The 139,716-nt window shown below is 46.3% G+C and overlaps 2 protein-coding genes and 1 long non-coding RNA gene across 10 annotated transcripts; 2 read left to right on the plus strand and 1 right to left on the minus strand.

Moving 5' to 3' along the window:
- Positions 1-6,218: 6,218 nt before the first annotated feature.
- LOC103698410 (uncharacterized) lies at positions 6,219-42,559 on the plus strand. Of its 8 annotated transcripts, none has more exons than XR_005507811.3 (6): positions 6,219-6,583; positions 7,080-7,309; positions 7,485-8,682; positions 41,110-41,226; positions 41,813-41,890; positions 42,014-42,072. XR_005507811.3 is itself a non-coding variant. In XM_039117849.3 (4 exons), the coding sequence occupies exons 1-4, from the start codon at positions 6,673-6,675 to the stop codon at positions 42,025-42,027; spliced, it is 1,458 nt and encodes a 485-aa protein (XP_038973777.2). In that variant the 5' UTR covers positions 6,222-6,672; the 3' UTR covers positions 42,028-42,559. The 8 variants fall into 8 exon arrangements, 1 of the variants encoding a protein (XP_038973777.2); XR_015968775.2 differs by lacking the exon at positions 41,110-41,226 and adding an exon at positions 30,859-30,917 and having other exon boundaries at positions 6,220-6,583; positions 42,014-42,073; XR_016396429.1 differs by lacking the exon at positions 41,110-41,226 and adding an exon at positions 8,981-9,072 and having other exon boundaries at positions 6,220-6,583; positions 42,014-42,031.
- A 23,449-nt stretch (positions 42,560-66,008) lies between these two features.
- LOC149752849 (uncharacterized) lies at positions 66,009-66,713 on the minus strand. Its single transcript, XR_016396430.1, has 2 exons — positions 66,611-66,713; positions 66,009-66,358 (listed from the first exon to the last, which is right to left on the minus strand). It is a non-coding gene; the product is annotated as an uncharacterized LOC149752849 (long non-coding RNA).
- Positions 66,714-66,905: 192 nt separating this feature from the next.
- On the plus strand, positions 66,906-71,232 carry LOC103698601 (multiple C2 domain and transmembrane region protein 16). The gene has a single exon (XM_088704245.2). It carries the CDS (start codon positions 67,833-67,835, stop codon positions 70,944-70,946), a length of 3,114 nt encoding a protein of 1,037 aa, XP_088560371.2. The 5' UTR covers positions 66,906-67,832; the 3' UTR covers positions 70,947-71,232.
- Positions 71,233-139,716: the final 68,484 nt, after the last annotated feature.

Consider the following 139,716-nt stretch of genomic DNA (forward strand, 5'->3'; position numbering starts at 1 on the left):
CAACTTGGATAGTATTAAGATGAAAATTACAGCGTTTCAAGGAAGAAACGATCCCGAGGCTTATCTTGAGTGGGAGAAAAAGGTAGAGTTAGTGTTCGATTGCCACAACTACTCCGAAATGAAGAAGGTAAAACTTGCTGCCATTGAATTTTCTGACTATACTATTGTGTGGTGGGATCAGTTAGTGTTGAGCAGGCGGCAAAATAGGGAACGACAGGTAGAGACATGGGAAGAGATGAGAATAGTGATGAGGAAGCGGTTGGTGCCCAACCATTACCACCGGAAGTTGTACAATAAATTGAAAACGCTCAGACAAGGTAACCGGAGTGTGGAGGATTATCATCAAGAGATGGAGATTGGTATGATCCGGGCTAATATCGAAGGAGACTGAGAGGCTACTACGGCTAGGTTCTTGAATGGCTTGAATCAAGAAATTCATGATAGGGTGGAGATGCAGCATTATGTGGAATTGGAGGATATGGTGCACATGGCCATCAAGGTGGAGCAACAACTCAAGAGGAGGGGTGGTACACGTGCATCCCATAATTCGGGTTTTTTCCATGGAAACCGAGTCATGTGAAGAAAGAGGAGAAACCAGCTGCAAAACCCAAATTCGAGCCAAAACAAGAGACAACCAACCATGGCACTCAAGGTAAATCTGACCCTTCCACTTCTCGAAACCGTGACATTAAGTATTTTAAATGTCAAGGCAGGGGTCACATAGCAAGTCAATGCCCGAACAAAAGAGTCATGGTGATAAGGGGTAATGGAGAGATCGAAACCGACGACGAGTCCGATACCGACTCTATGCCACCTATGTCATCCGGTATAAGCAAGGTAAGGAGAATGTGGTCGCCAATGCGCTTTCTCGCAGGTATGCATTACTCTCTACACTTGATGCAAAATTGCTTGGATTTGAACACATTAAAAGTTTATACATTGATGATCATGAATTTTGTGAAGAGTACTAGGCTTGTGAGAGAAACGCTTGTGGTAAGTTCTTTAGACATGATGGGTTCTTGTTTCGAGAAAATAAGTTACGTGTGCCTAACTGTTCTTTGAGGGATTTGTTAGTGCAGGAATCTCATGGAGGGTGATTAATGGGACATTTTGGAGTAGCTAAGACCTTAGCTGTTTTGCAGGAGCACTTCTATTGGCCACACATGAAACGAGATGTTGAGCGGATTTGTATTTAAAAAGCCTCTAGCTTATTCGAAGGAAATACCATATTTTTTCAGAAAATTGGTGAGTTTTTATTCTCTTTGGTTCTTTGAAGGACTATTCAAACTTATCGGAATTTTTCGTGGCATTCATCATCGATTTATCAAGCGGATTCCCACTACCGTTTGAGGCGTCTTCCTTATGTCGCAGCACCTTGAATCGGGGCTGGACCAGACGCGGATCAAGGTATAAACCAGATCAGGTCGCTGGACGGGTTCGAGGTCTAACCTTGCTCTCTGGAGATTTGGGCTACTTGGAAACCAAATCTGGGCCCTAGGATCACCTAGGGAAACATGTGCAAGATCTAGGAGGAATACCCAAGAGCATTGGGCCATAGGCACGTGCTCCAAGGTGTGTATTGTTGAGAATACATGCTTGTTCATCATCTGGAGGAAAATTGCTGCAACGAGTCTGATTCAGTGTTGAGGGCTTATCTCGAAGCATGGGCTGAATCCGGAAAGTTAGGATGCATAGAAATGCGTGCCACTGATGGAGGTACGTGGCATAAGTCTCCAAAAGGCAAGGAACACGTTTTAACTCGTTTTTATAACTAAACGTTTATGGTTAGAAAACGTGGTTGTAACGCTGTTTCCACGCGCTTTCACTTTGAGGGGCATTTGGAGAACTATAGAAGTCCATTAAAAATGGGAAAGGTGCTATCTGAAAGGCTTTTTCGTCCCAAATCCAACGAATCTAGTTTCATGGAAATCCGAGTTCGTTTGGGGCAAGAACTTGGCTGTTTTATCTGATTGCGCAGAATCTTGCGGGAATGGGGGTTTTGCTATCTTATCTCGAATTCATCCTTATCTTGTAGAGAGAGGAGAGTTCATGAGAGACTTGTAACATGAGGTTACTCCTCTACAAAAGGACCCTCAAAGGGGAAGGGGAGGCATCCGGTAGAGCTGGAGAGATCAGGAAAGTTTATTGTAATCAGTTGAGTGTGGTTATTCAATAAAGTTCTCTTTCCCTGTATTTCTCCTTCTTCTTCGTGGTATTTTCTGATGTCGTGCTTCGCTGTATTATTATTATTATTGTTAGGCGTGACCCAAATCATAGGGACTAGTTTCCCATGCCAGGAAGGCTGATCGGTTCGCTTCGGTAGACCGAGCCGCACGTTGTTGGGATCCGCTCTGAGATCCCTTTGTCCGTGACACTTGGTATCAGAGCCATACTAGAAACGAAGGAGATGACCTCTACAGTAGCTTCCATGGTGGGAATGACGGATGCATCATCTTCGATCGTGGATCTCGATCCTGCCTCAAGAGGAGGTATGGCGATGGGTAGTACACATCCAGTTGATGATTCCCTACAAGGGTTAGGCATTTCATCTCCGGTTATCTCTGCCGACAATTGATTACAGAGGTGTGAGGCCCAAATATCTGATGTTGAAGAGCGAATGGAGGACCTTGAGGGTAGGGACGCAACCCTCCGAGGGGAGATCACCGCTCAGCTGAACCAGTTTTCATTCGATATAGAGCAGCGCTATATGGAAGTGCTGCGGCATAGCAAGGAGTTGGAGACCATAGTGAAGGCTCTCCAAAATCAGGTGGTTGACCTTTTAAAGGAAAGTACCACTATGGGCGTTGCCTCTTCTCCATTGACAATGGAGGTCGCAAGAGAGACCACGCCTGCACAAGCTTGATGTTCCCAAGCCACAGGAGTTCTGCGGACGACGGCCTACGAAGGAGGTGGATAACTTCCTTTTTGTCGTAGAACAATACCTGCAGGTCACCAGCGTAAGGGAGGAAGCCATGAAGGTGAGCACGGCAGCCATGTTCCTGAGGGATGTGGCGATGCTTTGGTGGCGACGTCGGGCTGACGATGTGAAACGAGGGGCTGTTCCAATCACCACTTAGGCACAGTTCCAAACTGAACTTCGGAAGCTATTCTTCCCCGCATTCGCAAAGGATGATGCTCGAGCATGACTACGACGACTCATGCAAAAGGGCGATGTGCGTGAGTATGTGCGAGAGTTCAGCAAATTATTGTTGGAGGTACCAGACCTTAGCAACAAGGACTCTCTCTTCACTTTTCTTGATGGGCTCAAACCGTGGGCCAAGATAGAATTGCAGCGAAGAGGAGTCTAGAGTTTGAATGAGGCGATAGCTCAAGCTTAGGCTATCATCGAGTTCAAGACTCAACCCACAGCTCCCAAAGCCTAAGCATCGAAACAAGGCAAAGGTGGGGGAGCGAAATCAAGTCAGAAGGAATGTATAAAAGGCTCGAATCCGGGCTCCTCGAGTGGAGGGGCTTCCCAAGCGAAGGGCAAAGGGGTGGTGCAAGGTACCAGCACCATCTCATGCTATATTTGCAATGGACCGCACAAGGTGATGGAATGTCCATTGAGGGGCAAGATAACATCTATGGCAGTGGAGGAGAAGCAAGAGACCGACCAAAGGATGGGCTCACTCAGTCTCAATGCCCTGAAGGCCAAGGGGCCACGGGGTCTGCTCTATGCACCTATCTGCATTGGTGGTCACACCTTCTAGGCACTCATTGATACGGGTGCCACTGACTTCTTCGTGGACCTAGCGGCAAAGAGGTTAAATCTGAAGATTGAACATGATGAACACATGTTCAAGGCGGTCAACTCCGTAGAAGTGGCTACCAGCGGAACGTCGAAGGATGTTGAGATCCAATTCGGCGCATGGACTAGACTAGTGATAGCGGTGGTCGCGCCGATCGACGACTACGAGGTGGTCATCGACATGTCTTTGCTTACCCAGCTACAAGCCATGGTAAAGCCGGATTCAGATGTGGTGGTGGTCCTGAATCCAAGTGGAGCTTGCGTAGTTCCAAGGAAGCGAGTTCAAGGGTTTTATTTAAAAAATATACATGATATTGGTTTGACCATTGGCATCCCCTTGGTCCTCTTATTGAGGTGTTTGGAGAAAGGTTTATCTATGATTCTGGCCTTGGGCAGAATGCCAAGGTGGAGGCTATTATTGACGGCCAGGAGTGGCACTGGCCTATCTCTCGCTCCCCTGCATGGCTTGAGCTCATTAGTAGTACTCCTACTTCATTCCTGCCAGATAGCAGAAGGCCGGATATCTTGAAGTACTCCGAAGGGTTACTTCTTTGTTCGTGGTGTTTGAGAGTCCATGGAATGGGGTACTTGTTCTTCACCGTGAGCTTGTTGAGGTCCCTGTAGTCGATGCAGAATCTCAACGAACCATCGTACTTTTTTTGGAAAAGTACCGGTGCTCCATACGGACTCTTCGAAGGTCGAATGAACCCGCTGTCCACCAACTCCGTTAGCTGCCTCCTCAACTCCTGGAGTTCAGGTGGGGCCATTCTATATGGTGCTTGAGCTGGTGGATGTGCTCCATGCACCAAATTAATCTGATGATCGATTTCTCTTTTTGGCGGCAATCACTTGGGTAACTCGAGGGGCATCACATCCTCGAATTCAGTGAGAACACCCTTGATGGGTGCTGGAATCTTCTCTCCTTCCGGTAGGTTGTTGCCCAGCAAGCAGCCCAAGAGGGGGAGGGGGGTGAATTGGATGTTAATTAAAGATGTGAAATTTTAACTTGTAATTAATCTAAAGTGTAAGTCTGGAATGTTTAAGGAATGAAGACAGTGAGACAATGGAAGGCACGACACAAAGACACAAGATTTATAGTGGTTCAGAGCTAACCTTACTCCTACATCCACTCCTCAAGTTTTACTTGAGATTTTCACTATAATCCTAGAATTACAGCACGGTTGTTTTACAAGCTCACAACCAAACTTGTTGTTTTAACGGCTCATAATGAATCACCTCGTTTGTTTTACTCGGGCTCACAAACAATCCGGCTGATTTTCACAAAGGATCACCAACTACAACCTTAGACCTTCTGATTCAATCCCTTGATTGAATCAATCACCCAAATATAAAATGAATGTGTAAATACAAGCTTTTAAGAAAGCAAGATAAAGCTATATTCACAAAAATAAGAAAAAGAAGCTTCTTCGAGAATTTTTGCCGATTGAGATTTTTTTTTTGGATAAAGGTAAGTGTGTATATATCAAATTGAAGAAATGACGTACAAATGCATAGGGGCATACCCCAAAAATCAAAGGCTAGGAGGGCATACCCCTCTAGCCACAACAACTAACTACAAAGCTTGTAAGAACAAAATGATGAGAGTATCAAAAGATATCATCAGAGAACTATATCCTAATCCGAGTCAAAATACAAAAAGTAATCTTCCAAGTTCCTTTTCTATAGTTTAGTTCCTTTTCTATAGTTTCTTTTGGTTGGAGCTGATATCTATATTTACCCTTGGACCAATTATTTTGTTTGGGTTCTACCTCACTCAACAAGACTTCTTTTAGATCGGTTTCAATTAAAAGAAGATTGGTTTCAATTAATAGATTAAGATCAATGGGTCATTGGGAGGTTATAGAACCAATATCCAATGTATGAATCGAAGTGGGCAAATTCATTTTCGAGATCCAAAAAACGATGGTTTGGATGAAACATGGTCCGACACCACTGGACCATCTCCCATCTTATGGTAAGCAAGCATGTGTCAGGCCAGGATGCTTCCACTTGGTGGACTCCTATTTTTATTGCTTGCGGGCCTTCGTCCCTACCATTCAAATTGCAAGAATGTCCTCTATTGCATTGACAACAATAAACCCAGACGCTTGTAAGAATTTCAAAAGGCCTGGCATTTCCTCTTCTCTTATCCCATTAATAAAAATTCTCAGAAATATTATAATATTATAAATTAATAATAATAATTTCTTTAAAATACTTATATTTAATTTATTAAATGAATGACTAATATCTAATAAGCCTATCGTTATAAATTAACTAATATTTAGTTGCCAGATAAGAACAATCGGGAATGTCAGGCGGATATGGAGGTTGGCTTAAATTTATAGTCAACATTTTTTTCCCCAAAACTTTGTAACATATTTTGTTTGATATATATTAGAAAATATAATACTTAAATGTTTAAAATCCAACGCACGCAGCATCATCGTACTGACCTTCCCTTCTCATTCCCTTATCTCCCACCCCTTCTTCCCTATTTGTATTGTCTTCCTTTCTTCTTTACACATAGACAAAAATATATTAAATCATTTCTTCTTCCTTCCTTCCATTGTCGAATGAATGAAGCGGCATTGGAGGTAGAAAAGGAAGAGGTAAAGTAGTTTGAAAAGAGGGGAAAAGATTTATATATATAAAAAAAAGTATATATATATATATATAATATAATATAATATAAAAATAAGGAGGGGTGGTGAGGAGAGGGCAAGGATGAGGAGGCCAGCTGCTGTTCTTCTCATGCCGAAGACTGCCAGATCTTAGGATCAGAGGCCGATCGAAGTCGTCCCGGTTTCACTGATCCCAGTTCGCCTCGGATCGGTGAGCCCTTCCTCGATTCCTCCCCCTCCTTTCTCTGCCACCGATCTTTCGTTATCCGATCGAGACTTGGAGTCTTCGATTCGATTCGGATGGGATCCTCCAGGGGTATGTGGTCTCCTCGAACGAAATCAGAAGAATTCTTTGCCTATCTTGCGTTTATTGCTGGATTTATTCTTTCTTTTCTCTTTTGGAATCTTAAGCTCAAATATTTATTACTGGATCTGTCTCGTGGATCATCTGATATTTTTGTTTCTCACTCAATAATTCGCCAAATTTAATCAAAAACTAGGTATATGTAAATATAATTTTGTACAAAAATCCTTTTTCCTCCCCCTTCAAGTAGAATGTTTTAGCCCGGATCTGTTAGAGAACGATTGGATGTACATTGAATTGTGTGTGTTTGAATCTTTTTGATTAGTGGATAAAGTAGATTCTTTCTGAATTGGGTTTATGGTACATGGGATGATGATGATGGATTGTGTGGTGCGAATTGCAGAAGAGAGAATGGAGTCAGATCTTGGCAAACTCTTCATCGGCGGGATCTCGTGGGATACGAATGAAGACCACCTCCGGGAGTACTTCAAGACTTATGGGGAAGTGGTTGAGGCTCTGATCATGAAGGACCGGACCACTGGCCGGGCCCGTGGGTTCGGGTTTGTGGTGTTTGCAGACCCAGCTGTGGCTGAGAGAGTCATCATGGAGAAGCACATGATTGATGGCCGGATGGTAACTTCCGATCTTCTTTTCTTGATTCATATTAACTGTTGTTGATTCATTTGGTTTGAGGTAATGCTGGTAGTGAATTATGGTTATGGATTTGGAATGTCATGAATTAAGAGAATTGTTGAGAAACAAATTTGTCTATGTTATAACTACTATTGGGTCAATGAATAATCCTTAGGTGGAGGCAAAAAAAGCTGTTCCCAGGGATGATCAGCACATCCTTAATAGAAGCAACACTACTATTTATGGTTCTTTTGGTCCTGGCCGCACCAAGAAGATATTCGTGGGAGGCCTCCCATCAACTATAACAGAGAGTGACTTCAAAAAGTACTTTGATCAGTTTGGGAATATCATTGATGTTGTCGTGATGTATGATCACAACACTCAGAGGCCAAGGGGTTTTGGATTCATCACTTATGACTCAGAGGATGCTGTGGATAAGGTATTGCTTAATACCTTTCATGAGCTAAATGGTAAGATGGTTGAGGTCAAGAGAGCTGTTCCTAAAGAATTGTCCCCGGGGCCCAACATGCGGTCGCCAGTTGGTGGATATAACTATGGCCTGAATAGGGTCAGTAGCTTTCTTAATGGGTATGGTCAGGGTTACAATCCAAGTTCAATAGGTGGCTATGGAATGAGAATAGATGGTAGATTGGGACCACCAGCAAGTGCAAAGAATGGGTTCCCTTCTTTTAGTCCTGATTTTGGAATGGGGATGAATTTTGAGCCTGGTTTCGGCACAAGTTTTGGAGGAAGTTCAAGATTCAGCAACAATCTTGGATATGGTCGAGGGTTGAACCCTTATTATAGCAGGAATTCAAGTAGGTACAACCGTTCTATTGGGTACAGTGGAGGTAGTGGTAATTCTGGGTCAGTTTTTAGTTCAATGGCTTGTAATGTATGGGGTAATGGTGGCCTTAACTACACTACAAACTCTGCAAGTTCTAATGCCTACATGACCTTAGGAAGCGGGAGTCTCAGTGGCTTTGGCAATAGTAGCCTGAACTGGGGTGGATCTTCTTCGCCTATTTCATCTCAAGTTGGGGGGGTCGGAACCGGCTATAATAGTAGGGGTTCGAGTTATGGAAATGGTGAGAATAGCTTTGGTTTGGCGAGCAGTTTTGGAAGGAGTGGTGGAACTGGAGCTGGTAACACTTCCCTTACTGCAATATCCAGTGGATATGAAGGAAACTATGCAGAGCTATATGGTGGTAGTTCAGTTTATGGAGACCCAACTTGGAGATCGGCATCCTCGGAATTTGATGGTACTGGCCCATTTGGTTATGGGCTTGACAATGTCGCTTCAGATGTCACAGGCAAGGACTCTATAGGTTATATGGGTGGCTCTAATGTTACCAGTAGACAGCCAAATAGAGGTAAGAAATTTCTTTAACTTAATCCAAATTCCTGTAAGACGCATTATTTCCCTCTTTATATAACAAAAAAAGGTACTTTTCATCTTTTGATGTCTGTGGATCTTTTAAAGTGGTTGGGAAGGTTGTGGGAATGAGGAAGTGCTTGAGGTCTTGCTTTCCTCTCCCAGAGCTTAAGGCAGTGGGGTGAATCAAAATTGATGTTTGTGCAAAATATACACATGAACATAAACAATCATATTAGCTATAGTTCTATGTCATCTATTGATCTCACAATCCATGATTTTATCCTTTGAAATAGAAATGGCTTCATATTCATTATCATGACTTCCATTGACGAGCTAATTTGAAGGCTCTATTGGTCCACCTCTGGAACGTGATGCACATGAGCAGGTCATCTCAGAACATTTTCACCTTTCATCTATCCATGACTAGATGCATGGCTATTGTGCTAGTAAGCCACAATATATATTGGACATGATAGAAATTACAGAATGATGAATATAGATGCAAAATAAAAAGAGTTTGCTCAATGCAGCAAGGCTGCTTTTGTTTTCATATGGAGTAGAAGGAGATCTAGCAATATGGTGACAATGGCCAAAGATAGTAAAAGGATACTCATCTATCCAATGCCACATCTGTCCTTTAGGATTGTCTGATTGCATGAGGACTGCTTGTAACCATATATAGTCAACTGGTCAAGCAATACCAAGCAAGAATGATTACCAGATATTTAAGTCATGTAACTAGGATATGTGCATTCTGCAAAACAACATATTTCCTGAACTGTTATGGTATTCCAAATGGAAACTAATTTATGAAAATGGTATTATTTATGTTTCAAATTTTTATAATTTAGCTTGTCAAAATGTAGCAATGTACATGTTTTTGAGCAGATGACATGGCATAAGGTAATAAAAATGTAAATTTTGCACAAGAAACTCCACACTGGTTAATAATTATAATGATTTCAGATAAAAGTATATTACAGGTGGCAATGAAGTGTCACCAGGCATAACATTTCATAATCTAAACTGACGAAGTCCATTCCTAGTTTGACATGGTGCAAAATTTAAGCTTGAGCAAACCTTAGATCAGTCAAGTTGATAAAGATGAGATGCTACATATAACTGCAAAGAGTTTTTCAATTGTTTTTCATGTCAGTCAAGTAGATAAAGATAAAGAGTTTTTCAATTGCTTTGACAAGCTTGTTCTAGAAGCCGAGCCCAAGGACTTGGCCAAATTTCCGGAAGCTAAGCCTAAAGGATTAGCGGGACTTCTTCGGAGCCTGAGCTCAAGGACTTAGTGAATTTTTCTAAAGTCTAAACCCGGAGCCTTAACGCGATTCCTATCAGAGCTAAGCCTGACAATCTAGCGAATGCTACCGGAATCTAGGTCTATGGATTTGGCCGAGATTGAAGACCTAGAGAAATTCGTGGGAGAGGAATTCAACTTAAGCAGCCAAGGTAAAAGTTTACCTACTATGCAAAAAAGAGACAAGCACAAATTTAGAAAAAAGCTCTTCATTGATAAAGGCCCAAAGGCTAAGTACAAAATCAAGGTCCGGCCGTACAATGACTTCAATGGCCGACCTTGTTTACAAAAAAAGAGAGAACAAAGAAAAAGAGGAGGCTAAGCTCTAGGAGGCTGCGGCTTCATCGGCGCCAACATCGGGGTCATCCACAACGATCACTGGGGGGTCTTCGGCAGGGGTTAGCTCGGGACCCTCCGCGACAGCCTCAGATAGGGCTTCGCCAGTGGCCTCGGGAACGCCCCCGGCAACTTCCCCAGAAGGAGTATCTCGAGCTGCTTGCTCGGCCGTGCCGGTCCCGGCCTCGGCGACCTCCTCCTCGGCCTCAAGGGATGCGGGAAGATCGAACTCGCTCTCTTCGCCGATCCCCGACCTAGGCCGAATATCCCCGAGGTCGAGCTGGGGGCAGAACCTGTGTATCTGCCTCCAAAAATTTTCGAAGCCGCGGAGAAACCCATCCACGGCCTCCTCCTCCAACATGTCGCGGAACTCCTCCGACTCCTTGAAGAGTTCCACTGCGTTTTGGGCCTGCTCCAGCGCCCTCTTCTCTCGAGCCTCGAGCTGCTCGACTTTTAGGCGGAGAACCCCGCCCTCGTACTTGTGGCCGGCGACCTCGGCACGGGCTTCGGCTAGACGCGCCTCGGAGGCGCACAACTCTGACCTCACTAAAGTGTGCGCGGCCCTCTCCTCCTCAAGTTGATCGACTGCCGATCGCCGCTCGGCTTCGGCAGCCTCCATCCGCGCGATGGCCTCTGCCCGTGCGGCCTCAGAGTCGACGAGCCTTTTCTCGGCCATCTCCAGCTGCCTCTGGAATCGCCGAGCCTCATTCTGGCATCCAGAGGCTATGAATACCAGTGTATCGATCTCGTGGAGATGCTGCAAGAGAAACAACGATAAGTAAAAGTGGAGGAAATACCAATAACCAAAGCAAAAAAAAAAAAGAAAGCGACTTACCCAGGCAGCATTACAGTACGTCTGATCGACGATATCCCCGAGCTCGATGGCTTCGAACTCAGCCCGGTCGGCCGGGAGCAACGCGCGGCGAAATACTGCGCGCGCGACATCGCTATCTCGGAGGGCCGAACTGCCCTCACGGATCGGGGACTCCGGGTCATTAGACCCCCTCCCGGAGCGATCTCCGGCCCTTGACGAACTCGGCCCACCCGAACTCACGACAGCGGGGCGGGACATGCTCGGGACCCCAGGGCCTCTGCTCGGCTCGGGGCTCGAGTGCTGCAGACGGATGATTGGTCGACTTGCCCGTTGAGAGATGGGGGCGGGGCAAGCTGGAGGCGCCGAGTCCGATGCCCCCCCGGAATTCGAGCTCGCGTGCTCGGTGGCTGGGGCCCTTTTCCGGACAGACCTGGATGTTCCGGCCCCAGAGCCCCTCGCCTCGGCAGGAGCAAAAGTGGAGGCCGACCTGGCCTTCTTTTTAGGCTTGGGAAGAGCCCCGCCAGCCTCGACTGCCCTCCTCTTCAGTCGGGCGAAAAGGGATGTATTGCTTGTCACCATGTTGGAAATGTCTGAAAAGAAGAAAAATTCTAAGTGTTAGATCAGCGCTAAGAAAAGAAGGAAAAAAGCAAATAAGGCAAAAGACAGCAAAATGAAGGAGGAGCAGTGTGACTGCTCTTACCCTCGGGGCACGCCGAGCTCAAGCCGACGTTCACCAAGGCCTCCTCGCTCAGGAGGTCGGTCACAATGATATCCCTCCCGAGACTACGCTGAGCGTCAAAAATCCTTTGCTCATCCGCCGAAAGCTGGGTGAGCCTGTTGAGGGCCTTCAGCCGGGGATGCCCCCACCTCGGGTCAAATCCCCACGAGACCTCGGACGAAAGGAAGAAAAATCTCCCCTTCCACTCATGAATAGAGGAAGGGGCACCTCGGAAGAGTGACATACCGCCCCGAAAGGCGAAGTAAAGCCACTCTCCGTCCGCTGGGTTCGACTTCAACAAGAAGCATCGGCGGAAGACACTCACCAAGATCGGAATTCCGTGCGCAAGGCAAAGGGATAGGAATCCGACGATGGTCCTCCATGAGTTCGGAGCGAGTTGTGCTGGGACGAGCTGGTACTCCACCAGCAAATCGTTCACGAACTCGTGAAGAGGGAACCGCAGGCCGGTCCAGAGTGTCTCAACGTACACCCCGATTCGACCTGGAGGAGGTCTCGTCACCCGGTCCCCCGGGCTGGAAAAAGAACCGGGAACGGACCAGTTCTAGCTCCTCCTCAGTCAGGTTAGACCCGACCTCATTTGGACCAAGTCCCATTTCAAAAAGAAGGGCGGAGAAGAAAACAAAGAACGAAGAAAGAAAAGAAGAAGAAGAAGGAGAATCCCCGAGCCAACGTGGAAAAATGACCTACGGAGGGGTCGCCGGAAATCGCCTCAGGGCACCGCCGGGAAGGCTCGGTCACAGCTGGAAAAGGAGAAAAGAAACGGAGGAAGAAGGGGAAGCAGCAACAACAAGCGGCCAAGCAAGACCTTTCTAGGGCTAAGCTAAGGGGTTTATATAGACCCTCCCGACGGCCCAGATCGGCGGGACTGGATCCCGCCTTCTGTCCAGATTGTGTTACGTGTCGGCCCCGAAAACCGAAGCGACATATTTAATCTGGATCGACGCTTCGAATACAGAATCAAGGCAGCGTCCCATCGAATCTCGGAGCTCCATCATGAGCCCACCACACGAGGCGGCCTCGAAGGGCGAAAGGGTGTCGCCCCATCTCCTCTCATTAAAAGTGCCCCGAAGCGCGTGGAACGCCGGAATAATTTAAGGTTACCTGGCCCCCACCACTGCAATAAAGGTAATGCTGCGACTTTAATCTTGCTCTTTTTTTAAAACAAAACTTAAAAGTAGGATACCCCAAGTATAGGGTGTAGCGAAGTAATATTCTTGGTGAGTCCGAGATCGTATCCATAGGGATTTGACTATGAACAAAAAACTAAAGGCTAATTTATATTCAGCTTGGGATAACTAAGGCATCGGGATTCAGCTTAGCACTTCTTCATGCATTTCTTTTATTCACCTATTACCTCAGTTAGATCTGAGTGAAGACCTAACTGGAAAATAAAGCGGTGAAAATCATAAATAAATGGATCTTTATGGACAGTATTGCATTAATTTTACTTTAGACTACAGGGATTTCTAAGCATCTGCTATACCCTGGGGGAAATAACAGATCAAACAAATGTATAAGTTTAAAGTAATTCCTAAACATTCACTGCACATAAATGATATTAAAATTTAATTGATGATTAAAAGAATACATGAAAAAAAATACTAAGCTATTCCCTAGCCTTAGCTAAGAGAGATTAGCTACTCATGATAGGAGACATAAAAGAATTATCAAGGAATAAAAATATCATTCTCCCTTCAAAAAAAAAAACAGATGTTCTGTTTTTTTCTTCTTCCCGCAAACAGGCTGGGCCTTCTCCTCTTCTTCTTCTCTTCTCGCCGAATGAAGACTGACCCGAGGAACAATGATTGCTTTCTCCTCTGTTCCCGGAAGGGCTCCGAATAATCAATTGATCTTCTCCTCCCGAATGATGGATGATCCACCCCGAATTCAGATTTCTCCAAGTGATTGAATTCTGCTGAGTGCTGAATGCTCGAATGATGGATGAATGCCTCTTCTCCTCCCGAATTCAGATTCTCTTCTCTGGAATGGTTCCCGAATGAATCTTCTTCCCCCCTCTCCTCCCGAATGCCTCCCCCTTTTATAGGATTTTCCCAACGCTGAAGAGACGCTGAGAATCAATGAAGATCAAACCGGCCGTTGGAATGATTTTAATTTGCTCCCTGTTTTCGCGATGGAAGTCGAACCGAGATTGCTGGGTGCTTTGCGATGGACTCGGTCATGGGAAGGTTTTAATTCGGCTGGACTTCCCTGTTATCACGGAGAAACATCTGAGACGTCCTTTTGGTTGGAGGAAATCGGGCGGTTGAGCTGCTGTGGAAAGGCGTTTGGACTCCCTTGGACGAAACGGCTGGTACTCTGTTTTTTGCTGGGAAAAGGAGATCAACCGGCTGGATGCTTCGTGATGGCTGTTGGGATGCTGTTTGGGACGATGAAGCAGCTGAAACAATGCTTCGGTTGGACTCTAATTTTTCCGGTTTTGAAGAAGTACAGCAGAGGACCGGTTTATTTGATTTCTTTTCGGTTCCTGGGAAGATTCTACGGATGAGATGCTGTTGTTCTTCGGTGAAGAGGGAAATCGGGAGTTGCTGATTTGGGCTCAAACCCAATATTATTGGGTCTCTTGGATTACTTACAAAAAAAAAAACACAAATAAAACACTAATTAATCAAATTTATCAATAATTATTAGCTATAATATTAATTAAGCTGGTATGAAAATTGTACTTTTGTGCTCTCATCACACCCCCCAACTAGCTTATTGCTAGTCTCTAGCAATTAAGTGTGAAAATGATAAAATGAGGGTGCAAAAGTATCATTTATTAATATATGTCAATATGCATGAATTAAAATAAATACTCACTTTCGTAGAGCATTACGATTGCACTTAGCACGTGCAACAAGCCGTTAAACCCCTAGGTTACCCTAGTGGACGAGTGTTATCTCATGAAGGTTTTCAGGGAAGTTACCCACAAACTTCATAGTTATAGATTTCAAACTTTTAACTCGAAATAAATGTATTAACCTAGAATTGCAAGGACAATTATCAACTATCATAACTCTAACAGTTTCTAACCCAAGTTTCAGAATACCCCATTGTCTGCTAACACATCAAGAAGGTAGTGAGGTGCAAGATAGAATCAAATAAATGAGTGGCATTTACTTACTTCTAACATGAGCACTTTAATTTTCTAAGACTTTCTAAAGTTAAGTGGTAATGAACACCCTTTTCTCTTCTTCTTCTTTTTTTTTTCTTTTTTTAATATCAATAAATACTGAGACGAGTGACTTGTGCAATGTCTAGCCTTATTAAGCTTTCTAGTTAACCCATGTAGCGAGTGTTGGACCAGTGACTCCCAATCCAGATGGCTCAGGGCACTAGGTATAGAGACACCCTAACAGGCTTAATAACTCAGGTCAACCAGGCTCCAAGGCCGAACTAGTCACTCAGAGTCTTATCTTAGTCATTCTCACCTTTTTACGCGAATATCGCTGCTTTGTAGGCAAGATGCCCGGTTACTCAGTGAGAAGACTTAAATAAACTCATTTTATTTTTATTTATATTATTATATATATATTTTTTATTATTTTTTTATTTTTTTTATAGGTGTTCATCATACACATAACTCTAAATTATCCCAAAAGATCAACAGTATTCATCTTAGTCATAAGTTTTAACACCCCATAATTTATATGTTTTCGTGTAAGTGTTGGATCATCTTCTATCATGTTAGAAGAAGAGAGAGGAAAATGAAGACTCAAACTAGAACTGCTATCACTTTTTAGTCGACACTATTGTCCAAGCAATTCCAAGCTAAAAAGATTAGAATTGGAGTTAAAAATCTGAAATCTTAACCCCCTTTTTTTTTCTTCAAAGATATGACAATTAGTATGATATACAGTAATCTCCCCCCCCCCCCCCCCCAACTTAAATGTAACATTGTCCCCAATGTTGCAAAATGAAAAGCAGTAATGGAACAAATAAATGAGAGGATACCTGATGGGTTGTTCCGATGAGGGTGGATGCAAATTGGGGATAATAACCCCAAACTTGCATATTAGTAATATAAACATGTATATATATATATATATATATATATATATATATATTTAACATGAATGAGGATCTCTAGCAGATATAGAGATCGATCCTGATAAACAGGATCTCCCAGATTGGTCGATTCAGCCTCTGGGGTAAAGTTATCCAAAAATAATTTCAAACGTTGGCCATTTACTTTAAAAATATTACCGGTCATTGGATTCTCTATCTCAACGGTTCCATACGGATAAATAGTTTTAACTATAAACGGGCGGGTCCACCTAGATCTCAATTTTTCTGGAAATAAATGAAGTCTTTAATTATACAATAGGATTTTCTGGGGAGGCTCAAATATTTTTCTCATAATATTTCTATCATGAAAGACTTTCATTTTGTCCTTATAAATTTGAGCATTCTCATATGCTTCATTCCTGATTTCCTCTAGTTCATTAAGTTGAAGTTTGTGTAGTGAACTAGCCTTATCCATATCAAAATTAAATCTCTTAATAGCCCAGTATGCCCTATGCTCCAATTTCACAGGCAAGTGACAAGGTTTGCCAAAAATAAGACGGTACGGAGACATACCAATCGGACTTTTAAAAGCAGTATGATAAGCCCAAAGTGCATCAGTTAAATGCAAAGACCAGTCTTTGCGATTTGGGTTAACCGTTTTTTTCAGAATATTCTTGATTGTTCGATTGGATACCTCAACTTGTCCACTTGTTTGTGGATGATAAGGGGTGGCGACTTTATGTGTAATCCCATATTTTCGCATTAAAGCCTCAAAAGGCTTATTACAGAAGTGTGAACCTCCATCACTGATGATGGCTCGAGGCGTTCCAAATCTGGAAAGAATGTTTTTCTTTAAAAATTTTAGAACAGTTTTATGGCCATTATTCTTGCAAGGAATTGCCTCTATCTATTTGGAGACATACTCTACAGCTACTAAGATGTATAAATTTCCAAATGAAGAAGGAAATGGCCCCATAAAATTGATTTCCCAACAATCAAATATTTCGATAATTAAAATTGGGTTGAGGGGCATCATATTCCTACGAGTTATTCCACCTAACTTTTGACAACGCTCGCAAGCTTTGCAAAAGTTATGGGAATCTCTGAACAAGGTGGGCCAATAGAAACCGCACTGTAAAATTTTTGCAGCCGTTTTCTTAGTAGAGAAATGACCACCGCAAGCTTCTGAATGACAAAAGGAGACGACGCTAATAATTTCGTCATTAGGTACACATCTCCTAATAATTTGGTCTGGGCAGTATTTGAAAAGATAAGGATCATCCCAGAAGAAATTTTTTATTTCGGTCAGAAATTTTCGTTTGTCCTGTTTATTCCAATGACTTGGTAGTTCACATGTGACTAGAAAATTTGCAATGTCTGCAAACCAGGGTGAAGATGTGATCTCAAACAGTTGCTCATCAGGGAAAGTGTCTTTTATGGGTGAATTGTCTAAGGAATCTGGAAGAGTCAGACGGGACAAGTGATCATCTACTACATTTTCTACCCTCTTTTTATCTTTTATTTCTAGAAAAAACTCTTGAAGTAGAAGGATCCATCTAAGCAAACGCGCCTTAGCATCTTTTTTTGAAAGAAGGTACTTAAGGGCAGCGTGGTCAGTGTAGATAATGATTTTGGATCCAATCAAGTAAGACCTAAATTTGTCGAGCGCAAATACTACGGCAAGCAGTTCCTTTTCCGTAGTAGTATAATTCATTTGGGCACTATTTAAAGTCTTGCTTGCATAGTAGATAACATAAGGCTTATTGTCCTTTCTTTGCCCTAAAACTACCCCAACTGCATATTCACTAGCATCACACATGATTTCAAAAGGAAGTGACCAGTCGGGTGGTTGTATGATGGGAGCAGACGTCAGCAAGCTTTTAAGCGTATCAAAAGCTTTTTGACATTCTTCAGACCAATTAAATTCGCTTTCCTTTTGAAGAAGATTACATAGGGGCGTTGATATTGAGCTAAAATCTTTAATGAATCTCCTATAAAACCCTGCATGACCCAGAAATGACCGTATATCTTTGACAGTTTTTGGGTTGGGCAAGTTAGTGATTAAATCGATTTTAGCCTTGTCCACTTCGATTCCTTCAGATGAAATGATATGCCCGAGCACAATTCCCCTAGTTACCATGAAATGGCACTTCTTCCCGTTTAAGATTAGATTCTTCTTCACACTGCATTAAGACTAGCCTTAAATGGTCTACACAGTTTTCAAAAGAGGAGCCGAAAATAGAGAAATCATCCACGAATACTTCCAAAAAGCGCTCAACCATGTCAGAAAAAATACCGAGCATGCATCTTTGGAAGGTTGCAGGAGCATTACACAATCCAAATGGCATTCTCTTGTAAGCAAAAGTGCCAAAAGGACATGTAAACGTGGTCTTTTCTTGATCTTCAGGATCAATTGCAATTTGGTTGTATCCTGAATAGCCATCTAGGAAGCAATAAAATTTGTGGCCTGCCAACCTTTCTAAGATTTGATCAATAAAAGGTAGAGGAAAATGATCCTTCCTAGTGACAGAATTAAGTTTTCTGTAGTCAATGCATACACGCCAACTAGTGGGGGCTCTAGTTGGAACTAATTCATTGTTGGCATTTTTGACTACAGTGACACCAGATTTTTTCGGGACCACTTGGGTTGGACTTACCCATTTACTATCTGAAATTGGGTATATTATACCCGCATCCAGAAGTTTTAAAACTTCTGCCCTAACTACATCTTTCATGTTTGGGTTTAATCGACGTTGAGGTTGACAAGAAGGTTTGGCATCAGCTTCTAGATGAATTCTATGGGTGCAAATTGAGGGACTGATTCCCTTAATATCTGCAATTGTCCATCCTATTGCTCCTTTATGTTCCTTGAGAATTTCTAACAATTTTAATTCCTGATTTTGTTCGAGTTGGGATGATATGATCACAGGAAAGGTCTCTTCTTGACTAAGGTATGCATACTTCAGCTCACATGGTAAAGGTTTTAGCTCAAGTTTGGGTGCTTGAACACTAGATGGTAGAGGACTATTGTTGCATGGAGGTAATTCTTCAAAACGAGATTTCCACCTATCTGTATCCAACAAAGGAGCTGAATCTAATATAGCATTGATTTCTCTAAAGTCTTGGTTTGCATCTGTATTTCCACATTGAGTCAGGCATGTTTCTAATGGATTGGAAGAAAGAGATGGGATAAGAGCATCTTCTATAATGGAGTCGATCAGATTAACTCCATAAATTTCATCATTTTCATCGTCATTTTCGGGTTGTTTGCAAATGTTAAATATATTAAAATCTATAGTCATATTCCCGAATGACATTTTCATTATTCCATTTCGACAGTTGATCAAAGCATTAGAAGTAGCTAGAAATGGTCGTCCCAAGATGACAGGTATTGGAGTGGTACAATTCATGACAGGCTGGGTATCTAATACTATAAAGTCGACTGGAAAATAAAATTTATCAATTTGAACAAGTACTGTTGCCCAGAGATGGTCACCCAAGAGGGGGGTGAATTGGGTGTTTTAAAAACTTTTTGCCTAATTAAAAATAAAACACACAAATATAAGAACTAAAATAAAGATAAAGAGATAAGAAGAGACAACCACAAACACACGGTTTTATAGTGGTTCGGAGCCTTCACCGCTCCTACATCCACTCCCCAAAGCGCCTTTGGGAATTTCCACTATAATCCAAGATTACAGTACGGTAGTTTTGCGAGTTCACTACCCAACTCGTTGTTTTACACCGGGCTCACAACAAACTCTAAAACCCCCAATTTCTCTTAGGCTTGGGACGCCTTTCCCTTGTTCCAAGTCCCTTGACTGGAACAAGCACCACAATAAAAGAGTTTACAAAAGGAAATAAAAGCTCTAAGAAGCAAATATAACAATTATGAATAATGTAACCCGGAAGAATCCTTTTGCCGTTGGAAGCGTGGGAAATGTTGATTCTTCCGAGGTGGAGCGCATAGGGTTGAGTGTGAGCTTCGAATCCCGAGCGCACGAGAGTGGTTGAGCTTGAAATCGCTTGGGAGACTTGAGAATACTTGATTTCCTTCCTTGAATGCACTCACTCCCTTGAGCTTTTCTTTCTAACTTCTCTCTTGAATGATCTAGCTTTTTGGTTGGTGAAGAGTTGTTGAGAACCACTTAAGAGGTCCCTTTTTATAGCCCAAAAAGCAAATATAGCCGTTAGAAACAAAAAGAGAAGGATTTGAAATTCAAACCAAACCTGAAAAGCTGTCAGTCGCGTCCCAGGCGCTCCGGGGACGTCTCTGCTACAACGAGGGACGTCTCGCCTACAGGATTTTACTTTTTATGTTGTCTGGGGTCGACTCGGCACTTTACGGGGACGTCTCGGCTTGTCTGCACTTTTTGAGTGGGGACGACTCCGCTGCCTTGGGGACGACTCCGCTTCTTTATCTCCGAAAGACATGTCCTCTGGAATTCCCTGAGAGAGTCGACTCCGCTCTTTCAGGGGACGTCTCGGCTCGTCTGCACTTTATGCATGGGGACGGCTCCGCTGTCTCAGGGTCGACTCCGCTGCCTTATCACCGAAAAAAGCATTCTCTGAAAAACCCTGAGAGAGCCGTCTCGGCTATCTTGGGGACGACTCGGAAATTCTCCTTTTTACCTGCGGGGACGACTCGGCGTACAGTGGGGACGTCTCGCGCATATCTCTTGAAAACTGCCTTTCTGCCGCCACTGAGAGAGTCGACTCCGCTACTGAGAGAGTCGACTCCGCTAACGCGGGGACGACTCGGCAGGTGCCGGGGACGTCTCCAAGTGTGCCAGTTCTTCCTGTTTGTGCCAGAGACGTCTCTGAAACCATCAGGAGACGTCTCGGCTGTCCCTGAACTTTTTCATTAACTCAAAATGTTCTTCAATGAATTCATAAAAATTATGGGAACTTGCCTAGACATTTCTCAACAATATTCTAGATAAAACACATGAATTCCTTAATTAAATTGTTAAGATATAATGGAATTATGCTCTAGTGTTTTGTATTCATCAAAATCCATTAGGGGGTCAACAATCTCCCCCTTTTTGATGATGACAAAACACTGAGTATATGCAAAATTTGAAATTTAAACATATACACAGTATTTGATCGGATGTACAAGTATAATATTTTGGCCTAGATACAATGTGCATCACTCAATTCAGTTCTTTCCTTGTGCATAAGATTGATCTTTATAGTTCTTAAATGATTTTGGCATATGAACTGAGTTTGAATCAAGTTAAAATGAAATATTGATGCTGAAGATAATTGAAAGCTAGATTCTTTTTGACTCCCCCTTTCTTTTCCAGAAGGGCAATTATCTTAAAATCAATATTCTTCAATTTTATCTTTCCTAATTCAACTTTGGAGTATGATTAAAAATTTTGCATTCCATATTCAATATCCATGTCTACTCCCCCTTTCATACTCCCCCTTTCAATATCTCCATATTCAATATCTATTATAAATTTTGCATTCCATATACTATCTACTCCCCCTTTTTGTCAGCAACATGAAGGGGACAAATTATCCTTAGGTGCTTAAGACTCAATTTATAGTGGAATTCAGCATTCATTTTACTCAAGGATATTCAAGTTGTGCTCCCCCTGTCCAAGTCATTTCTATTAATGTATTCATTTCTATTAAGTTGTGCTCCCCCTGTTTTATGTGCATTGTTTCTTTGTATCAAATTTGAACACTCAAGGTATGTGGTAAGATTTTTATGGCATATCATACAATCACATACACAATCACAGAAACACATACGCAGAATTGGCAATGTACACAAGGTGTTCAAAAGAGATTATATTCATTCATATGTCATCATAAACCTTTGAAGTCAGTACATAGTCAAAAGAAGAAATCATTACAAGTATTGATTTCTAATACAAAAGGTGTTTCAAAATAGCCTAGGATTTACAAAAAGAAGATCCTACAAGATATCCATCATCGGCGACGTTGCTCATGGGGCCTACTAGTTGTACTTTGTGCATAAGCCTTACAAGCTGCATCTATGAATGCATTGATAGAATCCATGAGGGTCTTAAATTGATCTCCCTGTGACTTGTGGAAACCTGCCACAAGTGCCTCAAACTCTATAGTTGCCATTTCAATTCTTCCTCTGAGTTGGGCAACTAAGGTGCTCACATTGCCATCTGGCTTTGTTAGCTCTTTAAGACTCTTGGAAATGCTCTTCAAGCTGTCCTTGAGCTCTAATGATCTGATGGTTTGGGTGGCACCCATACCAATTATTTCTTGTGTTGTAGCTTCAATTTGACTTCTAATATCCTTCATCTCTTGTAGAAGCCCTTCATGTGAAGCTCTGATGGGGGCCAACTCTGTGGAGATCATGGATCTCATCTCCTCCCTTATCTGCTGGCAAATGGCAGATGCTAAGGTGTGCATCTGATCCTCTGATAGGAAGGAGGGCCCACTGACTGGAGGAGGTGGTGGCATGGACGTGGAAGGTCCAGCTGAGCTGGAGGGAATATCAGGGATGTTCATGTGGCTAGGTGGAGGAGAGTGATGGTCAGACTCATGATGTAGGATTTCAGGCTCTATGGTTTGTGCTTTTCTTTTTGGAACCTTGACCCACGACCCATCTATCTTATGAAACTCCATTCTTCTCATTGTGCCCTCATTATAGTAGTCGGTGTTTCTCAAGGCCTTTGCAGGTTCATTTGTTGGAATGGAACCTTGAAGTGTTTAAAGATTAAGGTAAAGATCATGCCATAGGGTATACTAAACCTAGAATACCTATGACATAGGGCAATGTAATTTAGCATGAGTCTAGGAAGGTTTAGAGGGATCCCTTGTAGGATATGATGCATAATAGCTAAATCTCGCTCCGAAACAAAATCGAAGCGACCGGTTTTGGGAAACAAGACCCGGTTGACAATACTTAAAAGTAATCTCATTTCGGCGTTTAGGTCTTGGGAGTTGATAACATCAAGAGGGCCGCAGTCCTCTTGTCCTAACAGCAGATTTAGGGCTAATTCCCTTTGGGGAAGTGAGGTTGGAGCCTCACCGTCCTTAGGGATTTGTAGGACAGTGGATAGGACATCTTCATTTACTTCCACTAATGTCCTCCGGACATATCCAGTGTACCCTTGGTCCCCTAATGCCATATTGCTAAAAAACTCTCTAACTAGGCCGGGATAGGTCGAGGTATTTAGTGTGCAAAGGTGCTCCCACCCTTGAGCTCGGAGTCTCTCTCCAATAGAGAACCCCTCATGATCTAAAAAGGAGAAATCGATGTACCTACCAGTTGTGACTGTGCGATTTGCACAGGAAATCGTCGTGGTCGGCGGAGCAACCGGAGGAGAAGGCGCGGAGGGTTCTTCCCGCCGTTCCTCACCGTCGGCCGCTACTCTAGGTCGCCTCCCACGGGTTGTCCTAGCTTTCTTTGGTGCCATGGATGCTAGGGTTTGTGATTTAGAGCAAACGGAGGCTGGGATTTGAGGTGGAGAGCAAATGGAGGCTAGGGTTTTCCGTTTTGGTCGGGAATGAGGGAGAAAGCTCGAGTCGGCTCGAGCGATTTCGACCTATTTAAAAAGCCCTCATTCGGTCCCCGAGACGTCTCCGCGACTAAGGCGAGACGTCTCCCCTTGGGGGGACGTCTCTGCGATTTGCCAGAGACGTCTCCGGCACTGAAAAATTTCAGACTGTATTCTATTTTCTCCCAATTTTGGTTAATTACCCTAATCGACATGATCTCTTTTGATAAACTTAGAGTGAATTTGTTTGTGATCCTCCCCCTTAATGATACAACCTATAATAATTTGATAATTTTTTTTGAATTATTAATATTGAAATGAGGAATGTTTGACCAAATTTCGAATACCTATGAAATAGGTTCTGAAAATATCTCCATGAAGAGTCCAAGGGAGGGTAACCATCCTCCGGAAAGTCAAACAGTTCGTCATTTAGCTTAGATGAATTCATGTTTTCACTTATGTTTACCTTGAGGTTGATTACTAGTTTGAGTAGCAAAGTAATCCAATACAAATTCAACTCATTTGCTAGGATCATACAAGCTCAAGGCATTCCTTAAGAAATTGAATCTTTCTTTACAAAGGGGCTTTGTAAAGATATCAGCTAATTGATTTTCTGTACATACATATTCAATCATCACATCATTTTTCAGCACATGATCCCTAATAAAATGATGCCTAATCTCTATATGCTTTGACTTAGAGTGTTGGACAGGATTTTTTGTTAAATTAATTGCACTTGTATTATCACATTTAATTGGTATATTATCCATTTTGATACCGAAGTCTTCAAGTTGTTGCTTAATCCAAAGAACTTGGGCACAACAGCTTCCAGCTGCAATGTACTCAGCCTCAGCTGTGGACAAAGCAACTGAATTTTGTTTCTTGCTAAACCAAGAAACCAAATTGGCACCCAAGAATTGACATGTGCCACTTGTGCTTTTTCTGTCGAGTTTGCACCCGGCAAAATCAGCATCGGAATAAGCAATTAAGTTTATGTCAGATTGTTTAGAATACCATAAGCCTACATTAGATGTCCCTACTAGATATCTAAAAATTCTCTTAACAGCTTGCAAGCGTGATTCCTTAGGACATGCTTGGTATCTAGCACACATACAAACACTGAATAATATATCTGGTCTACTAGCAGTAAGATAAAGTAGAGAGCCTATCATACCTCTGTATAATTTGCAGTCTATACTTTTACCTTTTTCATCTTTGTCTAGCTTGCAACTTGAGCCCATGGGTGTGCTGATTTTCTTTGCATCCTTCATCTTGAATTTTTCCAGCATTTCCTTGATGTATTTGGACTGACTGATGAAGATGCCTTCCTCTGATTGTTTTATTTGTAACCCAAGGAAGAAGTTGAGCTCACCCATCATGCTCATTTCAAATTCTCCCTGCATAAGCTTGGCAAACTCTTGACAAAGACTATCATTAGTAGCACCAAAAATTATATCATCCACATAAATTTGTACAAGCAATAAGTCATTTCCTTTTCTTTTAATAAAGAGGGTTTTGTCTACATTTCCTCTCTTGAATTTGTTCTCAATTAGGAAATTACTTAACCTTTCATACCATGCCCTAGGGGCTTGCTTAAGTCCATACAATGCTTTATGCAATTTATAAACATAATCTGAATGTAAGTGATTTTCAAAACCTGGAGGTTGTCCTACATAAACTTCCTCCATTATATAGCCATTTAAAAATGCACTTTTTACATCCATTTGATAAAGTTTAAAATCCATGAAGCATGCATATGCTAAAAGTAGTCTAATAGCCTCTAATCTAGCAACAGGAGCAAAAGTTTCGTCAAAATCTATTCCTTCCTCCTGATTATATCCTTTGGCCACTAGCCTAGCTTTGTTTCTTATTACTATTCCATCTTCATCTAGTTTATTTCTATACACCCACTTGGTACCTATAATTGAAACATTAGGGGGTCTTTTCATTAGAGTCCAAACTTCATTTCTTTCGAATTGATTTAATTCCTCTTGCATAGCATTCATCCAATTATCATCTTTTTCAGCTTCTTCTAGTGATTTAGGCTCTATTTGTGATACGAAAGCAAGGTAATTACTAGTGTTTCTTAAAGAGGATCTAGTTCTTATACCTTGTGAAGGATCACCAAGGATTAGATCCTTTGGATGACCATGTGCATACCTCCATTCTTTAGGAAAATCTTGAATTTTTGATGGAGGTTGACCTTCTTCATCTTGCTGATTTGTATCTTCCTTGACCTCATCCTCATGTTGTTTGTCTTGTATGGAGAATTTCTTTATTCGGTCTTCAAGTATACCTGCATCACCATCTTCTTCTTTTCTAGAAGAATCTCCATTAGTTTCATCAAAAACAACATGAATGGATTCTTCAACAACGAGAGTTCTCTTGTTGAGGACCCTGTATGCTCTACTAGATGAGGAATAACCTAAGAAGATCCCCTCATCTGATTTAGCACTAAATTTACTGAGATTGTCCTTTCCATTATTCAAAATAAAGCATCGACAACCGAAAACATGAAAATAACTTATATTTGGTTTCTTACCTTTTATCAATTCATACGGTGTTTTCTTTAAGATGGATCTAACTAAAGCACGATTTAAGATATAACATGAGGTATTTATTGCTTCAGCCCAGAAATACTTTGGTAGATCCGATTCGCACAACATGGTACGAGCCATATCGGCTAGTGTGCGATTCTTCCTTTCTACCACCCCATTTTGTTGGGGTGTCCTAGGTGCCGAGAAATTGTGATTGATACCATTTTCGTCACAAAACTTTTCAAAGTGTTGATTTTCAAACTCGGTACCATGATCACTCGTAATTGCTTTTAGTTTAAGATTGAGTTCATTCGAAACCTTATTATGAAACTTGACAAAAGCGAGAAAGGACTCATCTTTGTGTGCAAGAAATGAAACCCATGTAAAACGTGAAAAATCATCAACAATGACAAGACCAAATTTTTTACCCCCTAGACTAGCAGTTTTAGTGGGTCCAAACAAATCCATGTGAATTAGTTCTAAGGGTTTTGATGTTGAGACTATGTTCTTAGACTTGAAAGAACTTCTTGTTTGTTTCCCTAATTGACATGCCGCACAAATTTTATTCTTTTCAAAGTCTATTTGTGGTAGTCCTTTGACTAGATCTTTTGTGATCAATTTAGAGATTAAATCCATGCTAGCATGCCCTAACCTACGATGCCATAACCAACTAGTCTCATTGACTTTGGGATTCATGGCTACAAGACATTGGCCATCCCTCATGGTGAGATCATCAAGATCTACCATGTAAACGTTTCCATGCCTATGTCCTGTGAGTATGATCTCATTATCAATTGGACTATTAATTATGCATAGTGATGATTCAAATGACACTTTAAAGCCCTTGTCACAAAATTGACTTATACTTAATAAATTATGTTTTAGTCCATTAACTAACAATACATTATTTATAAATGAGGAGGGTGATATGGAGATTTTACCAACACCAATAATTCGACCTTTAGCATTGTCTCCAAATGTGACTACTCCTCCTTCTTTTGATTCCAAGGTGACGAAGAGACTCTTGTCACCGGTCATATGCCTTGAGCAACCACTATCAAGATACCACATTCTCTTTTTATTTCCGGCTGCAAGGCATATCTACAGAATGATCATGTGAAGCTCTTAGGTACCCAAGTTTTCTTGGGTCCTTCGTGGTTAGTGTAGTTGACTCCCTTAGGCACCCATACTTTAGTTATGTTTTTAGCTTTTACAAATGTACTCTTGTTAGTTTGGATTTTTCTTTGAATACAAGAGTAGGCTTTATGTCCGTTCTTTCCACAAAGAAAGCATGTTGGTTTTTCAGTTTTTACGTCTTTTGCTTTTACAAAGAAATTCTTTAGATACTTTTGTTGCTTATTAGTTTTATATCCTAATCCGGCTTTATTGAAAACAACTCTTTGATTTGAAAGAATAAGATTTAATTTTTCAGAGCTTTGTGTGAATTTTTCAACAATTGGCTTGTACTTATGTACCTCATTCTTAAGATTCAAATTTTCTTTAACTAGTTCTTTCATATCCTTTTTAAGAGATTCAACAGTTTGCGCAAGTGAGGTATTACTATTGAGTAGGGAATTTACTTTTAGATTTAATTCCTTGATTAGTGTTTTTGCCTTTTCATTTTCAGTGCTAAGTCTTGAATTTTTGATTTTTAGGTTAGTAGTGTTCATATTTTTAACGCTCTCCTTTTCAATTAATAGGTTTTCAATATTTTCCTTTAGTTTTTGATTTGAGGCTTTTAATTCTTTATTCTTTGCTCCTAACATACTACAATCACCCATAAGTTCTTGAAAAGCATCATATAATTCTTCTAAAGTAAAATTTATAGTTGGGTTTTGACATACCTCGTCATCTTCGAGCGCCATGAAGCATAGATTGGCGGTCTCTTCCTTCTCTTCCTCGGAGGATGATGTGTCACTGTCATCCCATGTTGCTTTCAATGCCTTTTTCTTCTTCTTTCCAAAATGCTTCTTTTGTTGTGGGCATTCGGAACGAATATGTCCCGGTCTCTTGCAGTCATAGCATACGATTGGGTCTCTTTCTTTTTCTTTTTCTTTTTTCCAATCATTTCTCCCTCCAAATTTCTTTCTTGGGAATGGTTTCTTTCTTCTCATGAACTTTTTAAATTTCCTTACTATCAAACCCAAGTCCTCATCTTGACTTTCTTCTTCACTCTCACTGCTCTCTTCTTCACATACACTTGAGGTAGCCTTGAGTGCGATTGTCTTTTTCTTTGGCAACTCTTCTTCATGCTGCTTCATCGTGAGCTCATGCGTCATCAATGAGCCCAAGAGTTGTTCTAGCCCCAAGGTGTTGAGGTCTTTGGCTTCTACAATCGCCGTGACCTTTGCTTCCCATGCTTTTGGCAGTGACCTGAGAATTTTACTCACAAGTTCGGGGTTAGTGTAAGATTTGCCCAAGCTTTTTAGACCATTAATAATTTCGGTAAAACGTGTAAACATGCATGTGATGGTTTCATTAGGTTCCATCTTAAACAATTCATACTTGTGAACTAGAATGTTCACTTTGGACTCTTTGACTTGATTTGTACCCTCGTGGGTAACTTCAAGCCTATCCCATATTTCCTTAGCGGAACTGCATGTAGAGACTCTATTGAACTCATTTACATCTAGAGAACAAAATAATGAGTTCATGGCTCTAGAATTGAGTTGAGCCATCCTATCATCATTCTCATCCCAATCCTCCTCAGGTTTGGGAACTCGAATGCCATTCACCACGTGTGATGGTTCTTGTGGTCCCTTGACTATAACCCTCCACAAGGCATAGTCTTGTGCTTGAATGAAAATTCTCATTCTCGTCTTCCAATAGGTATAATTTGTCCCATTGAAGAGTGGAGGTCTATTGGTTGCTTGCCCCTCGGCAGGAACATTGTTAAAGGGTGTTGCCATCTAGATCTTTGGCTAAGACGGTTAGGTCTTTCAAGAAATATACAGAGCACCCGCTCTGATACCACTTGTTGCCCAGAGATGGTCACCCAAGAGGGGGGTGAATTGGGTGTTTTAAAAACTTTTTGCCTAATTAAAAATAAAACACACAAATATAAGAACTAAAATAAAGATAAAGAGATAAGAAGAGACAACCACAAACACACGGTTTTATAGTGGTTCGGAGCCTTCACCGCTCCTACATCCACTCCCCAAAGCGCCTTTGGGAATTTCCACTATAATCCAAGATTACAGTACGGTAGTTTTGCGAGTTCACTACCCAACTCGTTGTTTTACACCGGGCTCACAACAAACCCTAAAACCCCCAATTTCTCTTAGGCTTGGGACGCCTTTCCCTTGTTCCAAGTTCCTTGACTGGAACAAGCACCACAATAAAAGAGTTTACAAAAGGAAATAAAAGCTCTAAGAAGCAAATATAACAATTATGAATAATATAACCCGGAAGAATCCTTTTGCCGTTGGAAGCGTGGGAAATGTTGATTCTTCCGAGGTGGAGCGCGTAGGGTTGAGTGTGAGCTTCGAATCCCGAGCGCACGAGAGTGGTTGAGCTTGAAATCGCTTGGGAGACTTGAGAATACTTGATTTCCTTCCTTGAATGCACTCACTCCCTTGAGCTTTTCTTTCTAACTTCTCTCTTGAATGATCTAGCTTTTTGGTTGGTGAAGAGTTGTTGAGAACCACTTAAGAGGTCCCTTTTTATAGCCCAAAAAGCAAATATAGCCGTTAGAAACAAAAAGAGAAGGATTTGAAATTCAAACCAAACCTGAAAAGCTGTCAGTCGCGTCCCAGGCGCTCCGGGGACGTCTCCGCTACAACGAGGGACGTCTCGCCTACAGGATTTTACTTTTTATGTTGTCTGGGGTCGACTCGGCACTTTACGGGGACGTCTCGGCTTGTCTGCACTTTTTGAGTGGGGACGACTCCGCTGCCTTGGGGACGACTCCGCTTCTTTATCTCCGAAAGACATGTCCTCTGGAATTCCCTGAGAGAGTCGACTCCGCTCTTTCAGGGGACGTCTCGGCTCGTCTGCACTTTATGCATGGGGACGGCTCCGCTGTCTCAGGGTCGACTCCGCTGCCTTATCACCGAAAAAACCATTCTCTAGAAAACCCTGAGAGAGCCGTCTCGGCTATCTTGGGGACGACTCGGGAACTCTCCTTTTTACCTGCGGGGACGACTCGGCGTACAGTGGGGACGTCTCGCGCATATCTCTTGAAAACTGCCTTTCTGCCGCCACTGAGAGAGTCGACTCCGCTACTGAGAGAGTCGACTCCGCTAACGCGGGGACGACTCGGCAGGTGCCGGGGACGTCTCCAAGTGTGCCAGTTCTTCCTGTTTGTGCCAGAGACGTCTCTGAAACCATCAGGAGACGTCTCGGCTGTCCCTGAACTTTTTCATTAACTCAAAATGTTCTTCAATGAATTCATAAAAATTATGGGAACTTGCCTAGACATTTCTCAACAATATTCTAGATAAAACACATGAATTCCTTAATTAAATTGTTAAGATATAATGGAATTATGCTCTAGTGTTTTGTATTCATCAAAATCCATTAGGGGGTCAACAAGTACATCCTCGACGACTCCTCTAGGTATTTTGATAGATCGATCAGCAAGTTGGAGAGTAACCTTGGTGGGTTTTAGTTCACCTAGTCCTAACTGTTCATAAACTGAATAAGGCAGTAAGTTAACACTTGCACCTAAATCAAGAAGGGCTCGTTGTATCCTATAGTTTCCTATGATGCAAGATATGGTAGGACAACCAGGATCTTTATATTTAGGTGGGGTGCTGTGTTTGAGGATAGCACTCACTTGTTCTGTTAGAAAGGCTTTCTTTTGTACATACAGTTTTCGTTTTATGGTATAAAGATCTTTTAAAAATTTTGCATAAGATGGGATCTGCTTAATGGCATCTAATAGAGGAATGTTAATCTTTACTTGTTTAAAGATATCCAAAATTTCTTGATCAGGTACTCCTTTTTTAGCCGCAAGCAAGCGCTGAGGGAATGGAGCAACTATTTTATATGAGGTATTGGATCATCTTGTTAGTATTATTTTCATCCCTTTTCTCAATGGATTTTTCAGGTCTGTCATCCTTCGTTGGAATTTCTTTGTTAATTATTTTTCCGCTACGAAGGGTTGTGATAGACTTAGCTTGTTCAAATTTAGGTTGGGATGAACTTGCTTCATGGACCTCATGTTGACCCTTTGGGTTAGATTGAGGTTGGGCTCGAAATGTTCCTTTTTCCCTAACATTGAGTTGAGCCTCAATTCTACCTACAGAATTTTTAAGTTCTTGAAGTGACTGCATGGTATTCTGATTTATCTGGGTCTGCCCTTGCATGAATGCCTGCAAAGTATCCTCAAGAGATCTCTTATGGGGTGGCACATAGGGTATGGAATTCCCTTGAGATTCATTTGCAGTGGGTCCATTTCTCCAACTAAAATTCGGATGGTTTCGCCAGTTAGGATTATATGTTTCAGGAAATGGTCTCTTATAAGCATTTGTGAAATTCGCTTGATCATGCAACACTTCTTGGAAGGCGGGGATTGTAGGACAATCCTTGGTTAAGTGTGCATTACTCTCACAGATTTCACAAATACTTTCATCTATAGTAGGTGCCTTTCCTGTATTGGCTCTGCTTACTTCAATGGCTTCAACCTTCCTAGTTAGATTAGCAATCTTTAAATTTACATCATTTTCTTCTTTAACATGATACATTCCTCCTTTAGTATTAGTCGGTATTTTAGGTTTCTTGTTCTTATCTATTGTATCCCAAGCCTGTGCATTTTTTGCCAACAGATCAAAATAGTCCCAGGCTTCCTTTAGTTCCTAATTCATAAATTCACCATTATACATCATTTCCACGAATTGTCTCATATTGGAGGTCAAACCATCATAAAAGAAACTGATGACTCTCCAAATTTCGTATCCATGATGTGGGCAAGCAAGCAGAAGGTCCTTAAATCTTTCCCAACACTGGAAAAATGTTTCTCCATCTTTTTGAGCGAAGTTCATGATATTTCTTCTAAGTGTGTTCGTTTTATGTGTTGGAAAGAATTTCTTTAAAAATTCCCTTGTCATCTCTTGCCAGGTGGCTATGGTCCTAGGTCTTAAAGAATGTAACCATGACTTAGCTTTTTCCTTTAAAGAAAAAGGAAATAACTTAAGCTTCACTACCTCTTCATTGATATTATTAAATTGAAGTGTTGAACACACTTCATCAAATTCTTTTAGGTGCAAGTAGGGACTTTCGGAGTCAAGTCCATGAAACTTTGGGAGTAATTGGATTATTCCTGGTTTCATGTCAAAGGCTCTCGCAGCAGTAGGAATAACCATGCAAGATGGAGTACTGGTCCTAGTAGGTTGTAGATAATCGCGAAGCGTTCTACTAGGTAGGTTATCTTGATATTCATTATCTCCATGATTACTCTGACTATCCTCCATTTGATTAATTGAACTTTTATCCCTTGATTCAGCTCGAAATAATCTTTTCGTTTTATCCCTTTGCCACAACCGCATATACTGACCAATTAACCAGTTATTATTATTATTATTATTATTATTTATTTATTTATTTATTTTGTATATATATATATTTTTAGAGTTTTGGATGAGTATGAATATTACCTAAAGCTATGAATATTGACACCCTGCTACTAAAATTATTCATAATCAAACAGTATCAAAGCATAGCATCCTTATTTCTAATGTTTTCCTAAAAATTTTTAGACAGCTTCTAACTGGTTTGAAGAGTACACTTAAGCCTCCAATCCGGTCTAATAACCTAGTCGACCAGGTAAGCTCCCAGGTAAGTGGAGGGGTCACGATGCGTATAGCAAAGGTCCCTCTTAAGACCCACTTGCCTCGAACAGAGTCTGTCTCCCTTCAGTCACTTAGAGGGACAAAGCTTACCTAGACATCGACTGGATCACAGAGCGAAACTGGTGCAACTTTCAGTGGTCTTCGTCCTATTGAGCTCGAGTGTCCTTAGGGGTTAACGTCTAATTCATTTTAATTAGGCTTGGGATATTTATGCAGGGGAGTGATTTTTGGGCTAAGGACGAGTGATGAAATCCCGACCTTATCTTGTTAATGGGTTCAACCCTTAGAATGTTTTATGCAAATGCTTTATACTATATGCAACAATCAAGAAGATTTTTAATATTTTCTGTCATGTCATTAAGTTACACTGAACAGTTGATCAAGCAAATTAAACTATTATTATCTTATAAATTTTATAAATTTAAAATTTGAATTTTTGAATTTCTGAGAACTGAAATTTAAATTTAGAATTCGAAATTCAAATAATTTTTTATATATATTTAATTTTGAAATTTTAAATTGAACTAAGTAAGATTTAAATTCTAATCTAAGAAATTTAAAATAAAAATAACACGACTGAAATTAGAAAATTGATTTCAACACTTACTACCGGAGTTCGTTCACTCCGGGAATCCAAAAATTTTGCTGTTGATCTCCACTTCGTGTTGTCTTTGAACCTGAAAAGATTTAAAATTTCAGCCTTGTTAAAAAAACAGAAAAATTGAAAAACTAAAAAATAAAATAAAATTTGCAGTCTTGTTCTTGTTCGCACGTTGCAAATCCCCGGCAACGGCGCTAAAAACTTGCTACGACTTTAATCTTGCTCTTTTTTTAAAACAAAACTTAAAAGTAGGATACCCCAAGTATAGGGTGTAGCGAAGTAATATTCTCGGTGAGTCCGAGATCGTATCCACAGGGATTTGACTATGAACAAAAAACTAAAGGCTAATTTATATTCAGCTTGGGATAACTAAGGCATCGGGATTCAGCTTAGCACTTCTTCATGCATTTCTTTTAATCACCTATTACCTCAGTTAGATCTGAGTGAAGACCTAACTGGAAAATAAAGCGGTGAAAATCATAAATAAATGGATCTTTATGGACAGTATTGCATTAATTTTACTTTAGACTACAGGGATTTCTAAGCATCTGCTATACCCTGGGGGAAATAACAGATCAAACAAATGTATAAGTTTAAAGTAATTCCTAAACATTCACTGCACATAAATGATATTAAAATTTAATTGATGATTAAAAGAATACATGAAAAAAAAACTAAGCTATTCCCTAGCCTTAGCTAAGAGAGATTAGCTACTCATGATAGGAGACATAAAAGAATTATCAAGGAATAAAAATATCATTCTCCCTTCAAAAAAAAAAACAGATGTTCTCTTTTTTTCTTCTTCCCGCAAACAGGCTGGGCCTTCTCCTCTTCTTCTTCTCTTCTCACCGAATGAAGACTGACCCGAAGGAACAATGAATGCTTTCTCCTCTGTTCCCGGAAGGGCTCCGAATAATCAATTGATCTTCTCCTCCCGAATGATGGATGATCCACCCCGAATTCAGATATCTCCAAGTGATTGAATTCTGCTGAGTGCTGAATGCTCCGAATGATGGATGAATGCCTCCTCTCCTCCCGAGTTCAGATTCTCTTCTCTGGAATGGTTCGCGAATGAATCTTCTTCCCCCCTCTCCTCCCGAATGCCTCCCCCTTTTATAGGATTTTCCCAATGCTGAAGAGACGCTGGGAATCAATGAAGATCAAACCGGTCGTTGAAACAATTTTAATTTGCTCCCTGTTTTCGCGATGGAAGTCGAACCGAGATTGCTGGGTGCTTCGCGATGGACTCGGTCATGGGAAGGTTTTGATTCGGCTGGACTTCCCTGTTATCACGGAGAAACATCTGAGACGTCCTTTTGGTTGGAGGAAATCGGGCGGTTGAGCTGCTGTGGAAAGGCGTTTGGACTCCCTTGGACGAAACGGCAGGTACTCTGTTTTTCGCTGGGAAAAGGAGATCAACCGGTTGGATGCTTCGTGATGGCTGTTGGGATGCTGTTTGGGACGATGAAGCAGCTGAAACAATGCTTCGGTTGGACTCTGATTTTTCCGATTTTGAAGAAGTACAGCAGAGGACCGGTTTATTTGATTTCTTTTCGGTTGCTGGGAAGATTCTACGGATGAGATGCTGTTGTTCTTCGATGAAGAGGGAAATCGGGAGTTGCTGATTTGGGCTCAAACCCAATATTATTGGATCTCTTGGATTACTTGCACTCAAACACAAATAAAACACTAATTAATCAAATTTATCAATAATTATTAGCTATAATATTAATTAAGCTGGTATGAAAATTGTACTCTCATCAGGCAACTACTTCCCAAGCTCGAGCTCGCAAATGGCTCGAACTCGGAAGTCGGGGGTAGTGTTGGGAGAATATAAATTGCCTCAAAGCACGTGAGCACATCACCAGCACGTGATCAGAGGCGCCCGACTAGGCGCTCGACCTCAGAGGCGCCCGACCTCGAGACGCCCGACCAGGCGCTCGACCAGAGGCGCCCGACCTCGGGACGCCCGACCAGGCGCTCGACCTCAAAGCTCTCAACCTGGCGCCCGACCTCAACATTCTCGACCTCGGAAGCCCAGCCTCACCATCCACCCGCCGCGGTCACATCCTTCTGTAACTCGACCGGGGACCATGCCCTGCTACCGCTGCCAACAATTAATGCGCATGGCCTCTGCTGATCTCCGGCTCACTCAACAATCAATGCGCATGGTCTCTGCTGATCTCCGGCTCACTCAACAATCAATGCGCATGGCCTCTGCTGATCTCCGGCTCACTCAACAATTAATGCGCATGCTATCTACGGATCTCAAGCCCTCCACAGCAAACAGCTGACCCGCTCGGCTACGTCCGATCAGCCACGACGACTCATTGGCTCCGGCCTGATCTCCTACGACAATGCATTAATTCACACGATCGTGCATTAATTCATACGACATGCCAATCATGACGGTAACCCATTCGCCCCGTCACATCACAGGTAATCCTGTACCCCTCTATAAAAGAGGAACCCCTCCATCTTAGAGGGGGTTGGGACTCTGAAACTCTGGAGACATATTTTCTCCCTCCTCATACATTTGCCCCCTCTGACTTAGGCATCGGAGGGCCGACGCCGGAAACCCCGGCCACCGGCTTTTTGCAGGTTCCCCGAAGGACGCCGCCCGCCGACAAGCCACCGCCCGCCATCTTACGCCGGAGCTCCTCCTTCTCAGCCGACGGCCGTCCCCGGGTCCAATTTCCAACAACAAAAGCAGCACTACTATTTATGGTTTTTCTGGTCCTGGCCGCACCAAGAAGATATTTGTGGGAGGCCTCCCATCAACTATAATAGAGTGACTTCAAAAAGTACTTTGATCAGTTTGGGAATATCATTGATGTTGTCGTGATGTATGATCACAACACTCAGAGGCCAAGGGGTTTTGGATTCATCACTTATGACTCGAGGATGCTGTGGATAAGGTATTGCTTAATACCTTTCATGAGCTGAATGGTAAGATGGTTGAGGTCAAGAGAGCTGTTCCTAAAGAATTGTCCCCGGGGCCCAACATGCGGTCGCCAGTTGGTGGATATAACTATGGCCTGAATAGGGTCAGTAGCTTTCTTAATGGGTATGGTCAGGGTTACAATCCAAGCTCAATAGGTGGCTATGGAATGAGAATAGATGGTAGATTGGGACCACCAGCAAGTGCAAAGAATGGGTTCCCTTCTTTTAGTCCTGATTTTGTTGGAATGGGGATGAATTTTGAGCCTGGTTTCGGCACAAGTTTTGGAGGAAGTTCAAGATTCAGCAACAATCTTGGATATGGTCGAGGGTTGAACCTTTATTATTGCAGGAATTCAAGTAGGTACAACCGTTCTATTGGGTACAGTGGAGGTAGTGGTAATTCTGGGTCAGTTTTTAGTTCAATGGCTTGTAATGTATGGGGTAATGGTGGCCTTAACTACACTACAAACTCTGCAAGTTCTAATGCCTACATGACCTTAAGAAGCGGGAGTCTCAGTGGCTTTGGCAATAGTAGCCTGAACTTGGGTGGATCTTCTTCGCCTATTTCATCTCAAGTTGGGGGGGTCGAAACCGGCTATAATAGTAGGAGTTCGAGTTATGGAAATGGTGAGAATAGCTTTGGTTTGGCGAGCAGTTTTGGAAGGAGTGGTGGAACTGGAGCTGGTAACACTTCCCTTACTGCAATATCCAGTGGATATGAAGGAAACTATGCAGAGCTATATGGTGGTAGTTCAGTTTATGGAGACCCAACTTGGAGATCGGCATCCTCGGAATTTGATGGTACTGGCCCATTTGGTTATGGGCTTGACAATGTCGCTTCAGATATCACAGGCAAGGACTCTATAGGTTATATGGGTGGCTCTAATGTTACCAGTAGACAGCCAAATATAGGTAAGAAATTTCTTTAACTCAATCCAAATTCCTGTAAGACGCATTATTTCCCTCTTTATATAACAGAAAAAGGTACTTTTCATCTTTTGATGTCTGTGGATCTTTTAAAGTGGTTGGGAAGGTTGTGGGAATAAGGAAGTGCTTGAGGTCTTGCTTTCCTCTCCCAGAGCTTAAGGCAGTGGGGTGAATCAAAATTGATGTTTGTGCAAAATATATACATGAACATAAACAATCATATTAGCTATAGTTCTATGTCATCTATTGATCTCACAATCCATGATTTTATCCTTTGAAATAGAAATGGCTTCATATTCATTATCATGACTTCCATTGACGAGCTAATTTGAAGGCTCTACTGGTCCACCTCTGGAACGTGATGCACATGAGCAGGTCATCTCCGAACATTTTCACCTTTCATCTATCCATGACTAGATGCATGGCTATTGTGCTAGTAAGCCACAATATATATTGGACATGATAGAAATTACAGAATGATGAATATAGATGCAAAATAAAAAGAGTTTGCTCAATGCAGCAAGGCTGCTTTTGTTTTCATATGGAGTAGAAGGAGATCTAGCAATATGGTGACAATGGCCAAAGATAGTAAAAGGATACTCATCTATCCAATGCCACATCTGTCCTTTAGGATTGTCTGATTGCATGAGGACTGCTTGTAACCATATATAGTCAACTGGTCAAGCAATACCAAGCAAGAATGATTACCAGATATTTAAGTCATGTAACTAGGATATGTGCATTCTGCAAAACAACATATTTCCTGAACTGTTATGGTATTCCAAATGGAAACTAATTTATGAAAATGGTATTATTTATGTTTCAAATTTTTATAATTTAGCTTGTCAAAATGTAGCAATGTACATGTTTTTGAGCAGATGACATGGCATAAGGTAATAAAAATGTAAATTTTGCACAAGAAACTCCACACTGGTTAATAATTATAATGATTTCAGATAAAAGTATATTACAGGTGGCAATGAAGCAGGTGGCAATGAAGTGTCACCAGGCATAACATTTCATAATCTAAATTGACCAAGTCCATTCCTAGTTTGACATGGTGCGAAATTTAAGCTTGAGCAAACCTTAGATCAGTCAAGTAGATAAAGATGAGATGCTACATATAACTGCAAAGAGTTTTTCAATTGTTTTTCATAATTTTCTATCTATGTGTTTGTATAATTTGTAACTACATAGGCAAGGTTTAGAATTTCAAGATTATAAATAATCATAAAAGTTCTCATACCGAACAATTGGAATAAACTGTTTTACCCATTGGATAAGAACTATGGGATATTCTATCTATTTCCTGAGGAAATATAAACAACGTGTATGAAATATGTTCCAATTAACTAGGTATTCTGAGTTTAACTGCTAGCTGGTGGTTATGCAAACCAGCTTTCTTTATTGCAGCTTCAATAAACATTCTACTTTTAAACTCACATTGGTGCCCTCCCACTTTAGTAATTTTTATATATTTAGGACCAGGGTGCATTCTAGCTTTTGCACTTGGTCTTGCTGGGCATGTAAGGGGTGGAGAGAAGCTGAGATGAGCTGAGTAGTAGACTATTTATTCTAGGCTTGTTATATGAAAGGGCTGATTGCGCTCAAATAGAGGTTAATATAAGGTGTTCGAGTTTGGCTCGCATGAGATCTAAGCCAGCTTGAAGGAGCTGCTCACTGAGCTGAGACGGACTGTATTTATTCTTGCGAGCACATAATGTTCATGCTTGACTGGTTCCTGAGTTGAACTTCAAAATCTGTTTGACCTGACTTTGTTCCTAGGTGAGTGCTGCCCAATTAAAAAGTGCCTATTAGCTTGATTTTAATCTATTTGCAGCCGCCCTACATCATGCATGGGCTAAGCTGCATGATGTTATGTTTATGATAGCAATGACCAAAAATAAACCGGCGAATGAAATGCTGTCTATGTCCAAGTGTTTCACTTGGTGCATGCAACAGTTGTTTGAAGCACACCTTGCACACCTTAAAAATAGATATGAAGAATTTAAGGGCGTAAATTTAAGGTCCTGGAAGTGGAGTTATTGTCGAGTTAATCTGCAAGGAAATGCTAGCTTTCCTTTGCTGCTGCTTTGTTTTTTGGAACTAGATATCTTTCTCAACATTCTCAGCTACATCTAGCCAAGGTTGTTTTAAGGGCACATATATCTGACTTATAAATAGACACTTCAAGGAGGCTCAAAGGATTAGCTTCTATTATGTTAGTATAACAACATTAAGCTGCTGGCATTAGGGCTGCCAAGTAGGTCTTTCTGATTTGGAGTTAAGCACATTTGAGATCCAGTTCATATCATCCGGGTTACAAGTCCAGGTAGGGTTTAGGATTTAATTACTAATCCATCAGATTTATGAGGTTGAACTATAATCGAGAAGGATCATTAGACCCAATGTGGAGCATATGGGCCACTATGGGTAGGGCTAGATAGGGTCTAGAAGTGAGATCTGCCACAATGGAAAGCCAAATTGCATACCAAATTTTTGGAGGCTATAACTTGGTCATATGATGTTTGATCAATATAATCTTTTTTTCTCAAATTGGGTAACTTTTTGAGATTTACGAAGTAGAGCCAACCCCTAAAAACATTCCAAGCAGGCCGAAATTCTATCCTAGAAGTTGGTCAAGTCAAAATTTTCCTTTGGAAAGATTTTGATCGGGCTTGTCTCTCTATCCTAGAAGAATTAAGCAGAGAGGTAGAGTGACGAAAGAAAAAATTGATATAGGAGTCGGGATCCATCTTCCGCAAGATTTTAGTTTTTTTATGTTTATTTCTATTAGTCATATTTAATTTTGGAAAGCTAATCTTATTCAGACTAGAAGAGAAATCCGATTCGAATTATGCAACGACGGATCTCTCTACTATTACTAAAAATAGAGGCTATATTCCTTTGTTTTAAATCATCAATTTAATCATCAATTGATCATTAATAAAAGAAAAGTGGATCTAGATCCTACTTTCACTATTTTTTTACGAGTGCAGCTGGATAAGGTCGAGGAGCGAGATACGCCATATTAGAAATCCGAATCGCATGCTAATTTTCAGACATCATAATTTGGTCATATGATGCCCAATTAAGATGATTTTTTTTTTCTTAATTAGATAATTTTTTGAGATCGACAACGTAGAGCGAACCCTTAAGAAAGATTCAAATGGGCCAAAATTCTATTGTTTAGCCTCTGAAATGGGCTGGTCAAGTTGAAACTTTTCTTTTTGAGAAAGATATTGACTCGGCATATCTCCCAATCTGAGAAAAATTAGACAGAGTGTCAGCAAGCAAAGTTAATATAAGAGTCGAGATCTATCTCTTAGAGGACTTTAGTTTTTTTCCGTGCTTATTTTTGCTAGTGATGTTTATTTTTGAAAAGATAGTCCTGTTCGAACTAGAAAAGAAATCTGACTCAAATTGTTCAAAAGCATACCTCACTTCTGTTATATTATAGAGGCTATGTATATTAATTTTTATTCATTAATTGAATCATCAATTGATCATCACTGAAAGAAAAAAGGACCTAAACTCTACTTTCGCCAATTTTTTCACATTTTTCTAAAATTTTTTTGAGAGATTTGAGTTGAGAGAGCTGAGAGAATTTTTCTTTCTCCCGAGTAGGATCAAACTAGGTCATGAATAATCCAAACACAGCCATTAAAACAATCAGTTAATTTTATGCTAAACATATCATGCAAGAAAATAATGGTAAAACAATGTGACAAAATTTGACACAATTAACAATTAAGTTGACATAAATTGTCATAAGCAACATAGTTCGGTTGATTAACTACTGAAAAGTTATTGGTAATAGCAAATTAGTTTCTTAAATTTGAGGGGTGTGAAAAGCGTGGTGTAATTTTCAGGTCCTTGGGTTCACATATCCATTCAGGTCTAATCCAAATGACTTCAATTCAGGTTGGACCTATTTATTTTCTGCTATGATCCTGATCAGAAGCAAGTTAATCCAATCCACCTCAGCCCTAGTGTGCACCAAGACTGTGGGGCTGTCTATTCTACAGAAGAGGCATTGATGTATGCCCTCGAATTTGGTTTGATATTCTGTATTTGACTCGAACAGTTTAATCATTATGTCCTGAAACTTTTTTTCTAAGATGGGATTATTATTGAAAAAGTTGGCAAATGTATGTTTGATTTTGATTTAATCCTCTTTTGGTTTTGCAGTATGTTTCAATTATATTGCCATTTGCATGGAATTTTGTTAGTTGCTTTTTATGCACAATAGTGTTTCAGATAACTTGTGTAAAACATAATGCACAAAGAAATGCCCAATGGCTGACTATATAGGAGCAAAATATTGGCTTAAGAATAAGCAAGTAATAGTGTCAAGATTTTTGTCTCTTGTCGCATGAGTCTAAAACAAAGGTGTAACAACTCCTACCCCTGTGGAGTTTGGGAAGGGTCAAACGTACACCTAACCTTGTGTGTGGTGAGGCTATTTTCATGTTTTGAATTTGTGATACCCACATCACAAGGAGAAACCATACCATTGCATCAAGGCCTTTCCTCTCTTGTCACTTGAGTGTATGCATGATAATTTCTTTTACAGATTCTTTTGTCATTCTCATAGATTCTAATATGTGGAAATTTATGTTGGCAGAAAACTGAAATTCTTGCGTGCATGTGTTCCATGTTAGATATGTCCTCATCAGGAATGGAGCGGAATTAGTGTGAAAATGTAAAAGATTTTCTTTTCCTGCTCTGATGCACTGGAGTTTCAATTTCTGCCCTTTGGTTCTTCATATGTATAATGAATATTCTTAATTTGCTAATGTTTAATTGTTGGTGACAACATGTGCAGGAGTTGCAGCATAGGGAGATTATTTTTTCAACATCAAAGGTTATGATAGGTGAGGAATCCTGTAATCCAGGTGCATGGCTCTGAAGTTTATGTATGTGTTATATTATATGGGTTCCATAATCATATAGAGCTAACCAAGGAGACATTAAGAATTCATATTCAGAGAATTTGAATTTAAATGATTTTGTGTAAGGTTCGGGATTTTAGTTTAGTTTCTACATTGAGTGTAGGTTTTATTTCTTGGGGTTTGGTTGAGATGTAAAATCTGATTGCGGGATATATTCACAGTGTTCAGATCTATGCCAGCAATGTGCCAAGTAGACTTCTAGTATTGTTCAAAAAAGAAAAAGGCAAAAAAACCACTGTAATATCTGGCAATGTTGTTGCTTCTTGTCAGGTATAATTCTTTTTTTTTTATCCTATTTCAGATGTACCAGAGATTTGGTTGGTTTATTGGAACTGCCAGGGATTCCATCTAGGTCCCTAAAATAAGGCATTAAATATTCTGATTCATTTCTATAGTGAAAAGGCTTGACTAGTGATATCTGTGTAATTTCTGCATTCTTTACTGCGTTTGTTTGTTATTCGGACTTTGAAGAATCTTCCAGGTCAGGACATAGCTGTTTTTATATTTCAGTTAGACATGCCCAAACCCCATCTCGGAGGCCTTTAGGAATGGCTTTCTAATTTGGCTTTCTAATGGTTACTGCTCTCCTTTAACCTACAACCACGTGTAGTCTGAAAGATATTTTGTCTATCTTCATCAACTTCTTAATTAGAAGGTTATGCCCAGCATGTTGACCCAAATAGGCAGAACTTTTATTATAGTATAGTAATTTTGAGTAAATTCTCCATTATAAAGTGGTGCCCAATGCATATCCAAATTTGTAGAACTTTTGTTGAAGTGTATTGTTAATGAGTAAGTTTAGCGTCTATTCGGAAGAATGGTACATTTGTGGAAGTTATCATTTATAGAAGTTATATAGGCTTGTTAACGAGCCGAGTCGAGCCCGAGCCTCACAGAATCTCGGGCTCGGGCTCGATATCGAGCTATGTATTGGGCTCAAGCTCGGGCTTGCTTGGCATAGCAAAGGTTCGGACATGAGCTCGTAAAGCTTGTTTCAATTACAAGCTCAAGCCCGAGTCTGAGTTCGGGGATGGGGCAGGCGAGGGAGAGAAGAAAGAAGAAAAGAATGAAAGAAAAGAAGAGAAGAAAGAAGGAAGGAAAGAAAGAAAAGAAGAAGAAAAGAAGAAAGAAAGAAAAAAAAAGAAAAGAGAAGAAAGGATTTATCAGTTCGTTGTTACGTGCAGCGGCCACCGGCTTCGGCCGCGAGCGCCACCAGCACGGGCGTCGGCCACGGGTGCCGCCGGCCGTGGCCCAGCCCTCCCATGCAAGGAACTCCTCCCTTGCTTCGCCAATGGAGGAGGGCTTCTCCTCCCCTCCTTTGTCGTGTTAGAATGGGAAGGAGGAGTCGGGAAAGAGAGGGAAAGAAAGGGGGAGAAAGGGAGTCGAGAAGGTTCTAGAGAAAGGAGAAGAAAAGAAAAAGAAAAAGGAGGGAATGAGTTAACGGGTTGGGTTCAGGTTAACGGGTTGAGTCCGAACCTGAACCAATCCAATTCGATTAAAAGAAATTAAATGAATTTGGGTTAGCTCGGGTTGGATCTGATCTAAATCCAACTGGATTTAATCAGATTGGGATTTAAATTGATTAAGCTAAATAAAATTTAATTGGGTTGAGTCCAAGTTTAATTGAGTCTGAATCCAATTAATCTGTTAATTAGACTGAGCCCTCATTTGGGCTCATGAGTTGCTCGGGCTTGGCTTTAAACGGGCTCATTTTGAGTTTGAGCTCGGGCTCGTTTAACTAACGAGCCGAGTTGGAGACGAGCTTTTATCGAGCCGAGCCTGAGCAGCTCGGCCCGTTAACATGCCTAAAGTTATATAGACAAGGATAATATTTAGTTTTGACATGCTTTCTTGTTTGTTGGTTCTTTGTTATGTATATGTGATGCATGAACATTAAATATAATGACTTAAACATGAATTAAATCTGATTACATGTGATTAATTACAAAAACTCAGATCTGAAAATATGTTTTAAGAACTGAAAGATTGTAATTAATATGTAATTAAAAAGAAATATGCAATGATCAAAACTTTCATAAGTCTAAACTTAATTGAGAATTAAGTGTTATGAAATAGAATTGTAATTCAATTAATTGACATTGCATAATTATTTGGGCATATGGGTTAGCTTGAATCAAGTTTCTAGGATTGGGTTAGACCTAAGGTTAGAATCATATATGGACAAATAGAATTAATTGATCAAATCTAATTAAGTAGTAATTAGATTAGGTCAAGAAAATTCTAGGTCAGTTTACAATAGTTGTAGATGGATCAAGTCCATGTCTTTGATTAGACCAAGATGGAACTTGATTTAGGCTCAGAGGTGTAGCCCGAGTCATTCGAGTAATCAAATCGAAATTGATTAACCAGTCGGTGTCTAAGGTAAGTTTGACAGTTTTGACCGGTGATTTTTAATTGGGAGCTACTCGCACTGATTCGTCTTTGTCGAGTTAATGGCATATCCCTTCCACCGATCTCACTTACTTGGCCGACATGGTCAATCACATTTTGATTGGATCACTTAATGATTCGAGTTAGCCCATGCCTATAAGGAAAATCAGTTTGACTGATTTAGGTGCCTCCTTAACCGGTTTGAGTCTAATCTGATTTGGTGAAGTCAGTGGGAGAAATTAGACTAACCGGATCTTCTTATCTATCCTAATTAAGAAATTCTCTAAAATTATTAGGTCCTTAAAATGAAATGGTTATGGGGATAACTAGGTCATAGCCTTCCATTAAGTTGTGTGATAATGGGTCCAATGTTTTGATAATTATTGGAGGCGCGACACACCTGGTACTTATCAAGCATTGGAATTGTCATTCAATATATGATGAGTTAAGTGTACCTTCAATAGGCGGTCAGGTGAGCTGAGCCACACTCGGGCTTGGTCGTCTATTAGTTGATTAGACTTAATCCTATCATTTAATGGTTGGACCTGACTAGGATATTCGGTGGAGGCGCCACACGCCTGCCGAAGAACCTAGGGCAAAATTATCACTAGAAGTTGCTTGGTGAAGCAACTGGTTTAGAACCTACCAATAGGTGCATATGGGTTAGCCGAGCCACACTCGGGCCTATATGCGATCTATTGGGTTCTAGTGCCTACTAAAGAATTAGGAGTAATTTTTCGAATTGGAGGTAGAAGCTACCAATTTGTATAAAATAGTGGGAGTATCTTTAGACTAAAGTCCAAGTCTACTGTGTTTAGTCAATTCATATACTAATAGCCAAATTTTCTTTTATGTAGAAATGGCCACAAGTTTGTCACTTCGCTCATTATTGGATAATGACAAGTTGACTGGTCCCAACTTCAATAATTGGTATAGAAAGCTAAAAACTCAGCATAGTCAGACCAAAAGGATTAAGGATGACCAAAGTCAGGCAGAATGCTTCTATTGTAAGAAGCAGGGGCATTGGAAGAGAAATTGTCCTCAGTACCTTACCTCACTTGACCCGAACAGGCTAAGTAAGAGAAAAGGGCAATCAGTTGCTGATCAAGGTATTTATATGATAACACCTTGTAATTTCTCTATATGTGTTAATTCGACCTGGGTATTAGATACTGAAGTCCGTTTAATATATGCAATTCGTTGCAAGGACTTCAGGTCAATGAGAGATTTGAAAACATCGAGAGATTCTTGAATGTTGGAGATGGAAGATCTGTTTCAGTTCTAGCTTTAGGAAATCTCAAACTTATTTTCAATTCTCATGTAGTTGTCTTGAGTGATTGTCACTATTGTCCTACATTCTTATTGAATGTAATTTCCGTAGGCCTTTTGGCCATGAACGGTTATAAAATTTCAATAAAGAAATATTCTTGTGATATAATTATGAATGGTGTTACTGTAACGAATGGACAATTGAGCAATGGCATCTACTTGTTATCACAACCTGTTAATGTAATGTACACGTCAAGTAAGCATCCTAGAATAGATAATGTCACGGATGTCTAACTTTGGCATCATAGGCTAGGTCATATTAACAAGAACAGGATAAACAGGTTAAGTAAAAAGGGAATCCTCAATGTTAATGATTGTGAATCATTGACAACCTGTGAGTCATGTCTTCTTGGTAAGATGACCAAATCACCTTTTACCGGAAAAGGTGAACGAGCCAGTGATTTATTGACCCTTGTACATTCTGATGTATGTGGGCCAATGAGCACAGATGCTAGAGGTGGGTATTCATATTTCATTACGTTTACAGACGACCTTTCTAGGTATGGTTATGTCTATTTAATGAGACATAAATCTGAAGCATTTGAAATGTTCAAATTGTATCGTAATAAAGTAGAAAAACAAACTGGAAAGAGTATTAAAACTCTTCGATCAGATCGAGGAGGCGAATACCTTTCCAATGAGTTTTTGACATATTTAGGAGAGAATGGGATTCTCTCCCAATGGACTCCTCCTGGTACACCACAGTATAACGGTGTATCAGAAAGAAGAAATCGAACTCTGTGAGACATGGTTCGATCCATGATGGGGTTTGCGAGTCTGCCCATATCCTTTTGGGGATATGCACTTGAGTCAGCCTGCTACATTCTAAATAAGGTTCCAAGTAAGTCTGTAAATAAAACACTACATGAAATGTGGACTGGACGTAAGCCAATGCTCTCTCACCTTAGGGTTTGGGGGTGTCCGGCATATGTTAAACGTTTGAAAACAGACAAACTTGAACCCAAGTCTGACAGATGTTTCTTTGTTGGTTATCCTAAAGAAACTAAAGGATATTACTTCTACTTTGCTGAAGAACAAAAATTGTTCGTAAGCAATAGAGCTGTTTTCTTAGAGAAAGAATTCCTTAGTGAAGGAACTAAAAGCTCTAATGTTGAACTTAGGGAAGTTCAACATGTAGAAGACCCGACACCATCCACTAAACCAATTGAGTCGGATTTGATTAGATCAGATCCAGAACCCATCTTAGATGCACCATTAAGGCGATCAGGTAGAGTACCACGTCAGCCGGACAGATACTACGGTTTCTTGGTCCGGAACGGGGATCCTGTCGAGCTTGATGAAAATGATGAGGATCCGATCACCTATATGGATGCTATGCAGAGGCATGATTCTAATACATGGCTTGGAGCCATGCAATCCGAAATGGAATCTGTTGCTGGTGGTCCAAACCGAGAACGATTGGCACGACGGTGTGAACGGGGTTCCGCCTGAGTTGTCTTGGTTGGTGCTGGTTGCGCTCCACCTTCCGCCAAGGAACCTGCAAACAAGCCTTGCACCACCACCAGGGTGGTGATGGCCCTCCGACGGTCAAGTCAGAGGAGATTGGAGGAGGAGAGATGATAATCACAAGTGGGAGAGAGTGCTCTGGGAGGTATTGCTTACCCCCCCCTTCTCCCCCCAGCCGCATATATACCTGGCTGGGAGGTCTCTCAGGGGGGTTTGTCGTCGTGGGGCACGATAGAATGGCCACTGACATGGCCGTTACGGGGCGTCGTGGAGCAGCGCTGGGTACGGTCATGGCAGGGCGTAGTGGAGCTCCGCTTTGTACGGTTGATACAGGAGATCGTGGGCAGCATCGGGTACAGCCGTTGCAGGGAGTAGTGGAGCAGGAGGCCGCGGCGTGCCTCTGGAGAATAGCCTGTCGTTATCAAAAGATCTCCGACTCGGGGTCGGAATGCTGGATCATAGGGCAGCCGACCCGGGGTCGGGCTGCGGAGCCGAGGAGGTCCGACTCGGGGTCGGAGTGCTGGATCATAGGGCAGCCGACCCGGGGTCGGGCTGCGGAGCCGAGGAGGTCCGACTCGGGGTCGGAGTGCTGGATCATAGGGCAGCTGTAGCTTTCCTGGATACGCGTGCCGATCACGTGGGGCATGGCGGCTCAATTCCCCCATAACAGTAGCCCCCCACTTCCGAGCCTGGAACCAGAAGGGGAACAGGTGAAGGGAGTGATGTTTCGAGATTGCCGCCATCCTTCGGAGAGGCGCGCGCGCTTCAAGCTTCCCGCCTTCTTTATGGCGTATGGCGGTTGCTGCTGACCTGGCAACCTGAGGATTTCGGCGGACATCCTTCCTTAATGGTGTCGATTCGCCTTTGGGGTGCGAGCGACCCTTCGGCGGCCAGGCGTCTTCTGGCGTCATCGAGGTGTCACTTGCCCTTTCGCCTATTTAATCGGGGGCCCTCCCCCGTCCGTCTTCTTCTTTACGGACATTTTCGAGTTTCTCCTTTGCGCTACCATTGTTGCCGCCGAAACGTTCGCTTGCTTTTCCTTTGACGCTCTCGGAGCCGTTCTTCCTCCTCTTCAAGTGAGTTTCCCACTCTTCTACTTTGAGCTCTTCATACTTTTTCTTTTTGTACTAGTGCACCCCAGTCGTTCCGGCCTTTCCCTCCTTCTTGACCCCGTCCTGACCGTAGATTGCCCATTAGGGATGGGCGAAGTGGGAGCAGATAGCATCAAGTCAAAACTGGTCGCCGAGGACTTAGACGGATTTGTGGCTCGGTACCACCTTCCCGAGGCCTGCAATGCCACGCTCCCAGGGCCTGAGGAGAGGATGTCTCATCCTCCTCGAGGGAAGATCGCCATCAATGAGGGCATCCTCCAGGCCGGGTTCCGCTTTCCCCCTTCAGACCTAGTCTTACAGGTGCTCCGGGGTTTAGGAATGGCACCGACGCAACTGGTGCCGAACTCGTGGCGTGCTCTGACGGTCTTCCAGGTTCTCTGTCGCTTGCATGCGATTCCCGCCACCTTGAACGTTTTCTGGGAGCTCTACGGCCTGAGCGGCCACCCCCAGGACAAAGGGTGGTGGTGCTTCGCAGCGCGGCGAGGGTGCGGCCTTGTCAAGGAGGGTCCTACCTCCATTCACCACTGGAAGGAGCGCTTCTTTTTCGTTGATGCAGACCCCTCCTGGGAAATCAGGGCAATCTGGGGGACGCCGGTGAAGTCCCCAATTGGCCTGTCGAAGTTGTCGAGGGAGGAATCCGAGGGCGTCGCCGCCTTGAAGGGGTTGGTCGCCGAGGGCCAGCTTCCCCCGGTGGGCCGCCTTATTTCTGAGGATACCTTGGTGAACGTCGGTTTGAGCTCGGTCCCCACCGACCGTGAGTCCGCCATCGTTTCTTTAGCTCTTTTCTTCTCTTTCGTTCCTTCTTCCTTTCGGTTTCTCAGTCCCTGACTATCCCGTCCTTCTTGCAGAGGTCGACGACGTCATGCGGTCGGCGAAGTCGAAGGCTGTTGGTAGGGCGTCCCTGCTGGAAGCAGTCCGGAGGAGAAAACGAGCTCTTCCGAGCGGGGCCCCGCCGGCGAAGAAGTCCCGTAAGGAGATACCTCCGATGCCGACCGACGAGTCCGGGCCCACCGGTCAGGGAGATGTCGTGGGCACCGACCGGCAGCTGACGCTGTATCAGCCCTCCGGTGGTAAGGTTGCCGCTACTCCGGAGGTGCCACCTGAGCCTGCTCAAGACGGACGGGTCGGACGTGATCGGTCCCCGACCCGGCCTTCGACTCGGTCGGCTCCTGATGACTCGAGGAGGGACGCGCCGAGGCCCCGGCCGAGCGGGACCCTATCAATTCCTGGGGCGACCCCCGCCCCGAGCGCGATCAGCCGGACTCTTCCCCAGGCGATGGATAAGGGTAAGGCTGCAGAACCACCATCCGGCTCCGGGGAGAAATCGGGGTCTGCCTTCACTACCGATGGCGCCCGAAATCTCATCGAAACAGTGTTGCTGGAGAAGGACCGTCGGCGGGTCCGGGAGTTGGATGTCTCTGACGTTGGGGCCGCCAGCTGCGTCTGTCTCATGTCGGTGAGTGTTCTTCTGGCCGTCTTTCACCATTTATTGGCTCTGTTGTTCTCCGCCTGACTCCCTTATTTTTCCTATTTCTTAGCTCGCCCAGTACATGATCCGTCTGGAGGAGTGCTACAAGGAACAGGCGGGGCTTTTGGCGAAGGCCGAGGACCGGCTGAAAGCAATGGAAGAGGGGGGCCGGGCTGCGGCAGGCAGGACGACCGGGGACCTCGAGGCGAGGCTCCGGGAGGCCGAAGAGCGGGCACTCGGCTTCGCCGCCCTGGAGGAGCAACTGTCAGAGGCTCGGGAGCAACTCAAAGCCGCCTCGGGCCTCGAAAGCAGGGTCAAGAAGGCGGAGGAACGGGCTGAAAAGCAGTCCCGGAAGATCGCGGACTATCGGGAGCGGTGGGAGAAGGCCCAGCGGTCTGCCGACAACGCCTGCGACCGAATCCACTCTTTTGAAGCCAAGCTAGGCGAACTGGAGTCGGCCCTGGAGAAGTCATGCACGGACGTCCAAGAGCTCCGTTTGCGCCTGAAGGAAGCCGAGGCCGCTCGGGTTGCTACCGAGGCGAAGCATAAAGAGGCTCAGGCTGATCTGCTGAGGGTCTCCTCTGAGGCCGAAGGCCGGATTGTGGCGAAGGTCTTGGAGGCCAAGGCTCAGATTATGGAGCGAGCTGAGGCGGAGCTGGCCGAGAAGAGGGCGGAAATCGGGCGTCAGGCGGTAGAGGCTTATCGCCAGTCCGCCGAGTTCGCCCATGATATGTCAGAGGCAGTGCGGACCTATCGTCAGTCTGACGAGTTTGTCCATGACGCGTCGGACGCGGGGGCCGAAGCCTTCACCTTGGGCTTCGAGGAGGGCCTGGCAAGGGTGTCGGCTAAGTATCCCGAAGTTGACCTGAGCGAGATCTCCCTCCTGGACTCCTCTCCGGCGCCATCGCCTGCTGGTTCTCCTGCTGCTTCCCTACCTCCCGTGGACGAGCCCGGCGTTCCCGACCCGGGAGTTCCTCCAAGCTGACCTCTTGTACCTTTCATTGTCTTTTTTTATTTTTGTATGTCGGCGTTTTGCCCAATTGTATGGGCCTCGGCCCTGAAAATTAATGCACGTTAAATATTTCTTCATCTCGCCCTCGTCCTCTCTTTTTTTTTTTTTTTTTTTTTTTTTTTTTAGCTCTTGGTTGCTTCTTGCTGACTTTTGATTCCCGAAGTTCTTCCGGCGCTAGGCCAGGCATCCGAGGGTTAAACCTCAGGAAACTCTTCCGGCGCTAAGCCAGGCATCCGAGGGTTAGGCCTCAGGAAATTCTTCCGGCGCTAAGCCAGGCATCCGAGGGTTAGGCCTCAGGAAATTCTTCCGGCGCTAAGCCAGGCATCCGAGGGTTAGGCCTCAGGAAACTCTTCCGGCGCTGAGCCAGGCATCCGAGGGTTAGGCCTCAGGAAATTCTTCCGGCGCTGAGCCAGGCATCCGAGGGTTAGGCCTCAGGAAACTCTTCCGGCGCTGAGCCAGGCATCCGAGGGTTAGGCCTCAGGAAATTCTTCCGGCGCTGAGCCAGGCATCCGAGGGTTAGGCCTCAGGAAACTCTTCCGGCGCTGAGCCAGGCATCCGAGGGTTAGGCCTCAGGAAACTCTTCCGCTCGCTGGTCGGCCAAGGCTGGCGCAAGCCGAAGCGACCAGTCGGGGCTTCCGGCTAATCTGCTCCCGGGATGATCATCGGGTTAGCCAGGCATCTGAGGGTTGTCAAGCCTCAGGGAAATTCCGCTCGTTGGTCGGCCAAGGCTGGCGCAAGCCGAGGCGACCGGTCGGGGCTTCCGGCTAGTCTGCTCCCGGGATGATCATCGGGTTAGCCAGGCATCTGAGGGTTGTCAAGCCTCAGGGAAATTCCGCTCGTTGGTCGGCCTAGGCTGGCGCAAGCCGAGGCGACCGGTCGGGGCTTCCGGCTAGTCTGCTCCCGGGATGATCATCGGGTTAGCCAGGCATCCGAGGGCCGAGCCTCGGGAGATTCCACTCGTTGGTCGGCCAAGGCTGGCGCAAGCCGAGGCGACCGGTCGGGGCTTCCGGCTAGTCTGCTCCCGGGATGATCATCGGGTTAGCCAGGCATCTGAGGGTTGTCAAGCCTCAGGGAAATTCCGCTCGTTGGTCGGCCAAGGCTGGCGCAAGCCGAGGCGACCGGTCGGGGCTTCCGGCTAGTCTGCTCCCGGGATGATCATCGGGTTAGCCAGGCATCTGAGGGTTGTCAAGCCTCAGGGAAATTCCGCTCGTTGGTCGGCCAAGGCTGGCGCAAGCCGAGGCGACCGGTCGGGGCTTCCGGCTAGTCTGCTCCCGGGATGATCATCGGGTTAGCCAGGCATCCGAGGGCCGAGCCTCGGGAGATTCCACTCGTTGGTCGGCCTAGGCTGGCGCAAGCCGAGGCGACCGGTCGGGGCTTCCGGCTAGTCTGCTCCCGGGATGATCATCGGGTTAGCCAGGCATCTGAGGGTTGTCAAGCCTCAGGGAAATTCCGCTCGTTGGTCGGCCAAGGCTGGCGCAAGCCGAGGCGACCGGTCGGGGCTTCCGGCTAGTCTGCTCCCGGGATGATCATCGGGTTAGCCAGGCATCTGAGGGTTGTCAAGCCTCAGGGAAATTCCGCTCGTTGGTCGGCCAAGGCTGGCGCAAGCCGAGGCGACCGGTCGGGGCTTCCGGCTAGTCTGCTCCCGGGATGATCATCGGGTTAGCCAGGCATCCGAGGGCCGAGCCTCGGGAGATTCCACTCGTTGGTCGGCCTAGGCTGGCGCAAGCCGAGGCGACCGGTCGGGGCTTCCGGCTAGTCTGCTCTCGGGATGATCATCGGGTTAGCCAGGCATCCGAGGGCCGAGCCTCGGGAGATTCCACTCGTTGGTCGGCCTAGGCTGGCGCAAGCCGAGGCGACCGGTCGGGGCTTCCGGCTAGTCTGCTCCCGGGATGATCATCGGGTTAGCCAGGCATCCGAGGGCCGAGCCTCGGGACATTCCACTCGTTGGTCGGCCACTTGTCGCTCGCCGCCCATCGGGGTTTCTCCGTGCCCAGCCGCGACCGTGTTTCTCCTCTCCTCCAAGCGTTGCCTGGGGGGAACACGAGAAGGGTATTAAACGCTAATTAATGCGTTACCTGGGAAATCAGATCGCCAGTTGCTGCTGGTGAGGTGAGCGGCCGCGATACGCGGGTTCTTCGAGGAGGATGCGGCCTGGGCGCGAGCGGAGACACGTGGACCTAGGGGTATACGTCACCCGGATCGTCCTGCACAAAGAATGCGATTTAAGGAGAATGACGCTTAGGAAATCGCGGGGAGATACGCCTCGGGAGCCGGAACGGCTCCGGATTCAGTGCGCCTGCATTTATTGGAGCCACCCGTATCGGAACTACCAGGGGGCCGCAGCTTGGCTATAAATACAGGTGCAGGTACGATGGAATTTGCCAAGCCGGAGCTGCAGGTTGCCATGGATCGCGGACCTCCTCCTTGGCATATGACTGAGAGACTCCTGTCGAAGGAAAGGGGAGGCGCTCCCCTTACAACTTCAGCCAACTAGCCGTTTCATCTGGGATCAACAAGGAGGGTCTCCCCGGCGGAACTCCGCTCTAGGCGTTTCATCCGGGATCACATCTCCCCTCCTTGAAGTTCAGCCTCCCGGTTGAGCTCTGCGCCGGACGCTCAATCCGGGACCGCGCCTCCATATACTCTTCCCCCTTGAATCCCTTCTCTTCCCTACCACTGGGGAAGATGGGAATATCCTTTGGAGGCGGCGTTCCCCTGGGGGCAGCGGGAGCTTCTTCTGCGGCGGCTCCTCCTCTTTTTGGTGAGGTGCTGGATGGCGCCTCCGGTTAGAAGCACCCACTTCTGGTGGGACTGCAGCCGCCCTGGGTTGAGGGTTTGGGTCCCCACCTCTTCTTTACTTTCTTTACTCCCTAATTCCCCTCTGGGAATTCCGTGTAATCACACGAGCACGCCATTGTAACCAGAAATTATTGAAATGAAAAGTGTTGCACCTTTTTAAATTGTCTTTCTGGCCTTGTTGTTCTACTGGTAATACATCCGCAGGTTAGCGGAATTCCAGCCCCTTGGAATTTCTCGGCCATCTAGGGCTTCCAACTGGTAGGAGCCAGGTCGGTTTACCCAACGAACTTTATACGGGCCTTCCCAATTTGGCGCTAGCTTCCCACCTTCCGTAGGTTGAGATGCCTTAGCTCGCCTCAGCACCAGATCTCCAATTCTGAAAAGCTTCGGTCGGACTTTGGAGTTGTAATATCGGGCCACCCTCTGCTGATACATTGCCATCCGAACCTGAGCCATTTTCCTTGCCTCTTCCAAGAGATCCAAGTTCCCTCGGAGTTGCTCTGAATTGGCCTCGGGTCGGTGCGCGGCCACCCGAGGCGAGGGGAGTCCGAGCTCCACGGGGGCAACGGCTTCCGTGCCATAGGTTAGGCTGAAAGGCGTCTCTCCAGTAGGAGTCCGTTGTGTGGTCCGATACGCCCAAAGGACATTCTCGAGTTCCTCGACCCAAGCTTGCCCCGTCCGGCCGATCCGCGTTTTGATACCTTGGAGGATTGTCCGATTTGTGACCTCGGCCTCGCCGTTGGTTTGGGGATGCGACACGGATGTGAACCGATGCTCGATCCCGAATTCCTCGCAGAAGTCCCGGAAGTGCTTGTTATCAAACTGTCGACCGTTATCCGAGATGAGGACCCGAGGTACTCCAAATCGGACAATGATGTTCTTCTTTACGAACTTCCGGACTTGTGCCTCCGTGATGGTGGCCAGTGGCTCTGCCTCCACCCACTTGGTGAAGTAGTCGATGGCGACAATCAAAAATTTCCGCTGGGCCGAAGCGACGGGGAATGGTCCGAGGATATCCATTCCCCACTGTGCGAAGGGCCAGGGCGCGGTGATTGGTGCCAAGGGGACAGAGGGGACTCTCTGGACGTTGGCGTGGCGCTGGCAGGCGTCGCATTTCCGCACGTGGTCCTTCGAGTCCTCCAACAAGGTCGGCCAATAGTAGCCTTGCCTCATGATCTTATGCGCCAAGGACCTAGCCCCCAAGTGCGATCCGCAGATGCCTTCGTGGACTTCGCCGAGGGCGTAGGCCGCTTCCGCGGGGCGGAGGCACCTTAAGAGGGGGGCGGTAAACGAGGTCCGATACAGCCTCCCTTCACAAAGTACGTAGTGGGCGGACTTCTTTACAAGCCGCCGGGCCTGATCTTCGTCTTCAGGGAGGATTCCTTCGGCGAGGTAGGCGACGAGCGGGTCCATCCAAGACGGCTCCGGATCAATTGCCATCACCGCTCCAGCCCCGTCAATGCTCGGGGCATCCAGGGTCTCCAGGTAGATTGCCCTCGACAAGTTGTGCGCGTCTGCGTCCACTAGGCGGGACAACCTGTCAGCCCTGGCATTTTCGCTCCTCGGGACCTGCTGAATGTCAACACTGCCGAGGTCGGGAATGAGTGTTTGCACCTTCCGGACGTAGCTCTGCATGGTCGGGCTCCGCGCCTCGAACTCCCCTCGAACCTGCCCGACCACCAGCTGGGAGTCGGTGAAGACTTTCAGACGCCGGATGCCGAGCTCCTTGGCGAGTTTGAGTCCCGCGACTAGGGCCTCGTACTCCGCCTCATTGTTGGTCACTGGAAATCCGAACCTCAAGGCATACTCGGCTATCACTCCATCGGAATTGGTGAGGACCAGCCCAGCCCCTCCACCTTCAGGGTTCGACGACCCGTCAATGTGGAGCGTCCAGATCGGGAGATCGAGGCTGGGTGTCTCCGGCGGCTTAGGTTCCGCCTCCTGCACAGTGCACTCAGCGAGAAAGTCCGCGAGCACCTGGGCCTTGATGGCTGGTCGGGGCTGGTAGCGGATGTCGAACTCACCAAGTTCTACTGCCCACTTCACCAGCCGTCCCGCATTCTCTGGATTGCTGAGAATCTGCCGCAGTGGTTGATCGGTCAAAAGGGTGACAGAATGAGCCTGGAAATAGGGGCGAAGCCTCCTGGTCGCAGTCAGCAGCGCGAAGGCGATCTTCTCAGCCTTCGTGTACCGCGTCTCGGCATCCCGGAGGACTCGGCTGATGTAGTACACAGGCTTCTGAAGTCTTGCTTCTTCCCGAACCAGTACTGCGCTGACTGCGGTTGGGGAGACCGCCAGGTAAAGGTAGAGCATCTCCCCCTCTTGCGGCTTGGACAGCAGGGGAGGAGACGCCATGTACTCCTTGAGCTGGTCGAACGCCGCTTGACATTCGGCCGTCCAGAGGAAGTCTTTTGGGCGCTTCAACACCTTGAAGAATGGTTGGCAGCGTTCGGCCGACTTTGCCACAAATCGTCCGAGCGCGGCGACCCTTCCAGCGAGCTCCTGAACCTCCTTCACTTTGGTCGGAGGGGACATATCTTGGATGGCTTTGATCTTGTCCGGGTTGGCCTCGATCCCCCGTTGGTTGACAATGAAACCGAGGAACCTCCCGGCCGAAGCACCAAAAGCGCACTTCGCTGGGTTTAGCTTCATGCGAAACTTTCGCAAGGTGGTGAAAGTCTCTTCCAGATCTGCAATGTGCTGGTCTGCATGGCGGCTTTTTACCAGCATATCGTCCACGTACACCTCCATATTCCGGCCGATCTGCTCCTTGAAGATTTTATTGACGAGGCGCTGGTAAGTGGCGCCAGCGTTCTTCAGACCGAAGGGCATTACCTTGTAACAGTACAGCCCCCGGTCTGTTATGAAGGCAGTTTTCTCCTCGTCCTGTGGAGCCATCATTATTTGGTTGTAGCCGGAGAAGGCGTCCATAAAAGACAGTAGCTGATATCCGGAAGTCGCGTCGACCAGTTGGTCTATCCATGGAAGCGGAAAGCTATCCTTGGGGCACGCCTTGTTCAGGTCGGTGTAGTCGACGCACATCCTCCACTTCCCGCTCGCCTTCCGGACAAGTACGACGTTTGCCAGCCACTCGGGGTAGCTCACCTCTCTTATGAAACCTGCCTCCAAGAGTTTGTCTACCTCCTGGTCGACCACCCGGATCCGATCCGGGGCACAGTGTCTCTTCTTTTGCTTTACTGGTCGGTGGGTCGGGTCGACGTTGAGGGCGTGAGAAACGACCTCCGGGTCGATCCCAGGTACATCGGCCGCCGACCAGGCAAACACATCTGCATTGGCTCGGAGGAATTCCACTAACCGGAGCCGAGCTTCCAAGTCGAGGTTGGCACCGACCCGGACCGTGCGGTCCGGGCGGCCTTCTTCGAGGGGAACTTCGATTACGCCCTCAGCCGGCTCCCCGTGCCGCAAGGCCACTTCGTCTCTGGCGTCAAGTGACTCGACGCTTAGGGCCTCCATGGGCTTCTTCCCTTTGAGAGTTGCTAGGAAACACTGCCGTGCGGTCGGCTGGTCACCTCGGACCTCTCCAATCCCGGCCGCTGTGGGGAACCGCATGAGCAAATGGTAGGTAGAAACCACCGCGCGAAGGGCGTTCAGTCCGGGTCGTCCGAGGATAGCGTTGTAGGCCGAGGGGACACGGACGACCAAGAACCCGAGCCGCACCGTGGCTTCTGCGGGTGCAATGCCCGCAGTCACAGGCAGCTCGATGACACCTTCGGCCGAGATAGCGTCTCCAGTGAATCCTATGAGAGGGGTGGATGTTTTGTGCAACAATTGTCGGGAAAAGCCCATCTTTTGGAAGGCCTCGTAATACAAAATATCAGCTGAGCTTCCACTATCCACAAGAACACGCCTTACATCATAGTCCGCCATAGTGAGAGAGATCACCATGGCGTCATCGTGGGGAGTCTGAACCCCCTTTACATCTTCATCACAAAAAGTGATTACATTTCCGACCCGCTGCCTCTTCGCGACGGCCACTCCTGATACTTCCGCCGAGCCCCCTGCGTTCCTCACGGGCCGAGAGCAGCCCCCAGTGATGGTGTGGATCACTCCCGCAACGGGTCGATTCTGCTCCCGAGGCTCCTGAGGGGCCGGGTCGGCTGGACGCGGGTCTGCGGGGGGACGTCGGTCGTTTACATATCGACCGAGACGCCCTCGGCGAATGAGAGCCTCGATCTCGTCCCGAAGCTGGAAGCAGTCTTCGGTATCGTGGCCGTGGTCTCGGTGGTACTCACAGTACGCCCGAGAAGGCTTCCTCCCAGGGATCTTCTTCATCTGCCTCGGGACCGGGAGGTCCTCCCGCCCCTTGACCTCCATGAGGATCTGGGCCCGGGGGGCCAGGAGTGGGGTGTACCGGTTGAAGCGTCGGTGCGGAGAACGAGGGCGTATGGCGCCGTGGTTCCTTGCTGGTGACGGGCTTCTACGCCGGCGTTGAGGCGTCGGGCTCCTCCTCTGGGGTGCCTCTTTTCGCCTTTTCTTCCCGGGCTTCAGAGGGGCCTCGGCGGCCTCCTTGTTCCGGTGGGAGGCTGCCTCCTCGGCGTCTGCATACTGGTTTGCCCGAGACAACAGCTCCGGGAAGCTCCGTGGCAGGCGTTTGTCCAGGGAGAAGGTGAGTCTGCCCTTCCGGAAGCCTCGCTTCAGGGCTGAGAGAGCCACTTCCTGGCTCAAATTCCGGACCTCCAGTGTTGCCTTGTTGAAGCGGGTGAGATAATCCCGCAGGTTCTCTCCCTCGTTCTGCCGGACATCGAAGAGGGAGTCGGAGACCAGTCTTCGCCGGCTACTGACGGCGAAATGGCTGATGAAGAGACGGGTGAACTGGTGGAAAGACTGGATGGAATTAGCCTCCAGGCCGGCGAACCACGCCCTTGCCGGGCCGCGGAGGGTCGCCGGGAAGGCCTTGCAGAGGAGAGGATCCGATGCTCCATGGAGGAGCATAAGAGTCCTGAAACTCTCCACGTGGTCCCGTGGGTCCGCCGCCCCGTCGTAGGGTTCGATCGCCGGCATTTTGAACCCCGGCGGGTTTAGGGTTCGCAGGATCCTTGAGGCAAGCGCCGGCTGGGAGGAGATTTCCAAGTCGGCGAAGGGATCTTTGGAGTGGCCCTTCAGGACCTGGAGCTGTCTGTGGAGATCGTCCACCCGCCGGTCCAGGGAGCGCGACCGGTGGGTGGGAGACAAGGAGCGGCGCGAGGGGGACCGACTGGAGTGCGGGCCCCTCGAGGACTGGGGTGTCTGAGAACGCGCCCGGGTCCGCCTCTCGCACCCCGCGCAGCTCCGATGAGAAGGTCCTGGCAGAATGGACCGCACTCGAGAATCCTCCCCGCGCCGGCGCTCCTCTCCGTGGGAGAGGAAGGAGCGCGGGTTGTGAGGAAGAGGCGAGTGCTCGGGGAGCAGCGGCTCCTGAGCCCGCTGCGGCACCCGAGAGATCACACCCTGCAGATTCTGCACTGCCTCCGCGAGGGTGCGAACCTGCTGGGCTAGCTGGTCGAACTGAGCAGGTTCGACCGTCTGAATGGGAGGAGAAGCGGTGGAATGCTGCTGAGAGTGTGTTGGGGACGCAGCAGCCTCCCGGCCAGAGGCGCGAGAGGCTCCGCGACCGGAAGCATTGGAAGCTCCGCGACCACCTCGCCGTGCCATTACGATCGTTCTGAGATTCGGCCCTTCCTCTAGCGCCAACTGTTGCTGGTGGTCCAAACTGAGAACGATTGGCACGACGGTGTGAACGGGGTTCCGCCTGAGTTGTCTTGGTTGGTGCTGGTTGCGCTCCACCTTCCGCCAAGGAACCTGCAAACAAGCCTTGCACCACCACCAGGGTGGTGATGGCCCTCCGACGGTCAAGTCAGAGGAGATTGGAGGAGGAGAGATGATAATCACAAGTGGGAGAGAGTGCTCTGGGAGGTATTGCTTACCCCCCCCCCTTCTCCCCCCAGCCGCATATATACCTGGCTGGGAGGTCTCTCAGGGGGGTTTGTCGTCGTGGGGCACGATAGAATGGCCACTGACATGGCCGTTACGGGGCGTCGTGGAGCAGCGCTGGGTACGGTCATGGCAGGGCGTAGTGGAGCTCCGCTTTGTACGGTTGATACAGGAGATCGTGGGCAGCATCGGGTACAGCCGTTGCAGGGAGTAGTGGAGCAGGAGGCCGCGGCGTGCCTCTGGAGAATAGCCTGTCGTTATCAAAAGATCTCCGACTCGGGGTCGGAATGCTGGATCATAGGGCAGCCGACCCGGGGTCGGGCTGCGGAGCCGAGGAGGTCCGACTCGGGGTCGGAGTGCTGGATCATAGGGCAGCCGACCCGGAGTCGGGCTGCGGAGCCGAGGAGGTCCGACTCGGGGTCGGAGTGCTGGATCATAGGGCAGCCGACCCGGGGTCGGGCTGCGGAGCCGAGGAGGTCCGACTCGGGGTCGGAGTGCTGGATCATAGGGCAGCTGTAGCTTTCCTGGATACGCGTGCCGATCACGTGGGGCATGGCGGCTCAATTCCCCCATAACAGAATCCATGAAGGTCAATGATGTATGGACATTAGTTGACCCACCCGAAGGGATTAAACCCATAGGGTGTAAGTAGATTTTCAAAAGGAAACGGGGCGCAGACGGAAAAGTAGAGACCTATAAAGCCCGTCTAGTTGCCAAGGGATATCGTCAATATTATGGTATTGACTATGACGAGACGTTTTCTCCTGTGGCAATGCTCAAATTCATTCGGATTATGCTTGCGATAGCAGCACACTTAGATTATGAGATCTGTCAGATGGATGTTAAAACCGCTTTTCTAAATAGAGATTTAGAAGAGAAGGTGTATATGATGCAACCTGAAGGTTTTATATCTGCAGATGAGTCTAAGGTGTGCAAGCTTTAAAAATCCATTTATGGATTAAAGCAAGCTTCACAGAGTTGGAATATACGATTTGATAAGGTGATCAAATCATATGGCTTCATTAAGAATGAAGAGGAACCTTGAATTTATAAATAGGCAAATGGTTCAGTGATCATATTTCTTGTTTCATATGTGGATGACATTCTTTTAATCGGGAATGACATTTCTGCATTACAAGGAATAAAGGTTTGGCTATCATCTCAATTTGCCATGAAGGATTTGGGAGAAGCATCTTACATCCTAGGGATGAAGATCTATAGAGATAGATATAGAAGATTGCTTGGATTATCCCAATCCACATACATTGATACTATACTGAAGAGGTTCAATATGATTAATTCTAAGAAAGGCTATCTTTCGATGGGCCATGAAATTGATCTCTCTAAAAGGGATTGTCCGACAACCCCTCAAGAAAGAGAAAGTATGGATAGAATTCCATATGCTTCGGCAGTGAGATCTATAATGTATGCCATGATATGTACTAGACCAGACGTGGCATACTCACTAGGAGTAGTGAGCAGACACCAGTCTGATCTAGGTAGCAACCACTGGAAGGTTGTAAAAACCATCCTTAAGTATTTGAGAAATACTAAAGACCAGTGGCTTGTCTACGATGATTCTGACTTAAAACTTGAGGGATATACCGATTCAAGTTTTCAATCAGATCGAGATGATAGCAAGAGCGTGTCGGGTTATATCTTTACTCTTAAGGGTGGTGCTATCTGCTGGAAGAGTTCCAAGCAGCACACAGTGGCAGATTCTACAGAAAATTGATACAAAAAAATATGACTGACCCATTTACCAAAGTTCTCGGCATCAAAGAGTTCAACGAACACAAGTCGAAGATGGGTATTAGATACTGTGCCGATTGGCTTTAGGCTAAGTGGGAGTTGTTGGGAATTGTTTTCTAAATGTCAATCGTCAGCATGTTGATGATTGAATTTTGTAAATGAATTGACAAATCAATAAAGTATTTTTTGGCATTATTCATCATTTTACATCTTCAAATGGATTCTTATATGATGAAGTCCTTAGGACTTATTAATGATAAAGGAGGATTTATCTTCGAGTCCTTAAACTAGTTCGCGACCAAATGATATGTTGTTACAAGGACGACAGCATTATCGAGATTAGATCGTTGTGTGACATATACGTTGGTTGTCCTCTTAACCAAGGAGTGTGGAGACACTGGTATGCCACACAGGTGAAGTGTAGGAGTACATTTCACTGAACGTGACCAATTCCGGAACGCTCTACTGTCAAGAGATGTTCGGAGTGGATATGGGTATAAGTTTGGCCCTCTGACCTGAGACCGCAACTTGTGACTAGCAAGCAACTCATGGTACTTTGGTACCAGACTACCTGAATTTCTAATTCAGTGATGAAAGGTCACTGGGTGCAGTCAAGTACTTGCGTAGTCAGTTGTGAGTCGAGATGGAATTGACCCCTCCTGAAAACAGGAGATAATATCTTGTGATTAATTTAGCAAAACCTTGGCCAGGGTAATCCCAGTGAGGAGTCACGGGATATCTAAAGTTAATCACATAATGGATGTACTAATTATAGGGTTGATAGTGAGCTCTAAGTCATCCCGGCATTAGGAGTCAAGGGATTGAATTATACAGTAAACATAGTTCAGGGTTCCAGAATATTTGCTTCGCATATATTCGGCCTATCCGGACGTCGGGTACCATTGCTAGATGGTCACATTGATTAGTGTAGGAAGTCGTTCCTATACTACCGGCTTAGGTTCGAACCTATGAGGTCACACGCATAGAAGATTCCTGATTGATCAAGAAGGCTGATGAATGATTAAGAATCATTCAGGGGTAATTTGGTCAATTCGATTGGCAAATTATCTTATAAAATAATTAAAGTAATTATCGGAGGATTAATTAGTAATTAGATTGCTAATGAACTCAATTGGATTGAGTAATTAGACTAAGGATGAGCCAAATTGAATTAGATTCAATTCTGGGCTCAATCAGGGTTTTTGACCCGATTGGATTAGGTCTGAATCAAGAGGACTTAGGTTGACCAAATTAAATTAGATTAAATTTGTGCTTAATTAGGGATTGACCTAATTGGATTAGGATCAACCCATGGTAATTGGATCATTCTAATTGTTAGGATTTAATTAAACTAAATGGGTTTGATCTGAAACTGTTCGGATCTTGAAATCCACTTGTCACATATCCATGCATGGCGCCATAAATTGATTTTTAATATGATTAAAAATTAATTTAATTTATTTAATGGTGCCATGGGACACTTGGCAACATCAGAGACCTCTTTCATCATTAGATGGGTCGAAATGGAGAGATAAATTCATGAAAAGAATTGGATAAGATCAAATTCTCTCTCTTCATGGCATATGTCATCCTTATCTTTATCTCACTTCTAATTAAGGTTGAATTTCGAATTTAATCACCACAAAATCACCACGTGACCCTCTAATCTGATTGGGGGCATGGGAATTTCGAAATTGAAAGAGGAAAGTGGCAACATGATGAATGGTTTAGATTAGATCAAGCTTCATCATGTAATGGCATATGAGCTTGAATTTTGAATTCAAAATTCAAAATCCCACAAAATCCTCCACAAATATGGGATGGTTGGCATGAAGTTAGAAGGGATAGCAATAATAAAAGGACCTCCATCAGCTGGTGGTCGAATTCAAGGAAAAAAAAGAGAAAAAGAAGAAGAAAAAAGGGAAAAGAAAAGAGAGGAACCCTAGTTCATGCATGAAAAAATTTTGCATTCAATCTAGCTGACTTCTTCCTCCTCTAAGTCCATCGCGCCATTAATTTTAGGAGCCCCTGATAAGAGTCTTTAGATCAGATCTAAGTCCTCTTCAATCCCTTTAAATCTTTCCTCCAAGTTCTTCCAAGAAGGCGGATCAAAAGTTGATAGCGTTGGGAAGATCAAATTTCAGCCTCAAAAAATTCTGCGCAAGCTAGCACTTCCGCAGGATTGGATCTCTTCAGGAACTTCGCGTGGACTTCTCGTAGAGGCCATTCGTGTGCGTGGCTGCGAAGTAGAGGATCAGATCTACAAGTTTCATCCATCATAAAAGGTATTAATCCTACATTAATCTTTTATTATGGTGTCAAGATGTAGGTCCGATTCTCCGAGGTTTTACCCTCTTTTGGGGCTCCTCATGGAGATATCTCCAGAATCCATTCAATGGATATTCGGAGATTAATTGGAATGGAGTTTTAAGTTTCAGATTTGATAGTTAATCATGCATGAAAGTTTTAACATAATTGTTTAAACGATTCCGGCATAATCCTATGTGTTCTTAAGGTGCTAATTTCTAGATTTGATTTTGTAAGCATGCATGAATTAAATTGTTTGATTCGATTTTTTCGCTGCGTTTTAAAACTTAAAAAGAACTACGTATGGCTTGATCCCCCTTATGAAGGGGTACGTAGGCAACCCGATCAGGTTCAGCAATGGTTTTTTTTTTTTAAAAAAAAAATCAGCATGCTTAACACCGAAGAACCAAGGACCCACTTTCACATCCTAGATCGGGCCTTGTGAGGACTCGTGCGGGCGTATGTTTAGTCCCACATCGGTTATTCGCTGGGTAGATCTTGGGTACTTATACAGGATCAAGGAACCCAAACAATACCTTCCGGCTAGCCATTTTGGGTGAGGTTCTGGGTTGTTACAAATGGTATCAGAGCGGACCCAGCCCATAACTTATGTGGACTAGGGGACACTGCAGCACGGATCCATTGGGGCTAACCATGAGCCGATCGTGGTGTTTGTGATTATATTTGAATGGATTTGAACCCTTAGCCTGACGAGAACGTCAGGGCTTGAACGAGGGGAGTATGTGAGGACCCGTGCGGGCGTGTGTTTAGTCCCACATCGGTTATTCGCTGGGTAGATCTTGGGTATTTATACAGGATCAAGGAACCCAAATAGTACCTTCCGGCTAGCCATTTTGGGTGAGATCTACCATTTGTAACAACCCAGGACCTCGCCCAAAATGGCTAGCCGGAAGGTATTGTTTGGGTTCCTTGATCCTGTATAAGTACCCAAGATCTACCCAGCGAATAACCGATGTGGGACTAAACATACGAACGCACGGGTCCTCACATACTCCTCCCGTTCAAGCCCTGACGTCCTCGTCAGGCTAAGGGTTCAAATCCATTCACATCTAATCACAAACACCACGATCGGTTCGTGGTCGACCCCAATGGATCCGTGCTGCAGTGTCCTCTAGTCCACATAAGTTATGGGCCGGGTAGATCTTGGGTATTTATACAGGATCAAGGAACCCAAATAGTACCTTCCGGCTAGCCATTTTGGGTGAGATCCTGGGTTGTTACAAATGGTATCAGAGCGGACCCGGCCCATAACCTATGTGGACTAGGGGACACTGCAGCACGGATCTATTGGGGCTGACTACGGGCCAATCGTGGTGTTTGTGATTAGATTTGAATAGATATGAACCCTTAGCCTGACGAGGACGTCAGGGCTTGAACGGGGGGAGTATGTGAGGACCCATGCGGGCGTGTGTTTAGTCCCACATCGGTTATTCGCTGGGTAGATCTTGGGTACTTATACAGGATCAAGGAATCCAAATAATACCTTCCGGCTAGCCATTTTGGGTGAGGTCCTGGATTGTTACAGGCCTTGCATCGAAGACTTGGTGAGGTAATCGACCCCTCAAGGTCGGAACAACCTGAATGCCTAGGTTGGACGAGCCATTTTACGAACCTAAGAAAGCAACACCTTCATTCTGAACTGGCCTCATGATGATGACTTGGTGAACTAAACGACTCCTTAAGGTCAGGATGGCCCGATGTGCAAGTTGGGCTAGCCATTTTGTGGCTTCGAGGAGGCAACACCTCTATCCTGACTCGGCCCTTATACAGAAGATCTAATGAGCCAACCAATCTCTCAAGGTCGAGACAACCTAGGTGGAGATGATGACTTCCACACCATTATGAAGTTGACTAAATTTCCCCATCAAGTGAATGCTATAGGCTTTTGTTGACTGCAATGCAACTCTTAGCAACTTAGGGGACGAGGCCTCTATGACCCGCTATTAGCTCACCAAATCTACAAAAGCTTTTTCAAAAGATTTTCAAGTCCAAAGCATCGTCCCTGCATGGCTGATAATGGGGGGCTAGGCCCCCATAACCTGCTAAGAATTCATCCGCTCCTGAGATGTTCCTTTGAACAAGTGCAAGTCTTTGGCTTCATCTGAGCACAATTGAGAATGGGGGACAAGGCCTTTAAATTCTACTAAAGACAACTCAATTCTTTAACCCCCTAAAGTCACCAACCTAAGGGTTGATCAGAATGATTTCATGCAGAACCGGCCTACGCTATTTGGTGGTTCGACAAACATTTTCGCTTGACCAAAAATGAGGTGACAATATAGGCCAAAGTTGTTTCCATTTATTACTGTAATTACAAAATGGCATCACCTTGATAGCTGAAGGACTACACAAAATTACTAACTCAAACGTTACTACCTCTACAAACCAGACAGATCAGGTGAAGAGGTTGTTGATTGAAGAGTCACGCAACACATCCCCCTCGCTCGAGAATAGATTGAGGATGGTCAGATCCTCATTGACTACAATATCCAGAAGAAGTCCGACCTCCACCTCGCATCATACTCCTTTAGCAAGGAGGCAATCTCAACCTAGCGATCCCCTATGAGCCCGATGGTGCCATCTTGCTATTACTCGATGGCGCCACCTTCCTATTGCTCGATAGCATCATCTGCAATTTGAGAAAAAACATAGAAACAAAGTGAGTTTTCTTATGTCTATGTGTCTTTATTACCACCTCGTTTTTACATTCCCATTTCCATCTTCCAACGTCCAAATAGAAAAAAAAAAATGTAATCCCTCTTAGGCATTTCCACAAATAGTTCCTCTATGGTAAAAAACTTATGAATCTATCTGAAGCATCGCCAGCAAATTTGGAAGGAATAGCGATGTCATGAATGATACAGATGAATATGGCTCTGACCTTCATCGACGTGATGGCAAAGGTGGGAAAAGGTTGTGGTGCCTCCTTTATGAATGCTGTGGCTTGAGGAAGATTTAAGGGGATGAGAGGCGATAAGATTCGCTCCAACCTTCGCTGAGGAAGATGGAACTGGATCCACTTGAGTTTTCATAAATATTTTTTTTAATGAAAGAGGGCTCGAACTTGAAGGGGGAGAGGAGAGGCGTTGTGATGGGAGAGAGGAGAAGCGTTATGATGGTAGGGTGCGGTTAGAAGCTTCTAAAAGATCGGTTTCATCGAAACCATTGGATCCAAAATAGTCTACATGGATCCCATTGGTCGTAGCACAAAATCCATGCCCTCCTATATAAAAGCAGGGAGCTTCTTTATTTCAACTAAAGCACCTGTAATTCCCAATTCCTTCCTTCCAAAGTAACATGTTTGTTGCTCCATATATTTGAAATAGTTTTACTTACCGAAGGTCCCTGAAATTCAAAAGCTAGAAGACTAAAGACAGAAAGCAAGCACTATTTTTAGATTTAATAAAGAGTAACTAATCTAAGCTTAGTGAAGCACCACTGAAAGCTCATATAGAGCTGTAAGCACTTATGAATCAAATAATACATTATCTTACCAAAAAATGTAACTAATATTTACAGTAATATTAAATTAAGTACTAGACATGGGCAACGCACTTGAGAGGGTAGGTAAGCAGAATGAGGGCAAGACCTCTTTTGCCTGGTGGGTGAGCATTCAAGCAACTTTAAAGACTTTTTGCATGGTTTTTGAATCATGGCTGCAAGAGATGGCACCTCTTTCTGCATTTGATAATTTGAAACACTGTGCCTAAAGATGAGGGGTGGCTCAAGCACGGACACAGAGAAGATTGGGAATCTCTAACATAAAGTGCGGTGATAAGAAAGCAGTGGAGGATGATACCCAAAATAAAAAGAAAGCAGTGGAGGAAAGTCATGGGAAACCAAAATTAAAAAGCCTGCTTGCACATGAAGTTGAGAACTTCTTTTCCCCTTGCTTACTGTTTTTAACACTATACTTTGCACAGCTAAGAATTCCACTACCACTCTCTTTAATTCCCTCAGCATCACCCATATCAATTACCTCCACCTCCAGCGCTCTCCAACGCTACCACACTGCAAAGAAGCCCGCAACCTAATATATATGAGTGACAAAGCCACCCCAACTCTTTGAGAAGCCACACCACCAGCCAGAAAGCCACATCACCATGGCCGCCATGGCCCGGAAGCTCATAGTCGAGGTTGTGGAGGCTCGCAACCTCCTTCCCAAGGATGGGATGGGGACTTCGAGCCCGTTTGTCACGATAGACTTTGATGGGCAGCGGAAGAAGACTCGGACAATCCTGCGCGACCTCAACCCTGTATGGAATGAGGTGCTGGGGTTCAATGTCACCGGTGCCCTCGACGTGGCCAGTGAGCCGTTGGAGGCCATCGTGTACCACGATCAGAAAGTGGGGCCCAGCCGGAGGAACAATTTCCTCGGGCGGGTCCGGCTAGACCCCCGGCAGTTTGTGAAGAAGGGTGAGGAGGCCCTCATACACTTCCCGTTGGAGAAGAAGAGCTTCTTCGGCTGGATCCGAGGCGACATCGGCCTGAGAATTTATTATGTCGATGAACTCCTCCCTGATCCGTCCCCACCTCCACCAGATGCCGCTGCAAATACTGGTGAGCCGGCAGCTCCGCCGCTGGCAGAAGGTGGAGATCCAGCACCTCCGGTGCCGGAGGCCAATGCTCCAGAAGCTGCACAGACTGGAGCACCGGCGGAACCTCCGAAGGAGACCGAGCCGGCACCTCCTGCAGAGCAATCCTCTGAGGACGTTAAGCCAGGACCTGAAGTTCCGCCGCCACCGGCCTCCCCAGAAACTAATGCCAATGCCGATACGCCAACAGAATCGGACACTCCAGCAACATCATCGGAGAATGGCATGGAGCATGCGGAAGCAACTGATCAGGCCTCACAGACACAAGAAGCCGACTCGCCATCTCCACCAGAATCTGGTGCTGAAGCCCAACCACCCCCGCCACCAGCAGCGGATGCAGAAAAAGAAGCCATTCTCAAGTGGGTCCCGCAGCCACGGCAAATAGAGCCACCGCTGGAGGCCAGGGAACGCTCCACCTTTGATCTGGTGGACAAGATGCAATACCTGTTCGTCCGTGTCGTCCGTGCCCGGTCGCTTCCAGGCGGCGCTAAGCCCCACGTCAGGGTGGCGGCCTTCGGCCGGCACGTCAGCACCAGGACGGCGCGGAGGGCGGCCTTCTTCGAGTGGGAGCAGACGTTTGCCTTCGCTCGCGACCCCTTGGCTGACTCCTCCACTTTGGAGGTCTCTGTGTGGGACCTTCCGCCTGAATCCGGCCTCAACGCCGATGACGACAAGCACTTCCTCGGCGGCATCTGCTTCGACGTGTCCGAGGTGCCCATGCGGGACCCACCGGATAGCCCACTGGCCCCACAATGGTACCGCCTCGAGGGCGGCCGAGTCCGCGGCGCGGACCTAATGGTCGCCACGTGGACAGGCACCCAGGCCGACGAGTCGTTCGCCAGCTCGTGGAAGGCCGACACGCCAGCCAGCCACGCCAGCTCCCGGTCGAAGGTCTACGTCTCCCCGAAGCTCTGGTACCTCCGGGCCACCGTCATCGAGGCCCAAGACACCCTGACGGTGCAACCCAAGGAATCCGGGATCTCTGTCCGGGTGAGTTTAGCTTTTCAGGTGCTCAGGACCCGAAACGCCGTCAGTCGCAACGGCGCGCCGTCGTGGAACGAGGACTTAATCTTCGTGGCGGCCGAACCATTGGGGGAGGACCAAAAGCTAGTGCTCTCTCTCGAGATCCGCCACGGGAAGGACACAGTCGTCGTCGGGACCGCCGAGATCCCGCTTTCATCGGTCGAGCGCCGCGTCGATGACCGGAAGGTTGCCTCCCGGTGGCTGGACGTCCTCCCAGTCGAGGTGACAAGGAAGGGGAGGAAGAGCCGCCACATGACCAGCAGCCGGCTGCACGTGCGGGTCTGTCTCGACGGGGGTTACCACGTGGCGGACGAGCCCCCGCATTCAAGCAGCGACTTCCGGCCTTCGGCGAGGCAGCTGTGGCGGCCACCGGTCGGGTTGGTGGAGCTTGGGATCATCGGGTGCCGGGGGCTCCTCCCCATGCGGACCGTCGACGGGAAGGGCTCCACCGACGCCTTCGCGGTCGCCAAATATGGACCCAAGTGGGCCCGCACCCGCACCATGGCCGACAGCTTCGACCCAGCCTGGAATGAGCAGTACACGTGGCCGGTCTACGACCCGTGCACCGTCCTCACCGTGGCCGTCTTCGATGGCTCCATGGACGCCGCATGCCGCCCGATGGGGAAGATCCGGATTCGGATCTCCACGCTAGAGACCGACCGGGCCTACCGCGGCTCCTACCCGCTTCTCCTCCTCCTCCCCTCCGGGGTGAAGCGGATGGGGGAGATCGAGCTCGCCGTGCGGTTCACTCCGGCCCGATCCACGCTGGACCTCCTCCACATGTACGGGCAGCCGATGCAGCCCCTGATCCACCATCTCCGCCCGATCAGGGGGCCGCAGCGGGAGCCGCTGCGGCTGGCTGCAGCCAGCATCATCGCCGGCCACCTATCCCGGTCGGAGCCGTCGCTGAAGAGGGAGGTGGTGATGTGGATGCTGGACGCGGCGGAGCCCCGGGGTTTCAGCATGCGGAAGGTGCGGGCCAACTGGCACCGGATAGTGGTGGCGCTGGGCTGGGTCGCCGACACGGCGCGATGGGTGGAGGACACGCGGACATGGCGGAACCCGACCTCGACGATGCTGGCGCACGGGGTGCTGGTGCTGCTGGTTTGGTACCCGGAGCTGGCGGGGCCGACGCTGGCGCTCCATGCGTTCGCCGTGGGCGCATGGAGGTACCGGTGGCGGGCACGGGGCCCGGCGCCGCACCCGTGCGTGCGGTCTTCTCAGGCAGAGGGCGCGGACAGGGAGGAGATCGATGAGGAGATGGACCCGGTGCCGAGCGTCAGAGGGACGGAGGTGGTGAGGGCGAGGTATGACCGGCTGCGCGGGGTGGCGGCAAGGGTGCAGACGATGCTCGGGGACGTGGCTGCGCAGGCGGAGCGTGTGCAGGCGCTGGTGACATGGCGAGACCCGCGGGCAACAGGGATCTTCGTGGCTCTGTGTTTCTTGGTGTCGATGGTACTCTACTTGGTTCCGGTCAAGTTGGTGGCAGCAGTTGTGGGGTTCTACTATCTGAGGCACCCCATGTTTCGGGATTGCAAGCCTCCGACGGCCATCAACTTCTTCCGGAGGCTTCCCTCACTTTCGGATCGCATCATCTAAATAGAGCACGCTTAAATTTCAATGATAGAAGACGTGGTCAGGGGTTGGCTACCCTTTTTTACCAATCCATGGTCTATCTCAGCTAGATAATTTCAAGTTCGGTCATTTAATAAAAAACACTATCGTAATATTGACCGTTGCTCGAGATTATCCGAAGCTTACCTCATCTTTTCTTTGGTTGCTGCAGCTAATGAACAAGATCAACAAGAACTAATAAGAACAAAGAACTGAAGATACTGTCCGCCATCAACTAATGTTATCAAATGTAAGATCAGCATCTTTCATCTGTCGCAGGCTTCTGGAGCAATGTTTATTTCGAAGAAGTTTTAGCTCAGAAGTAAACTCCTTGTTGAAAAATTAGTAATAAGGCATCCCATAACGAGTATCGATTAGCGTGGGCAGAGCAAGCATATTGTTGGCTTGGCTAATGCAGACCCCGGGATACCGTGTATAATGCCCGGTTTGGAACAGCGGGCAAATTACACCCAAGTCTCGGCGAGAAATAAAAAGTATAAATCCAATTATGCTGAGATACAGAGGAGCAGCGGTACCGGCAATGGCTTATGAAAAAAAAGGAGGCAACAGCAATGGTGTTAGATTTCAGGCATGCTTGCTTTAAGTAATTGTCAACCTGCATTTCTACGTACTCCTGCAACAGTATATGTGGCTATGATTGATGATAGAATCCATAACAAAATAAGTTTCTGGCACAGCACAGGGGAGAGATTCCTTGAAGAGATCTGCTCTATCTTCCAGTAAAGCTTTCTTGGTTTATTCTGTTATCAACCTATTTGCATGATTAAAATAGTCACTACCGTTGCATTTTTCTGATCACCCGAACCAATATATTCCTCGAAAAAAAAAGGATCACCGAACCGATAGATACAAGTAAACGACTTAGTCATAAATTTCTGGGTTATTGTCATGTTGCCCAACGCAAGATAAGCCTTATCATAGACTATCAAGCATTCTTAAAATGTTACCCGATAGAACAATGTACAAATGATTAGATGCTAACAACCAGTCATTAATGTGCCAACCTTTTAACCCCGAGATATAGAATCATCATAAATTACAAGAAGCAACGCATAAGAACATAATAATATGACCCTATAGTTTATATAATTTTAAAAAGCAAGGGTCAGAGATATAAATGCGTATTGTTACATGAATACATTAGTGAAACAAGAGGAAGATATTCTCTCGAACTAGTGATTTGCAAAAGGGTGAAGACAAAGAACTAAGTAAGATTTCGCAAAAATTGCAATTTCATCTGCCGGATTACCAGTCATGAAGTATGTCTTCTGCATGCCCAGGGGCTCTGCTCAAATGGGAAGCATCTTAATCATGCGCCTGTCTCTTCTTTCACCTTCAACTCATCAGTATGACTAAAATATACCAGGCATTATAGCTCGGATTAGTATTATGACAATTATCTTCTTCTTTTTCCCAAGCTAGTAAAGAGAAAGGATAATATTGATAGGTGCAACTTTTTACCTAGCTGACCATGGACCCCTTGCCCATTTTCCTTGAGCAATTACAGCCTTCAGCTCCTCAAAATCAGCAAACAAAATTTCAAAAATAAGAAAACCAAAACAAGCTGCCTTTAAATAAACAACAAAACGGGGATGAAGCTAAAGAATTCTCAATCCTAATCTTCACATTGTCGCAATTGATGCACAAATGGTAATACCCAGTAATTGGCCCGGTCCACTTGATTGCCCAGAGAATTTGGCCCAAGTAAATAAATAAATAAATAAATAAAAATTTGACATATGTGTGGCGCACGTGCGAAGAGGGAAAAGACTCTCGATGGGAGTTTTCTTCCTCTCGTGTTCATCAAATGGAATCGGACTCCAAGTTGGATTCCGATCATAACCAAAGCTATTTAGAGCTCCTCCCTGGTCTCTCTTCCACCCCACCAGAGTTTGCAGCCTTGATTGGAGTTCTTTGCTAGAGATTTCTTCGATATTTCTCTCTGAGTGCCGATCATCGTTCGTACCGTTGTGCGGACAAAAGCTGCCGAAAAACTAGTAACGAACCTTCCACCCTTGATTGATCCTTCCTCTCTTTCTTCCGGACTCCTTAGAACTTCGATTCTAGTCGAAAACACTCTGTTTTTTCTCGTTTTCGAAAATCAACCCTATTTTCTTTCGATTTCAGTTGTTTTCGCCACCGATGTTTGTCGCTGGGGTCTCCCTCTGCTTCCACTCGGTGGCTTACGGCCATGGACGGAGTTCCTGATGCCGGGATATCTCTATTTCATGGTTAATGGATTAGAACCCTATTTTGATTGGTTTTGATGATGTCGGCCATCCGCCGCCATCGGTCGCCTGTTGGTCTGCTGGGGGTTCATGACCCTAGGCACCACCATAGCCAACCCTTTCTCCCTCCATTCCTCTTTTTTGGTTAGATAGAGAGGCCCTATTCTCTCTTTCACTCTTTTTTTCTCTCTTCCCCTTTGTTTTTCTCTCTTGTTTCTCTCTACCTAGATTGTCTCTTTCTACTTTCTCCCTTGGATTGTTGGATCAATTAAGGATGTCTCTTAGTAACTTTTGGATTAGCTCTGGTAAAGGATTCTGATCTAGGGTCATCAGGCGGCGTGCCACCCAATCCTGGCCCTTGCTTGACTCCGTTAGATTTGGCCATCCCTAATTTTTATTGATCAAACACCTATATCCTGTCTGAACATGATCAATTGAGTTTCGTCTTGATTAGACCGACCGGGATGTCGGATACTTCCACTTGCTCAGACATATGAGGGTGTTGAAATTTAGACTTTTTATTTTTAGAATAATTATGCTGAAATTTTAATTAAAAATATAATTTTTGAAGATTAGGCTCTCAGAGAAGTTTTTGAAATTAATTGGATCTGAATTGGATTGCGCTCGAAAGGTTAAGTAATGTGACTATTTTTCTAGATTTATCAGCAAATTATAAAATTATTATATTAATAAATTTGAATCATACTATTCATGATGCATGAATTTGACAAATAATATTTTATTTCTAAATTTACTTTATTTTAAAATATTATAACGATGCATGGTCGGAAATATTGAACTCATTTGATTGATTGTATTATTTGTGATTCATGAACTTAAAGCATAGTATTTATTTGTTGAACATCTTCTATTATGGATTATTAATTGATGCATGATCGAAGATATTGATTTTATTATGGATTATATCTAATTAAATTTGATATTGGATGGTTTTATGTATTTTTAAATTTAGATCATGCAACTAATTTACAAAAAGAGAGTTTGAATCAAAATAATTTTGCAATCTAACTATATATCGATACCCTGCCATTAGAAATTATATACTGATATATCGACACCCTGCTAGTAGGGGTTATGCATTGGTATATCGATACCCTACTAGTGGCGGTTATATGTTGGCATCCTACCAGTGGGGGTTATATGAGATGGTGTGCGTGCAGAGGGCTAAGCATGAATTTCAGAAAATTTTATGCAGAAAGAACGGGTTAAACATTTTAACCCAAAACATGCTTGATATTTTAGATATTTTGACTCTGATACCAGTCGAAGATAGTCTTCAACTGCACATCACATGTGGCGCGGGCTCAGTCCCAATACATAGGGTGACACCCGCGCGTGCCTATCAAAGCACTCATCATATGAGCCCCCGGGTGGAGAGCCACGCTTCGTCACACAATCACGCGTGAGAGTTCCCGGAAATCGGATAGTCTCCACTAATCCTTTGCTTTGACACCAAATATCACAAAGCCCTCAGATCCCGAGGATTGTGTGATTCAAATAAATATGCATAAATCACAACTTCTTGTGATTTGAAGATTGAGATCATATCTCAACCGTAAAAGAGATCAGATCTCTTACCTTTAGAAGGAGGTTCCTTCAAGGATGCTTCGCAGCCGCACAAGCGTCCGGCTTCGATGACTCGTCCACACGAAGCTCCGGAATGATCAGCTTTCCGAAGAGTGCTAGCTCGCAGAGAGGCAGAAGGTTGGCTGAAAGAGAGAGAAGGAAGAAGATGGACCTTCATAGCACAAGAACTCCTTTTTGGGCTTTCACCTTTAGAGCTTCTCTCTCCTCTCACTCTTTTTCTCTAGTGCTCTTGATCATAAGAAGAAGGAAGAGGGATGGCTTATTTATAGGCCAAGAAGAAGGTGAAGTGTCCCTATGAGGTGTCCTGCCAGGATATATGTCACACATGCAAGAAAAAGAGGTGTCCTGCTACGCCACGTGTCACGCATGCAAAGAGGTGAGGTGGCCTGGAAGGCGATGTCATGGATGACCTCACGAGGCAGATGAGGTCATGGATGACATCAGGAGGAGTGTGAGGTGTCCAGGCCCGCCACATGTCACACATGCAAGCAAAAGAGGTATCCTGCTCCGCCACATGTCACACATGCAAAGGGGTGAGGTGGTCGGGATGTGGGTCCCACATATATATGTGGGTCCCATAAATGCAGGACGTGGGTTCCACATACAGTATGTGGGTCCCACCTAGGCAGGATGTAGATCCCACATACAGTATGTGGGTCCCACAAAGAAAAGCGAGTCCTAGTCATACTAGGATCATAATTGATTTCAATCCAATTTGACTCAAGCCAAATCTGATTTGGTTGGGGCAAATTAGACATTTTCACCAAACTAATTTTAGTGTCAATTACGGTTTTACCAATTCCAAATCATATTTGAATTTGGTCAAGCCCAATCTCTATTACTCAATCAAATTGAGTCTAATCAGTGATCCAATCACCAATTAACTTCTCCAAGCAACAATTGCTTAGGGCAATCAGTCAATCACATTGACTATTTTACCACTAGACGATTCTCAATCGTCAATCAACCATTTGATCAATCCAGAAACTTCTAAGCGTGTGACCTCACAGGTTCAAACCAAAGCCGGTAGTATAAGAACACTTCCTGCACTAATCGAAGTAACCATCTAGCAATGGGACTTGATGACCGGATAGGCCGAATAGATGCAAAGCAACATTCTAAAACCTATGGACTATGGTTACCGCATAATTCATCCTCTTGACCAGAAAATGCCTGATAAGTGCTAAATAATGCATAAATTAATATCCTATTCATAGCACTTATTATTATTTTAATTCACATATTTTGTAAATGTAACTAAAAAATGTGTTACCTTCACCATTGCATTTTTATGAACTATCAAAGTTTGATTTGATTATTTATTAAGTTTTATATATGCAGGTCAAGTCAAATCCAATTGAGGGATTGCCTAAGCCCACACCCCAACCGTGTTCCCAGCCATATGAGGTTAATTCCATCTTCCTAGCCAAATCACATTAAAATAAGCTCAACCCCTCACCCAGCCGACCACACCCATTCATAGTTTAGCCATGTTCTTCCGCTAGATCCTAACCCAATCCCATTCTTTCCATGTCCACATCCTCATCCCAACTTTAGCATCCCGTGCGGTGGTTCCCAGCAAATCTTCAATGCCTTAACCTCCGGAACCACTCCTTCCCAGCTCCCATGCATTCAAGACATTCATCTAAAACCAAGCCTCATTCTCTTCTCCCGTATCCGAACAAACTCCTCTGTTCATGCTCCCAGCCGATTGTAGATATAGCTTCATCTCGTTATCCCTCCGCATCACATTCGTGATCCCGCATCCAACCAGGACCTTCAACCGACCAATCCCAACTAGATTCATATCTCCCTGTTATCAACCATCAGCGATGCATGCCAACGTCTGATTCCTCCCGAACCAAGCCAACGGCAGCATCTTCCAAATCCCTGTTCCCAATCAATTCGAGTTCATCCTCCCGTGACCCACGAGCAGAATTCAAGCTTCCCACGGATAAACCCAGCATCCCAACCGTTCTTCTTCACAGATTCACTCGTATCCCAGCAGTTCCAACGTCTTCCCATTCTCCAGCGTCCGGATGTTCCATGATTCAAACTTCCATAGCCAGCCTTTATCCCGTATCAAGCCGTTCACAGCTTTAAATCCTCTGTTACAGCTAAATCCAGCCATTCCCGAGCTTCTTCTCATTCCGGATTAATCCTGTCATCCATAGGATAAAGTTTAGATGTTCATTCCGAAGCTAGATCCCATGATCTTCGGATCAAACTCTCTCATCTTCTTCCGCGCATCCGGCTCACTCATCCTTATCCAAATAACATCCCCTGCTTCAGCGGAACAGAGGCACCTCATCTTCATCTCCGAGAGCAACCAACTAAGCAAGGATCACGGATCAGTTTCTCTTATGCACAGAATAATCTCAGCATTCCTTGCATCTTGGTCCACGTCCTCGTCACCCCCTGCAGCCGAAGATCAAACAACAGACTTCCGGATCAACTACCAGCTCACCTTCCTCTGCTTCGGAATCAAATCCCAACAGCATACCAACTTTCGGATCAGCTCCAAATCTCAGCGAAGTCAGCACCCATGACGCGTCCGAGCAATCCGCGATTCGACTCCATCCGCAAGAGAGCTTCGTGAGGCTATAAAAGGAGAAGACTCCTCTTCATTGGGGTATCGATCAATCTCTCGGAGGCAAGTCCCACGGGAAGAAGAAGAGGAAACAGGGGAGGGAGTGAGCCACGGGAACATGAGAGAATAAAAAATAAGAGGAGAGAGAAGAGTTTTGTTATTTTGGGAATATTTCAAAGAAAGAAATCATGAAGGAAGAGATGGGAGCCTGCTGCTGTGCTGCTGCTGCCGTCTCCAACTCCATGCAGGGCTGATCTCTTCTCCAGGGCCGGATGTAGCCCTAACAAAGGGCCAAGGGTTTTTATATTTTTAATTTCTATTCTTGGAGTTGTATAAACCTTATTCTGCTTCTAATGAATATTTTATTTCATCTCATATTTAATTTCTGTGATTTTAAATATGAAGTTTATACAACTGCTCTTCATGATCATTGAAGTAAAAATAAGATAGTTTATACTTAAGGAAGATGCGATGCGCTACCACCTTAGATTAGGGTAGACATTTCATGCTAAACTAAAGATGGATTATGCCTAAATTACTTCTGTGAAATTTTATTCGAATGCTTATTAGGCTTGTAGCCAATTTACATGTTAATCCAAGAATAAATTAAAATATAAATAACCCTTGTTCCGATGTTAGTGGTGAATTCCTTGCCCTAGGTTCTCCCAAATTGATATCATTTTAATTGCATTTTTTTATTCAATTGCTTAGTTTAATAGTCTTCAAAAATTCTCTTCGTTTCAAATATTTTTATTTTTAAGAAAAATAACTATACCCCAATCCCTGTGGATCGATACCCGTAATCACTATCCTACTAGATACGTGCTATTGCGTGGTCTTTAAAGTTGACTATCAATTTTTGGCGCCGTTGACAGGAATTGTTAGCATAGTTGTTTTTCTTTTCATAAAAAAAAAACTTTCAAAAAAAAAAATATATTTAAAATTAAATAAAAATATTTTCTATTTTTTTTGTTATTTCTCTTATCTCCTTTCTCTCCTTTACTAATTTTTGATTTTTATTTGATCAGGAATCAAAGAGAAAATTTGGGACGATCAAAAGGGTACTACTGGAAAAAGAATGCTGTAGAGGTTTACTTTAAGAGTAAAAAATTTTTGCTGGAGAAATTTCCTTTGGTAACATCTAAACCTTTCTTATTTAAATTTCCTTGTGTGGTGATTGTTTGATTTTAAATTCAGCAAAAGTGTGAATGCATGCTTGATATACATACACCAATTAATCCGCACATAGTAAGGGCAATCACCCCAACAAGATAAGAACTAGATTTCATCACCAGATTCTTGCCCAAATTAGGTGAATCAATTCTCACATAGCTATCACATTAATTAAAATCAATTAGACATTGGCCCCTAGGGACATTCGAGCTCAATAGGACGAAAATCACCGAAAGTTGCATCAATTTCGCTCTATGGCTCAGTTGATGTCTAGGCAAGCTTTGTCCCTTTAAGGGAGACAGTTCATCTGTTCGAGGCAAGTGGTTTTTAAGTGGGACCTTTGCAACGCATCGTGACCCCCCCACTTACCTGGGAGCTTACCTGGTCAGCTCAGTCATTAGACCGGATTGGAGGCTTAGGTGCCCTCTTCAAACCAGTTAGGAGCTGTCTAGTGATTTTAGGGTGAACATAAGGAATTGTGTTTTTCTTTTTAGTGCATGCTTGACTGTACTGATCAAAGGAGTCTTAGTGTATGCTAGGGTGTCGTTCCAAATCTCCCGAATTAGTACCTTTTGACCCTGAAATAGAGCGTTCTATTAGGACCCTTCGAGCCGAAATCCGGACCTATAGAACCATAGGATCCACACCACTTGTCGAGATGGCTGAAGAGCAACCCAAACTGTTAAAGGAGTACTTCACTCCTTCCATTTATACCTCTCCATCTTGTATCCGACTACCTGATACCACTGCTGCTATGCAATTTGAAATTAAGTCTAGTGTCATCCAAATGCTTCCCTCTTTTTATGGACTCAATAATGAAGACCCATACAAACATTTAGATGAGTTTCTTGAGATTTGTACCACTGTCAAAATTCAGAACTTCACTGATGATGCTCTGAAACTTAGGCTATTTCCTTTTTCCCTTAAGGATAGAGCTAAACAATGGCTCCATTCATTAGAAGCCAATTCCATTCTTTCATGGGCTCAAATGCAACATGAATTTCTAAAGAAATATTTTTCCATAGGAAGAACAAACCAATTTAGGCATGCTATCACGAGCTTCTCCCAATCTGATGGGGAAGAATTCCATGAAACTTGGGAAAAATTTAGAGATTTACTTCGAAAATGCCCGCATCATCAAATACCCAAATGGCAATTAGTGCAATGTTTCTATGACGGGTTGTCTGAACGAAACCGTCAGATGGTTGATGCTTCTTGTGGGGGTACCTTCATGCTTAAAAGTGAACATGAGGCATGGCAATTGTTTGAGAACCTTAATGAAAATTCCCTCCACCATGCCTCCTCCGCTCGTCAAGCACCCCCGAGTTCTCAAAGAAAAGGAACCATATATGAAGTTAGCCAGTCCATAGGTCTATCTGACAAAGTAGATGCACTATCCCGCAAGTTGGACCAGCTAATGTCTAGAGAACAATTTCCAAACTTTCCCCAAGCACAAGTTTGTGCTCTTTATTCTAGCCCGACTCACCCTATTCATGAATGCCCTTCGGCAGCTCAATTTTCTGAATTTGTGCAAGAACAAGTAAATGCTGCCCAAACGCAATCCCGACCGGGTAATGACCCATTTTCCAATACTTATAACCCGGGGTGGCGCAACCATCCAAACTTCTCTTGGAAGCAGCAGACTTCCAATACTTCCCAACCTTATTCCCAAAACTTTCAACCATTCCAGAATGTTCACCCAAACCGCCCTCCTACTCACTATTCACAATTTCAACATATCCCTCCTCCAGCACCCCAAAGAGATATGGCTTTTGAGCAAAAGGTTTTAACTGCTCTTCAAGGACTCGAAGCCAATTCACAATTGTTGCACTCCCATACCCAGTCTATTGCTAAATTAGAAACCCAGCTAGGGCAGTTAGCGAGTGCACTAAATAAAAGAGAGGAAGGCAAGCTTCCAAGCCAACCAGTGAGTAACCCGAGAGGGCAATACATGGCTCAAGAGACTCAACCGAATGATGTTCACCATGAACAAGCTAATGCTATGACCACCTTAAGAAGTGGACGCATAGTAGATAATAAGGTTGGAGAAAAAGAACATAAAGAAAATGAGGATAAGAATATGACTGTGCCTAAAGAGAACGCGAACTCGTCTGTGTCGTCATCTAGTCCAGTATCGACCACACCGTTTACACTGAAGGCTCCTTTCCCCCAGTGTCTGAATACACCTTCTGCCTTTGGCAAGAAAGGAACTTCGTTGGAAGAAATAATGGAGGTATTCAAACAAGTCAAAATCAACCTCCCTCTCCTTGATGCTATAAAACAAGTTCCATCTTATGCCAAATTTCTTAAAGACCTTTGTACACAGAAACGAAAATCTAGGACACATGTGCCTAAAAAGGTCTTCTTGACTGAACAAGTGAGCTCCATCCTTCAGCACAAAACCCCTCCTAAGTTCAAAGATCCTGGTGCGCTTACCATCTCTTGTGTGGTGGGAGACAATCCTATTGATCGAGCATTATTAGATCTAGGGGCGAGTGTTAACCTCCTTCCTTATTCAGTCTACGAAAAGTTTGGATTAGGTGAATTGAAGCCTACCTCGGTGTCCCTACAGTTGGCTGATCGATCTGTTAAAATACCACGAGGAACAATTGAAGATGTCCTAGTCAAGGTCGACAAATTTTATTTCCCAGTCGATTTCATCGTCCTTGATATGGAACCTGTGCCCAATCTCAAGAAACAGATCCCCATGATTCTTGGTCGTCCCTTTCTAGCTACAGCCAATGCATGTATTAACTGTAGAACGGGGGTGATGGATATATCCTTTGGGAACATGAAAGTCAAACTGAATGTATTCCATGCCTCCGATCAACCTGCAAGGAAAGATGAGTGTTTTCTAGTAGACAGAATGGACGATCTTGTAGAAGATGCCCTTTCCTATATTCTGGCAGATGATCCTCTGGAAGCATGTCTAGCCCATTTTGACATTGATAATCTTGATTTAAACAATGCCATAAAAGAAGTCAATGTCCTACTTGACAATCTGTCTCTCACAAATTCTCATCCTTGGCATGTCCGATATGAACCTCTTCCTACTCTTTCTAGTACACTACAGTGCCCCTCCATCGAGTCCCCTCCCAAAGTTGAGTTAAAGCCATTTTCGGTAACCCTTAAGTATGCTTTTCTAGGACCCGAAGATACCCTACCTGTAATCATCGCAGCTGACCTATTTGACAAACAGGAGAGTCAACTTTTGAGTGTACTCGGAGAACACAAACATGCAATTGGATGGTCTGTAACTGATCTAAAGGGGATTGACCCATCTATTTGCATGCATCGCATTCATCTAGAAGAAAATGCAAAACCTACCCGTGAAATGCAAAGGAGACTTAACCCTAACATGAAAGAGGTGGTCAAGAAAGAAGTAGTAAAGTTGCTAGATGCTGGAATCATTTATCCTATCTCTGATAGCAACTGGGTGAGTCCGACTCAAGTAGTACCAAAGAAGTCGGGCATTACTGTGGTTGAAAATGCAGAAGGAGAATTAATGCCTACACGCACGACCACTAGCTGGCGTGTTTGCATCGACTATAGAAAGCTTAACTCCATGACTAGGAAGGATCATTTTTCTTTGCCATTTGTTGACCAAATATTGGAAAGATTAGCCGGTCAGGGTTTCTACTGTTTCTTAGATGGTTATTCTGGATATAACCAAGTGGCCGTGTATCCTGATGATCAAGAGAAAACCACTTTCACATGTCCATTCGGAACATTTGCATATAGAAGAATGCCATTTGGACTATGCAATGCACCTGCGACATTTCAACGATGCATGATGGCAATTTTTTCCGACATGGTAGAAAAATTTCTAGAAGTATTCATGGATGATTTTTCAGTTTTTGGCCCCTCATTCGATGATTGTCTCAGTAATTTAGCCCTGGTTCTGAAAAGATGTAAGGAAACCAATCTAGTGCTAAGTTGGGAAAAGAGCCATTTTATGGTTCAGGAGGGAATAGTTTTGGGACACATTGTGTCCAAAAGAGGGATTGAAGTAGATAAAGCTAAAGTTGATCTTATTTCTAATCTTCCTCCACCCAAATCTGTGAAACAAATTCGTTCTTTTCTTGGCCATGCTGGATTTTACCGTCGCTTCATTAAAGACTTTAGCAAAATCTCGAGGCCCTTGTGCAATCTCCTTGCCAAGGATACACCCTTTGTTTTTGATGAAGCATGTAAAGAGGCCTTTAAAAAACTCCGATCTAAGTTGTCTACAGCACCCATCATACAACCTCCCAATTGGACCCTTCCATTCGAACTTATGTGTGATGCTTCTGACTATGCTATTGGGGCAGTTTTAGGACAACGAGTAGATAAGCTACCTTACGTCATCTACTATGCTAGTAAAACACTCTCAGATGCACAATTGAATTATACTACTACTGAGAAAGAATTACTAGCTGTAGTATTTGCCCTGGATAAGTTTCGGTCCTATCTCTTAGGGTCCAAGGTTATTGTGTTCACTGATCATTCTGCTCTCCGGTACCTCCTTTCAAAGAAAGACACCAAGCCTCGCCTAATTCGATGGATCCTATTGTTACAGGAATTCAATCTAGAAATTCGTGATAAGAAAGGCACCACAAACGTTGTAGCAGACCATTTGTCTAGGATCGTTCTCGAACCTCCTCATAACATTTCACCACTTCATGACTCCTTTCCCGATGAACAATTGTTTGAGGTACAACAAATGAAAACACCTTGGTTCGCTAACATAGTGAACTATCTTGCCATAGGACAAATTTCCGATCACTGGTCCAAGCAAGACAAGGATCGATTCTTTTCGCAAGTTAAGTTCTACTTTTGGGATGATCCTGATCTATTTAAGTACTGCCCAGATCAAGTAATCCGTCGATGTGTACCGAAATTTGAATTTCAGAGTATTCTTAATTTTTGTCATACCCAAGCCTGCGAAGGACATTTTGGTGGTAGAAAAACTGCAGCTAAAGTCTTACAGAGTGGATTTTATTGGCCTTCCTTGTTTAAGGATGCTCACAAATTTTGCCAAACTTGTGAGCGATGCCAGCGAATGGGTACAATCACCCGTAGAGATATGATGCCACTTAACCCCATTTTAATTACAGAAATTTTTGATGTATGGGGTATTGACTTCATGGGCCCTTTCCCGCGTTCTTTTGGTTTTGAGTACATTCTTGTCGGGGTTGACTATGTTTCAAAGTGGGTAGAAGCAGTTGCCACTAGGAGTAACGATCACAAGGTTGTGGTTAAGTTCTTACAAACAAACATATTTAGTCGCTTTGGCGTACCCCGAGCTATCATTAGTGATGGGGGATCACATTTCTGCAATCGATCTTTTGAAGCTTTGATTCGCAAATATTCAATCACCCACAAAGTTGCCACCCCGTACCATCCCCAAACAAGCGGACAAGTTGAAGTTTCTAATAGGGAGATAAAACACATCTTAGAGAAAACAATATGCCCTGATAGGAAGGATTGGTCTCAAAGATTAAATGATTCTCTCTGGGCTTATCGTACTGCCTATAAGACTCCTATTGGCATGTCTCCTTATCGACTGATTTTTGGAAAAGCTTGCCACTTACCCGTAGAACTCGAGCATAGAGCTTTTTGGGCCATTAAAAAGTTTAACTTTGATATGGTTGCAGCTAGTTCTAACCGGAAACTTCAACTTAATGAGCTTGAAGAGTTACGCAATGAAGCGTATGAAAATGCCAAAATATACAAGGCAAGGACTAAGGCTTTTCATGACAAATACATTAACCGCAAGTCTTTCGAGCCTAATCAAAAGGTTTGGTTATTCAATTCTAAATTGCGTCTCTTTCCTAGTAAACTTCGCTCTAGGTGGGATGGTCCCTTCTTAGTTAAGAAAGTTTTTTCTCATGGGGCAGTAGAAATTCAAAACCTCAGTGATGGTCATATCCTAAACGTCAATGGTCAAAGATTGAAACCTTATATAGAATGTGCTGCAGACGGACAGTTGATTGAATCCCTTGATTTAATGGATCCTATTTATCGGGATGAATAAGGATGTACTGTGTCTGGCTGAAGACATTAAACTTAGCGCTTATTGGAAGGCAACCCAATTTCCAATAGATTATTTTTGCATATTTTCTTGTCATATTTTTTCAGGAATCCTCATATTACTGATGCAACTAAGGTACAATGCTTCTATCCTCCATATGCATCATATTTTCGTAAAACAAAATAATAATAATAATAATAATAATAATACTTAAATATCTATATATAAAAAAAAAATATTGAGGACAATGTCTGATCTAGGTTGGGGGGTATAAGATTCGAATTTTTGAAGAGAAGAAATTTTTTGAAATTTTTTGAATAAGTATTTCATCTCATAAAAAAAAAAAATCTAATTTCTATGCTTTAGTGCTGAAATGATAAACACACAAAGTATATAAAATCTAAAAAGCCCAATAACTAGTCAGGAGTAAGTCAATTTGAGTTCTTTTTATTAAAAGTTCTTTTAGTGAGTTGTAAGATAATTTTTACTTTGAAATTTCACAACACACATGGCCTACACTTCTAAGGGTTAGGTTCAACATTATGTTGTTAAGTCTGGTAGCAACCTTGAGTCCTGATGAATCATACTTATCTAATTCACTTTTATTAAAAAAAAAAAAGTGAATTTAGTCAGGTACATCGAAAAGGGCTACCTATTGTCAAAGGTCAGCGGGCTTGTAATGAGGAACCCGAGCATAGGTCCGTAGGGGAGTCTTGATGCCCAACACCTTACGCCATCTGGTGTGGGAGTGTTGACTGAATGCTCGCTACACGGAGGAATCATTACAAGAGTAAAAGTGCGTAATTTATAAATCTAAAAAAAAAAGAGAAGAAAAAGAAAAAAAAAATTATAATATTGATCTTGAAAAAGACGATAGTGTGAAAGCCGTCGTTGTAAAAATTCGAGTAAACTGGAACATTACAGATAAAGCCCATGAGGTATTAAAGTAAACTTCCACAACTCTCGAAATCCTGCAAGATAGGATGATTTTGAATCAGTGATTAGGTCTTATCTGACCAATTCTTGGAAACTACTAGCTTTAGCAGTATTTTGGAGAATCTAAAGCCTTAGCTTGTGTATAGTCCAGATATCACCGAGCACCCAAGTATAAATTAGCCTTACAATTCTCTAACGGAAACTTAATGACTTCAACTTAAGTTGTATCTTGACCTAGGATTTGGGCTGACTTAGTAATTAAAACTTTGTGTGCTTTTGAAATTCTTGGCATTAATGCATTTAAAATTAGATTTTATAAAACAATAAAATAAATTTTTTTTTCGACACAGTTTGTGGGTATCTGAGCCGGAAACCCTCACGAGACAAAATTCATCCACTAGAGCCACCTAGGGGTTTAAAGCCTTATTGCATACGGTAAATGCAATCGCGATTCCTGCGAAAGTGAGTTATTTTTTTATTATTATTTTATTTTGCTCGAGGACTAGCAAAATGTAGGTTTGGGGGTGTGATAAGTGCTAAATAATGCATAAATTAATATCCTATTCATAGCACTTATCATTATTTTAATTCACATATTTTGTAAATGTAACTAAAAAATGTGTTACCTTCACCATTGCATTTTTATGAACTATCAAAGTTTGATTTGATTATTTATTAAGTTTTATATATGCAGGTCAAGTCAAATCCAATTGAGGGATTGCCTAAGCCCACACCCCAACCGTGTTTCCAGCCATATGAGGTTAATTCCATCTTCCTAGCCAAATCACATTAAAATAAGCTCAACCCCTCACCCAGCCGACCACACCCATTCATAGTTTAGCCATGTTCTTCCGCTAGATCCTAACCCAATCCCATTCTTTCCATGTCCACATCCTCATCCCAACTTTAGCATTCCGTGCGGTGGTTCCCAGCAAATCTTCAATGCCTTAACCTCCGGAACCACTCCTTCCCAGCTCCCATGCATTCAAGACATTCATCTAAAACCAAGCCTCATTCTCTTCTCCCGTATCCGAACAAACTCCTCTGTTCATGCTCCCAGCCGATTGTAGATATAGCTTCATCTCGTTATCCCTCCGCATCACATTCGTGATCCCGCATCCAACCAGAACCTTCAACCGACCAATCCCAACTAGATTCATATCTCCCTGTTATCAACCATCAGCGATGCATGCCAACGTCTGATTCCTCCCGAACCAAGCCAACGGCAGCATCTTCCAAATCCCTGTTCCCAATCAATTCGAGTTCATCCTCCCGTGACCCACGAACAGAATTCAAGCTTCCCACGGATAAACCCAGCATCCCAACCGTTCTTCTTCACAGATTCACTCGTATCCCAGCAGTTCCAACGTCTTCCCATTCTCCAGCGTCCGGATGTTCCATGATTCAAACTTCCATAGCCAGCCTTTATCCCGTATCAAGCCGTTCACAGCTTTAAATCCTCTGTTACAGCCAAATCCAGCCATTCCCGAGCTTCTTCTCATTCCGGATTAATCCTGTCATCCATAGGATAAAGTTTAGATGTTCATTCCGAAGCTAGATCCCATGATCTTCGGAGCAAACTCTCTCATCTTCTTCCGCGCATCCGGCTCACTCATCCTTATCCAAATAACATCCCCTGCTTCAGCGGAACAGAGGCACCTCATCTTCATCTCCGAGAGCAACCAATTAAGCAAGGATCACGGATCAGTTTCTCTTATGCACAGAATAATCTCAGCATTCCTTGCATCTTGGTCCACGTCCTCGTCACCCCCTGCAGCCGAAGATCAAACAACAGACTTCCGGATCAACTACCAGCTCACCTTCCTCTGCTTCGGAATCAAATCCCAACAGCATACCAACTTTTGGATCAGCTCCAAATCTCAGCGAAGTCAGCACCCATGACGCGTCCGAGTAATCCGCGATTCGACTCCATCCGCAAGAGAGCTTCGTGAGGCTATAAAAGGAGAAGACTCCTCTTCATTGGGGTATCGATCAATCTCTTGGAGGCAAGTCCCACGGGAAGAAGAAGAGGAAACAGGGGAGGGAGTGAGCCACGGGAACATGAGAGAATAAAAAATAAGAGGAGAGAGAAGAGTTTTGTTATTTTGGGAATATTTCAAAGAAAGAAATCATGAAGGAAGAGATGGGAGCCTGCTGCTGTGCTGCTGCTGCCGTCTCCAACTCCATGCAGGGCTGATCTCTTCTCCAGGGCTGGATGTAGCCCTAACAAAGGGCCACGGGTTTTTATATTTTTAATTTCTATTCTTGGAGTTGTATAAACCTTATTCTGCTTCTAATGAATATTTTATTTCATCTCATATTTAATTTCTGTGATTTTAAATATGAAGTTTATACAACTGCTCTTCATGATCATTGAAGTAAAAATAAGATAGTTCATACTTAAGGAAGATGCGATGTGCTACCACCTTAGATTAGGGTAGACATTTCATGCTAAACTAAAGATGGATTATGCCTAAATTACTTCTGTGAAATTTTATTCGAATGCTTATTAGGCTTGTAGCCAATTTACATGTTAATCCAAGAATAAATTAAAATATAAATAACCCTTGTTCCGATGTTAGTGGTGAATTCCTTGCCCTAGGTTCTCCCAAATTGATATCATTTTAATTGCATTTTTTATTCAATTGCTTAGTTTAATAGTCTTCAAAAATTCTCTTCCTTTCAAATATTTTTATTTTTAAGAAAAATAACTATACCCCAATACCTGTGGATCGATACCCGTAATCACTATCCTACTAGATACGTGCTATTGCGTGGTCTTTAAAGTTGACTATCAATACCCAGGGTGGGTTCAGAGTCTGTCTACCCTGAAACGATCTATCCGAAAATATGTTTCAATTCAATAAGTCAAGTGATAGTGATTTGACTTTTTCTAGCCAGGGTACTACTTAATTGAAGACACAAGACATTCACCCTTATTTCTAAGGGGGTCAATCCCATCTTGATCTGCAACTGACTACCACAAGTACTTGACTGGACCTAGAAACCTTCCGTCGCTGGATTAGAAATTCAGGTAGTCCGGCACCAAAGTACAGTAAGTTGCTTGCAAGCCACCGGTTGCAATCTCAAGTCTAAAGGATACATATACTCATATCCACTTAGAACAACTCTTAACAAGAGAGAGTCCGTCAATTGGTTACGTTCAGTGAACGTACACTACTATTTACCTGTATATCATACTAGTATCTCTATACTCTTTGGTTTGAAAGACAACCAACAAATATGATACACAATGACCTACGCCTGATAATACTATCGTCTTATTAATAGTAGATCATATAGTCATGAACATTTAAGGACCTGTGTGAGAAAATCAGATTTCTTTACACAAAGCAGTCCTAAGGACTTCATCACATCGGAGTTTGTGAAGATGTTCTGGTGATGAATAAATACTATATTATTTATAATTGATTCAAATATATTTACAATCAGCAATTGATTGAATTTAGGACACAATTTCCAATAATATGTTGGCATATTGATATCCTGCCAATAGGAGTTATACATAGGTATTTTGTCACCCTTCCGGTGAGGGTTATATGTTGGCATATCGGTACCCTGCAAGTGGTAGTTATACATTGACATTTTGATTATTATTGAGCTCATATTCTGGCCGAGCCATAGGGGATATAAATGTGGTCATAGTTCATGACTGTCAAGATAAACTTGATATTTTAAAAGAATTTGAATTTATAAACAAAATCTAAATTTGAAGAAGATTGGATATGGCATGTGTAATGTTTTGATAATGCTGCATATTGGGATTTGGTTTTGAATTATTGTATTCCATATGCTTATTTTTTATAAATAATTATTTAATTTATTGTCTGATTTTTCGGTTAAAGTGTTCATTGCTTACTAATTATTGACATTTGTTTTTACAAATTCTAAGAACTAAGATGGCATAGAGTTATATTTGGGAGAGTGACTAGAAGACGAATTTGATATCTTTAATTTAGACTAAGATTTGACTAGAGTTTGATACAAGATTATTTTGAATATTGTTAGTTCTATGAGATATTAAAATTGGATTAGAAGTTGAATTTGATATCTTTAATTTAGACCAAGATTTGACAAGAGTTTGATTCAAGATTAGTTTGAATATTGTTAGTTCTATGAGATATTAAAATTGGATTCTAGTTATTTATATTGAAGTTTGAACATTATTGATTTAATTTTTTTCTGCTGTTAGTATGTAACATCTTAATAAGATGCTTTGCATGCTTGTAGGAAAAGTTTTTTATAAGTATGCGGCGGTTGCTACAACATCTGGCTCGCAATTTTGGGTCGACAGCGTGACGACAAAACTTTGATTATGTGCACCCAATGAAATTTAAAAAAAAGCATTTTGGACAAATACAAAGAATTTTTTTTTTCACAGGACCAATGTATTGATGTCTATTAAGTTTTATGAATGAACATAAATAATCAGAACACCCAAAGATTTAAAAAGATAACATATAATATTCATTTAAATATGTGGCTAAGATCGTTTAATACACATATATGATAAAATACCTTGTTTCAAAATGTATTCATCAACCCAACAGGCATCAGACAAAAACCATTTCATAAGAACAGAAATTTACTTCGCAGCAAACATCGAATGGGGTTTAAAAGCTTTCAAGAAAATAATAAAAAAGATACTGTTTCTATCAAATAAAAATGAACCGCATATATTTGATAAGGAGAACGGCAATTCAACTTGTTCTGTTCCTTATGATTGATTGTGTATTAGAGAAGTTGCATATAAACTTCTGGCTCAAACTAGTTAACGTTTTAAAGGCACAGAATTTTTAAAACATTAAGATTTACGTATCAAGGAATGATGTAGCCCTGTGTAAAAGCGATGCCTGGATGTCCTCTAACCTAATCTGCACATGGGCTTCCAAAGATGAAGGCTCCATGGACACCGCGAAATCCTTACCAGGATTTCCTGGAATGACTCTCCTAGATCCTATCAGCAACAACACGTGGTCCAACTTCTATCCTCAAACGGGACACGCTGCAGTGCAACAGCTTATTCTCATGAAATCGATGAAACCAAAAGTTGTCTTTTTGTCATGGGATTGCCCCAACAAATTATGACGCACGTTGATGGGGGACGAAATAGATCGTCCTGCCCACAACAAAAAGACCACTCAATTTCGGCCCAACAGAAATCAACGCCAACCAGACAGAACCTCGGTCCGGCCCAGAACCAGCCCGACCTCGGATCCCACCAAAAGCTTCTTCGACCTCGAGGATAATCGCCGACTCACCCTGACGCAGCTCGGGGCGCCTCCTGTATTCGCCGACCCTCCCAGACCAAGCTTGGGACGCCTTCTGTATTTGCCGACTTGCCTCGACTAAGCTCGGGGCGCCTCCTGCATTCGCCGACCCGCCCCGATCAAGCTCGGGGCGCCCTCCCAAATAATATGCCCCGATCCTTGGGCTCGGGGTGCTCCACCGAGCACACCTCGGAACCCAGGATGTTAGCTAGCCTCAGCACTCGTCAAGCCGACCTCGCCAAATGCATGATGCAATCTCTCGACGAGCTCGGCCTTGCCAATGGTCGCACCCATGTGCGCGCCCACGCACCCTACATGGCCGTACACTGCAATGCCACCACGCCATGCTTTGTTTGCTGGCTCACAACAGTCAAAGACAACGCCATGCTACTCCGGCCATGCCCTGCTACGACTGTTAATGCCTTACTGTCGCCAAGAACAGACTGCACAGTGCGCCACAAGCAAGCTCTGGCTGCGCGCTATCTCCACTCATGATGGGAACGGGCCATACCTCCGCCATCTGGGCGCCCCTACCGGAACTATAAATAACCCTATCAGGTAACGCCTAAGGAACTTTTTTGGCTGGACCAACTGAGTACCACTCTAACTTAAGCATCGGAGGGCTCTCACCGGAACCACCGGTGAGGCTTTGTGTAGGTACATCGCCAACCACGGGAGGTGGCGCTCATCCTCTTCCTTCACGCTCCGGCAGCTCACTCAACTTCTCCAATGTGGTCACCCTCGGGCCAAATTTGAACTACAACATTTGGCGCTAGAGGAAGGGCTTGAGTCGTGATCATGAGGCTAAAAAGTCACGGAGTCCCGAATGCATCGAGCAGCTGGGTATCACCACCTGGCCGCTCCCTTCAAAATCCACTCCTTGCAGCACCTGCACCAGCGGACCAGGTCCCTTAGGTCCAGCCAGAGCAATTCGATCTACTTCTTTAGTCAGTCCAGACATTAACCGCGATCGTCCAAGGTCTGCAGCGAGGCGGGGTTCAATTTGCACCTCCTCTTCGCAGGTGTGAGTCCACGGGACGCCACCCATGGCATCGTTCTCCTGCCAAGCATCGCACGATGGATGAAAGGGAGCCCTACCATCATCGAAGTCCCCATCGAGGTCGGTCTCCAAGTTAGGAGAGCTCATCGCGCTGCTGCTATCCAAAGAGTCAGCGCCGAAGCCTGATGGGCCGATTGCGGGAGCGACTATCGGAGACAAGGTCTGCCCCATGTCGAGCTGCCTGTAGCCTCGACCAAGAGCTAGAGAGGTTGAAGAGCTGGAGCGACAGATCCAAACACTCTGAGACCAAGCGCGACATCGACTTCACAACTGAATCTCCATTCCCTTCATCGGTCACTGACGAGCCGATGCCCCAGAGGTTCAAGATGCTACAAATAGAGCCGTATGATGGCTCTTCCGATCCTTTGGATCACCTAGAGAGATACAAGGCCCTCATTGTTAGAAGTATGCCCTAGAAGCCAATTTGACTGACACACTATTTAGTTCTGGGACATAAATTTGTACTTGACCTAATAATGAATTTATTAGAATGGGCATTCTTTTCATTCATGTTCTTATGTGTCCATGAATCGTCCAAGAAATTAATAAGATGATGACGCATATTCTCAAGAGTTGAGAATTTGAGGCATGTGTCATTGGTGATTAATTTCTGAATTGCTCCTGATCGATGGATCATCACGAGGACGGTGATCGATCCGCTGAGATTAGTGCACAGATCGCTTTCTTTGATGGACGAGTCTTGAGTCCACAGTGTGGCGACACTGGAGCAATTGTGCAAGTGCTTGTTAGAGAACAAGGGTACTGAACGTGACCATAGCAAGTAGTCACTTGGATGTCTATCCACTCGTCAGTGACTTACTTGATGCTGCAGTTGTATGACTGGTCCTTTGACCTGCGATGCCTCGGCTATTCACAGTGAGGTTGCTGTAGTTTGACGAGCACATAAACATGAGCCCTCGCCAATTGGGTTCTTGTGGTGCAGATTGGCTGCAGTAGGTTCATTGTAGGAGTAGGGGTGCATCTAGATGGAATCTATCGACCTTGATAGGTTAAGAGAGATCCTATGTGATTTATGAGACTGAGTTCGTAAATCCTCGGCCGGGATAGTATGTATAGTGAAAAAGGAGTTTTCCACTCTCGAACTTAAGTCGAATAAATCTTGACATATGACAGACGATAGGGGTTTGACGAGTTATCCATGACCTCCGTCTTGTCGGGATCTACGATAGAGGGATTGTATCATATACTAACTACACCTAGAGGTTCATCATTCCATTCTGCTGGGTTGCCACTACATGCTGCTAAGTGTCACTGGTGGATTGTGGGACTCAAAGGCATTCACTTGGTGATCAGTGAACCCGAATGAGAAGAGTTGAAATTGTTCCAACCCATTAAAAGGAGTTTTCAATGATATTGTGATAGAGATCGCAATATATCTCACTACCAGACAGAATAGAACCTATGGGGTCACACACATTAGAGGTATTGACTGATCCGATGGTTGAATTATGATTAGGAATCACAAATAATTTATAATTATCAATTTGATTGATAACTAGCAAGTTGAAGAAGGAATAATTGCAATTTGATTGTAATTTAATTTAATTAATTAGATTTAATTAATTGGACTTGATCATATTAGACACGAGTCCTACTTGGAGTAAGATTCTAAGAATCCTAATTAGATTAGGATTTTAAATTAAATTAGAGTCCTACTAGGAGTAGGATTTCTATAGTCCTAATTAGATTAGGACTGAAATTTAATATGTCCTAATTAGATTAGGATTTCTTAAGTCCTAATTAATTTTAATCTAATAAATTAAGATGGCTCCTAATTGGATTAGGATTGAAGAGTTCAATTGAGTCATGGTTCAATTGAATCCTAATTAGATTAGGATTTGAATGAAAGAAGGAATTGGGTTCACCTAATCCTCTTTAGAAGAGGATTAGACCCTATCTATGTGGCTACACCCCTCCCATGCCTTTTACGTGAAGAAAAGAGGGAGGGGCGTACCGCCCCTCCTCTTTTATAAAAGATAAACATGGAGCTCCTATTTTTTAGGAGCTCCACACGTCTAATTAAAAGAGGGAAAGGGGCCCATGCCAAAGGAGGGATTTTCAACCCTCTTTCAGCCGTGAAAAGACTCTCTCTAATCCCTGTTAGCAGCCGCCAACAAAAGAAAAAAAGGAGGCGTTGGCTCTCCTTTCTCCCTTCCTTCTTCCACCAAAATAAAAAGGCTGCAACTTGTTGCTCCCTTTTTATTCTTCTTTCTCCAATCCTTCTTGTTCAAGGGAGAGCAATCAAGGAGTTGTTTGCTGCAAGAAGAAAGAGATTCATCCATCCAAAGTCTTCTCTGCAAGGGAGCTAGCACCCCGGGGAGATTCAAAGGCTTCAAACGGTCCTCTGCCTCGTGTGGATACCCGTAGAGGCCGGACGCGTGTGCGGCTTCAAGCGAACCTTCAACAAATCCATGATCATCAGATTTGCGGCGATCTTCTACCCGCACAAGGTGAAGATCTGATCTTCCTAATTGTATGAAAAAGGTTTTAATCCTAATCTATCTACGAACGACGGTTTTTAAAATATGTTCATGCGATGAACGGGATCTCGCGCATGCCTTCCGCTGCCATCTGAATTTTTTTAATTTTTCTGCGGCATGAGCGGGCCCCCAACAGTGGTATCAGAGCCTAGGCCTCATAGATTACGATTAGGATTAATAGATTTAAGGCATATTAGATCTGAAAATTGAATGATTATGCCTGCTGATTTTTATGCATGCAGATTTTCAGGTTGCAGAATTTTTCTGCATGCTGAATTTTGGTATGCATTGATTAATGATTATGTTATGTAATTAATATGATTAAAATTATTTAGAATCATCCCTTACATGATCAGCGACTCATGAGATGAGGTAATCAATTAAGTTTCAGATCTGTAAATTATAATGCATGTGATGCGAATGGTGATGATCATGGATGACCCTTTGTGAATGTGCTGATATGATCTGCGATGTAATCTGTGATGTTATGTGATGACATGTAAATCAATTTTTCAGATGCCTGCGAGCATCTCAAATTCATGTATTAGAGACCTGCGTGTCTCATGAAAAAGGGTTGTAATTATTCTTTTATTTTTGAATTTTATCTGGGATGTAATCTGTGATGTATGTTGCACGTCGATGGTTGATCGATGTATGCCTCCTACAAGCAAGCCTTGCGCAGATTGAGATCATAGGTTGATTGAAGATGGATCAAGGAGTTGATTACAATTGAACCTAAGGGATCAAGATCGAGTCAAGAGTTGAAGACGATCAAACCAATTGACGTGCATGTGCTTGTACTATGACCCATCCTGGATCCATGATCATCACCAGTTACATTTACTTTTTATATATATGCCTGGATGTTTAATGTTTATGCCTATGCATAGCGGGTAAATGGATGTGTGCATGAGATGCGAGTTGCCAATTGAAAGAGATCTAAACTAAAACCTCCTCAATCAAGTCGAGAGTGAACCAACATGAGCGGGTCATATTAGATTAATTGATCTAATTGGTGTCTAGGAAAGCATGAAAGGTGGTTACTTAATTAGGACCTTACTCTCTGAGTAAGGGGAACCTCCCACCTGCTTACCTGGCCAATTGTTCGATTACCTCTTATGAAGAGCTCAAGTTGCAAATACTAAGACCTGATTAACCAATATTAAGTCAATAGGTCTTCCACTGTAGTAGAGCTGCTAAGGTCTTTCTGATGTTGATTTGTCTCGGCTGGACACAGTGGGCAAGTTGCATCAGGGGGCTGGACCTCTCTATAGACATGAGATGTTGTAGGGTAAAGGTGGGGTTGGGCACCAATAACTGTTAGGTGAGGACCCAATGACGACTTTATTTCTACGGTTATACGGTGGGTCTGACTTAACTAAGAAATGGGACCAATAACTGTTAGGTGAGGTCTTCATGACTTAGAGACCAAGTAGCACTGCAACATGCTTGAGAAGCATTGTACAAGAGTTGTATACTCATCCATTTATGTGTCACCAATAACTGTTAGGTGAGGTGGCCTATAAATCGGTGGGACCGCAGTACCCACTAGAAACCCTAGTCGTGTAGGATTTCCGTTTTCCTACCAGGGGAGTGTGAGGAATTCGAGAAAATAGTGGGAGGTACATTTGTTCTAAAACACCCTAGAACAAATTAAGATCAAGTACAAAATTCTAACTAGAATCTTTACTCTCTGAGGATTATAATGTCAGCTTCTAGACTTTTAACTTATAGAACAACCGTTTGACCAAACCCAATTATAAAGACTGGCTCAGCAAATTTCAAAATAGTTTTGAATTGTGAGAAATTAGGGTATGTGCTAGACCATGGAATCCCCGTATTACCAATCTGTCCGATCACTGATCAGCGTAAGACGCATGCCAAGTGGACGAACGATGACAATAAAGTTAGGTGCTACATAATGGCATCCATGTCCAATAAATTATAATGCCAGCATGAGAACATGAAGATTGCCAAGGACACATTAAATCACCTACAAGAGTTGTATGGTGATCAGAGTCACGCAGCTTGGTTTGAATGTCCAAGAGGCTCTTCAAGGCCAAGATGCGCGATGGGCAGTCTGTCCATGATCATGGTTTGACCATGATAAAGGATTTAGAGAAGCTTGAGAAGCTCGGCATGACCATGCACAAGGAATTGCAAATGGATTTGATCCCGCAATTCCTTCCAGCTTCATATGGACAGTTTATAGTAAACTACCATATGAATAAGATTGTATGCACCAAAATCAGAATTGTTAAATAAATTGGTAACTACCTTAGGGACCTTGAAGAGTTCAAGGAGCATAATTCTTGCTGTCGAGTTGGCTTCTACTTTCAAGAGAGAGTCTACCTGGAAGAAGAAGAAGCCTGCGAAGAAGCAGAAGAACAAGAAAACGCCAAGTAAGGAAGTTCCAAGAAAAAGGCCAATTGCAAGAAAAAGTGTTTCCATTGCATTATAGACGGCCATTGGAAGAGGAATTGTCCTACATACATGAGAAGCATAAAGAGCAAGAAGGGTGACAGACCTTCAGAAGGTATGTCAGATATGCTCATTATTAAAAGGATACTTAGGGACCGTTACCTATTGCTAGCAGAAATTTGATTTCTGTATCTTATTTAGCACAGGAAGATTTTTATAAGACTACTATTCCATTTATTTGAGAAATAAATTGGTTGCACGTGGTTTTATGATTGACGGTTTCTATCACATACATTTGGATGTATCTGTGAATGTATCTAAGCAAACAGTGAGTACCATAAGATCCAAAAGATCTAGAGATAAGATAAATCTAAAGTATTTGTGGCACCTCAGGCTTGGTCAAATAGGAGAAGACAGAATAAACAAATTGGAGAAACATGGGCTTCTAGGCTCATTGACTTTCGAGTGATATCCGATTTGTGAATCCTGCCTTCAAGGAACGATGGCCAAATTACCCTTTGTAGGACACAGGGAAAGGTCCACTGAAATACTTACCCGAGTACACACTGACGTGTGTGGCCCATTCGATGTGCAGGCTAAGGGTTGTAATTTTTACTTCATTTACCGATGATTACTCACGGTATGGATATGTGTATGATACACAAATCTGAAACTTTTGAAAGGTTCAAAGAGTTGAAATATGAAGTAGAAAAATAAACAGAAAAACTCATTAAGGTTCTTCGATTAGATCGAGGAGGTGAATACCTTAGTGGAGAGTTTCATGATTATCTCAAGGAGAATGGTATAGTTTCATAATGGACTCCTCCTGGTACACCCCAGCTCAACGGAGTGTCAGAGAGGAGGAATCGGACTCTATTGGATATGATCCGGACCATGATGAACTTCACTAATTTACCCTTGTTTCTTTAGATAGATGCCCTATTTTCAGCTATTTACTTTTTGAATAGAATTTCCTCTAAAGTCCATTCCTACCACACCATATGAGATATGACATGGTAAGAAGCTGAGTCTTGGTTATCTCAAGATTTGGGGATGTCCAGCTCAACTCAAGCGACAACAGGCGGACAAGTTAGAGGATAGGACAATTAATGCTCGTTTTATAGGATATCCTAAAGAGTCATTAGGATACGACTTTTCGTCCCAAAGGATCACAAAGTGTTTGTGAGCCTAGATGCTATCTTCATGGAAAATAGTTTATCCTTGACAGAAACAGTGGGAGGAAAATTGAGCTTGAAGAGAAAGTCTCTAAAATAGCAACGAGCCATTGTGCCTATAGAACCTATTTATATTAAGCCAGTACATGTTGTACCTCCTCCACCTCGTAGATATAGTAGGATCTCCCATTCTCCTGAAAGGTACTTAGGTATACTTACAGAGGATGTAGAGAAAGTGTTCCTCATGGGAGATAGGGATCAAAGTAAGGATCCCAATACCTACAACGAGGCGATGTTAGACATCGATTCCGAGAGATGGCTGGAAGCAATGAAGTCAGAGATGGACTCCATGCATTCCAACCAAGTCTGGACCTTAGTAGATCCACCAGAAGGTATAGTACCTATTGGGTGTAAATGGATCTATAAGAGAAAATTAAGTTCGGATGGCTAGGTAGAGACCTATAAGGCAAGGCTAATGGCGAAAGGTTATAGTCAGTGCGAAGGCACTGATTATCAAGATACTTTTTCACCTGTAGCCATGCTGAAGTTCATTCGAATATTGCTTGCTATTGCAGCATAATATGATTATGAGATATTGTGATGGTGATCACAAGGTCTGCAAACTGCAAAAGTCCTTCTATGGACTAAAGCAAGCATCTCGAAGTTGGAATACTCGTTTCAACGATGTAATCAAATCGTTTGATTTCATCAAGAACGAAGAGGAACCATGTGTTTATAAGAAAGTTAGTGGGAGGGCTATTGCATCCTCGTATTGTACGTGGATGATATCCTTCCAATTGGGAATGGTGTTCCCATGCTAACTTAGGTCAAGGTATGGTTGTCTAAGGATTTCTCCATAAAAGACCTTGGGGAAGCATCCTATAGTTTGGGGATTAAGGTCTATATAGATAGATCTAAGAGGATGCTTGTCCTGTCACAGGATATGTACATAGAGGAAGTGCTGAAGAGGTTCGGCATGGAAACCTCTAAAAGGGGAATTATTACCCCTTAGGCATGGGATAAATCTCTCCAAGAAGATGTGCCCCAAGACATCGGAAGAGATACAGTGGATGAGCAAGATCCCTTATGCTTTGGCTATAAGGAGCCTCATGTATACCATGCTATGTACATGACCTAATATAGCACATGTTGTGAGTATCACGAGCATATATCAGTCAAATCCAGGCAAGGAGCACTGGATAGCTGTGAAGAACAATCTTAAGTACTTGAGAAGAACTAAGGACATGTTCTTGATCTTTGGAAGAATATTAGAGTTAAAGGTAGAAGGATACACATATATTGATGATAGAAAGTCTACATCAGAATATGTGCAATGGTGGTTCGGTAATTTGAAAGAGTTCCAAACAATCGATCATTGTAGATTCTACCTTGGAAGCTGAATGTATCGCCACCTCTAAGGGTGCAGTGAAACCTTCTAGTTCAAGAAGTTTATTGCAAAGTTAGGTATAATGTCATCAGATGCCATAATACTCTACTACGATAACAATGGCACCATAGCACTAGCTAAGGAGCCAAGGTCTTACCAGAAGTCTAAGCACATAGAGTAGCGGTTTAACCTGATATGCGACTACCTCAAAAAGAAATAAGTAGAGGTACAGAGAGTGACTCCACAGGCAACGTGGTAGACCCATTCACTAAGCAGCTAAGTCGGCAGAAAACTAAAGCACATCTTGAGAAGATGAGGCTTAGATTTATGGCTGATTGGCTTTAGTGCAAGTGGGAGATTGTTAGAAGTATGCCCTAGAAGCCAATTTGACTGACACATTATTTAGTTCTGGGACATAAATTTGTACTTGACCTAATAATGAATTTATTAGAATGGGCATTCTTTTCATTCATGTTCTTATGTGTCCATGAATCGTCCAAGAAATTAATAAGATGATGACGCATATTCTCAAGAGTTGAGAATTTGAGGCATGTGTCATTGGTGATTAATTTCTGAATTGCTCCTGATCGATGGATCATCACGAGGACGGTGATCGATCCGCTGAGATTAGTGCACAGATCGCTTTCTTTGATGGACGAGTCTTGAGTCCACAGTGTGGCGACACTGGAGCAATTGTGCAAGTGCTTGTTAGAGAACAAGGGTACTGAACGTGACCATAGCAAGTAGTCACTTGGATGTCTATCCACTCGTCAGTGACTTACTTGATGCTGCAGTTGTATGACTGGTCCTTTGACCTGCGATGCCTCGGCTATTCACAGTGAGGTTGCTGTAGTTTGACGAGCACATAAACATGAGCCCTAGCGAATTGGGTTCTTGTGGTGCAGATTTGCTGCAGTAGGTTCATTGTAGGAGTAGGGGTGCATCTAGATGGAATCTATCGACCTTGATAGGTTAAGAGAGATCCTATGTGATTTATGAGACTGAGTTCGTAAATCCTCGGCCGGGGTAGTATGTATAGTGAAAAAGGAGTTTTCCACTCTCGAACTTAAAGTCGAATAAATCTTGACATATGACAGACGATAGGGGTTTGACGAGTTATCTATGACCTCCGTCTTGTCGGGATCTACGATAGAGGGATTGTATCATACACTAACTACACCTAGAGGTTCATCATTCCATTCTGCTGGGTTGCCACTACATACTGCTAGGTGTCACTGGTGGATTGTGAGACTCAAAGGCATTCACTTGGTGATCAGTGAACCCGAATGAGAAGAGTTGGAATTGTTCCAACCCATTAAAAGGAGTTTTCAATGATATTGTGATAGAGATCGCAATATATCTCACTACCAGACAGAATAGAACCTATGGGGTCACACACATTAGAGGTATTGACTGATCCGATGGTTGAATTGTGATTAGAAATCACAAATAATTTATAATTATCAATTTGATTGATAACTAGCAAGTTGAAGAAGGAATAATTGCAATTTGATTGTAATTTAATTTAATTAATTGGATTTAATTAATTGGACTTGATCATATTAGACACGAGTCCTACTTGGAGTAAGATTCTAGGAATCCTAATTAGATTAGGATTTTAAATTAAATTAGAGTCCTACTAGGAGTAGGATTTCTATAGTCCTAATTAGATTAGGACTGAAATTTAATATGTCCTAATTAGATTAGGATTTCTTAAGTCCTAATTAATTTTAATCTAATAAATTAAGATGGCTCCTAATTGGATTAGGATTGAAGAGTTCAATTGAGTCATGGTTCAATTGAATCCTAATTAGATTAGGATTTGAATGAAAGAAGGAATTGGGTTCACCTAATCCTCTTTAGAAGAGGATTAGACCCTATCTATGTGGCTACACCACCCCACTTAATATGATTAAATGGGGTGTGATTAAAGAGGGACTAAGAGGGAGGGCCCCACACCCCTCCCATGCCTTTTACGTGAAGAAAAGAGGGAGGGGCGTACCGCCCCTCCTCTTTTATAAAAGATAAACATGGAGCTCCTATTTTTTAGGAGCTCCACACGGCTAATTAAAAGAGGGAAAGGGGCGAACTGGTAAGAATACATGGTCAGTAACGACTCTTTAGAGTGAGAAACTCTGAGGAGAGAGAAAATTCAGTAACGGCTATCTTCACCGGTGGTCGGAGTGCTCTGCTGCTGGCCGGTGTTCGGTGGCGGAGAACGAGGCGGGCTAGCTATTGCCTGCCCTGGTTCGAGGGTTCTTTTCTTTTCAGGTGCGAATGGGCCGGAAGAAGGGGAAGCAGCCGTTGGTGGGAGCGACGGGCTCGGTAGGGGAGCAGGCGTCGGGGGCGCCGATGGTGGATGGAAATGGTCCGACGGAGCTGCCCGCGGAGCCGATGAAGAGGACGTGGGCGCAGGTCGCTGCTCAAGGGAAAGGTACGCTATTGGGGGGGAAAGGGGAGCGGCCCGTTGGCCGGGCTCGGCCTGGACCGTGGGTTACTCACCGGCTGACGGAGTCGGAGGTGGCTCGCTTGAGCCACCACTTCTCGTCAGTCTTTGAGCTCCCGGGGGAGCCCATCGAGGCGGCACGCCGGGAGTGGGATGGCCTCGCCGTGGTTGGCCGGAGCCTTGGTCGGCGGGTGCCGGTCGAGTGGGTGGCCAAGGACGTGGCCGCCCGGCTCAAGAATGCAGGCGAAGTGGTGGCGGTCTCCCTCGCCGAGGACCACTTCGCACTGCGGTTTAGGTCGCCGGAGGGCCGGGACCATGCCCTGGTGGAGGGGCCCTGGGTGGTGGCGGGGCAACTTCTTGCCCTGGAGCCGTGGTCGCCGGATTTCTTACCTAGGGAAAATCCGGTGAACACGGCGGTGGTCTGGCTCCGGCTGCCCGGGCTTCCTCCAGAATACTGGTCGACTTCGACCATCATGGATATAGCTGCCAAGGCAGGGCGGCCTTTGGCAGTGGATGGTGTCACGGAGGGACGCCGTGCCATGGGGTTTGCGCGTGTCAAGGTGGCGATTGACGCCTCCGCCCCCCTCCTCCCCGGAATCCGGATACTCGGAAGGACGAAGGCTCTCTGGCAGCTGTTCGTCTTCGAGAATATCCCGGATTTCTGCGAGCAGTGTGGTAGGATCGGCCACCTCGAGCTAGGATGCCCATTTGGGGTTCCGGCGACGACGGGAGTGAGCCTACCGGGGGAGGTGGCTCCCGGGCCGATCTATGGCCCGTGGTTGGTGACTTCCCGCGCCCGGCAGCCACGGGAGCAAGTGCCACGGTCGGGGAAGGCGACGGAGCCCTCGCGTGGGCCGCCGACGCAAGCGGGGAAGGTGTCGGAGCCCTCCGGTGGGCTTCCCCCTTCTCGGCCCTCCTCGCCGGCCGCCTCGCCTAGGCCTCCGGTGTCACCACCGGACCTAGAAGGTTGGCAAAAGACGACCAAAGTGGCCCGTCGCCACTCCCCGCCGGTGGTGGTAGAGGCCCCGGCTTCCGGTGGGCAGAGAGGGGGCTCCCGTGTTGACACGGTCATGGGACGTGTTGACTCGGCTACAGGGGCGAGTTCGAGTTAGAGCTCGAGTGGGCCGTGTGAGGTCCGGACCGGCCAGTTGGTTTAGGCCGGGCCGGCTGCTGGTTGGGTGGGCCCGCACATGGACCTGTCCAAAAAGCGGCCCAGAAATGCTGGGCCGCTACTGGATGTGGCCCGTCAACCCGGTAAGGGGCGCGCAGGACCCACGGGAGATCGAGATCGCGTGAACCGTGTGGTTCACGCGGTGAATCGCGCGACGGGCTCCCAGGCCCGTCGCGCGGTGGAGAGAGCGTGGCCCAGTTTGGCTGGGCCACGCGTAGAGGACTCAGGGAAGGCCCCTGTGGACGGGGGCCTTCCACTGTTCATGGCCCACTTGGGGCCTGCTGTTGGGCCTGAGTCGCTGGCTTTGCTGGCGGGGCCCAGTGAGTCTGGGTTCCAGTTTAGGGCCCAGGCCCTGGGGGTGGTTCCGCCGTCTGAGGTTCCTATTACTTTGGGCCCTCTAGAGGTGGAGGTGGGACAGGGGGTTGTGGTCGCGAGTGGGCCCGATTTGGGCGATGTGACTATGGCTAGTGCACTCCCTGTTTGCGGAGACTGCCCTGCGAGGGACCCTCTGGCAGGGCGGGACGCGCCTGCATTCGTGGAGCCAGGGGTAGGGGACTCGAGTAGCCTTGAGGGGGCAGTTAGTAGGTCCGCTGATCATTCGACGGTTGTTCAACGGGTGAAGGCGGCAGTCTTACGAGTCGTGTCCGGGGCTAGCGTCGATGAGGGTCTGCGAGACGACCCTGATCATGAGTTGATGATGGACCCTGCGGCCCAGAGGGTGGATGCACCTGTGGCCGACCTCTCGGATTTTTCCCCATGAGGATTCTTGCGTGGAATTGTAGAGGGGCGGCTAAGCCGGCCTTCATGTCTTCATTTGGGCGGTTGGTTCAGATCCACAGTCCAGAGATCTGCCTTCTCTATGAAACACGACTATCCGGTAGTGGACTGGATCGTGTAGTACGCCGGTTTGAGGTCGACTGGGAGTCATATGTAGTTGAGTCCCAGGGGCTGTCCGGGGGTATTGTGGCTCTGTGGAAGTGGGGTGGGGCTACAGTCGATGTGTTCCATAACTGCTCCCAACAGGTCCTGATGATTATTTCGGCACCTAACGCCGCACCATGGGTCCTGAGTGGTGTGTATGCTAGCACTGACCATCGGACCAGGAGGGTCCTGTGGGATGAGCTCACCCACTTAATCGCTCAGGGTCTTCCAACGGCGATAGTGGGTGATTTTAATTGTATCTTGGAGGGGAGTGAGAAACGTGGAGGTAGGGCTTTTTCTGACACTGTGGATAGGAGGGAGTTTCGAGACTTTCTTTCGCGAAACGGCCTAGTGGATCTAGGATTCTCTGGCCCGCAATTTACTTGGTGTAATAACCAGTCTGGCCAAGCCAGGGTGTGGGAGCGGCTCGATAGGGCTATTGCTTCCTCTGACTGGCTTACCAGATTTCCGTCCTACAGGGTTAGTCATCTACCCCGGATTGCTTCGGACCACTGTCCTTTGTTGATTTCGACTGTATCTGGTTCTTCTCACCAGTGCCCCTTCCGCTTTGAGAAGGTTTGGTTGTCTCTCCCTCAATCCTGGGACATTGTCCGAGGAGCTTGGAGTCTGCCGGTTCGTGGTGACCCCATGCAGAGGGTTTCACGTAAATTGGAATTGACTAAGCGTCGGTTACGGCGTTGGAACCGTGAGGTAGTGGGAGATATCTTCAGGAGGTTGGAGGAGGTGGAGGCTGCGATTGCCGACCACCAAAGTAGAGAAGACCAGATGGGTGCGCTCCCCGAGGCCGATATGGTCAGCCTTCGGGGTCTCCTCGCCACTCACCACTCGATCTTGCGGCAACATGAGATCTTCTGGAGGCAAAAATCCAGAATTCAATGGGTCAGAGAGGGTGATCGAAACACTAGTTTCTTTCACCGCTCTACGATTATCAGGAGGCAGAGGAACATGATTCGATCCTTGCGGGATGAGCAGGGTCACCGGGTTGAAGGCGATTCGGCCATCACCCATATCCTGCTTGATTTCTTTCGCTCTCGTTGGACGGAGGATTGTGAGTCCGATCCTGCCGGTCAGCTCCCGAGGGCTGCTTCCCAAATCAATACGACTGAGAATGCTATGTTGGTTCGTCCAGTGACGGAGGGAGAGGTGCGTGAGGCTATCTGGGCACTGGGTGCGGATAGGGCCCCTGGTCCAGATGGTTTCCCACCTTTCTTTTTCGGGAGATACTGGGGTATCGTTCGGACTGTAGTGGTGGAAGCGGTCTTGTGTTTTTTCAATCAGGCAGGTATGCCCGACGATTGGAAAGCCACATTTGTCACGCTTATACCAAAGCGTTAGGACGCGGCCGAGCCGAGTCATTTTAGGCCGATCAGCTTGTGTAATACTTTATACAAAGTTGTGGCAAGAATACTGATGGATCGTATGAAGCCCCTCCTCTCCGGCATTATCTGTCAGGAGCAGGGTGCTTTTGTGAGGGGTCGGAGTATCTCCGACAACGTTATGGTGGCCCAGGAGATGATGTGGGATCTTCGACGGGCCTCGCAGCGGCGGAGTTTGATAGCCGTCAAGCTAGATATGGAACGAGCTTATGATAGAATCAGGTGGAGTTTTCTTAGGCTAGCTTTGGGGAGCCTGGGGTTCCATGAGACTTGGATTGGGTGGGTTCTAGGGTGTGTCCGGGGACCGAGGTTCTCTATCTTGGTCAATGGCTCCCCATCTCCTTTCTTCAGTTCTACTATGGGGCTTCGGCAGGGATGCCCGTTATCTCCGTATCTATTTATTATTTGCTCTGATGTCTTGCCTCGGGCATTGCGGGCTGCGTGTGCTGCCGGTGAGTTGGGGGCCTATGTCCCAGCTCCCGGGGCCCAGCCGATATCACACTTACTATTTGCCGATGACTGTCTCCTCCTGACCCGGGCTCGCGTAGCTGATGCTCGGGCTATCAGGAGGGTTTTGGGTGCCTATTGCACGGTATCCGGTCAGAGAGTGAATGGCTAGAAATCCTCCATCTCCTTTAGCCCTAGCACATCACTCAGGGTTCGACGGGGGATTCAGAGGATTCTGGAGATGCCTGAGCAGGATGGGACATGGACCTATCTGGGTGTTCCGATCTCGGGCAGAAGACTGCGAGTTTCTGAGTGCACCGGGATGGTGCAGTGGGTTCAGAACAGACTAGAGGGCTGGAGGGCAGCGTCCCTGTCTATGATGGGCAGAGTCATGCTGATTCGAGCTGTACTGGGCTCCATGCCCATCTATCTTATGGCAAATACGGTGGTGCCAAGGTCTGTTTTATTGAAGATTGAGCGACTTCTTCGGGGCTTCCTATGGGGCTCACATGGAGGGGGTCGTGGCGTGCACATGGTGGCATGGGAGCGCATCTGCCTTTCCCTCAGGGAAGGTGGTCTAGGGGTGGTGTCTCTCCTGGAGAGACGAGAGCTACTTCTTGCCCAGCATGCTTCCCGTCTCATCCTGGAGCCGCAGGGGCTCTGGAGCCGGATTATGACTATCCGCTATGGGGGGGCAAGCCCGGAGGGCTGGGCCCGAGGAGGGCGGAGATGCTCCTTTCTATGGCGTGAGATAGCGACGTACTTGCCATTGGTGTCGAGTCACACCCGATGGCTGATAGGCGACGGACGTAGCATCGATGTAGCTGGTGACCCATGGGTCGACGGCCTCCCGCTGCGGCTTTGGCCGACTATGGTTAGTGTCGAGGCTGGGGAGGGTCTACAGGTTTGTGATCTCATGACCCCCGGGGTGGCTGGTTGGGATGAGACTCAGTTGGCCCGTTTGTTCGGGCAATCTTTGGCGGAGCGGGTTCGCTCACTACCGTTACCACAGAGTGGTGGACCAGATGTACGTGTGTGGGGTTCCTCAACCAGATCCAGGGTCAGGATGGGCGATCTCTCCCATATCCTGCGGCAGGATTATGAGCCTGGCCCGGATTTTGCCTGGATCTGGCGATTGGGGCTCCACCCGAGGGTCGCGTTGTTCCTCTGGAAGGTGGCCTGGGACCGTCTTCCTACGAGAGCTGTACTCACAGGCCGAGGAGTGAGGATCCCATTGGTGTGTGGGGCTTGTGGTGTGGCCGAGACAGTGGACCATGCCCTGTTTCGGTGCACATGGGCTAGGGGCACTTGGCGGTTGGCAGGGGTTCCACCGGTGGTATGGCGATGTAGGGACCTGTTCTTACAGGCCATGCGTCAGGGATCGGAGTCCTTGGTGCTGCGTCAGGAGGCTGTCCGAGCTACCTGTATTGCCTACCAGATCTGGTTGGCCAGGAATGCTCGTACCTTCAGCGAACGACGTATATCGCCGCGATTTGTTGTCGAGAGTGCCCGCGCTCAGGCGGCGGAGCTGTGTTACACTATCCTTGTTGGAGGGACCTTCATAGCTCGGGACACCTGGGGTTCCCACTCTGCTTCGGCAGCCTCTCGTACGGTGTTTTTCACCTGGGAGCCCCCACCCCCGAGTTTCCTCAAGGTCAACTTTGATGGGTCTGTTTTGGATGGTGGCACGCGGGGAGGCGCGGGTTTTGTTATCCGGGACCCGTGTGCCAGCGTTGTGGCTGCCGGTGGCAGTCAGTTATTTGACACTTCAGTTCCCAGCGCGGAGCTGACAGCAGCCTGGTGACACGAACGAAGGGATTACAAAGCGAATCCCAACAACGTGCGGCTCGGTCTATCGAAGATAACCGATCAGCCTTCCTGGCGTGGGTACCTAGTCTCTATGACTTAGGTCACGCCTAACAACAATAATGCAGCGAAACACAACACCAGAAAATACCACGAAGGAGAAGAAGAAATGTAGGGGAAGAGAACTTTATTGAATAACCACTCAACTGATTACAATAAGCTCTCTTGGCCTCTCCAGCTCTACCGGATACCAATCCCTCCCCTTTGAGGGTCCTCTTATAGAGGAACAACCTCCAGTTACAAGTCCCTCACGAACTCAACTTCCCATGCACAAGATAAGGATGAATTCTAGATAAGATAGGAAAACCCCGATTCCCGCAGGATTCTGCGCAATCAGATAAAACAGCCAAGTTCGTGCCTCAAACGAACTCCGATTACCATGAAACTAGATTCGTTGGATTCAGGATGAAGAATCCTTCCAGATGGCACCTTTTCCACTTTGAACGGACTTCTGTAGAGTTTCCAAAATGCCCCTCAAAGTGAAAGCGCGTGGAAACAGCGTTTCAGCCACGTCTTCTAACCATACACGTTTTCAGTTATAAAAACGTGTTAAAACGTGTCCCTTGCCTTCTGGAGACTTATGCCACATTCCTCCATCAGTGGCACACATTTCCATGCATCCCAATTTCCCGGATTCAGTCCATGCTTCGAGATAAGCCCACAACGCTGAATCAGTCTCGTTGCAGCAGCTTTCCTCCTAATGATGAACCAGCATGTATTCTCAACAATACACGCCTTGGAGCACGTGCCCACGGTCCCATGCTCTTGGGTATTCCACCTACATCTTGCACACATTTCCCTAGGTGATCCTAGGGCCCAGATTTGGTCTCCAAGTTGCCCAAATCTCTAGAGAGCACCGTCAGACCTCGAACCCGTCCAGCGACCTGATCTGGTTTATACCTTGATCCACGTCCGGTCCAGCCCCGATTCGAGGAGCCGTGACACCCTCCCCCACCTAAGCCGAAGTCGCCACTGACGAGGCTAGGCGGTACTCGTTGATGATGTCTTCGAACTGCCATAGTTCGTCACCATATTCCCAGCTTGCTTCTGAATCTGATAGTCCTTTCCATCGGACTAAGTATTGCACACGGTTACCCTTTTTCCTGTCCGCCTTGATTTCAGAAACCTTCTTGGTGTAATGAACTCGTACGGCCACTGGAGCTCGCCCGCTTCGAGCCCGAGAAGGGTCAGTTGTGTCCTCTTTGAATGGTTTCAACAAGGACACGTGGAACACCGGGTGCACTTTCAGCTTGGAAGGCAGCGACAATCGGTATGCTGTCTCTCCAATTCGATGTGTGATGATGAAGGGACCTTCATACCTCCTCACAAGTGCTTTGTGGTAGCCCGACTTCAATTTCATGTGATGATAAAGCTTCACCAATACCCGATCACCAACCTGAAATTCAGCTGCCCGCCGCTTTATGTCAGCCCACTTCTTCATTCGTTTGGTCGCCTTCCACAAGGAGACCTGAACCAAATCTGTATCTTCCTTCAGATCCCTCACGAACCTGTAGGCGGTCGGACTACGTCCCATGTAGTCTGCTGCGATACTTCCCGGAGTGTCTGGTTGCAGCCCTGTAATCACCTCGAATGGTGATTTACCTGTCGACTCCCATCGCTGTAAGTTGTAGCTGAATTGGGCTTGGTCCAAGAGTCGCACCCAATCCCGCTGGTTGGCACTCACATAGTGCCTCAAATACATCTCCAATAATGCATTGGTTCGCTCTGTTTGGCCATCGGTCTGAGGGTGGAAGGCCGTGGACATCTTCAACTCCGTTCCGAGCATCCGAAATAACTCCGTCCAGAACCTCCCCGTGAAGCGAGCATCGCGATCAGAAACGATACTCCGCGGTATTCCCCAATATTTCACCACATATGTAAAGAACAACCGCGCCACGTCCTCTGCATGGCAAGTAGTAGGTGCTGCAATGAAGACTCCGTACTTCGAGAAGCGATCCACCACTACCATGATAGAGCTGTTCCCATCCGCCAGAGGTAGTCCTATGATGAAGTCCATGGAGACACTCTCCCACGGACGCTCTGGTATAGGTAATGGCTCCAACAACCCCGCAGGCCGTCGATGTTCAACCTTGTCTTGTTGGCATAGTAGACAAGTGCGAACATACTCCTCGATGTCATCCCGCATCTTCGGCCAATAGTAGTCATGTTCTATGAGAGCTTGGGTCCGATGCACCCCGTGGTGTCCCGCCCACATAGAATCATGGTGTTCTCGCAACACCTCGCGCCTCAGCCCTCCACCTGAAGGCACATAGACACGTCGCCCTCGTGTCAAAATCAGCCCTCCTTCGGTCCAGAAACGGCGCGCCTTGCCGTCTTTGATGAGTTCACCCATGGAAGTGGCCCATTGATCCTTCTCCATCTCGGTCTTGACCCTCTCCATTAGGTTACTTGCTGGTCCGGAAAAGGAAGAGACTGCAGCCAGCTGTGCCTTTCTACTCAAAGCATCAGGGACTGAATTTGTTCGGCCCGGCTTGTACTCGATGTCGAAATCAAATTCAGCCAGAAACTGCTGCCATCTCGCCTGCTTGGGGGTGAGTTTTGGTTGGGTCTGAAAGTAGCTTGGGGCCACGTTATCCGTGCGCACCACAAACTTAGATCCGAGGAGGTAATGACGCCAGGTTCGAAGACAGTGCACAATTGCAGTCATTTCCTTTTCATGAACCGTATACCTGCGCTCGGTGTCGTTCAACTTCCGACTCTCGTAGGCCACTGGGTGCCCTTCCTGCATGAGCACCCCTCCAATGGCAAAATCTGATGCGTCGGTGTGGACTTCAAAAGAAATAGAAAAGTCCGGTAGCACGAGGACCGGCTCCGCCGTGACCGCCTGCTTGAGACGATCAAATGCCTCCTGACATTGGTTTGACCACCGCCATGGTCGATCCTTCTTTAACAAATCCGTCAGTGGGGCGCATAACTTCGAATATCCGATGATGAACCTCCTATAGTAATTTGCCAAGCCAAGAAAAGAGCGTAAGTGTGTAGCACGTGTAGGTACCTCCCACTCGGCTATGGCTGAAATTTTTGAGGGATCCATCATGAGCCTTCCATCCCCAATGATGTGCCCGAGGAACGGCACCCTCTGTTGCGCAAACACACACTTCTCCTTCTTCACAAAGAGTTGGTGTTGCCGTAGGGTAGAGAAGACTTGCCTCGGGTGTGCCACATGCTCATCCAATGTCCGGCTGTATACAACAATGTCATCCAAGTATACTACCACGAATTTATCGATGAAGTCGTGGAGTACACGCTGCATCAAAGCACAGAAAGTTGCTGGTGCGTTGGTGAGGCCGAAAGGCATGACAAGGTACTCGAAGCTCCCGTACCTTGTCACACATGCAGTCTTCTCAATGTCCTCCTCCGCCACGCGAACCTGATAGTACCCGCTGCGAAGATCCAACTTGGAAATCCATCGTGCCTTGCCAAGTTGATCGAACAAATCATCAATCCGAGGGATGGGGTACTTGTTCTTCACCGTGAGCTTGTTGAGGGCCCTGTAGTCGATGCAGAGTCTCAACGAACCATCGTGCTTCTTCTGAAAAAGTACCGGTGCTCCATACGGACTCTTCGAAGGTCGAATGAACCCGCTGTCCACCAATTCCGTTAGCTGCCTCCTCAGCTCCTGGAGTTCAGGTGGGGCCATCCTATATGGTGCTTGAGCTGGTGGACGTGCTCCATGCACCAAATCAATCCGATGATCGATTTCTCTTTCTGGCGGCAATTGCTTGGGTAACTTGGGGGGCATCACATCCCCGAATTCAGTGAGAACACCCTCGATGGGCGCTGGAATCTCCTCTCCTTCCAATAGTTCTTCCTCCTGAAGGGACGCAATATATGTTGGAAGTCCCCTTCTCAGCCCCTTAGCAAGTTGAATCGCCGATAGGACTCGCTGCGGAGTCCCTTTAACTCGCTTCCCTGGAACTACGCAAGCTCCACTCGGATTCAGGACCACCACCACATCTGAATCCGGCTTTATCATGGCTTGTAGCTGGGTAAGCAAAGACATGCCGATGACCACCTCGTAGTCGTCGATCGGGGCGACCACCGCTGTCACCCGTCCGGTCCATGCGCCGAATTGGATCTCAACATCCTTCGACGTTCCGCTGGTAGCCACTTCTACGGAATTGACCGCCTTGAACGTGTGTTCATCATGTTCAATCTTCAGATTTAACCTCTTTGCCGTAGCTAGATCCACGAAGAAGTCAGTGGCACCCGTATCAATGAGTGCCTGGAAGATGTGACCACCAATGCATATAGGTGCATAGAGCAGACCTCGTGGCCCCTTGGCCTTCAGGGCATTGAGACTGAGTGAGCCCATCCTTTGGTCGGTCTCTTGCTTCTCCTCCACCGCCATAGATGATATCTTGCCCCTCAATGGACAGTCCTTCACCTTGTGCGGTCCATTGCAAATATAGCATGAGATGGTGCTGGTACCTTGCGCCACCCCTTTGCCCTTCGCTTGGGAAGCCCCTCCACTCGAGGAGCTCGGATTCGAGCCCTTTGTACCTCCTTTGTGACCTGATTTCGCTCCCCCACCTTTGCCCTATTTCGATGCTTGGGCTTTGGGAGCTGTGGGTTGAGTCTTGAACTCGATGAGAGCCTCCGCTTGAGCTATCGCCTCGTTCAAACTCTGGACTCCTCTTCGCTGCAACTCCATCTTTGCCCACGGTTTGAGCCCGTCAAGAAAAGTGAAGAGAGAGTCCTCGTTGCTGAGGTCTGGTACCTCCAACAACAATTCGCTGAACTCTCGCACATACTCACGCACATTGCCCTTTTGCGTGAGCCGCCATAGTCGTGCTCGAGCATCATCCTTAGCGAACGCGGGGAAGAATTGCTTTCGAAGTTCAGTTGGAACTGTACCCAAGTGGTGATTGGAACAGCCCCTCGCTTCACATCGTCGGCCCGACGTCGCCACCAAAGCATCGCCACATCCCTCAAGAACATGGCCGCCGTGCTCACCTTCATGGCTTCCTCCCTCACGCCAGTAACCTGCAAGTATTGCTCCACGGCAAAAAGAAAGTTATCCACCTCCTTCGCGGACCGTCGTCCGCAGAACTCTTGTGGCTTAGGAACATCAAGCTTGTGCAGGGGGCGCGTAGCCTCTCTTGCGACCTCCATTGTCATTGGAGAAGAGGATACGCCTGTGGTGGTACTCTCCTTTAAAAGGCCAACCACCTGATTTTCAGAGCCTTCACCATGATCTCCAACTCCTCGTTACGCCGCAGCACTTCCTTATAGCGCCGCTCCATATCGAAGGAAATCTGGTTCAGCTGAGCGGCGATCTCACCTCGGAGGGTTGCATCCCTACCCTCAAGGTCCTCCATCCGTCCTTCAACCTCAGCTATTTGGGCCTCGCACCTCCGTAATCGATTGTCGGCGGAGATAACCGGAGATGCAATACGTAACCCATACAGAGATTCATCAACTGGATGCGCTCCACCCATCGCCGTGCCTCCTCCTGAGGCTGGATTGGGATCCATGGTCGAGGATGATGCGTCCGCCATTCCCACCATGGAAGTTACCGTAGAGGTCGTCTCCTTCATTTCTGGTATGGCTCTGATACCAAGTGACACGAACGAAGGGATTACAAAGCGAATCCCAACAACGTGCGGCTCGGTCTATCGAAGATAACCGATCAGCCTTCCTGGCATGGGTACCTAGTCTCTATGACTTAGGTCACGCCTAACAACAATAATGCAGTGAAACACAACACCAGAAAATACCACGAAGGAGAAGAAGAAATGTAGGGGAAGAGAACTTTATTGAATAACCACTCAACTGATTACAATAAGCTCTCTTGGCCTCTCCAGCTCTACCGGATACCAATCCCTCCCCTTTGAGGGTCCTCTTATAGAGGAACAACCTCCAGTTACAAGTCCCTCACGAACTCAACTTCCCATGCACAAGATAAGGATGAATTCTAGATAAGATAGGAAAACCCCGATTCCGGCAGGATTCTGCGCAATCAGATAAAACAGCCAAGTTCGTGCCTCAAACGAACTCCGATTACCATGAAACTAGATTCGTGGATTCAGGACGAAGAATCCTTCCAGATGGCACCTTTTTCACTTTGAACGGACTTCTGTAGAGTTTCCAAAATGCCCCTCAAAGTGAAAGCGCGTGGAAACAGCGTTTCAGCCACGTCTTCTAACCATACACGTTTTCAGTTATAAAAACGTGTTAAAACGTGTCCCTTGCCTTCTGGAGACTTATGCCACGTTCCTCCATCAGTGGCACACATTTCCATGTGTTACGGGGGAACTCAGCCACCATGCCCCACGTGACCGGCACGCGCGCCCTAGAAGATTACAGCTGCCCCTTGATCCAGTAACCCGACCCCGAGTCGGATATCTTCGGCCTCGCAGCCCGACCCCGAGTCGGCTGCCCCTTGATCCAGTAACCCGACCCCGAGTCGGATATCTTCGGCCTCGCAGCCCGACCCCGAGTCGGCTGCCCCTTGATCCAGTAACCCGACTCCGAGTCGGATATCTTCGGCTCCGCAGCCCGACCCCGAGTCGGCTGCCCCCTGGATCCAGCAATCCGACCCCGAGTCGGCAATCTCTCGACAACGACAGGCTGTTCCCCTGAAGCACGCCGCGACCCTCTGCTCCACTACTCCCTACAACGGTCGTATCCGGCGCTGCTCCACGATCTCCTGTAACAGCCGTACAAAGCGGAGCTCCACTACGCCCTGTCATGGCCGTACCCAGCGCTACCCCACGACGCCCAGTAACGGCCATGTCAGTGGCAACTCCATCGTGCCACACGATGATCAACCCCCCAGAAGGACCCCCCAGCCTGGTATATATGCGGCTGGGGGAAGAAGGGGGGGTAAGCAAGAACTTCCAGAGCATTCTCCTACTTGCTACTATTATCTCTCCTTCTCCTCCAATCTCCTCTGACTTGATCGTCGGAGGGCCCCCACTACCCCAGTGGTGGTGCGAGGCTTGCTTGCAGGTTTCCCGGTGGAAGGTGGAGCACAATCAATACCAACCAAGGCAACTCAGACGGAATCCCGTTCACACCGCTGTGCCAATCGTTCTCGGTTTGGACCACCAGCAACAGTTGGCGCTAGAGGAAGGGCCGAATCTCAGAGCGATCGTAATGGCACGGCGAGGTGGTCGTGGAGCTTCCAATGCCTCCGGTCGTGGGGCTTCTCGCGCCTCCGGCCGGGAGGCCGCTGCGTCTCCAACACATTCTCAGCAACACTCCACCGTTCCACCCCCCATTCAGATGGTCGAAGCCGCTCAGTTCGACCAGTTAGCCCAGCAGGTTCGCACCCTCGCGGAGGCGGTGCAGAACCTGCAGGGTGTGATGTCTCGGGCGCCGCAGCGGGCCCAGGAGCCGCTGCTCCCTGAGCGCTCACCTGTCCTCCTTAACCCGCGCTCCTTCCTCTCCCATGGGGAGGAGCGCCGGCGCGAGGAAGATTCTCGAGCACGGTCCATTCTGCCGGGACCTTCCCATCGGAGCTGCGCGGGGTATGAGAGGCGGGCCCGGGCGCGTCCCCAGACCCCCCAGTCCTCAAGGAACCCGCGCTCCAGTCGGTCCCCCTCTCGGTGCTCCTTGTCTCCCACCCATCGGTCGCGCTCCCTGGACCGGCGGGTGGACGATCTCCACCGACAACTCCAGGTCCTGAAGGGCCACTCTAAAGATCCCTTCGCCGACTTGGAGATCTCCTCCCAACCGGCGCTTGCCTCGATCCTGCGGACCCCGAATCCGCCGGGGTTTAAAATGCCGGCGATCGAGCCCTATGACGGGGCGGCGGACCCGCGGGATCACGTCGAGAGTTTCAGGACCCCTATGCTCCTCCACGGAGCATCAGGTCCTCTCCTCTGCAAGGCTTTCCCGGCGACTTGTTATGAAGTCCGCCCACTACGTACTCCGTGAAGGGAGGCTGTATCGGACCTCGTTCACCGCCCCCCTCTTAAAGTGCCTCCGCCCCTCGGAAGCGGCCTACGTCCTCGGCAAAGTCGACGAAGGCGTTTGCGGATCACACTTGGGGGCTAGGTCCTTGGCGCACAAGATCATGAGGCAAGGCTATTATTGGCCTACCTTGTTGGAGGACTCAAAGGATCATGTACGGAAATGCGACGCCTGCCAGCGCCACGCCAACGTCCAGAGAGTCCCTTCTGTCCCCTTGGCACCAATCACTGCACCCTGGCCCTTCGCCCAGTGGGGAATGGATATCCTCGGACCATTCCCCGTCGCTTCAGCTCAGCGGAAATTTTTGATTGTTGCAATCGACTACTTCACCAAGTGGGTGGAGGCAGAGCCGCTGGCCACTATCACGGAGGCGCAAGTCCGGAAGTTCGTGAAGAAGAACATCATTGTCCGATTTGGGGTACCTCGGGTCCTCATCTCGGATAATGGCCGACAGTTCGACAACAAGCATTTCCGTGACTTCTGCGAGGAGTTCGGGATCGAGCATCGGTTCACATCTGTGTCGCATCCCCAAACCAACGGCGAGGCCGAGGTCACAAATCGGACAATCCTCCAAGGAATCAAAGCGCGAATCGGTCGGACGGGGCAAGCTTGGGTCGAAGAACTCGAGAATGTCCTTTGGGCGTATCGGACCACGCATCGGACCCCTACCGGGGAGACGCCTTTCAGCCTAACCTATGGCACGGAAGCCGTTGTCCCCGTGGAGCTCGGACTCCCCTCACCTCGGGTGGCCGCGCACCGACCCGAGGCCAATTCGGAACAACTCCGAGGGAACCTGGATCTCTTGGAAGAAGCGAGGAAAATGGCGCAGGTTCGGATGGCGATGTATCAGCGGAGGGTGGCCCGATATTACAACTCCAAGGTCCGACCGAAGCTTTTCAGAATCGGAGATCTGGTGCTAAGGCGAGCTAAAGCATCTCAACCTGCGGAAGGTGGGAAGCTAGCGCCAAATTGGAAAGGCCCGTATAGGGTTCGCTGGGTAAACCGACCTGGCTCCTACCAGTTGGAGGCCCTAGATGGTCGAGAAATTCTAAGGAGCTGGAATTCCGCTAACCTGCGGATGTATTACCAGTAGAACGACAATGCCAGAAAGACAGTTCAAAAATGTATAACACTTTTCATTTCAATAATTTCTGGTTACAACGGCGTGCTCGTGTGATTACAAGGAATTCCCAGAGGGGAATTAGGGTGTAAAGAAAGTAAAGAAGAGGTGGAGACTCCGAGGAGCTGAAGATCTGGGATCCCGAAACCTCCATCTGAAGCGGTTGCAATCCCGCCGGAAGTGGGTGCTTCCAACCGGAGGCGCCATCGGCGTCTCACGAAAGAGACGAAGAGCCGACGCGGATGAAGAAGAAGTGGACGAAGGAGAAGTCCACACTGCCTCCAACCGGAGGTGCCATCCACGCCCCACGAAAAGGACGAGGAGCCGCCGCAGACGAAGCTCCCGCTGCCTCCAGGGGAACGCCACCTCCAAGGGATATTCCGGTCCTCCCCAGTGCTAGGGGAGAGAAGGAATACAAGGGAGAAGAGCATATGGAGGCGCGGTCCCGGATCAAGCGCCTGGTGCGGAGCTCAATCGGGAGGCCGAACTTTAAGGAGGGGAGACGTGATCCCGGATGAAACGCCTAGAGCGGAGTTCCGCCGGGGAGAACCTCCTTGTTGATCCCAGATGAAACGGCTAGTTGGCGGAAGTCGCGAAGGGCGCGCCTCCCGTTCCTTCGGTAGGGGTCTCTCAACCATGCGCCGGAGAGGAGGCCCACGATCCATGGCAACCTGAACGGCTCCGGCTTGGCAGGCTCCATCGCACCTGCACCTATATTTATAGCCAAACTGCGGCCCCCCGGTCGTTCCGATGCGGGTGGCTCCAATAAATGCGGGCGCATTGAATCCGGAGCTGATCCGGCTCTCGAGGCATATCCTCCCGCGATTTTCTAAGCGTCATTCTCCTTAATCGCATTCTTTGTGCAGGACACTCCGGGTGGCCTGTACCCTTAGGTCCACGTATCTCCGCTCGCGCCCCAGGCCGCGTCCGCCTCGAAGAACGCGCGTATCACGGCCGCTTAACTGACACTCCTCGCAAGAAGCAACTGGCGATCCGATTTCCCAGGTAACCCCTTAATTAGCATTTAATGCCCATCAGGTGTTCCCCAGGCGACGCTTGAAGAGGAGGAGAAACACGGTCGCAGCTGGCCACGGAGAGATCCCATCGGGCGGCAAGCGACAGGCGCACGACCAGCGAGCGGAATTTTCCGAGGCTCGGCCCTCGGATGCCAGGCTAACCCGATGATCATCCCGGGAGCAGACTAGCCTGAAGCCCCGACCGGTCGCCTCGGCTTGCGCCAGCCTTGGCCGACCAGCGAGCGGAATCTCCCGAGGCTCGGCCCTCGGATGCCAGGCTAACCTGATGATCATCCCGGGAGCAGACTAGCCTGAAGCCCCGACCGGTCGCCTCGGCTTGCGCCAGCCTTGGCCGACCAACGAGCGGAATCTCCCGAGGCTCGGCCCTCGAATGCCAGGCTAACCCGATGATCATCCCGGGAGCAGACTAGCCTGAAGCCCCGACCGGTCGCCTCGGCTTGCGCCAGCCTTGGCCGACCAACGAGCGAAATCTCCCGAGGCTCGGCCCACGGATGCCAGGCTAACCCGATGATCATCCCGGGAGCAGACTAACCTGAAGCCCCGACCGGTCGCCTCGGCTTGCGCCAGCCTTGGCCGACCAACGAGCGGAATCTCCCGAGGCTCGGCCCTCGGATGCCAGGCTAACCCGATGATCATCCCGGGAGCAGACTAGCCTGAAGCCCCGACCGGTCGCCTCGGCTTGCGCCAGCCTTGGCCGACCAACGAGCGGAATCTCCCAAGGCTCGGCCCTCGGATGCCAGGCTAACCCGATGATCATCCCGGGAGCAGACTAGCCTGAAGCCCCGACCGGTCGCCTCGGCTTGCGCCTGCCTTGGCCGACCAACGAGCGGAATCTCCCGAGGCTCGGCCCTCGGATGCCAGGCTAACCCGATGATCATCCCGGGAGCAGACTAGCCTGAAGCCCCGACCGGTCGCCTCGGCTTGCGCCAGCCTTGGCCGACCAACGGGAAGAATTTTCTGAGGCCTAACCCTCGGATGCCTGGCTTAGCGCCGGAAGAATTTCCTGAGGCCTAACCCTCGGATGCCTGGCTTAGCGCCGGAAGAATTTCCTGAGGCCTAACCCTCGGATGTCTGGCTTAGCGCCGGAAGAATTTCCTGAGGCCTAACCCTCGGATGCCTGGCTTAGCGCCGGATGGATTTCCTGAGGCCTAACCCTCGGATGCCTGGCTTAGCGCCGGAAGAATTTCCTGAGGCCTAACCCTCGGATGCCTGGCTTAGCCCGGAAGAATTTTCTGAGGCCTAACCCTCGGATGCCTGGCTTAGCGCCGGAAGAATTTCCTGAGGCCTAACCCTCGGATGCCTGGCTTAGCGCCGGAAGAATTTCTTGAGGCCTAACCCTCGGATGCCTGGCTTAGCGCCGGAAGAATTTTCTGAGGCCTAACCCTCGGATGCCTGGCTTAGTGCCGGAAGAATTTCCTGAGGCCTAACCCTCGGATGCCTGGCTTAGCGCCGGAAGAATTTCCTGAGGCCTAACCCTCGGATGCCCGGCCTAGCGCCAGAAAAATTTCAAGAGTCGGGAGTCAGCGAGACGCTACCAAGAGTTAAAAAGAAGGACGAAAGTGAAATGAAGAAACTCTATTTGCATTAACTTTCATTGTTTCAGGGCCGAGACTCATACAACTTGGCAAAACGCCAACACACAAAGAAAAGTACAGAGGGTCAGCTTGGAGGAACCCCCGGGTCGGGAACGCCCGGCACGTCTGCAAGGGGTAGAGAGACGGTTGGAGAATCAGCAGGCAATGGCGCCGGAGGGGAGTCGAGAAGGGAGATCCCACTCAGGTCAATTTCGGGGTACTTAGCCGACACCCTTGCCAGGCCTTCCTCGAAGCCTAAGACAAAGGAGTCGGACCCCGCGTCCGACATGTCACGGACGAACTCGTCAGACTGACGATAGGCCTGTACCGCCCCCGACATGTCACGGGTGAACTCGGCGGACTGACGATAAGCCTGTACCGCCTGACGCCCGATCTCCGCACTCTTCTCGGCCAGCGCCGCCTCTGCTCGCTCCATAATCTGAGCTTTTGCCTCCAAGACCTTCGCCACAATCCGGTCATCCGCCTCGGAGGAGACCCTCAGCAGATCAGCCTGGGCCTCCTTGTGCTTCGCCTCGGCAGCGATGCGAGCAGCCTCAGCCTCCTCCAGGCGCGAATGAAGCTCCTGGTCGCTCGCGCGGGACTTCTCCAAAGCCGACTCCAATTCGCCCAGCTTGGCTTCAAGAGACCGGGTCCGGTTGCGGGCGTTGTCGGCTGACCGCTGGGCCTTCTCCCACCTCTCCCGGTAGTCGGCAGCCTTCCGGGACTGCTTCTCGGCCTGCTCCTCCGCCTTCTTGATCTCGCCCTTGAGACCTGAGGCAACCTTGAGTTGCTTCCGAGCCTCCAACAGTTGCTTCTCGAGGGTGGCGAAGCCGAGTGCCCGCTCTTCGGCCACCTAGAGCCTCGTCTCGAGGTTCCTGGTCGTCCTCCCCGCCGCAGCCTGACCTCCCTCTTCTATTGCCTTCAGTTGGCTCTCGGCCCTCGCCAGAAGCCTCGCCTGTTCCTCGTAGCACTCCTCCAGGCGGATCATGTACTGGGCGAGCTAAGAGATAGGAAAAATGAGGGCGTCAGGCGGGGATCAACAGAGCCTATAAATGATGAAAGCGACCGAAAGAACACTCACCGACATGAGACAGACGCAGCTGGCAGCCCCAACGTCAGGGACCCTCATCTCCCGGACCTGCCTGCGTTCCTTCTCCAGTAGTACCGTCTCGATGAGGTTTCGGGCGACGGCGAAAGTGAAGGCCGACCCCGACTTCTCCCCGGAGTTGGACGGTGGTTCCGCAGCCTTACCCTTACCCATCGCTTGGGGAAGAGTCATGCTGACCACGCTCGGGGCGGGGACCGCCCCTGGAATTGACAGGGTCCCGCTCGGCCGGGGCCTCGGCGCGTGCCTCCTCGTATCATCCGGAGCCGACCGAGTCGAAGGCTGGGCTGGGGACCGATCACGTCCGACCCGTCCATCTTGGGCGCGCCCGGGTGATGCCTCCGGAGAAACGGTAGTCTCGGCATCGGAGGGCTGATACAGCGTCAACTCCCGGTCCGCGCCCGCGGCGTCCCCCTGATCGGTGGGTCCGGACCCGTCTGTCGGCGTCGGAGTCGCCTGCCGGCGGGACTTCTTCGCCGGTGGAGCCCCGCTCGGAGGAGCTCGTTTCTTCCTCCGGACTGCTTCCAGTAGGGACGTCCTACCAACAGCCGTTGCCTTGTCCGACCGCATGACGTCGTCGATCTCTGCAAAAAGGACGAGGTGGTCGGAGGTTGAGAAACTGAAGGAAAGAACGAAACGAAAGAGGAGAAAAGAGCTAAAAAAGAAATGGTGGCGGGCTCACGGTCAGTGGGGACCGAGCTCAGACCGACGTTCACCAAGGTATCCTCGGAAATAAGGCGAGACACCGGGGGGAGCCGACCCTCGGCAACCAACTCCTTCAAGACGGCGACGCCGTCGGATTCCTCTCTCGACAACCTCGATAGGCCAATCGGGGACTTCATCGGCATCTCCCAGGTTGCCCTGATTCCCCAAGAGGGATCTGCGTCAACGAAAAAGAAGCGCTCCTTCCAGCCGTGAATGGAGGTGGGAGCCTCCTTGACGAGGCCGCACCCTCGCCGCGCCGCAAAGCACCACCACCCTTTATCCTGGGGGTGGCCACTCAGGCCGTAGCATTCCCAAAAGACATTCAGGGTGGCGGGAACCTCGTGCATGCGGCAGAGAACCTGAAAGGCTGTCAGGGCGCGCCATGAGTTCGGCACCAGCTGCGTCGGCGCCACTCTTAAACCCCGAAGCACCTGAACGACTAAGTCCGAGGGGGGAAAGCGGAACCCGGCCTGAAGAATGCCCTCATTGATGGCAACCTTTCCTGGAGGAGTGTGGGACATCCTCTCCTCAGGCCCCGGGAGCGTAACATTGCAGGCCTCGGGAAGGTGGTATAGAGCCACGAACCTATCTAGGTCTTCGGCGGCCAACTCCGACTTAATGCGGTCTGCTCTCACTTCGCCCATCCCTAATGGCCAGTGAATCTACGGTCAGGACAGGGTCGAGAGGGGGGAAAAGACCGGAACGACTGGAGTACACTAATACAAAAGGAGAGTATGGAGAGCCCTAAATTAAAGAATGGAGCAACTCACCGGAAGAGAAGGAAGAACGGCTCCGAGAGCGTCAAAGGAGGAGCAAGCGAACAGTCCGACGGCGATGACGGCAGCGCAAAGGAGAAACTTGAAGATGTCTGTAAAGAGAAAGGCGGACGGAGGAGGACCCCAGTTAAATAGGCGGAAAGGTGGGTGACGCCTCGGTGACGCCAGAGGACGCCTGGCTGCCGAAGGGTCGCTCGCGCCCCAAAGGCGAATCGACGCCATTAAGGAAGGATGTCCGCCGAAATCCTGAGACTGCCAGGTCAGCAACAACCGCCATACGCCATAAAGAAGGCGGGGAGCTCGAAACGCGCGCGCCTCTCCGAGGGATGGCGACAATCTCGAAGCATCACTTCCTTCACCCGTTCCCCTTCTGGCTCCAGGCTCGGAAGTGGGGGGCTACTGTTACGGGGGAACTCAGCCACCATGCCCCACGTGACCGGCACGCGCGCCCTAGAAGATTACAGCTGCCCCTTGATCCAGTAACCCGACCCCGAGTCGGATATCTTCGGTCTCGCAGCCCGACCCCGAGTCGGCTGCCCCTTGATCCAGTAACCCGACCCCGAGTCGGATATCTTCGGCCTCGCAGCCCGACCCCGAGTCGGCTGCCCCTTGATCCAGTAACCCGACCCCGAGTCGGATATCTTCGGCTCCGCAGCCCGACCCCGAGTCGGCTGCCCCCTGGATCCAGCAATCCGACCCCGAGTCGGCAATCTCTCGACAACGACAGGCTGTTCCCCTGAAGCACGCCGCGACCCTCTGCTCCACTACTCCCTACAACGGTCGTATCCGGCGCTGCTCCACGATCTCCTGTAACAGCCGTACAAAGCGGAGCTCCACTACGCCCTGTCATGGCCGTACCCAGCGCTACCCCACGACGCCCAGTAACGGCCATGTCAGTGGCAACTCCATCGTGCCACATGATGATCAACCCCCCAGAAGGACCCCCCAGCCTGGTATATATGCGGCTGGGGGGAGAAGGGGGGGGGTAAGCAAGAACATCCAGAGCATTCTCCTACTTGCTACTATTATCTCTCCTTTTCCTCCAATCTCCACTGACTTGATCGTCGGAGGGCCCCCACTACCCCAGTGGTGGTGCGAGGCTTGCTTGCAGGTTTCCCGGTGGAAGGTGGAGCACAATCAACACCAACCAAGGCAACTCAGACGGAATTCCGTTCACACCGCTGTGCCAATCGTTCTCGGTTTGGACCACCAGCAACACCATGCATCCCAATTTCTCGGATTCAGTCCATGCTTCGAGATAAGCCCACAACGCTGAATCAGTCTCGTTGCAGCAGCTTTCCTCCTAATGATGAACCAGCATGTATTCTCAACAATACACGCCTTGGAGCACGTGCCCACGGTCCCATGCTCTTGGGTATTCCACCTACATCTTGCACACGTTTCCCTAGGTGATCCTAGGGCCCAGATTTGGTCTCCAAGTTGCCCAAATCTCTAGAGAGCACCGTCAGACCTCGAACCCGTCCAGCGACCTGATCTGGTTTATACCTTGATCCACGTCCGGTCCAGCCCCGATTCGAGGAGCCGTGACACTGGGCAGGCCTTCGCCATGCCCGGTGTGTCTTACGGGCTAGGTCCATTATCCTGGAGGGTGACTCAGCCACCATTGTCAGTTGGATCCAGGGGGGTCCAAGGCGTGGCGGGTGTGACCATCACTTGCTCCGTGACATTTGGGTTATGGCGAGGGATGGATGGGCCTTTCGGGCCAAGCATATTTACCGTGAAGGTAATGGTGCTGCGGATTGGGTAGCTGCGTATGTAGCTTCTCACTCCGGAGGCACCTTATGGAGTGGCGATGGGGAGTTGCCTTTGGCACTCCGAGGTATTTTATTTTCTGACTTTATTGGGTGTATCCGGTCTCGTCAGGTTTGATCCACCCGCATTAGCAAAAAAAAAAAAAAAAGAGGGAAAGGGGCCCACGCCAAAGGAGGGATTTTCAACCCTCTTTCAGCCGTGAAAAGACTCTCTCTAATCCCTGTTAGCCGCCGCCAACAAAAGAAAAAAAGGAGGCGTTGGCTCTCCTTTCTCCCTTCCTTCTTCCACCAAAATAAAAAGGCTGCAACTTGTTGCTCCCTTTTTATTCTTCTTTCTCCAATCCTTCTTGTTCAAGGGAGAGCAATCAAGGAGTTGTTTGCTGCAAGAAGAAAGAGATTCATCCATCCAAAGTCTTCTCTGCAAGGGAGCTAGCACCCCGGGGAGATTCAAAGGCTTCAAACGGTCCTCTGCCTCGTGTGGATACCCGTAGAGGCCGGACGCGTGTGCGGCTTCAAGCGAACCTTCAACAAATCCATGATCATCAGATTTGCGGCGATCTTCTACCCGCACAAGGTGAAGATCTGATCTTCCTAATTGTATGAAAAAGGTTTTAATCCTAATCTATCTACGAACGACGGTTTTTAAAATATGTTCATGCGATGAACGGGATCTCGCGCATGCCTTCCGCTGCCATCTGAATTTTTTTAATTTTTCTGCGGCATGGGCGGGCCCCCAACACTCATGACTCTCCAAGGAGCCACAGACGTCCTACTTTGTAGGGCCTTCCCAGCAACTCTCTACAAAGCAGCTTGCCTCTGGTTCTCCAGGTTGAAGCCTAGCTTGATCCTCTCCTTCGAGCAGTTGGGAAAGCAACTCGCCACTCATTTTGCGGCTAGCCGGCATCAGCACCGAACTTCAGACTCCCTCTTGCCATCAAGCAGAGGGAAAGAGAACCTTTGAAAGACTACATCGTTCGTTTCACCTCAGCCACATTAGAGGTTTGCAATCTTGACCAGTCTATCACCATGTCGGCATTGAAAACTGGAGCTCGATCCTACAAATTTTTTTTCTCCATCGAGAAGAGCTTTCCCGCCAACTTCGCAGAAATGTTGGCCCAAGCTCGGAAGTATGCCAAGGCTGAAGAAGCTATGACCTTTTGGCACGAGGCAGCCGAGTAGCCAGCCAGAATGCAGAAGAAGCGCCACGAGGAGCAGATCCTCTCAGTGCGAGAATAATCCTCTCTGCCCTAGGAGCCCGGTTCGTCCGAGATCTCCTGCCCAAAAGTTCAGCAAATATGCTCTCCTTCCGAAGTTTGGGAAGTACAGTCCTTTCACATCTATCCGAACTGAGATGAATCAAGGCAGCAATGGAGTGAGCCTGGCGAGCCCCTCCTTCACATTCCCCCGAGGGAAGACCGACCTGAGCAGACTATGCAGATCGGGTTTGGCTTGAGCTCGAAGATTTGAGCTCATATGATCGAATTCCTTCAGGCCAATGCAGACATGTTCGCCTGGTCGTCTGCCGACATGTCGGAAATAAATCCCGAGGTGATGGTCCACCACCTCAAGGTACACCCGACCCACAAGCCGGTCGGACAAAAGAAAGTAGAGTTTGGCCACAGATCGACAGCAGACGGTAGCTGAAGAAGTCGACAACCTTCTCAAGGCTGGCTTCATCAGGGAAGTCACCTACCTCGATTGGCTCACCAATGTTATTCTTGTGAAGAAGGCCAACGAGAAATGGTGCATGTGAGTGGACTACACCGACCTGAATAAATCCTGCCCGAAGGATAGCTTCCCTCTCCCGAGGATTGACCAGCTTGTAGACACCACCTCCGGACATTAACTTTTAACCTTCATGGATGCCTTTTTCGGATACAATCAGATCCGAATGATGCTAGAAGATGAAGAAAAAGCTGCCTTCATTACTGACAAAGGCCTCCATTGTCAAAGGGTCATGCCTTTTGGACTGAAGAATGCTGGCGCGACCTATCAATGACTTGTCTACAAGATCTTCAAAGATTAGATTGGGCGGAAAACTACGTCGACGACATGCTAGTGAAAAGCCAGGCAGCTAGTCACCACATAGCTGACTTGGGTGAAGCATTCTCCACTCTTCGGAGGTATCAAATAAAGCTCAACCTCAAGAAGTGCGCCTTCGGAGTTACCTCAGAAAAATTTCTTGGCTATGTGATGACGTAACGGGGGATTGAAGCTAACCTTGAGAAGATCCGGGCATTACAAGAAATGACACCACCGAGGACAGTCCGAGAGGTGCGGCGGCTCGCTGGTCGGGTAACAGCTCTTGGAAGATTCGTCGCCTGATCAGCCAAGCGGTGCCTCCCCCTTTTCAAGGTCCTCAAGAAGCCCAAGGATTTCGTGTGGTCTGAGGAGTGCTAGCAAGCCTTTGAAGAGCTCCGACACTACCTCGCCACTCTCCCTTTGCTTACAAATCCCCAATGCGGAGAGACTCTCTACCTATATCTCGCGGTCTACCCAGCCGCAGTAAGCTCGATACAAGTCCCTGAAGAAGATAGAAGCTAGAAGCCCATATTTTATACCAGTCGGGTTCTGTGAGATGCGGAGATCAGATATTTCAAGATAGAGAAAACTGTCTAGGCACTCGTTACCTCGGCCCATAGGCTTCGACCATACTTCTAGGCGCACACCATAGATGTGTTGACTGATCAACCCATAAAGCAAATCTTGCAGTAGTTTGATCATGCCGGAAGAATTGCAAAGTGGGCAGTTGAGCTCGAAGAATTTAATCTTGAGTATTGCCCTAGGCTGACGATCAAAGCCTAAGTGCTTGCTGACTTTCTGGTGGAGTCCACCTTGCCGGATAACTTCCTAGCCGAGCTCAACTAGATGGGAGAAGACGCTCCCGAACGGCCATGGATTCTACATATCGACAGCTCCTCGACATCCGGGCGTAGTGTCGCTGGCCTCATCCTTACTAGCCTAGAAGAGGTGGTGGCAGAACAAGCCTTGCGCTTCGAATTTTCTGCTTCTAATAACGAGGCAGAATATGAAGCTCTAATCGCCAGGCTAAAATTGGCCAAATGTTAAGTGATTGTTATTCCCCCACTTAATTTTGATGAGCCCAAAACAATTGAGTATATTTCATATTATACTAATGAATTCAAGTGAGTGTTTTAGGGAATATATTGTTAAATATGTTAGAATGCCTTAGAAAATAGTTCAGGGATTTTAAGTCTAGTTTTTACAATGTCTGGAACTATTTTAGTCTTTGCCCTCTACTCGAGTCGACTCCAAGGATTTTCGAGTCGACTTTGGCAGAAAGGCTGCTATCTAGCATGCCCTCGAGGCGACTCCTAGCTTGGGCGAGTCGACTCCTGAAGGATTTGGTAGAGAGTAGAATTTCTGAGTGCAAAGCGTGAGTTGACTCCGACTGAGGCTGAGCCGACTTGAAGAGCAAAGATAAAGAAGTATTTTCTGAGGCACAGTGCGCGAGTCGACTCCAACTGTGGGTGAGTCAAAAAAGCGAAAAGATAGAAGACCCGCTTTAAAGCCAACTGATGCCGAGTCGACTCCAGCTGTGGGCGAGTCGACTTTGATAAGAAAGTCAAAGAAGTGTTTTCTGCGGCATTGAGGCCGAGTCAACTCCCGTTGATGTCGAGTCGACTTCGGGGACCAAGTTAGAGATCGAGTTTTCAAAGCTTCTGAGGCCGAGTCGACTCCAGCGATAGGCAAGTCGACTCCGATGAGAAAAGTCAAAAAGTTAGTTTTTGATACACTGAGACCGAGTCGACATCTGAAGGACGCGAACCGTCTCTCGCTTTTGGCAAGTCGACTTTGGAATGTCACGAGTTGTCTCTCGAAGAATGCAAGTCGTCTCCAGTCTTAGCCGAGCCGTCTCCAAGTGACGCGAGTGGACTCCGATCCCACCGGTCACATTGTCAGACTGCACAGTCATGTCAGAACGACTCTCTCACTCCTTCCAATGGCTATATTTCGAGGAGTAAAGCTCTAAAAAGGTGATATAATTCTAGAAGAGACAAGAACACGCATTCTAATCAAGAGCATCTAGTTTTACAACTACCAAAGAGAAGTTAGAGCCTTCCAAAGCAAAAAAGAGGAGTAACTATGCCTACATCGATTTCAGAAGTACTCCTCACATTCAAGGCTCGATCATTTGATCCTCAACCACCGGCATATTCAAGAAAGAATTTAGAAAAGGAGAAGCCACGTCTTCCTTCAGCAAAAATCTGTTTGAGAGCTTCTTTCTTTTCACATTGCTTACATTGTTAAATCTGCTTTTCTTTTGAAGTTGTACCTCTTAAGCATTTAAACTCTAATTTTGTTACTTGATTCAATCAGGAGATTCCTGATTGAATCAAGGGGATTGAGGTTTGTTGGTGAGCCAGTTAAAACCAACATTATAAGGTTGTAGTTGATGAGCCAGAGAAAACCAACTGGATTTGATTGTGAGCCCGAAAAAACAATCGGATTGGTTCTAGTTGGTGAGTCTGTAAAAACTGACCGAGTTCGTTGTGATCTCGTGAAAACAACAAGTTTGGTTGTGAGCTTGTAAAACAATCGCTGTAATTCGGAGGATTATAGTGAACTCCTAAATGAGGCTCGGAGAGTAGACGTAGAAGTAGGGTTGGCTCTGAACCACTATAAAATTTTTTGTATTTGTGTTGTGGTTTTTTGAGCATTTCTTCTCTATTGCTTTCTTTATAGTTTGATTCATCTCTTTAGATTAAAATCAAGAAAGCTTTCATAATCCACATTAGATAATCTAAAAGAATCTAAGTTTCATTTAGTATCCAATTCACCCCCCTCCCTCCTCTTAGGTTGTCTACTGGGCAACAAGTTGTATCAGAGCAGGTGCTCTTATAATGATTGTTGTTTCAATCAAACTAAGGTAAAAGACTAAAATGACAGCTCAATTCGGGTCTTCCCTAGGGACAGTCGACCAATAGGCCACCATTGTTTAACGGAACTAACTATACCTATTGGAAGGCTAGAATGAGAATTTTTATTCAAACCCAAGATTATGACGTATGGAGCATCATTGTAAATGGACCACACATCCCTACACACACAGTAGATAATATATCTATCCTCAAGCTTGAGAAAGATTGGGATAATAATGATAGGAGAAAAGCCGAATTAAATGCTAAGGCTATGAATGTCTTATATTGTGCCTTAGACCCTAATAAATTTAATAGGATTTCCTCCTGTGTTTCAGCTAAAGAAATATGGGATAGACTTGAAGTTACCCATGAGGGTACTAATCAAGTTAAAGAATTTAACACAAACATGTTAGTACACAAATATGAGCTTTTCAAAATGGAACCAACTGAAACCATCACTTGCATGTTTACTAGGTTCACTGATATTATTAATGGGCTGAAAAGCCTAGGTAAATCATATTCTAACAGTGAACTTGTTGGGAAAGTGTTGCATTCTCTACCTCGAACGTGAGAGGCAAAAGTAACGGCCATCCAAGAAGGCAAGGATCTTAACATGCTTCCACTCGAAGAACTTCTTCGATCCTTGATGACCCACGAGTTGACTACGAAGCAACACACCGAGGATGAGAGCCAAAGAAGAAAGGTAATTGCACTTAAGTCCACTACTAACAAAGAAAGTGCTTGCAGCAGCAGTAGTAAGGATGAGGATGAGGAAGATGAGGAAGAAGCTCTACTTGTGAAGAAGTTCAGAAAGTTTATGAACAAAAGAAAGTCTTCCTACAAGAAGAGGTTCACCCCTCATGCCTTCGATAGAGAGAAAGGTAAGTGTCACGTACGAAGGGATCTCAGAGCGGATCCCAACAACGTGCGGATCGGTCTACCAAAGATAACCGATCAGCCTTCCTGGCATGGGAACCTAATCCCTATGACTTAGGTCACGCCTAACAACAATAATGCAGCAAAACACAACACTAGAAAATACCACGAAAGAGAAAGAGAAATACAGGAGAAGAGAACTTTATTGAATAACCACTCAACTGATTACAATAAGCTCTCCTGGTCTCTCGAGCTCTACCCGATACCAATCCCTCCCCTTTGAGGGTCCTCTTATAGAGGAGCAACCTCCAATTACAAGTCCCTCATGAACTCAACTTCCCATGTACAAGTTAAGGATGAATTCTAGATAAGATAGGAAAACCTCGATTCGCGCAGGACTCTGCGCAATCAGCTGAAATGGCCAAGTTCGTGCCCCAACCGAACTCGGATTATAACGAAACTAGATTCATTGGATTCAGAATGAAAAATTCTTCTAGATGGCACCTTTTTCACTTTGAACGGAGTTCTGTACAGTTTCCGAAATGCCCCTCAACGTGAGAATGTGTGGAAACAGCGTTACAGCCACGTTTTCTAACCATCTATCTTTCAGTTAGAAAACGTGTTAAAAACGTGTCCCTTGCCTTCGGAAGACTTATGCCACGTACCTCTATCAGTGGCACATATTTATATGCATCCCTCAAATACATCTCCAATAATGCGTTGGTTCGCTTTGTTTGGCCATCAGTCTGAGGGTGGAAGGCCGTGGACATCTTCAGCTCCGTTCCGAGTATCCGAAATAACTCCATCCAGAACCTCCTCGTGAAGCGAGCATCGCGATCAAAAATGATGCTCCGTGGTATCCTCCAATATTTCACCACATATGTGAAGAACAACCGTGCCACGTCCTCCGCATGGCAAGTAGTAGGTGCTGGAATGAAGACTTCATACTTCGAGAAGCGATCCACCATGACCATGATAGAGCTATTCCCATCCACCGGAGGTAGTCCGAGATGATGAAGTCCATGGAGACACTCTTCCACGGATGCTCTGGTATAGGTAATGGTTCAACAACCCCGCAGGCCGTCGATGTTCGATTTTGTCTTGTTGGCATAGCAGACAAGTGCGAACATACTCCTCGATGTCATCCCGCATCTTCGGCCAATAGTAGTTATGTTCTATGAGAGCTTGGGTCCGATGCACCCCCTAGTGTCCCGCACACATAGAATCATGGTGTTCTCGTAACACCTCACGCCTCAGCCCTCCACCTGAAGGCACATAGACACGTCGCCCTTGTGTCAAAATTAGCCCTCCTTTGGTCCAGAAACGACGCGCCTTGCCGTCTTTGATGAGTTCACCCATGAAAGTGGCCCATGGATCCTTCTCCATCTCGGTCTTGACCCTCTCCATTAGGTTACTTGCTGGTCCGAAAAAGGAAGAAACCGCAGCCAATTGTGCCTTCCAACTCAAAACATCAGGGACCGAATTAGTTCGGCCCGATTTGTGCTTGATGTCAAAATCAAATTCAGCGAGAAATTGCTGCCATCTCGACTGCTTGGGGGTGAGCTTTGGCTGGGTCTGAAAGTAGCTTGTGGCCACATTATCTGTGCGCACCACAAACTTAGATCCGAGGAGGTAATGATGCCAGGTTCGAAGACAGTGCACAATCGTTGTCATCTCCTTTTCATGAACGTATACCTGCGCTCGGTGTCATTCAACTTCCGACTCTCGTAGGCCACTGGGTGCCCTTCCTGCATAAGCACCCCCCAATGGCAAAATCCAATGTGTTGGTGTGGACTTCAAAAGAAATGGAAAAGTTCGGTAGCACGAGGACCGGTTCCTCTATGATCGCTTGCTTGAGACGATCAAACACCTCCTGACATTGGTTTGACCACCGCCATGGTTGATCCTTCTTTAACAAATTCGTCAGTGGGGCGCATAACTTCGAATATCCAGTGATGAACCTCCTATAGTAATTTGCCAAGCCAAGAAAAGAGCATAAATGTGTAACACGTGTAGATACCTCCCACTCAGCTTTAGCTAAAATTTTCAAGGGATCCATCATGAGCCTTCCATCCCCGATGATGTGCCCGAGAAACGGCACTCTCCGCTACACAAACACACACTTCTCCCTCTTCACAAAGAGCTAGTGCTGTCGTAAGGTGGAGAAGACTTGCCTCAGGTACGCCACATGCTCATCCAACGTCCGGCTATACACAACAATGTCATCCAAGTATACTACCACGAATTTATCGATGAACTCGTGGAGTACACGCTGCATCAAAGCACAGAAATTTCCTGGCACGTTGGTGAGGCCAAAAGGCATGACAAGGTACTCGAAGCTCCTGTACCTTGTCTCACAAGCAGTCTTCTCAATGTCCTCCTCCGCCACACGAACCTGATAGTACCCGCTGTGAAGATCCAACTTGGAAATCCATCGTGCCTTGCCAAGTTGATCGAACAAATCATCAATCCGTGGAATGGGATACTTGTTCTTCACCGTGAGCTTGTTGAGAGCCCTGTAGTCAATGTAGAGTCTCAACGAACCATCGTGCTTCTTCTGAAAAAGTATCGGTGCTCTATACGGACTCTTCGAAGGTCGAATCAACCCGCTGTCCACCAACTCCGTTAGCTACCTCCTCAGCTCCTGGAGTTTAGGTGGGGCCATTCTATTTTGTGCTTGAGCTGGTGGATGTGCTCCATGCACTAAATCAATCCGATGATTGATTTCTATTTTTGGCGGCAATTGCTTGGGTAACTCGAGGGGCATCACATCCCCGAATTCAGTGAGAACACCCTCGATGGGCGCTGGAATCTCCTCTCCTTTCAGTAGTTCTTCCTCCTGAAAGGATGCAACATATGTTGGAAGTCCCTTTCTCAGCCCCTTAGCAAGTTGCATCGCCGATAGGACTCGCTGCGGAGTCCCTTTAACTCGCTTCCTTGGAACTACGCAAGCTCCACTCGGATTCAGGACCACCACCATATCCGAATCTAGCTTTACCATGGCTTGTAGCTGGGTAAGCAAAGACATGCTGACGACCACCTCGTAGTCGTCGATTGGCGCGACCACCGCTGTCACCCATCTGGTCCATGCGCCGAATTGGATCTCAACATCCTTCGACATTCCACTGGTAGCCACTTTTGTGGAGTTGACCGCCTTGAATGTGTATTCATCATGTTGAATCTTCAGATTTAATCTCTTCGTCGTAGCTAGGTCCACGAAGAAGTCAGTGGCACCCGTATCAATGAGTGCCTGTGACACGTACGAAGGGAGGAGCCGTGACACCTGGAAGGTGTGACCACCAATGCAGATAGGTGCATAGAGTAGACCTCGTGGCCCCTTGGCCTTCAGGGCGTTGAGACTAAGTGAGCCCATCCTTTGGTTGGTCTCTTGCTTCTCTTCCACCGCCATAGATGCTATGATGCAAACCTCAACGAACTTGCCGTGAGACCCAACAACAATAATTTGGAAAATCAATTTCCAGATCGTCCAAAAAAAGGTTAAAAGAAAAGAAATATAGACCTCATTGCTATAAAGAGCAAGAAACCTATATTATCAAAGGACTAGGAATATTGACCCCGTGACTATAGAGAGTCAGAAACCAAAATTATCAAGGGTTGGAGGTCAAGTGGTTGTACTTGAAACTACTGTAAGTTCTACTCAAGAACAATAGAGAGAAAATTCTCACAAGTATTTTATATTTCGAAATTGCTTTCTTACAAGTGAAAACACCAAGTATTTATAGGCAAAACAAGCCTTGGGTGCATTGAAACCACTAGACAAACATTAAATGAAAGTTGGTAAAGATGAAAGGAATTAATACTACTTAAAGTCTTAGCAGCAATTAACTAACCTTGGAAAGTTGCAACAATACTCCCAACTATTTTGACTAGGTTCATCCTTCATTTGCAAGCCTCAAAATGTCCTTTAGCCTTCCAAAAGCCTATGATAAACGCACCATAAAGAGGAGTCCGAATTTGAAAGGTTTAGACTCTTCTTTTCCATGTTAAGTAATTAATTGGGCTGGATATTGTCGAAATGGACTTGCCACATGTTAACCATCTTCAAGTCCAAATCTTCATGTGGGCCAGAACCTTCTCCTTGGGCTTGAGTTAATAAAGTTTGGACAGCTTCTTGAAGTTTCTTAGCTCGAGCTCTTGTGATTGGCCCAATTGGAATCTCCACATCATCTTGAGCATCTTCTTTGTCCTTGTCAAAGTCCTTGAGCTGGATCATATCATTTCCCCCTTCTTGAAAAGGATTCGTCCTCGAATCAAGATCTGCATAAAAGGGAGAAGGATCAGAAACATTAAAGGTAGAACTAATATCAAACTCACCTTTAAGATCAATTTTGTAAGCATTGTCATTGATCTTTTCCAGTACTTCATAAGGACCATTCCCACATGGATTGAGGTTTGATTTTTGTTGGCTAGGGAATCTCTCTTTGCGAAAATGTACCCAAACCAAGTCTCCTGGTTGAAAAATGACTTCCTTTCTTCCTTTATTGGCATAGGCAGCAGCTTGCTCATTTTGTTTAAGGATATGTTGGCGTGCTTCTTCATGGATTTTCTTCATCTTTTCAGCTTTCTTCTTCCCATCTAAATTGGTAATCTTGTTAACAGGTAAAGGAAGTAAATCCAATGGAGTTAATGGGTTAAAACCATAAACAACTTCAAATGGTGAATAAGAAGTAGAAGAATGCACAGTTCTATTATAAGAAACTTCAATAAAAGGAATGCAATCTTCCCAAGTCTTCAAATTCTTTTTAATTATAGCACGCAACAAAGTACCTAAAGTCTGATTTACAACCTCTGTTTGACCATCTATTTGAGGGTGACAAGTAGTAGAAAATAACAAAGTTGTTCCCAACTTACCCCACAAAACTCGTCAAAAATGACTAAGGAACTTAACATCCCTATCACTCATAATTGTCTTAGGAAGACAATGAAGATGAACAACTTCCCTAAAGAATAATTCAGCAATATGAACGACATCATCAGTTTTATGACAAGGGATGAAATGTGCCATTTTAGAACATCGGTCCACAACAACAAAAATTGAATCTTTTCCCTTTTTGGTTCTAGGTAAACCCAAAACAAAATCCATAGAAACATCAGTCCAAGGGTGACTAGGAATAGGTAAAGCTTTGTATAATCCATGAGGTTTCACTCTTGATTTGGCCTTTTTACAAGTAACACATCTGTTGCAAATTCTGTCAACATCTCTTTTTATGTGAGGCCAAAAGAAATGTTCTTTCAAAATTTTCAGAGTTTTAAAAATACCAAAATGTCCCATGAATCCTCCCCCATAAGACTCCCTAACAAGAAGCTCACGTAAAGAACACTTCGGAACGCAAAGCTTATTTTTCTGAAATAAGTACCCATCTTGCTTGTAAAATTTTTCAAAAGGTTTTGTTTCACAAGCTTCAAAAACTGTTGAAAAACTCAGAATCTTATGGGTACAACTCCTTGATATGTTCAAACCCCAAAAACTTTGCTGAAAGAGATGGAAGACCTCGGTGTCCTTCTGGAGGAGTGGCGGCTCGCACTCATAAAAAAATTCACCTAGCTGTAGCGAGCCGGCTGGGATGAATGCATTTAAAGCAAACGGGACCGTACAGGGTGCGCATCAGCAATAACATTATCTTTACCTTGCTTGTATTGGACAACATATGGGAACATCTCAATAAACTCAACCCAACGAGCATGCCTTCGATTAAGCTCCTTTGAACATATGAGCTCTTCAAATGCTTCAAAGATTCATGATCAGTGTGAATAACAAACTCCTTTGACCACATGTAGTGTTGCCACGTTTCTAACGCTCTCACCAATGCATAGAGTTCTTTGTCATAGGTGGAGTAGTTCAAGGCAGCTCCGCTCAACTTCTCACTAAAGTAAGCTAAGGGTCTCTTGTCTTGTATTAGCATAGCACCTATACCAATACCTGAAGTATCATATTTGATTTCAAAAGTTTTAGAGAAATCTGGTAAAAGTAATAAAGGGGCAGAACTTAGCTTTTCTTTCAAAGTGTTGAATGCTTTCTCTTGTGCTTCACCCCATTTGAATTCAACACTTTTCTTGATGATTTCTGTCAATGGAGCAGCTATGGTGCTAAAGTTTGGAACAAACCTTCAGTAAAATCCCGCCAGGCCATGGAAGCTCCTAACTTCGGTGATGGTAGTTGGTGTAGGCCAGTCTTTGATTGCCTTTACTTTCTCTTCATCAACTTCTACACCTCTAGCACTTACAACAAAGCCAAGAAACACAACTTTGTCCAAACAAAATGTACACTTCTTAAGGTTAGCATACAATTGCTCATTTCTTAGCACAAGTAAAACATTCTTTAAATGCCCTAAGTGTTCATGCAAGTTCTTGCTGTAAATCAATATGTCATCAAAGTAGACAACCACAAATTTTCCAATAAACTTACACAAGACATGAGTCATTAAGCACATAAAAGTGCTGGGTGCGTTAGTTAATCCAAAGGGCATAACTAACCACTCATAAAGTACATTGTTTTGTTTTAAAAGCAGTTTTTCACTCATCTCCCTCTTTCATTTGAATTTGATAATATCCAGATTTCAAATCAATTTTAGAAAAGATAGTGGAACCATGGAGTTCATCAAGCATGTCATCAAGACGGAGAATAGGATAACGATACTTTACCGTTATTTTGTTGATAGTATAGTAGTCAATACACATCCTCCAAGTTCCATCTTTCTTGGGAACTAGCAAAACTGGAACAGCACATGGGCTCATGCTCTCTAACATGACCTTTGTTCATCAACTCTTCAACTTATCTTTGCAATTCTTTTGCTTCCTCGGGGTTGCATCTATAAGCTGGTCTATTTGGAATTTGGGCACCTGGAACTAGGTCAATTTGATGGTCAATGCCTCTAATTGGTGGCGATCCTAGTGGCATCTCTTCTGGAAAAACATCTTGAAATTTCTGTAAAAGAGATATGGCAGTACTAGGCAAAGAATCGTCAAGGTTAGTTGTTAAGAGGTAAGCTTCTTTGTACAAGATCAACATCATTGGCTTTTGTGAAACCATAGCTCTCTTAATCTCTCTTTCTTTTGTATAGAAATTCACTCTTTTCTCCTCTTTCTTTTTCTCACTTTTCTTATCAGATTCTTTTCTACAATTTCTTTTGAACTCTCATTTTCATCCTTACTTTGTTAGCATTGGTTGCTATAGATTTCCAAAAGCTCCTTCTTCCTAGGTGAGACGCCTTGGAAACTCTTAGTGAGACGCCGAGGTTCTTCATTGGTAGAAGCTGAAAAGGTGAGACTCCTTCTCCTTCTTCATGCCAACCCCAGATTCTTGAGTGAAGATGAGACTCTTTCAATCAAAATCTAGTTATCTTCCTTACATCTTTTTTGCATCCATCATCACCATGCTCTAACTCTAGTCCTAGTCTTATTATTCGCCATTTTCTTAACTTGGCCGCCATCCATATGTCACGGCTCCTCGAATCGGGGCTGGACCGGATGCGGATCAAAGTATAAACGAGATTAGGTTGCTGGACGGGTTCGAGGTCTGACCGTGCTCTCTGGAGATTTGGGCTACCCGGAAACCAAATCTGGGCCCTAGGATCACCTAGGGAAACGTGTGCAAGATCTAGGAGGAATACCCAAGAGCATGGGGCCGTGGGCACATGCTCCAAGGCATGTATTGTTGAGAATACATGCTGGTTCATCATCTGGAGGAAAACTGCTGCAACGAGTCTAATTCAGTGTTGAGGGCTTATCTCGAAGCATGGGCTGAATCCGGAAAATTTGGATGCATAGAAATATGTACCACTGATGGAGGTACGTGTCATAAGCCTTCAGAAGGCAAGGGACACATTTTAGCACGTTTTTATAATTGAAAACGTGTATGGTTAGAAAACGTGGCTGTAACGCTGTTTCCACGCGCTTTCACTTTGAGGGGCATTTGGAGAACTCTACAGAAGTTTGTTCAAATTGGGAAAGGTGCCATCTGAAAATGTTTTTCATCCCGAATCCAACGAATCCAGTTTCACGGTAATCCGAGTTCGTTTGGGGCACAAACTTGTCTGTTTTATCTGATTGCGTAGAATCCTACGGAAATGGGGGTTTTCCTATCTTATCTTGGATTCATCCTTATCTTGTAGAGAGAGAGGGGAGTTCATGAGGGACTTGTAACTTGAGGTTACTCCTCTACAAAAAGGACCCTGAAAGGGGAAGGGGTGGCATCCGGTAGAGCTGGAGAGACCAGAAGAGTTTACTGTAATCAAATGAGCGGTTATTTAATAAAGTTCTCTTTTCCTGTATTTCTCCTTCTCCTTCGTGGTATTTTTTGGTGTCATGTTTCGCTGCATTATTATTATTATTGTTAGGTGTGACCTAAGTCATAGGGACTAGGTTCCCACGCCAGGAAGGCTGGTCGGTTTGCTTCGGTAGACCGAGCCGCATGTTGTCGGGATCCGCTCTGAGATCCTTTTATCCGGACACTTGGTATCAGAGCCATACCAGAAATGAAGGAGACGACCTCTACGGTAGCTTCCATGGTGGGAATGGCGGATGCATCATCTTCGACCGTGAATCTCGATCCAGCCTCAGGAGGAGGTATGGCAATGGGTAGAACACATCCAGTTGATGATTCCCTACAAGGTTATGCATTGCATCTCCGGTTATCTTTACCGACAATCAATTACGGAGGTGTGAGGCCCAAATAGCTGAGGTTGAAGGGCGAATGGAGGACCTTGAGGGTAGGGACGCAACCCTCCGAGGGGAGATCGCCGCTCAGCTGAACTAGATTTCATTCGATATGGAGTAGTGCTATATGGAAGTGCTGCGGCATAGCAACGAGTTGGAGACCATGGTGAAGGCTCTCCAAAATCAGGTGGTTGACCTTTTGAAGGAAAGTACCACCACGGGCGTGGCCTCTTCTCCATTGACAATGGAGGTCACAAGAGAGACAACGCGCCCCCTACACAAGCTTGATGTTCCCAAGCCATAGGAGGTCTGCGGACGACGGTCCGCGAAGGAGGTGGATAACTTCCTTTTTGCTGTAGAACAATATCTGCAGGTCAACGACGTAAGGGAGGAAGCCATGAAGGTGAGCACGGCGGCCATGTTCCTGAGGGATGTGGCGATGCTTTGGTGGCGACGTCGGGCTGACGATGTGAAGCGAGGGGCTGTTCCAATCACCACTTGGGCACAGTTCCAAACTGAACTTCGGAAGCAATTCTTCCTCGCATTCGCAAAGGATGATGCTCGAGCACGACTACGGCGACCACGCAAAAGGGCGATGTGTGTGAGTATGGCGAGAGTTCAACGACTTGTTGTTGGAGGTACCAGACCTTAGCAACGAGGACTCTCTCTTCACTTTTCTTGATGGGCTCAAACCGTGGACTAAGATCGAATTGCAGCGAAGAGGAGTCCAGAGTTTGAACAAGGCGATAGCTCAAGCGGAGGCTCTCATCGAGTTCAAGACTCAACACACAGCTCCCAAAGCCCAAGCATCGAAACAGGGCAAAGGTGGGGGAGCGAAATCAAGTCACAAGGGAGGTACAAAAGGCTCGAATCCGGGCTCCTCGAGTGCAAGGGCTTCCCAAGCGAAGGGCAAAGGGGTGGCGCAAGGTACCAGCACCATCTCATGCTATATTTGCAATGGACCGCACAAGGTGAAGGATTGTCCATTGAGGGGCAAGATAGCATCTATGGCGGTGGAGGAGAAGCAAGAGACTAACCAAAGGATGGGCTCACTCAGTCTCAACGCCCTGAAGGCCAAGGGGCCACGAGGTCTGCTCTATGCACCTATCTACATTTGTGGTCACACCTTCCAGGCACTCATTGATACGGGTGCCACTGACTTCTTCGTAGATCTAGCTATGGCAAAGAGGTTAAATCTGAAGATTGAACATGATGAACACACGTTCAAGGCGGTCAACTTCGCAGAAGTGGCTACCAGCGGAACGTCGAAGGATTGTTGAGATCCAATTCGGCGCATGGACCGAACGGGTGACAGCGGTGGTCGCATCGATCGACGACTACGAGGTGGTCATCGGCATGTCTTTGCTTACCCAGCTACAAGCCATGGTAAAGCCGGATTCAGATGTGGTGGTGGTCCTGAATCCGAGTTGAGCTTGCGTAGTTCCAAGGAAGCGAGTTAAAGGGACTCCGCAGCGAATCCTATCGGCGATGCAACTTGCTAAGGGGCTGAGAAGGGAACTTCCAACATATATTGCGTCTCTTCAGGAGAAAGAACTACTGGAATGAGAGGAGATTCCAGCGCCCATCGAGGGTGTTCTCACTAAATTTGGGGATGTGATGCCCCCCGATTTACCCAAG

This window comes from Phoenix dactylifera, chromosome 9, assembly GCF_051530095.1.
Source record: "Phoenix dactylifera cultivar Ajwa chromosome 9, Ajwa_hap1_PhDact_Kaust_v1.1, whole genome shotgun sequence".
Taxonomy (NCBI): Eukaryota; Viridiplantae; Streptophyta; class Magnoliopsida; order Arecales; family Arecaceae; genus Phoenix; species Phoenix dactylifera.

Coding starts and splice junctions, on each gene's coding strand:
- LOC103698410 (XM_039117849.3), top strand. Junction 7,310..7,484: donor ACATGATTGATGGCCGGATG/GTAACTTCCGAT, acceptor AATAATCCTTAG/GTGGAGGCAAAAAAAGCTGT.
- LOC103698601 (XM_088704245.2), top strand. CDS start 67,833: ATGGCCGCCATGGCCCGGAAGCTCATAGTCGAGGTTGTGGAGGCTCGC.